The 143749-nt window shown below is 43.0% G+C and overlaps 1 protein-coding gene across 4 annotated transcripts; it reads right to left on the reverse strand.

The window, feature by feature from the left end:
- Nucleotides 1-2937: 2937 nt before the first annotated feature.
- Nucleotides 2938-76853, reverse strand: LOC121860057. Of its 4 annotated transcripts, XM_042357071.1 has the most exons (18): nt 76729-76853; nt 47673-52519; nt 17239-17370; nt 14846-14976; nt 14377-14532; nt 13910-14046; nt 13495-13782; nt 12822-13006; nt 12046-12144; nt 11402-11557; nt 11114-11233; nt 10655-10791; nt 10377-10517; nt 8143-8383; nt 7823-7934; nt 7473-7583; nt 4097-4121; nt 2938-3969 (listed from the first exon to the last, which is right to left on the reverse strand). In XM_042357071.1, the coding sequence occupies exons 2-18, from the start codon at nt 52092-52094 to the stop codon at nt 3900-3902; spliced, it is 6663 nt and encodes a 2220-aa protein (XP_042213005.1). In that variant the 5' UTR covers nt 52095-52519; nt 76729-76853; the 3' UTR covers nt 2938-3899. The 4 variants fall into 4 exon arrangements, with proteins under 4 accessions (XP_042213005.1, XP_042213006.1, XP_042213004.1 ...); XM_042357072.1 differs by lacking the exon at nt 4097-4121 and having other exon boundaries at nt 10655-10755; XM_042357070.1 differs by lacking the exon at nt 4097-4121.
- Nucleotides 76854-143749: the final 66896 nt, after the last annotated feature.

Genomic DNA, 143749 nt, shown 5'->3' on the forward strand with positions numbered 1-143749 from the left:
TTTTACGTAACTATACACGATGAAAGGAGTTATACAAATACTATGTTCTTGTTTAACCCTTTACTAATATTCGTCACTCCACGAGATATATCTCTCTACAGTAATATACCTCAGTACCCTCAGTAGGTCCCTACACAAAGGGATAAAAGATACAGCCGGGATATACCAGGTAACACTATATATATATATATATATATATATATATATATATATATATATTATATATATATATATAATTTATTTTTTTTATTTTTTTATTGGGCACCCCCCTACATCCTTGTGTAAGGTGAAGCGCAGAAGCGTTTACAGCGCCCAACAGGGAAGCATGCTAAGTTCATGCTTGCCTTATGTCTCATGAGTTAAGGGCGTAGAAGCCTGAAGAGTCAATGGTTTATGTTTAAGCAAATTATTGGAAGCTCCAACAACTTGTCCCTGAATACAAATTCGCAACTTTCGATTTATAGCAGGTACCTACTTTGCTGCTAGGTGAACAGAGACCAAGGGGGACTAGGAAGAGTGTCCAAACAACTTCCGCTGGCCTGGGAATCGAACCGGCGACGTCTTGTTTGCGAGGCAAGAGCGGTACCGCTCCGCCGGCGCCCCCCGTTAAGGGGTATAGGGAGGGTAAAGCAGTTTTAATGGGTATAGGAGGTACAGATGTGCCTATCAACTAACAAAGAGGTGTGTCAAGTGTATATATTAAATACACTCGACACAAAACACCGTCACAAATACGTATACTGTACTATATTCTTCAATCCAACATTTTATATTGTTGCACATCAAATCCTCACATAATGCTGGAGGAGGAGTAAGAGGGGGGAGGTTCGGGAACGGTTGGTGGAGGAGACGTGTAAGAGAAGTTAGGTATGGAACAGCAGGTCTTAGTGCATGAGGAACATTTGCTGCAGGAGGTAGTATTAGTGGAGGAGGAGGTGTTAGTAGAAGAGGTGGTGTTGGTGTTAAAGAGAGAGAGTTGTTAGTATAGGAGAAGGTGTTAGAAGAGGAGGGGGTGTTAGTATAGGAGGAGGTGTTAGTATAGGAGGAGGTGTAGTATAGGAGGGGGTGTAGTATAGTAGGAGGTATTAGTATAGTAAGAGGTATTAAGATAGTAGGAGGTATTAGTATAGGAGTTGGTGTTACTGGAGGAGGTGGAGGAGTGGCTATTCGGCTGTTTTGGGTGTCGTCTCGAAATAGAGTTACCGGATATAAATAATTCTAACGTTAGTTAAGAGGAACCGTATTAACTATACTGTAGTGTACGCTGTGTATCTAACATACGTACTCTACACTATCTTTCTATTTACTCTTCGCCACTGGTCAGCTCTAGCCAGATGGGTGGTTGGGTATTTGTTACACACTTGGCAAGTACGGATAGCCACTGAGCATGTACTGTACGACATCTACAATGTGCCTTGGTCGAGTCTGCTGGTCTTACGAGCTCGCCCTCGGTGCTATTACTACATTCTCTGGCAGGTTAATCACAGATCACAACTCGCTACAAACACGTTTACCCTGGAAATATCCAGTACTTTTGGCTTCTTTGAGTCATAAATTATAGTGGAGTGGCTATCACCTAGCTCCAGAAATGAATGCTTAACTATGAAATGTCCTTATTAACTGCTTATGAACTTCTATTAAATCATTCCTTGCCCATCTATAATTACAAACTAGGCAGTTGAAGCTGTTCTTACTTCAAATGGGCCTCCTGTACACATTACAAACCAACTGCCAGTCTTTAATATATATGTAACCAATGAAAATGACAGTACAGTGTAGTACTGTTTTATGAAGGACAGATCATCTACTATAGGTATGTGAATGATCTTCATATAAATATCACTATGATAATTTTTAAGATTTGACATACAGTATTATGCTGGTCAGACTTGACAGCCTGTCTATCTTACATTTTCAATCTATCTACCTATCCAATGTGTAAATGGGTAGCTTATAGCTAGTAGTGACTATGAAGGCAGTCACTCTGCATAACAAATAAAGCCTGCAAGACCAACCCAGTGGCATGCTTATAAGATATTAGTTATTCTTTGATTTGTTAATTTTTTCTTACGGGGAATAGCCCACCCGGGCACGGGTAGTTGACCCACAACGGGTCCTAGGGGGGCGAAAAAATAAGGGTTAAAAAGAAATTAAAACTTATTCTTTCTTGTTTACAGTAACATTAATCACAGGAGCCCACAATGTGTGCTTGGAGGCTACAAACACCAGCACTCAACACTTATTAGATTACAGATTTAAAGATTGTTCAGGACTGATTCTTGTGCTGGTGTTGGTGCTGCTGGTGATGTTGGTGCTGTGGTGATGATGATGATGCTGCTGCTGCTGCTGGTGGTGATGTTGGTGCTGCTGGTGATGTTGCTTTTGTTGCTGCTGGGGTTAAGGGTTGAGGATGGTGTGTAGAGGTGAAGTGTAGGTTCAGGATGGCAAGTGGAGTTATGGGTTGAGGTAGGGTGTGCATGTAGAGGGTGGGAGTGGCTGGCTGGCTGGGTGCAGAGGTGGAGTGGATGTTGAGGGTGGAGGTAGAGTTTGAGTGTGGGACATTTTGTATGCATAACACTTTGATGCTACATACTAACATTCTTAAAGATTTTCCCACATCATCATAATAATGTAAATAAGCCCCACGGGGCAGGGTTCCAAAGGTCGGTGCCGACCTATCCGTCGGCACTCGCCTCTCTCGCGCAGTGGCAGAGATTGCCACGGACTTTCGTCTCTTAGGCGCTCTGGACGCGGGCTCGCGGCTCTAAATCTGACCGTTGGGTGTGGTTTGGAGGTGGAAGCTGAGGGTAGGGTGTGGAAGTTGAGGGCGAGGTGTGCAAGTTGATGATGGAGTGTAGAGGTATGAACACGATAACTAATGTCACGTGCAATTGTCTTTACCTCGGTTCGCACGCGGAGGTCAATTAAACACGCGGGAACATCATAGCCGCTTTTATTTGTTAATTCTAAGCAATAGTCAAATATTAAGAATTGATTAAGGAGCAAACAACCTGACCATGATTTATCCACTTCAAAACTAAATTAAAAACTCAATTGATTGCAACATAAAGTAATGTAGCTAAGAAGTGTCTCAGCCACAAGTACAGAGAATAAGGCATCAATGTAATTAATAACAAGCATAACAACTGGAAAACAGGTTCATAAAATCTAGATCTATAGCATTCTGACTTTGATATATCTATGATATGTACACATATGGTCACTTGAGTCAGCATTCGAAGGCTGATTTAACATTGGTAGATTGTGACGGCCCTTCACTAAAAGAAGAAACTAAATGAAAACAAGTAATTGGCTTCATTGAATGACACTTTTAACTTTAATTGGGGTACTTATCACATTTAGGGTTTTTCATTTTGCACCATTGACACATGACTACAACGCTTATGCTCATTTTATATGCAAGCTGAAAAAGAAGTTTTATGATACATCATCTATACAAATTTGTCTAACCACACAACTTGAAACCGAATCCCGTTTTTGATTCGGACGTTCGCCGCTACGTTGACGCGGAGCGGTTCGTCGGCGGTCCCGAGATGTGACGTCCCGTTCGTTTCTCCTTACCCGAATAGTGCACGGTCGATTTGAGCGAGAGACGTGCTAATTTTTCTTTCTTCCAAAGGATGATGTACAGAATAATCTATCAGGAGCGTATAAAAACTGATATGGATGTAACGCAGGACGAAACATAAATTAGCACGTCCTCGCTTCCTAGAATTAACATTACATATATTAGAATTGCCAGAGTAAAAAAATTTCCCATTTTCGTCTTGGCCGTTTCTTCCCCCGCCTGCGGCCCACAGCTTCGGCCAAACGTCGGTAGTTACACAGCCTTGGACTCCCCGGTACGAGAAGCGTCGGAATCCTCGTCGTCCTCATCGCTAGGCGAGTCGCTCTCCCCCTCGTGGGTCATTGTGGCCACCAGAGTGCCAACTGCCTTCCCCAGGTCGCCTGTAACAATATTTTTGAAAATTAAATTACACCCAATATTGAGAGAAATGCATGCTAATCATTATGATCAAGTTATATACCCACTGTTAGTACACGTGCAACACACTCTTAGAACGAGAGAACTCACCATCCCGAGCCTCTACTGTATGGGGCTGCATGTTTAAAGAAAAAAATATATAGATTTAATTCTTAATTTTACTTTTCATTTTTTTTATCTGTCATTCATGAGGCTACACTTCTATAAATAACTTCAAAATCAATTTTACTGTCTTAAATCACAATTAACTTCATTTGTTTTTACAATGTAGTACTTTAAAGTTAATGTACTATCTTAATTTTTTTAGATTTAATGCTTGGCACTGAGAAAAAATTGCCTTTTCTGATATTCCTCTCAATATAAAAAAGACCTCTCCCCATCAACCGGACAACACGGTCTTTCTATTCCGTCGCTGTAAATGCCGGGGTAATCTTCCGGTTGGCTGGAATCTCCGGTCCGCAGAACTCTCCGATAGCTGGAATGAATGTTGAACCTTCCGGGATAACTCTCTCCGTTATGGGCGCGAAACCGGTTTCCGAGGTCGAAATCGCTCGCGTTTCTCGGAAAAATTCGGAGAAAATCTCTCCGTTCCCAGCGTGGAAGCAAATAATTTTCGGGGAGTTATCGGAGATTGTGCCGTGCTCCGACGCGTCCGCGCGTTCCTTGCGTCGAGGGTGTGTGGGTGGGCCGGTTGCTTGGGTAACGTAGGCCGTGGGCTCGCGCGCTTAGTTTGTGCTGCCGTTGTGCGAGGTCTTTCCCTCGTCGAGTTTGCGCAAATTGGCGTTGTGCAGTACTGTACATTACTGTACCGGGAAACACTCGGCCCAAAATACAGCGTTAAGACATAAAAAGTGATTACAGTTGTGTACATTTGCTAGAGTGGACAGTGTTGCTTACTGTAGGCTAGTGTATAGGTGTGTACATTCCATCCTGCTACAGTAGATGGTAGAGGACACAGGTAGGCCATCCTGTATCATCATATTACCATTTGGCCTGCCTGCATCGCAACCTCAAGACGGCAGCATCTGCTGGCGAGTACGGTACGGGGGGGTCCCCGGGTTACGAACGGGATCCGTTCCCGAGGACGTTCGCAAGTCGGGTACGCGTGCCGTGTGCGTACCGTACTTACAAAACAACGTTTAAAATCTCACTATATTATAGCCCAAGTCTTTATATACTGTACATCTAAAATCACTTAATTTTAGACAAAAGAAGAAATAGAATAACAAAATACGGTAAATGAAAGTAAAAATAAGTCGTCGAGTAAATGAAATACTGTAAATTTCAAGTATAACCCAGTTCCTATCGGCATTCGTTCGTAAGTCGGGGACTTTCCGTAGTAATGTACAGTACCGACATTATTTTGTTTATTTACATTATATTGTACGTATACAACAGTGTTTGTGTAAATAAATACAGTGACCCCTCGGTTAACGAACTCAATCCATTCCAGAAGGTCGTTCGTTAACCGAAACCATTGTTTCAATGGGTTTTTGGGTAATTGGTTCCAGCTCACCGAAAATTTCCTAAATTCAACAAAAATGGTAGAAAAGTTCACTTATTTTGAGGTGTGTATGTAGAAGGCTCCTGGATGATGATGATGATGGGAATTAGAATGGGGGTGGAGGAGAAGGAAGAAGAAAAGGCTTTGGGGTGGAAGAGAAGTCACCCCATGGCACCATTTCATCCATAAAATTTTAGTTCTCTTGGTGTATTTCAAGATTATTTTCTTTAAATTAACACTGCACTGCATTATATATTGTCAATATGCAAAATAAATTTCAAAATTACCAATAATTTGCTTGGAAACACAGAAAAAAAGCGTTTAGTTGAGAAGAGTCTCAAGCAAGATGTTACCTCCACTGAAAACAGAGAGAGACTAATGCCTGTCTGGTGTGTTAACAGGCTGGATGGCATGCCAGAAACTAGTTTCTTTACCTTCAATTATGTTCAATAATTGTTAAAATGACTAAAAAAGTTAATATTAAACTTTTAAAATTATTGAATAGTATAAACTTCTTGATATTTACTAAAATAGTAAGGAATTTAAGCCCTAGAACCGATTAATGTATTGGCGGACTGATACTAAAGCTGGTTGCCCGGTGAGTGCAAGCGAAAACATTTTGAGCTCGGTTCGTAAGAAATTCGTTAACCGAATTTTTGTTCGTTAACCGAATTGAAGATCCTTATGGAAGGCAGTTCGTTAACCGAAATTTCGTTAACCGAGGCGTTCGTTAAACGAGGGGTCACTGTACAGCTCTCTGTCCGTTCGAGATGTGTACTTTTTACTCTCGGAAAACTTTCCCCAGTACGGGGGTGCAAAATCCCACGGTCGGTCGTCGCTGCTCCCTTCGTGCCAAGCGCCCCCAAAATCTCTCCGTTTCGTGGCCCGTATCGCGGATTTTTTGTATATACGTGTACTGTATAGATTTTTTGAACAAAGTTATAGATAAAGTATTCAATAATATTTTAGTAAAAAAAATGCCTTTCTAACTGAATTAGAATGATTTTATAAACTCCAGTACGAACGTTTCTAATGTTTTTTCGAAAAAGCCTCGAGTCGGCGTAGTGTCGCGTTGAAATATTGTACACTTTTATGCTAGCCGTAAACATTTTCGCTCGTGACTGCAGCCTAAATGCGACGGGAGAGCGTGTCTCGGTACGAGACGTGTAGTTTAGAATCTCGCAAACCTTTCCCGGCGAGTGGATGAATTCCGCTGGACGAGAAATTCGATGCATCGATGCCCGGGAATCTGCCGTTTGGAAGAACGCGTCGCCGATTAAGTGTATTCCGTGCTTCGGGGACGTCGCCGTATTTGTTAATTTGGCGGTTACGTACGCATTATGGCTCTTCTGATAATGCCAAATACTAAAAATACAAAATAAAAATTATTTTTGGGACACCGAATTTAGTCTACTACTAAATCTTTATAATTTCATCCATATTTACTCTATTTTGTGAAAATGTCCAGAGATCACCTCATTCTCATTTATCTAGCACAAAATAAAATAAGGGTCCGTGCAATGATTTGTTACAATTAAATTTTTTGCATAACAAAACACTACAATTAATCATATCATCATGCATGTTATTGTCTACAAATTCTTAACATACATTTCATGCTCACTTGACAAGTGTTTATCAAGCACTCAATTTATGACAATACAGGTAATTAAATAATTTGTACTTACTAGATTCTTACAAACAAAAAAAAGCTACACCTACAACATTATATTTCAATGCATTTCAATCCAGGCAATGTCAGTGCATTAATAATACATGGTCAATTAATCAATCCCCCACTACTGTGCATCTTCACAATCTCCCTCGTCTTACCTGGGATTGTAAAGGGTTCGTAGTAGATAAAACACTTAAGCGTCGTACACTAATCAACAGAAAAACAACAAATTATTTGAAAGTTCATTCTCAGAGTCAATTCCGATCATGCAGTGGTGCCAATTGTACCTGCACGTGAGAAGAGGTTCCCCACATGGGCCACACTTCCCATAGGAGGTGGTGGCGGTCGCACATACTCGCTCATTTGCTCTAACCCATCGTAAGCACTGCTGGCACCCACTGTGCCAACGCATCAGATAAAGAAATTCCAACACCGGGTTAGTACGATGCACTGTCATATTTTTATAAGGATACATCACTATGTAGAGACAAAACAGACACCCTCCATACAATATTTACAAACACTTTTCTGATCCTTTGTACTGTATTTAAGAAAAATCAATTAACTCTACAGAAAAAAAAGAAACTCGGTTTCCCATAAATCTTATTTCCGACTAATAAATGTAAGCGATTCTTACCTTGGTTTGAGTGTCCGTTGACTTTAGCGGGAGAATCCATGGCCAACTGACTAGCGGTGACCGACTTGGTCTGCAGAGTCCCCGACTTGTTGGGTGAACTCATGCCACCGGGCTGAAAATATTGCATCTTTCAATTCTTTTATTTGTACTAAACAGTATATGTATTTCTTTATGCAAGAAAATTTTCCAAAACTTCAAGACCGGTTTACTATCCACACGGAGTAACCGACGACTCGACCGTCTTCAGCGGCCTGCGGTACGAGACGAGTCTCGGTTTTAAAAATTATTACGTCAAATGCGTTTTCGTGCATTAGTCTCACCTCTCCTAATAGTTGCCGCAGTCGATGGAGTTGAGCCTCGAGCTGCCTGTTGTGCTCTTCCAAGATGCCCATTCGAGCCTCGAGGCGTCCCTTGTGCTGACGGAGAAGCTTTGCCTCTGCCAGCATTTCTGCTTCCGAACGCTGCCCGCCTAGACCGTCGTCGGGAGGAGATCCCACTGGTTGCTGAGATTTGAGGCGATCGTATTCTGCCTGAAGCACGCTATTCTCTTCCTCGAGTGCCCTGTTTATAATGAAAGGGTTTAGAAAAATTGACACTGCATTAAACCATCACACCTTTTCTCCACCGATCCGACCCGATTATTCTACGTTCTCTCTTCAAACACTGTACTCTTTGGCATTAAATTGTGGCTGTATGAAATTATTATTATTTTACTCGCCTGTTCCTATGAAATAAAAATGTTACTTTGGAGGTAAAGTACATACTGTACTAATTCTCAAAATGAGGAATCTGTGTTTGTAAATCACATACGTCTTTATGGTTTGGTATTCCAAAAACTACAAAAATATATACAGTTTATTCCTCTGTTAACATACTGTAATATCTTGCAAATTATTGTGCCAAGAGAAATTGTGTAATGTAGTGTTAGTAATAAACCCATAGGAAAAGACGAAACAAATATTGTGCACCGAGTACAGTACGGCAATATACTGTACCTGAACTGTATGTACACGTGAAGGATGGGAATGTATTTGTAAAGTCAATCAGGGGTTAGTAGTGAGAATGATAAGTCTGTAATATTAAAAGAGTAATGTAAAAATGCCCACGGGGTGAATACTTTCCGTAATTATTTCCTGTAGACGGGCGGTCTTTGATTACCTCGGGGAATTACCACGTTCCCTTGCGAGCGGCTGTTCCCACCTAGTGGGTTGGCGTTAGGAAGGGCATCCGCCCCATAAAACTTTGCTTGAACGTGCCTGATGGCAGCCGGGTTACCAGAACTGTGACCGGTCTTTGCTGCATTTTCTGGGCTGGTGCCCTGGGTTTATTGTTCTGGTTTTACCCAACATCTGCCATCAGATAATCAATGCAAACCCACACATTAATGAAGAGGAGGATGATGATGCTTAAGGTAAATAATATAATTATTAATGTAATTAAGTCAAATCTCAACAATCCAAAATTGAAAGTCCATAATGCTCAAGAATTTGCCCGGTTTCAGATTTAAAGTGAGCACCAAGATTCAAGCATAAGTTTGCCAGTCTGTCCTCTGGTGGTGTTTATTTTTATATAAACTGTTTGGTACACATTTCATTCTTAAAAAAAAATGGTTGCATAGAGATTAACTGTGTATGTGAATGATGGCATTTTGGTGAAATGTGTGGCTCTCTGCTATTGATAATCTTTTGGCAGTCAGAATGCAAACAGGTGCCTTCTAAAACTGCTCTCATTCTTCACCAGTTCAATTTCATTTTCACCCCTAATATAATAGATTTCCTTTGATTTTTTCGTCACGGAAGCACTCGTCACTCAAAACTCACTTTGACTCAAGATTGTAAAGGGTGCAACTGGTAAATCATGAAAAAACAGCAAAGTATATAAAGTCAATGTGACATGCGTATGAGGTGGATGGGACAGAACCGAGTACTGCATTGTCACGTGGAATCTAGGACGCATTCATTTATCGATTGTGTTCAACTGGAAAACATTGTGTTTTGTGAGGAGTATTCCCCAATTGGCTTTGTGTAAATACGAAATTGTGTTGTGCAAATGTTATGTTAACAGAGGATACCTGTACAGAATATGGAAAGATAAAAATTATACGATATAATTGGATATTCTAAAGATGTTTATAACATGCCTACATAATTACATTAATTTGCTGAATATTTCTGTATATCCTGCTAATGGATGGAATGAAAGTACTGTATGCTAGTATGAAAGGACAAGTTTAAATTGATTTGTATCCCTTATAAGTCTTCCCTTGAGAAGATTCAATACTTTCTTAAGGTTTTAAATTGAGGCTGTGGCTAATAAGCCATTACCGGTTGAATGACCCGGTAGTCGACGCAGCCGAGACGGCTACGCGCGGGGCTATTCGGCCGTCCTGACTGCGTGCGCCGTTTTACCGGTCCGTTAAATTTAGTGACGACCAATTAAATTATCAAAGCAAAGTGCACTATACCTATACAGTATATACTAAAATTCAAATTTAATTATTGGTTCTTTTATTTTTGCACCATTACATTTAAAAAATACTAAACATATGACCAACCTGATCATTTGCTCCAATTCGTCCTTTTGTTCGGCATCGACTGCAGCCATTATTTGCAATGGGGATCGTGGCACTGGCAGTGGGGCATCAGAAGAGCTAAGTGACTGACAGTACTGTGCAATCAACCCATGCTCATCCTCACTATAAAAATAAGTGCAAGTTTTTCAGTTTGGCGGACAATTATTTCTCAACAATTTTGTATACAGTACAGTATTACTATTTCACTTAATACAGTAATATACATTTTTTCATAAGAACTTCAAACGCCAAGTCCACACCTGTCGGGTGTAGAATTGGAGTTTGTTCTCAGTTCGACCTCGGCCAGCCGAGAAGCGTACAGCTCTAAACGCGAGTGCATATCTTGACTGGTGACATTGTGCTGTGGGGATGGTGAAGGTGACTCTAAAGGATCACCCTACACAAATATAAAAGTATTAATTACAATAGTAATTATCTACCATGAATGACAATGATGAAACATTACAAGCTATTTAATGTACAAATATACTGTACATTACGAGCATCAATACAGTACAGTTATACCATCTTTCCAAAGTTGATTATGAATGTCATGCAACAAATTTAAAAATAATCTTTGCGATATTATAAGGTAATTAAATTATGTTCAACACTCCGGTAGTACTGTACTGTACTTACAATCAGAACTTGCAAAAATATAAAGGCTCATATCTATAAAATGAACACTGAAACAACACAATACAGTATAGTCTTCTTACCTCCAATACAGTCTGAACTGGTAGGTAGCCCTTCTTTGTATGCTTCTGAAGAGATCGTTTTGATTTGAATTTATTCTTGAGGGCCTTAGTAAAATCTTTTACATCTTCACCAGCAGTTGTCTGGAAATGATTAAAAGATAATTTGTTAAGTTATGTTTTAAACAGTGATATTGAAAGTCATTTGTAAACCAAATTCATCTTTTATACAAATATTTTTCCTTAGTAATTTTTATACCGGTATTTCACAAACAAATTACATTAGTTCGGTATGAAGAGTAGAATACTCACAGCTGTACAATACTCGTGCATGGGATGCGTAATTTTATGGCTTTTGCCACTTCGACCGTCAAAGAAGCACCGTTGGCACATGTCAAAACTCAGGCACTTGAGACAACGATATCTCAGGCCCACGATTGGGTAAGCTTTGCAGATGTTGCATTTCACCTGGAAAATAAACAGTCTACTGTACTATACAAATCATTTTTTAACTTTTAGAATTTCCTTTAAACCCCCTGATATTTCAACAATGTTGTAATAAAAAAATTACCCTGCAATTGTTTTTCATGTTTCTGCACCACTGCCATTGAAAATAAATGATATATTGGACTGAAAATGTAAATATCATAAACTACAAACTTTTAATCACCTTATTTCTATCAACATATACATTTCTTAAATATTTTCTATTTTCTGTTTTTCTTTCTCTCCCATAGTTGTCACCATAAAAGAATCTCAAGGCTATCCTACCACTATAAATTTCTTTTGTCCACCATTCCCTCTATAATATTGTTCCAAAATAAAGGCTGCCTTCTATAACCAGCACACCCACTCCACACCACCATATCTCCTTTGCATTAATAACTCATGACACTGGGGCTATGGCAAAAGGTGTTTTCCACTTTGTACAGGGAAACTTAAAATTACATTCATACCTGATGCTGAATGCTCTCTGAGGCAGCAACACGGTGTAGCACAGCCAGCCAAACAAGGGATTGAGGTTCTTGCTGTACCCATGTCAGGAAGTGCACAGCCTAAAAAAAATATATATTTTTTTAACATCTTATTCAAACACAATTAACGTTTTTCTCATTTAAAAAAGTTTCCGGTGCTATACAGTATACCGTACATCATTGGTAGACCTACTGTATGTATAATTTTGGTAGAAACAAGAAGGAAACTATTGGTAGATACAGTGCAGTACTTATGAAATGTAGTGAAACTGGAGTACTGTATATTAAAGATAAACTATACTGACAATAAAAAAGAACAAGTACTAAGACCAGCTACAGCTATGACATATAAATTAATTTTATAGGATAAGGAAAAATGATAATATGTACAGTACTTAATAATCCGTTTGGGTATGGTGTCACCTTGGAGGTGAATAAAATTGGCTGGCAGTAACTGAGCCAAATGAAATATTACATGTGGCATCCCAGTAGTGATGGGGTTAACTAACTGTATAATTAGAAGTGAAGGGATTATGACAAAGATATTAATAAGAAAACTTAAGTCTTGGAGGGCCAAAGAAAGGCAGAGACTGGGATAGAAGAAGAACATTTAAGGTTGGATCCCCTACGAAAAAGTAAACTAAAAAAAAATAAATACCGTAAATAAAAAATAAAGGGCATGGCACCCTGAAGGTTCAATTTTTAAAGTGTACAAATATTTCCAATCTCATGTATTACATCTTATTTACAAACTCTACCTCAATTGTTTCCCTGTCTTTGCCAGCCTTAGTAAAGCAGCTGCGCACAGATGGTTCAATGTTGGATCCGCCAAAGGCAGCCACCTCCCCCAGCTGCCGAGGAACTTGCACGCAGTCGTGCAGCAAGAGACCCAGCTTCCTCTGGTCCACGAGGCGGTTAGGATCCGCAATCAGACGGAACATATCTGGAAAGTGGTTTTAGATTTTACCCAACTTCTATTAATATACCTTTTTAATCCTTAAACTGCTATCCATCACAATAGACAATGCAGCTTCACTGTTAGCCACGTCAATAGAAGTTTCATATTTTTGTGCCACTATTTAAACTCTGGGTGATGAACAGCAATAATTAGTTGGGTAGCCCCGAGTGGGTACCTCCTTCCGTTCTCAATCGGTGCTAAATTTTACTCGTGGATATCGGAGAGTTCCGGTTAAGAGGGATTCCTGCTTCTGGACATATTACTACCGTAGTCACTTTTTACATACTATTTTAATTATATTCATTCATTACCGTCATTTCAACTTTTTTGCCATAAATAATATAAGAATTCTTTGCATCACACAAAAAAGAAATGTAGACTATAAAGAGGAAGACATAGAACAAGCATGATGACAATACTGTACCACTCTGACCCTAAGACAGCAGAGAGTTATTAATCTCGGATATACTTACATCTGTACTTTTCTTCCAGGTGTCCCCTGCAGAGACATACGAGTCCAATCTTGAAAGACAGGACTCTCATCTGCCCTGTTCTCTGGCTATCATAAACATTTAGGAGCCAATTAAGACACAGGTCCATTGCCAGTGTCGTGTTGACGTCGGGATGATCGGCTGATATGTTGGCATAGAGGGCAGACAGCACCACTACCATGTCGCCGACGTCGATCAATCTGTCATTCTGGCCTCGTAAGCCGTGTTCGTCAAATATATCTGTGGCCATCTGCATTTTGGCACGATCCACTGCAAATGTAAAGAATTTTATTAAAAAGACTTAAAATTTTCTTACTAAAAATTTCAATGCCGATTTTTCATAAACATGAACTACATTACTACAGTACTAGTACTACTATTTCTACAAATAACTTACATGCTAGTTTCTTCTGGAGCATCCGGAGTTTTGTGGCCGTACGATAAGCCGAGAACTTGATGTGGTTAAACTCTGTGAGAGAGTCTAGCAAGTCCATCATGACAGGATGGTCCCAGTGTGTACTCTCCTGGTCATGGCTGAAATATTTGTGAATAAAAGCTTATTACCAGTACTTTACAACATGTACAGTTCCAAAATTTTTTTAACGAACATTTCCTAAATTCATATCAGAACTATGTTTGTTATATCCTTCTTATAGTGTGTCTCCAAATGAAGATACTGTATTAAGAGATTAGACCATTTGTTAAGTAGATATAACAACAATTGCACAAATCTGCACTTAAAACCTTATTTTTCAAGAATTAAAAGACTCCTTATTAATTTTAAAAATCTTTTCAGTATTTTTTCTTCCTTGTACAAAATGGTTACTACAGTATACAGTATTGTACTCAAGTTCTTTCACCCACTTGATGTAATAAGGCACTTTGTTGCTGGTGGTGGCTCTCTCCCAGGGTGGTGAGACTGAGGATGCCAGCTGGGCCGGGGTGAGTGGTGTAACCTCCCTCGACCTGCCAGCCACTTTCCGCCACCTATCGTTTACTGCCGTCTCCAATGTCTTCCATCTACGATCACGAAAGGATTTATACATACTAAAGTAGAAGTTGTGGACTTATACTCTCTTAATCTTTAAATAATCTCTAAATTAAAAATATTCCATTTAAATTAAAATTTCAATACTCTATTAAACAGTAAAACAGGAAATTTCCTTTTTACAACCGAGTTTTTATTTTTTTAATTCATTATTACAGTACAATTTCTTTGCCCCCACTCATTAAAATTATTGCAACATTATAAAGTATATTGACTAATTATTTCTTATTTTACCAAAGTCAAGCCTTAGTACTGTAATTATTTACAAAGTAAAATTGTTCCTACCTGTTATTGAGGTCATGAAGCTTGGCAGAGTTTGCTGGAGTCAGAGGTACATTGTGAGCAGAGAAGCGGGCAGCTTGATCATTGACGTCATCAATACCCCTTTGCAACTCGGCTAATCCTTCACGGAATTTCTGAAAAGAATACTAATTGTTAGTCTCTACATGTCTGCTTATTAGTTACCGATTCATTCTTGTTTTAATCCATACGAGTAATTACGAAAAGGAAAACAATAAATAAAAAAATCCATCTTGCAAAACATGCCAAATGTGCAACACCAAAGGTCAAAAGTAAAGCCAGCAACAATTACAACCTGTACTCTGTGTCTTCATGATACAGGTACGGTACAGTGTAAGTATCTACATGTTAAATTTTAATCAAGAGAGATAAATAGTACCTAAGCATACAGAATGCTGTATCTAAGAAAAATATACCTGTTAATTCCTTACTGTGAATTGTTTAGAGCCAAAACAACTGATCCATTTTTTGATGGACTACTCTACTTGTACAGTTCCTCGTACGTATATGAATTACACATGGGGGTTTGCCATAACAATGAGACCTAACTCAAGAGCTAAGCTTTCATAATACACACTGGATTTAATAATAAAAAAACAAAAAACAAACAATATGTTGTCTGTGTGAAGGCCTGGCATCAAACAGATTGATATAGGATAGGTACTGTACATTATCTCCCCCTATGGCAGGGGCGGACCCAGGCATTGTTGTAAGGAAAAAGTAACTACTATTGACCACGAAATATCTCCTGATATCAAATGCACATGGCTTGAAAATGGCCTCAAAATGCCCTGATATTGGTAAAATAAAATAAAAAATTGGGGGGGGGTTCGGGACTTACAGCGCCCCTCCTCAAACCCCACAGCTGGGTGGGCTTGCTGTGCTCGCCATGTTCCCCCACCAACGAATTCTTAGACCCCTCTTCCCAGATTCCTGGATCCGCCCTTGTATGGTCTAGAACTCTTGATTATGGAGCCCGCAAGGGTTTATTAGAAAATTGTGAAGTATTTGGGATTCTTTAGGAGAGTGAAATTAATGAAAATATGTAACAACTTCAATTACTTGATACAACTTTATAGTTTGAGAAAGGGGGGGGGGGGCACTGCGCCGCGTTTGTCCCGAGTCTGTCGTGTACAGGACGTGTATTTATCACAGACTGGGCCCAGAGAGAGAGCCAGCCTTCTCAGTGGGGGGAAATACATACGTCCTGTCCAAGAGTAAATGGGAAAATTATGTAACTGGTAACAGTTAAACGTGTAAAACTGCAAATAACTGTGCAGTATATATGTGATTTTCTTTTTGTAATGTACTGTAGATCCTATGTTTTGGAGCCCTCGACTATATTTACAATGATAAATGTGGCCCAGAGCCTACAAAAGGCTAGGGACCACTGATCTAGATACTTCCGAGTCATTTGGATGCGATCGGTAAAACATTATTACCTGTAATACAATTAACAATTCAACCCCACTTAGATTTCTACTTGCTTGCAATAATGTAGGTCACTCATAATTACTTATCTGTAAAGGGACCTGGCTTTCCATCTGCGTCCCCAAGAGAGGTTAAATCCAAGTTGAAATTATGGAGGGGACCTTGGTGCTGAACTCCTAATTAGGGACAAGGTAGAACTTATTGTATAACCGAGAGCAAGGCTATAACTTGGTGATCTGTAACCTGTACTAGGTTTCAAAGCAACCACCGTTTCAGAAGTTTGAAGCTTTCTTTAACACTGGTTCACTAGGTGTAAACAGCACTTACACTATTAAATCAGACAGTAACTTGCCATAAGTGCATGCCAAGCCACCTGGCTTGGCATGCCTTCAGTGAGATAGCCAAAGAATTGATATTTTTCTCAGCTATAAAATGAGAGTTCAAACTTCAATCTAATATTTTAGCAAAAGGTAGCCGAATATCTCTGAACAACTTGATATATTGGTAAAGTTTATTTTCGCACAACGTGGGAATCTTAGTAATTTTCTCTGCAATCAACAATTTAGACAACTCTAAGACACTTCTTCAATAACGTTTCCCTCGCAAATTACCTAGACTAACCCCCCCCCCCCAGCATTTACAAGTCATTTGTGAGGAAAACGTCGTAAATGTAAAATGTCTAATTCTAAGATTCGCGTGTTGTCTTGATTTAAAATAAAGATATAATTGTAAACTTTCATTATACTGGCACAGTATAGTATTAGAAACACTGTAGTACTATGGAATTGAATATATGACAGACAGGCTGATGGAACCCAATTTTATATCCCCTAGGGCTTTGGGGAGTAGGGTATTAAAATAATTCTATAAATGTAATTAAGCACTAAACAAAATCATTTACATTCTTTCCTCCTCCGCATGAATTAACGACATTAAAAAGCACTAACCCTGACATTATGAGCATGTTGGTCTGCGAGGTTAGGATCATGGGGCACAGGTCCCCAGGACTCTGCAGTCTTCTCCGCATCCTCCAGGCGACCATTTACGTCTTCCACCGTCTTCTGCAGAACCCCGAGTTTCTGTAAATATAAAGAATATAATGTACATTACATTTCAATTTATACACTTATTCAAAATTAGTTTTGTTGTATTTTATCTACTTGGGTTTAAATCCATCGTAAACGTGCTGTTGGGGGTCCAGAAAAATAAAATAAATAAGGAAAATAAGTTTCAGGCAGACAAACCAACGATGTCAGCTACCTCGAGCTGACGGCCAACATCAACACCATTTATTTTCACAAGATATACAGTACTAGATTTTCCTCAAGTGCTGACCTGAAAGTCTACCATTTCATGGAATAAACTGTACGTACATGAAAAAAAAATACTGAACAAATGGGAATAGCCGAGTTCTATGTATGTCATATTTAAACTAAAAATTACTACGCATTAAACAGAAAACCTTGAAACCTGAGTTAAAACTGACATAATCGCACTCACGTGTGTTGCTTCCGTATACCTGTACTGTACAGTCACCTAAAAAAGTCCTGTCGCGAACTACGAACCCCGAGATTCAGACTCGTGAACCCGAAGCAGTAGACACTGACACATTATTCTGTCCATAAATGCTTAAGGGTTTCAAGAGTCTGAATCTCGGGGTTCATGGTTCGCGACAGGACTTTTTTGGGTGACTGTACAGGTACATATGTTCAAGGCGTACCAACACTACCTTTCATTTACACAGCTTATCAACATTCTATTATGCGATAAGCGGATGTCACTCCCAGAGTCAGAAACATGTGACGATCTGGATACCCAAATCCCGATGATTATTGTAGATAGTGTAGTTTAAAAGGTTAATTTAAACAATTTCCTTAGTGGTGCAAGTAGTGATTTTTTTAAAACAGACTAAACTTTAAACTTACTCGTCAAACCATGATATGCACAGCACCTTCTGCAGCAGCACAAGATCCTAGATTCTCCTATACCAGTTATGGCCTCGAAATAATACCTTAGGAACTATAATTTGTTAACTATTTTAACTCCGTGTAGGGACCTGGGCTAATCAATTATGCAATGCAAATATTGTATTGTAAAACCGAGCACTGATGTTAGTCTAAACTTTGTGTACTATACATACTTGACTATGTTTATTATCTTACACTTCATTATGAGAAACACGTTTTATAAAATCTAATTTTCTTGTTACAAACCCTGATACTTTACACCAGTGGGTTTGAACTTTGGTGACAATGAGAGATGTCAATTTCATTTAAATCTCTATGATAAAATATACGCATCGTCAAAAAATATAAAGGTATATATGACATCTACAGTTTTCTGAATACGCCCAATATACCTTTGGCTCCTGGAAATGTATCTCATTTTCCCCCGATGCTGCTGCTTCATGGAGGGTCCAGCACAGAACCTCTACTTTACACTAATGATTTATACTTCAGTTTGGTAGTTCGTCTCATTCGTTATTTTCAGCCATTCAACAATATTTAAATGGTGTTTGTATTGTCGTGGCAACTCTAAATATTTGTACTTCTGTCTTTTGATTTTCATAAGTTATGATACTAGGGCAACTTTTTGAGGTTTGATCATTATAAACCAACATTTCAAACAGTAAAATTAAAAAAAAAATCACTAACAGGTGTGCTGAAATGTATCATCTCCGATTATGTAACCAACAACTGAATATGCGCCTGTAGGGTTATATAAAGATTTTCCAGGATTAAACACATTTTCGAAATATCAACTTTAGTTCGAAGTAAATGAGATAAACCTAACATTACTGGTTTCTTAACTCAGTTATAAAACCTCTAAAGACATACCCCGGTAACTGATGGTGTTCTAATCCAGCAACCCAGAGGGGACAACATGGGTGATCACAGGGACCTCCTCTACATCCTGACGACCTTGAGGCAAGTCAGGCAACCTTACTTCCACGCCACCTGGCTCTCTTTCCTTCACACATGTGCCACCTAACCTACCTCACACACACAGGAAACAACCCAGCCTCTATAAACACATCCTATTCTAACACTCACGATGTCAACCAAATCCCGTACAGTATACTGAAAACCTAACAGTGTAAGAAATCCACTCAGCCAAGTCGACTCTGATTTACGGAGAGAAACAAAAGACCGTTTTCTCTTTATTTACAACACACCAATGTTACAATCACCCATTAAACAGAGAACAATGGGGAGGAGGGGAGGGGGTTCCAATATGGCAACTTATCTCTCGAATATCTGGAGTACGTCTAATGTTGTGGCGATACCCTTGTTGTTACTGTTTAAATGAACGAATAATAGCAACGACGAGACGTGTAAACAGCAGAAGCTTATGTGTAGTGTTAAATTATACCCAGTGATCGCGTGAGGATGATGGTGATCCGTGGACAAGGGTGTAGCACCTAGCGTGGGTGTATTAATTGTGACAAGTGTAGTGAGAGTGGGGAGCCTACGCCTGAGTGTGGGCGACATGTTGGCAGGCTGGGATGATTAAATGACCGGAACACCCCCCGCCCCCGCCCCCACACACACACGTAAACTCTTTGAATAAATTGAACCACTTGTCTTATTACTGCAAAAATAAGCTGTGAAGACGTCAGAAAATTCACACTACCACAAGAACCTATCCCAAATCGGTTGTTTTTGTTGATGCACCGCCTTCATTCAAGTTTTTAACAAACTAATACACAAATAAATGAAGTGACGATATTGGCTTTAGTAACGAGAAAAAATAAACAAGTTATAGATTAAAAGGAAACAATTCGGCCACTTATAGAAAAGGAGATAATTATAGCAATTTTAGAAGGTTAAATGAGGGACTGTAGTCGCCAACCCTCAGTCTTCACGATGGTACAGTACCTCGATTGACTGGCGATGGTGATGACTTGTGCTGCAGGTATATTACGCTTATTTGTTTTGGAATTAGGGGTCAAGATCGCCACAATTCGAGTAGCATTGGAGAGTCATATTGATAGTATTTTGTTATTGTTTTTTTGTCCCCACTACACAATCTGGGGCAGAGTGATTTTAACCAACCACTAGCCTTGCCATCTGTTTGTTGGTCCCATCTAGTTTTGTAAAAGGAGTTAACAAAGGTTATCCAAGGTTGAGGAATGAGATGTGATATATAAGAACAGTTAGCGAGGTAAGCCATGTTATATGCCGAAAAGCCTCCCTTATGTAATGTTAAATTGTCTTCCCTTCCTTTAACCACGTCTTTCTACTCCTTCGTCACTCTTACCACCTACCTACCTCCCTCCTTCCCTCTTCCCACTCCTCCATCACTTTTAAAATCCCCATCCCTCTTACCACCTCCCTCCGTCTTCACCAGGTCGTGTGTAAAAAGGTCAAGGCTTAGAGCAGGAGAGTGCCATCCTAGACCCGAGTCACAAACCTGCCGCCCACACGCCGCCTCCTGTTAAGGTGTAGCCATGGAACCCCGCCAGTTGCCTAGAGCAGCCACCACGAGGATGCTGCCCCGATATGCCCAAGATGAGATCACCCTCAAGTTAATCTTCCTATACCAAACTACTAGAGGGTTCAAGTAGTCCTAAATAATGTAACGAGGAACTGCTATGTTAAGGGTTATGAAGAGAAACATTTACAAGATGTGTTAGGAGGGTAGCATCGGCCCTTGTGTCCACCAGTGGAAAACAAACAATCCTCACATGTTTCCTCCCTGATACTGCTGCTGCTGCTGCTTCAACTCTTAACCCTAACACAATCTAAATCAAGAGACACTACCATAACCTTGTAAACGCCTCTTTATTTAAGACACATTATAAATCCAAGGTCAGTAATGTCAGGATATGCCCTTGATACAAAGCCCATTACTGGAGAACCAAACTGTACGACCTGTATTTACATATTTTGACATACTAAAGAACCTATATTCATGCATAAAATTTTGTATATTATCTTAAATCCCGCTAGAACAAAGACTCCAGCTTGATAACTTGAGAGGAGCAAATGGTGGGCGGTAATGAAGACGACCTTGCGAGGCTACCCCGGTACACCTGGTCAGCGAGGCCATACGGGTGGTTGACAGCGTTGCGTACTGGTGATGTAACTTTACTTGAAACTGTAAATTAGCCTGACTTACCAATATTAGTATATCCAAAATAAGAGAAAAACACAATATAATCAGCATGACAAAATATACTTAGCGATTAATTACGGCTAAATGGTTAATACAAGAAGCTGTAGTATAGATATCAAACCGCAATAAATCTTCATAATAAAAAACTTGAGTAGCATTTTGTTTATCTGGGGGGGGTCTTTAAATAAGGTCTTCTTGCGTGTGGTCACTGCATTGCTGGGTGTGGTGGTCTGCTTAGGAAATGTACTAGTGTGTGTGTGTGGGGCTCAGGCGTGGGGTGAGAGGACTGCATGCACGTGGGTGGGCGTATGTGTGTGTGTGCGTGCAAGGGGCGGCGACAGACTGCATGAGGCAAGCACCCACTCAGGCAGTGGTGGGCGTGGGTGGTTTAAATAAGAAGATCAAAACCACCATACCAACGTCACTACTTTGCTTCTTTCTACCATTCCTCTAGAGTTTCGTTATCAACCATCGTCAAACAGACTTTAAATAAGAAACAAAATGAATATCGACAATAAAGACAAATCCTAACCAGTAAGCTTATCAACATCATCGTTCCTTTAGGGTTTGCTGTGAATTTCGTAACATCTGTTCATGCAATCAGCAACTCTCATAAGGCTGCAATTCCCACAATAGAAAAATTCACTTTTCCTTTTGTTTCACACAAGCCATGAAAAATGCACTTGTAATCTAATAACACTGGAGAAAAAAAAATTGCCGAGTGTATGACCACATCTTAGTACAGCCCCAAGTTGTCTCAGATTGTTGTAATACCTGGAATGTGATACAATATACGATATAAACTGAGGTATCCCAACGTAGTATACGATATGATGAGAAGAAATCTGTCGACAACCACACCAGCGTGTTAGTAAACAACTGAAATACCTACCCATCAATAATATCGCCTACCTTCTTATTTCCTATGAGAGAACAATGGTATAATTTATGACAACAATAATCGAGCAGTTGAAACATTTTCGTCATCAGCTGAAGGCAATGTACATGAAAGCAACACCGACACTAACCCCAAAATTGTCTGTATCAACTCTATCTTGATTCAGGCCGCTACAAACATGGCTGCCTCCTTCCCTTCCCTCATCACCACCAGCTCACCAAGTTTAGGTTAAGTGGAGGGGAGAAAAAAGTGGCTTTCGAGGATGTGCGATAATAAAACCTACTGATAAGTGTTTTTGTTGTTGTGTGGAGGAGGGGAATGAATGGAACAAATGAGAGGAAGAATAAATGTTAAGATGAGGGAAGGGGGTAAGAGAGAAGAGGAGGAATATACAGTATGTAAGCAAGTTCGAGTAGCAAGTCTCAAATGACGAAGTGATATAGGGGAGGGGAAGGGAAGGCAAGGAAAGGGAGGGTAGGGGAAGGGAAGGGAGGGTAGGGGAGGGGAGGGAAGGGAGGGAGGGGAGGGGGAGGACAGGCTACGGTAGGGCAGGGCAGGTGGTGGGTGAGATTAATAAGTCTGGGGCAAAAATAACTGACGAAAAACAGTAAGAGAGAAGGAGAATTAAGCATGGGTAAGAAGAGCAGGTGTCAGGCAGGACCAGCAGGTGAGGATGTAATATAGATAAGGATATAAGCAGAGGAGGAGGAGGGCAAGTACGTGTCCAGCAGGTGAGGAGGAAGAAGAAGAGCACGTGAGGGAGGAGGAGGAGGAGGGCACGTACGTGTCCAGCAGGTGAGGAGGAAGAAGAAGAGCACGGAGGGAGTCCAGCAGGTAAGGAGGAAGAGCACACGTACGTGTCCAGCAGGTGCACAGGATGATGGCAAGTACGTGTCAGCAGGTAAGGAGGAAGAAGAAGAGCACGTGAGGGAGGAGGAGGCAAGTACGTGTCCAGCAGGTAAGGAGGAAGAAGAAGAGCACGTGAGGGAGGAGGAGGAGGAGGAGGGCAAGTACGTGTCCAGCAGGTAAGGAGGAAGAAGAGGAGCACGTGAGGGAGGAGGAGGGCAGTGTCCAGCAGGTGAGGAAGAAGAAGAGCACGTGAGGGAGGAGGAGGAAGGCAAGTACGTGTCCAGCAGGTAAGGAGGAAGAAGAAGAGCACGTGAGGGAGGAGGAGGAGGAGGAGGGCAAGTACGTGTCCAGCAGGTAAGGAGGAAGAAGAGGAGCACGTGAGGGAGGAGGAGGAGGGCAAGAACAGCAGGTGTGTCTTAGAAGCAGATGTTGGACGCACACAATATAGGTGAGGAGGGGAGGGGACCCGTCAGCTGCCTCACGCCACAAAACTCTATTTACGGCACACACACGCCTCTGACCGACCTCCCCCCTCCCTCCCTCCCTCCTTCCTTCACCCAACACCACACCTGGTTCCTTCCTCCTTCACCCATCTCCTCTCCCCATTCGTTACTATCTGAAGACGGTAAGATTTCTTTTATAAGGGTACAATTCTACATATCTCAATAGGATGTTTACCGCACCTCAGAAGTTCTTTGTATAATACTCTTACCGTATTATGATGAAAACAAATAGATTCTAGGGTTTGTATGATCATTAAGAGATAAAGTTTTTAAAGCATGTTTACTCTATATGCTATGACTGCCATTACTTTGACTCTGTTCATGGTTTACACGGGTCTATATCACCTATTACTGCAAGTTGGTCAGGTGTGGTGAAAACCCTGAATTATTATCCAAACGAATCCTGCAGATACGATATCGATGTCAAGAGCACCCTCAGTAGAATTCATTATACACTTTCAGTACGAGAACAAGGTATCATACTTTTGGATCAAGTTACAGAAAGTCAAGCTATCGTAGGTGTTCAATTTTCATCCTCAGGTAACCGTGTTGTTGTCATCAAGGCCTTAATGTTGTCGTACTTATGTGGTGGCATTAACAGATTCGTCATGTAAACACTACAAAAGATACTGCAACACCTCCATTTGTGCAATAAAGCGACGTCATCACAACAAGAGTAATTGGGGATTTCTTTATTAAGGTTGTGCCGTGAGCAGACAACCCATAAATGCAACCGATATTTAGTGAATGAATAAAGTACAGATAATGACAGCATCGAGACAATGGGCAATTACCTCGCTACTGAAGGTGCACGGCAGGTGTGTTGAACGTACGTAAACAACCGCAGGTGTTACAAAACTCCTCACCACAGCTGTGAGATAAGGCAGGTGTGGGACAGGTGTGGGACGATAGGTGTGAGACGGCAGGTGTGGGATGGCAGGTGTGAGGCATGATTTAATACCCCCCCAAAAAAAATCCTCCCGTGTGATTGCAGGCTGCATCAAACAAAGTAAACAGTCGAGTTTATTTACTTGGCATTAACAACCGCGAGTAAGTAGACCGCGAGTAAGTAGACCAGTCACTCACAGCCCCAAAGCAGTCGAGATAATTATCAGGTGGTGTAGTTTCAATCAAGCCATTATCCCATGAGAACAAAAGACCACTATCAACCACACCACCACCTCACCCATTCAAGTAAACATTATCAACTACAGAAACACCAACCAAACTCCCCCCCCCTCCCCTCATACCACCACCTGCAAGTGCTTCGGGGTGACTTCTAAGACCCTTTCAGCTTCACTTATCCCGGCAACGGTGCATGAAGCAGAGAGAGAGAGAGAGAGATTTCACACGCCACTAACATAATTTACCCAGAAGTGGATGATGTAGGCAGTGAGTCACTAGTGTTCCGTGTTAATGTCAAGGCGAGTTACCACCAACGCCACTCACTGGTCATGAATGGGGCTCTGGGACACCATCTCTCTCTCTCCACCTCCCTTATTTATTTTTTTTTTACATGTAGAATTTATCAAACTTAAGGTGTGGTACTGGAGGAGGAAGAGGAGAGGAGCAAGGAAAAGTAGAAATACAGGTTAACAAATGACATAAAGAGGAGGGTAGGTCTGTGGTGAAAGGGAGGACTGTAAGGTATATGGAGGAGGAAAGTGAGAGAATGGTGTAGGTGGGTCTGTGGAGTGAGGACCTAACATGATAAAGAGGGTGCTGTGTGGAGATAACCTAGATTGAAGGAGGGAAGGAAGGAAGTTGGGAAGGAAAGGGGGGAGGAGTCAGCAGCGATAGAGGGGGGACTCAGGTAAGGAGGCATCGCGGTGGTCGGGCTGACGCGAACAAACGAGTCAAGAGAGGTATTGAGATGACGTGATAGAGAGGAACTGGAACTGAAGATGTGGGCTGAATGGGTTATGAGACCACGAGAACACACACGAGAACACGACTTCGTTATCAGAGGCGATGAGCTGAGGGAGGAATGTAAAGAAGAAAATATGAGGATGATGAATAGGTGAAGAAGAGAGTGTAAACGTTGATAAATAAGGGCCCATAAGACGAGGCGTGGAATGTGAAACAGGTGATGCGAATCGTAAGGAAGGGGGATGTAAGGTAGGTGTGGAATGAGGTAAAGCACAGAGGTAGAAACAAGGTAGAGAGTAAATGAGGGAGGAATTTAAGGTGCGATCAATGAGGTAAAAAAAAACCCAAAGGGATGAGACCAAAAAAAATAATAATTGTTAAGTTATGCAAGGCACGTGGTGTGACCTAGCAACATAAACACACTGACCAGTAGTGGTTCATATCCTCCTCCACCCCCCCCCCCGGGCTAGTGCTAATGACTGTACCCTCTGTTAGCTCGTCTTCTACACTCTCATTAAAAAATAAATACTTAAACAGACAAGCCCTTCAAACACTGCCTTATAAGACGACCTTCTTAGGCAATAGCTTATAAATTCTATCACTAACCGTAGACTCGCTAACATAACGCGGAATGTTTGCATCATCAACATAAGCAATGGTTCAAAAATACAAATAAACACAACCCTTTTATGTAATAACCTAAGTGATGTGTTCCAGCAACTCAATTCATTAGATGTTTTAATATTTATATAAAAATAGTATTAAAGAACTTGTGATGATTGTAAAGTTTGTCAATAGGTATTCAACAGTTTATAATATCAATAAACATATATTTTACCTATAATGTAATTTTATAAAGGATTCAATACCTGTTAATTAAGGGAGTATAATTGTTGCTATATTTTTCTCAACACAAATACCTGACCACAATAACGGATGGAAGTCTGGGAGTAAACAAAAACCCACGCACTAACGCACCACCCACGCACTTAACGCACCACCCACGCACTACTCTTCCTTTACCACACCGTCTGTCTTATCTCTTCAAACCTGCCCACTCAAGTGAATTCTCTCTCTCATCTTGCTACCCATAACCTCCATCCCAGCAGGGTTAAGAGTCACCTCCCTAAATCCTCACGATCTTATTTCGACAGACACTACCTCATAGCCCCACCCACCCTCACTCACTCGGCCGATCTCGTGAAGTGTCGGAGGGAGTTGTTTTGCCACGCTACCTGATGAGTTTATCCTAACGGGGAGTCAAAGGGCGTTCCTCCTCGGCACCCTTCGGCAGATTAAGGGTCATGTGGGGAGCCGCTAGCATTTACCTTTCATGCCCTACGAAGTCGTGCAAGGTAGGGTCACGGAACTCACGTATCTCATGCCATCGGGATGTGACCCACCTGGTAGGAAGTTTGCGGTATTGTGAGTAGAATGTGATTGGGGGAAGATAGAGCGGGCAGTGGAGACGTGTATGGTGGAGGGAAGGATAGAAAGGACCAATGAGAGTTTAGCTGATATCATTTACTCCAATCCAACCGTATGGGACTTGTCTATAATAACAACCCAAGTTAATATTAGCCTATAACGTAGCGATAATGTAACAAAACGAGAACATGAACAAAAATATGAAGTAATTCCAAAAATTCTCAAGTGTTTTTGTTTAAGGGAAAACTAAAATAGTTTATAGAATACCTAATGCCAAACTGTATAAAGTAACGAACCTCCAGTAACTTACAGGATATTTTCTGAAATTGATATGTATTACACAAACTGGTATTATTAAAACTTACATAAAAATAATAACTCAAAACATAAGCTGCAGAATAATAAAATAAATCTCAACATAAATATGAAGCCAAACTAGTGAATATGTCATCTATACATTATAATAAACCTATATAGGCATAATCATATACGGCGTAAAAACAAACTACTCACAATTTACACCTGAAAACGAGGCTCCACACACACACACACACACACACACACAGGGTCATTACGAGAAAAATGGGGAAGAGGTTAAAATACAATTAGCCATATATGCATTACTAGAACAATGTTTACAATACTGTACAGTTAATAATAATACACTTACTGGGTGCAATATAATAAAGTGCAGTGAACTTGTAATGATTCTCACAAGATAAACATATATTATTTTATTTTAAGTTTCTCCTTTTTAATGAGGGTTGACATTCATCTATGATCTTTCCCAATAAAATGTGACACTGCAGGATTGTGCTGTCACTGCGCGGGCATGACACGGGTGCAAGTGGCGACTGAGCATCGATAACACTGACTGACTGACATATCCGGGTACGTGGATGTCACATCTTTTTCCCCTGTGGATAATCAACTAATAGTCACTTACATATACGAGTGTTTATTTTGGCAGGACAGCTTCCAGTCTATATTAGTAAGGCCTGGTCTGACCACTCGCTGGACACAACATTTTCAACCATGTAATGATTGCATCTAATCTGACAAGCTAACAATGAAATACAGTGCAGTATCATGAAACTTTACATTATCATATCTATATTTACTGAATATTCTCATAAACTATTTTACACAACAGTATTACGGAGTTATTTATCCGGGTAGGTGATCACGTGTTGTCAACGTCACAGTGACAGCGGCGGGAGTGGCTTCAATAGCCTACTTGTTACCCAGCTTGGAATACTCACCTACAGCATCACACACCTTAGATAAATAAACTCGACCTCGGTGAGCGGCGTGTATCACCTACTTCGTAAACATGATGTCAGTATTTCTCTTAACATAACAAGCCGAGTCGGAAAACAAATAAACAGTTAAAATCTATTGGCTTTCTGAACATAAGACGGTTATTTTGACACAAAAGAGCTGACAATTGTGTAGTACTTTTACTGTTTCTTATTTGAATACATACATATAGTTTATTGACTCGTATATTGGAGAACTTATCACATATAAACACGGTTGAAGGATTATCCGTCATTCGGTTAAAGAAAGAGCTCCAAATGTCTTTAGGAACTGTTCATTCACACAAAAAAATTCAGTAGACCTTCACGATAATTACAAATTCTAAACCAGACCACTGTAGTTAATATTTGTACTCGAAGTGTATCACTGACAAATATTGAAGTGTTAGTTGGTCTGTTGACACAACTGATGCAATTTACCAAACAAAATACCAAACCGGTTCTAGCCCTGACACATTTTCCTTGAGAACTAATAACAACTAAAAATAAACATATCTTTGATTTCTATTTTGTTTTTCTACTGCGTCACGCATATCCGACTCTGTAAGTTTAAAATCCAGGGCAGCCTCGCCTAACGAGTAGAGCTGCTGGTGGAGAATGAGGGCACCTCCTTAACGCCAGATACTAAGTCCAGCCAGACAAGAAGGCAAACATTACCACCTGCTACTCCACTTACTATTTTGTTTTTCAGTCAAAATTCTTCACCTCTGATATTATTACTGAAACGGGCCTGAGTCACAATATCGTTTAACATATTAATGCACTTGAATGATAAATGTTTGGGTTATACAGAAATGTGATACTCTGTTTAATTACATTTTGTTTGTTTTTGCATCCCTCACACACACTAATAATAATAATAATAATAATAATAATAATAATAATAATAATAATAATAATAATAATAATAATAATAATAAAAGCTTCCTTCACGCAGTTACATCTTGATCACTTTAAGAAAAACACGCGCGTCATTCATTAAAATCAAGACCAAAAAACGCTACAATTACACTGCTTTCGAAAGAGTTAGTCTAAACACAGTTATCTCGAGTTTCCTTTCAGTCACAATAAAAACTTTATGATACAATTAACCGCGTTTACAGAGTATTAAAAGTGCTGACTGAGCCTTTTTTTGTAACGCTGCACTGCTATCTATTTTTATCCCAGGACACAGGTATAGTCTCTTAAGGAACCACAAAGATTTAAATTAATATTAAACCCTGCGCATCGTATCTAATATACTATAGGACTAGCCGTGTGTGTGTGTGTGTCTGTCTGTCTGTTTGTGTGTGTGTGTGTCTGTTCTGGGCAGCCGAAACGGCACAATCGTTTTTCATCAAACTTGGTGGAAAAATCGCAAAAAATTCGTAGAGTAGAACAAACCTGGTCCTATATCGATGGTTTCTTTAGGAAACCATTAATTAACCATTTTATGTACGCTGGAAAACGATGCAAGTCCACGGACTTGGAACACCCTCATTCGCTGTAAGCCCACGATTGCAGTTATCGTACGGCTCCCTCCTCCTCCCCCCCACTTTTTTTCTTAGCCTACTTTTTTTTTAATGTTGTTTGGATTAGTAATGGAAGGAAGACGAGTAAATAGAAGAATAAAGAAGGGGAAACAGAAAATAGTTAGATAGAACAGGTGGGGGGAGGAGCTGAGTTTCATCATGCGTCTGGATGCTCAGTTTCAACGTTACCAGACCATTTTCGGACCTTGCAGCTACAGTGTGTACAGTATACTTATTCCTGTGACAGTACAATACAGTACACAACGAACTATAAATACTTGTAAGAAAAAAACATAATTATATAGACATGTAAGACTCACAACTTGATAAGATATCCGTAAGACATTAGCTATTGGAAATGTAATTTAATGTTTTGTTATTAATCCAGTGTGAAATATATCGGTATTGGTGGTACAATCCTAATGGTCTCTAATCCTGTTGATTAGGTGAGGTTAATCTAGGTTTATTGAGATTAAAGATTAGGTGTGGGGTTTATTCTACCTGTGTTAGTCTCAGGTACGACCCTTATTGTAACAATCACGACCATGATTATAACAATCACGACCATGATTATAACAACCAGGACCATGATTATAACAACCAGGACCATGATTATAACAACCAGGACCATGATTATAACAACCACGACCATGATTATAACAACCACGACCATGATTATGACAACCACAACCATGATTATAACCACGACCATGATTATAATAACCACGACCATGATTATAACAACCACGACAATGATTATAACAACCATGACCATGATTATAACAACCACGACCATGATTATAACCACGACCATTATTATAACAACCACGATCATGATTATAACAAACACGACCATGATTATAACAACCACGACCATGATTATAACAACCACGACCATGATTATAACAACCACGACCATCTGGAAAACGATGTCGCTGTACGCTGTCAGCCGGACGGCGGTTGCTCGCTAGCCAAGCACGAGCGTTGGAACTTTCACGCCTCGGTAAATTGTACCACCGGACTCGCCACCGGGCACGAAGGGCCCACGATCACGTGTTTTAATCTATTCTACCTAAGTCACTTCCCATCACAATAAGCATGACTTCTGTTTTGATCAATTCATAAGCGAGTTCTGATACTCCACGTTCACCTAAAATGACGACAATATTATTTGATCGAATGTAATAATTTCATGCAGAGAAGATCAGAAACTTTCTTATAATTTTATTTATATATATTTTTTTAGGGGAGGGGAGAGTAAATTCGTGATAATTCTAAAGTACAAAAACAACCCCAAGCGGCAGACTCGTGAACTTACCACCACCACCACTGCGCCACCAACACCCGCATTAATAAACACCACACGACTCTCGCCCGCACATCACTTCCACATGCAACATTCTCTCGCGGCCCTCCACATTACCCTGGGTGCCAAGATGACTCTATAATGTACAGAATATAATGAGAGGCAAGGGTGCACGATGTGGCGCCTCCTTGCTGAATTATTCATTAGTTGCAGAGACCAAGAAACCGAGGGTAATAATGATTATGCAAGATACGAAGACGGGTGAGGTCCCTGACTTTACGCTTCCCAAATTATTTTCCCAAGGATGAAGAGGCATGGACATACTTACGACTATTGGGCTTCCTGTTATAAATAATACCAAACCTTACTCAACCGCAGTACAAGTTTACGCGGGCTAACAAGTTACAACCGATTCACTTTCGGTATTCTAGCTAAAATGTAAAGATTTTATTTTTTTGTTTTCGGACTTACTTTAGCTTGTACTGTAATACTAAAAAAAACAGACGCATAAAATAAACTATAATCTTACCTACCAAACTGTGGATCTATTTTCGGCTGTATTACTGTCAGGATAAATATATCTAAACAAACCAAAGGCAGAATTTTTATAATAATAAACCACTCATTGTTATTTAAGATCACGAGAAGTATCCAAATGTTCGTATATTTGCTTAAATAATGGAACAGTTATATTAATGAAGTGGTAACTCAATTACAACGAGGGCTGTCACAAGATTCTTGCATCAAATTTTCTTCGTTATTTATACAAATATAAGAACTTTTGGAAACTTCTCATGATCTTAAATAACAATGAATAGTTTATTATTATAAAAATTCGGCCTTTGGATTGTTTAATATTTATCCCGACAGTAATACAGCCGAAAATAGATCCACCAATCACCTTTACATACAGCCTTACTTTACCCAGGTACTGCCAGGTAAAATTGCCAGTAGGAGACCCAGGGTGCGGTCGCTGGATCTTTTGGTTGACTGTACCAGTTGTGTTTTATATTTACCCGCGTCACATGGGTATCCTAATATGACATTACAAAAAATTACAAAATAAATACTCTGCGTCGCTTCTTCTGGGCACTGTACTCAAAAGCATTATCTCCCCTCTAGAGTAAAGCTGCAGTGGCTAATTATATTTTAATGACATCTTGTTTTGGCTTTATATAAACTAAAACTTTTTACAACCCCAAATTAAGAGCTGTTTCATACACATAAAAATGCAGTCAAAAGTCTCCCCCCCCCCCTTTTCACATTCTCCTTACCCAACACAATTATTTTTTGTGCGTGTGGTAGTACATAGACGGAATAATTCAGGGAAAATTATATAAAATTAAAGTAATATATAAGGTAAAGACATGGCAGAGGACAAGGCACATGGCTGCCACTGTTTATGGTTCCCGGAGCCGCTGACACACAACTCAGCAGTATTGTAGAGCGGTCAACTTTTTTACAGAAGGCGTGGCTCTGGCAACACACGTCTGAATACCAGGAGCTTTATGCTCACCGCCGGCGGACCGACTTATGACACACTTCTTATGTATGTAAACATTCTACGGAGTATTCTACAAAACTGCTGAATATAATGAGGAGGGCAGACGGCGGGACGCCAAGATCTGTTATGACGTACAGTATGTGGCAAATTACCACAAGCAGGCTAGAAAAACGAATCATTCCTCGTCTTGAAAACAGACTACTTAAATCAAATAGAAAATTTTGTAACGACAATAAATTTATATTTTTTGGCTTTAAATGGAAAACTTACACTGATGTCTAGTTGTACATAAGATATCTTGCAGTATGGATGCTTTTATCATTGACAATACGAAATTAATTAAATTTATGGTTACGATTCGAGATCATTTCACAAAATTACTAAGATTTATATTAAAACGATAAATTCTAATACTGTACTTTATTTAGATACTAAGCTCAAGACACTGACCAATTGTTACAAACTGGTACAAAAAATTATTACGAGAATGTGTACAGTGTACACGGTACTCCATCTCCTCGACACTGGACAAACGCGCCAGCCAGTGTTCCCCGCTTCTAGTGTGTCCTCTTTTTTTCCGCACGTCATTACCCAGAGTGTGTGTGTGTGTGTGTGAGTATATTGCGACAAGTGCGGGTCGGCCCCAGCATCTGAGTCACAATGCAGAGATGATCCGCAGGCAAGCTTGGTGCATGACCTCAGCCCACATCTTATACTGCCCTGCATGTATGACACGCCATCTGTAATGTAATACCAACTGTTTTACCTCATAGGACTGGTTTATCCGAGGAGGGCATCGTCTTTTGGGATAATAAAATCGTCCTAGGTATGATTTCAAGTCTAGTTACTTGTTTAACTACACAAACCATTGCAAAATGAATATGTAGATAGATGCACTTTGGCACATTACGTAATAGTGCCTACACTATCACTACAGCGGCAATATAATCTGCATGATCACCGACTAAAAACAAGACTTACCAGGTATAAATTCAACATGAAGCAACAACTACCACCACCCACAGGTAACATTTGACAGTGACAACTCGTACAGTCGTCTGGCATAACCAGTAATATATTCGCGGCTGACCCACCACCACTACCGCCTCACTCTCCCTCCACCAAATTAGGGAGATCGGCTTCTGGCGTCTAACTTTTCGAGAAGTGAGAGTGAAAGGTACACAAGCTTGGAATACTTCTACCTGACCAGGCGGCTTCCTCTCCTCTATGATCCTCCTATCTCTAGTCTAGTGACACGTAAATTAACACTTCGTTGGGCATGACTACCCACCAAGGTTTAAGACAAGTGGGTAAAGGAGGAGCACCTGACGAAGACCTGCGTAAACGAGGCTTACACGAAAAAGTGAACCCAGGAGAATACCTAAACGACCATCTCGTCTGACTTTTGCAGTGTGTAGCCGGCGGTTCTGGCCGGTTATCAGTGCGTGAATGGTGCTCTCAGTATGTGGACGGTTTTATGTGGACAGTTCTGTGACTGTGAGGAATGTTCCAGAAGCTAAGTTTTTTCTTTCCTGGCAGCTAGGTGTGAAAAAATGTCAAAACAGTTGCCATTTTAGCTTTTTTTCGATTAATTCTAGCGAATTTGACCTGCAAGCTAGTGGGTAAAATGTCATCTAGAGACTAGTTGGTTTTAAACGGTTTTATAAGTTGCCTGGCGGTTATCTAATGCTTTGGCTTGAAAGTGAATCTTAAGTTAAGAAAACCTGCGGAAGTATTATATGACTATACAGTACAGTAATTACAGTATCAATGAGTTCTGTATTTGGTAGGTGTGTGTATATATATATATATATATATATATATATATATATATATATATATATATATATATATATATATATATATATATATATATATATATATATATATATATATATCCTGCCGCTGTCTACAGATGATATTTTTAATTTAATGTCAGTTTTACTAAAACATTATACTGATAGACAATCCAGGTTTTCCTTAACAAAAGTTCTGGCAACATGTTGCCATGCTGGCGGACTTTCTCAGGCCATGGGTAGACCAGGACCCATGTGGTTGGGTCCTGGGGTAGACCATGGTTTCATCGGTATGTGGACGGAACCTCAAAGCGTCTTACAGTAGAGAGGATGTCTTGGTGATGATAATGTGAACATGAGCAAGGAAATACTTTAAGGGAACTCGGGTGTCGGAGGAGATTTTCTTCTTAGCAAGAGAAAGAAGGAAGTAAATAAGAACTAAGTGTAAGATGGTGGCAGGGAGGATCCACAACACGTGGAGACGCTCAAGTCTACTCAAGGATTCCTCGTCACGCCGGGAATGTGAATTCAGACTATTTAAACTTCCGCTTCCTTAAACTAAGACTGTATCAAGTATTCCTGTTACGTGGTGATACAGGTTTAAACTGTGACGCTCCACCCTGGGAGTTGGGATGCGGGAGGGACTTGTAAGCTAGTTATTCAAAGATGTCGGCAGCTTCTGTCCAATGCTTGCTGGTACCTGTACAGTTACTGGTAACACGCACCTCACCCTAGCTAGCCAAGCCCTAAAGGTAAACAGAATCCACATTGCCTCACAGTGACGGCCCCGGTAACCACACACGGTAAAGCCAACAATAGTCTCCAAAGGTCACATCACCACACCACACCACACCACCAGAGAAAGAGAGATAAAAAATATATATCCCTGGCCAATCCTCGTCTGACTGTGAAGCGCAGCAAAACGTCCACCAATAACAGTCACCTTCCTCGACCCTCTCTGAGCCCCACCCTACCCAGTCGTCTCCATTAATTATCCCGGACTTGGCTTGTGTTGCACCCCTCCCCTCCAACCCTCCCCTATCCAACCACTAAATCCCATCTGTAAATAAGAAATTTTTCGACTTCATTTAAATAAATCTCCATTTCTTTCTCTTCCACTACTGCCTAAAAAAAAATGTTTCGTGCTCCAGATCTGTCTAGGCGTCACCGGTAGCGGCTAGTGTTTATGACGTGAGACGCTTTTTTAAATATCTTGTTTAAACTGACGGGGAGGAGATCTAGAGGCCTGGGGAACATTCGCGAAAAGGTCCTGTCTGGCGGCGGCGTTCACGGTGGTGATGGTGGTGGTCAAGATGTGGTTACGTTGGGGAGAGGGCAAGAGGAACGATGGAGGGGCAAAACAGGAGAATAATAAAAGGCGATTCAAAGAACAGGAAGGACATGTGTCAAAAGGTGGAAAGAGGGAAGGGAAGAAAGATGATATGGGTGAGGGAGGGGATAGGGACACTGAACTTTTTAAAAGGGAAGGCATGACGAACAGATGGAGAGGATAAGAGAGGGGAGGGAGGGAAAGGGAAGGAGGGAGAGGGGAGAAGGAGGTATGTGAAGGAGCAAGAAGAAGGAGAAGAAGAAGAAAACACTGATCCTTCTAGTAGTGGCAAGACGGCGGTGGCTCAGACCAAGTGTGTCAGGGACTCTTTAAGGATCAGGGCGTCAGTCTCTCAATGGCTCGGGGATGTTGCGAGAGCTTTGCGGACCCTGAATAGCAACAAGGGTGAGCGCCAGATGTGAAATCATACACACACACACCAAAAGAAAAAAAATATCAGAACGGACAGAGGGGTTAGGAAGAGGGCGGAGTCGTTTTCACCCTGTTGATGGGGACAATGGCGACCTTTTGAACACAACCCCAGTGCAGGATAGGGATAAAGGTTACTGTAGAAGGAGAAGAAGGAGGGGTGGTCCTCAAGCTGGTTGGTTGGTGTGGCAGGCAGGGGAACGTCCTGGTTAAGGTGATAAGAAGAAAAAAGATTGAGATGGGGGGGGGCTGGTGCAAGAAGCAGTGGGGACGTGTGGGGAATGTGGTAGTGGTGGTGAGGAGATGAGGAATGGGTGTGGAAGTTGTGAGGAAGGAGAGAGAGAGAGAGACGAAACCTTCAGAATAAATGTACGTATGGGTGGAGAACAGAAGACACACAAAAAGAGAGAAGAAAAGAGGAAGAGAAGAGGAAGATAAGAAGAGAGAGTCCAAGTGGCCGGGTGTGGTCCAGAGATGACCCCTCCCTCCACCTCCTCCCTCCCAGTACCCAGTTGGTGTCATATAAGGGAAAACACACACACACACTGCCTCACTACACACACCTGTCTATCTCTAACTCTCCTACCATGTTGTATTATGTCTTTACCTGTCTTATGACTCACTGCATTTTTAGTCTCTATCCTTCACACCTGTCTAAACTAAATATCTCCTCCTAGCTCTTCCGTCTCTATCTCTCAAATGTCTCTCTTTACTCTTCTCCTGTCCGTCTGTCTCTCTCCCACACCGTCTCATATCTGTCTCAACCTATATCCACCTCTCACTATGGAGATTCACCCCCCCCCCCAGTATCTGTTTCCAATTTTCGTAACTAATTGACATTTAATGCCACCTTCTTACACCTCCACCTCTTAACTATCACCATGCTACTTTATCACCCATCACTATGACGCCAGCACCCATCACTATGACGCCAGCACCCATCACTATCACGCCAGCACCCATCACTATCACGTCAACATCCATCACTATCTCGCCAGCAGCACCCATCACTATCACGCCAGTACCCATCACTATCTCGACACCAGCACCCAACACTATCTCGCCTGCACCCATCACTATCATGCCAACACCCATCGCTATCATGCCAACACCCATCGCCAGCCATCACCATCAATGTCGCATGAATCTTGACCCTTAACTATGCAAATCGTATCATGTCACATCCATCACACCTTGAATGCCTCTTCAACAACCTCGCCTACGTGTCACCTCTCCTCCCACGATCTGAAGGAGGGCGAGGGCGAGGGGGGGTACACACGCTATCTACAGCCTGAAGGAGGGAGAGGGGGGTACACACGACTATCTACAGCCTATGTATCATCCCCTACAGCCTGAAGGGAGGGTGGGGGTACACACAGTATCTACAGTTTATGTATCACCCCACAGCCTGAGGAGAGAGGGTGGGGAGGGGCACACGACTTTCTACAGTTTATGTATCACCCCCACAGCCTGAAAGGAAGGAGGGGGGGTAGGGGAGGGTACTTCCGTTGTTTTTGGACACCAGTTCCTCAACCTCTGCAATGCGACTAGGTTTTATTGCCTTCTACTTTTAAGGTTATGGGGGGAAGGGAATGGGAAAGATGAGAGGGGTGAGAGGGAGGGTACAGTAGCTCGCGAAATATGACAGGAGAAAAAGATAATGGGAAAGAACGAGATGAGGGATGGAAAGGGGAGGAGGAAGATAACATATAGGAGTGAAGAGGCAAGTGATGGAAGGGAAAAGAGAAAGGGAGTAGGTGTAGAGGTACGAGAGGAGACCCAACCCCCACTCAGGGATGGATGTTAGAGTAATAGCATCGAGTATGTGGCTTCGAGTAGAGGACAGGTTAAAAGAGAGAGAGAGAGAGAGAGAGAGAGAGAGAGAGAGAGAGAGAGAGAGTATCATGTCACCACTCACTCCCTCCTGACACACGCCCACACGTAGACCAACCCATCCGACAGCTATACCTACACATCTTCCCGTTCAACCTTTCCTCCCGACATATCTTCCCCATAAAGCCGTGAGATAGAAGACCATTACTCCCTGTAACAACACAAAGAGCTTCCCTTACCCCCTGTGGAACGAGAATCAGGCAACGTAATAAATAAGGAAAAATCTCACAAGACCACATCACCTAACTCGTCCTTAAGAAAATTACTAATCACATATTGGAGGGAATACTTCTTGTTAGTCGTTAATTCTCTAAGAACAAGATACACTAGAGATGTAGCTATGGCGGACATCTTGACGCAACAGCTGACATCATCACAATATTTTCTCAAAGTCATTGTACGATTTATCTCACGGGACAAACACTCACCACCACCACCACATTCAACAAACTATACGTCATCGTGGAATACTTCCCACCACAGCATCTTTCCATACCTTATGACACAACATGACACCATATGGCATTTTACGACACCACATAACACCTTACGACACCCCCATGACAGCTTGTGACACTACATGCCATTTTACGACACCACATGGCACCATATGACAGCTTAAGACACCAGGTGACAAACTTCCGTCGCAGCAATCAAGAAGTTCATTCACTCCAGCTTTCATGACTTCACAAATTCACTGTCCTCAGGCGGCCCAGACAACACCTTAAAGCGTCTGACGTAAACACAATAGACAACATAAAACCCCAAAAGAAACGTACCTTTAAAGGCCTTTCAACGTACACAAAGTACATGGTCCGTGGTACATTTATTTACACAAAAATCCTACCGGTGTTTAGTTTACATAATCCCGTCGTTTAGACTTCTAAATCTTTTTTCAATACAACGTAAAATTTTCTTGACGTAAGCACCTGACGCGGCACCACCACCACCACGCCAAGGACGGCAGGGAGTAAAAAAAAAATACAGTTTCTTAGAAGTTGTGCCAAGTGGAACAGCTGACGGCACCTTCTCCTCCTCCACCAGGCGGGCCCATCACAGGTAGCTACCTCCGGATTCTCAGATATTCGTGGATTGAATTTTTCTCATAACTGGTGATGTGAGAATGTATCTAAGCGGGATTATTAAAATTACAGTAAAAGGTAATCTACATAACACAGACTCTCTACCGTAACTAATTGCGGTCTTCCATTCCCTGTCAGGAGGAGACAATTAACGATTGAGTCTGATAACATGGGAGCGGCTTTATAAAGGTTTGTAAGACTCCACCTAAGTGTTTGACTTGAGCTAAGACTGCACCAGTGTTTGACTTGGGCTACAGAACAAAAACTTAGTCCGTCCAAAAATAGCAAATTAAACAAACTTTAGGTTAACTAGATACGTTCACTCAGCACCAATTGGTAAAAAAGAAAAGATAGGATATTTGCTAAAACGTTTCTCTACCGAATCTTCTTGTCCTAACAGCTGCTACGTAATGTTATCTAGTTAAGAGTCTCAGTATAATTTCAAAGATAATTTCAAATGTCTGTTTTTGTACTTTATCTTAAGCCGAAAAGATAAGTGCATTCTTACATCTTCAGAAACGAGAAACATTCATCGTAGGAATCTTTGTTGATCCGACCTCTGGGCCCTGACAGGTACCCCCACCAGGGTGTTACCAACATAAACACCGACACACAGATTAAGACACGCACATAGTAACAAGGCGAGGGGAGGAACCTTGTGCCATATTGACGACGAGGCCAGAGGAAAAAAAAATCACAAGAATTTGCATATAAACCCTTTTATTACACCCAAGATCACCGACAACATTAAAATATGAATAAGAAAACTTGCGTAGGTGGAGACTTTGCTCGATACACAACACCCGGGGTATAAATGTTACAATGGCCCAGCAAGAGGATGCGGCCAGGATGACGGGGGTACGCCCAGCACCTCAAAGGGGGAGAAAACATCACACGATTTTTCTTTTCTTGCTGAGGGAGGAGATAAACGTTCCTGAGGGGGAAGTAAACAACATTGGAGCCTTGAAGAATAGGTAAATATTAGGTTTCTTAAGGGAAGATCAGCAATATTATTAATGAAGGTATTGTATTATGTAAGCTCAGGATTTATCAACGTTAACATCATTTCTGAATATGTGTAAACAATAGTATAACTTAAGGAAGAGATCCGTAAATAAGTAATCAAGATTTCTCTACAAGGTAAACAATATGACTAACAGTGTCCACGGCAGGATTTATGATGTAAACAACAGGACTCCTGGAAAGCCATAACTCTGAGGATATGACACCCGATATCCTTTAGAAGTTTAGGATGAAGACAACACAACACAATACAACCTTCACTGTGAGGAGAGAACACGAGAGAGGAGACAGGCGGCAGTAAGGCCGAGGGAGTGCATTAGACAGGCCGATACGCTGAGGACCTCACATCGCCTTAGTTACGAGGGGACCTCCCGGTGCACCAGACCTGCTCCCGGGGGCCTCTGTCTACCGGAGTCTTTGGTCGTGTCGTTGCTCTTACAATCTACGACCCACTTATCCTATCCCTGGCCAGGCTACCAATGTAGTATCTCAACTGCCTGAGACTATTCTTTCTTATATATGTATTAGTTTGTTATTTTTACTGGTGGTGGGGCGAGCTGGTGGGAGGGAGGGAGGGTGGGGCGAGCTGGTGGGAGGGTGGGGCGAGCTGGTGGTGGGAGGGAGGGAGGGTGGGGCGAGCTGGTGGGAGGGAGGGTGGGTCGAGCTGGTGGGAGGGAAGGTGGGTCGAGGGGGGTTTACAAGACCTAATACAGTAGTCTGTGTCTGTCTTATACTTGTCGTGGAAATTCACAAACAGTTTCGTCAAAATTTAAGTTTTTAAGCAGCTTTGTCTTTTGGATCTTAATGATCAATCTTGACAGAATATGACAGTGGGTCCCACAGGAATGACTACCCCGCCAGAGACAGTTTAGATACACTAGTCTGTATTGAAACGGTTTATAACACGTTGTGCTGGAGAAAAGGACAATAAATGGATTCGAAACCAAAGAGGGAAATTGTGATCCGACTCCTATTGATTTGGGAGGTTCGAACCGACATACCGAGGCCACTGACAACTCTCATCTCGTCAACATTTCACAGACGGTCTGACAACTGCTAATAATTTGCTTTACGAGGGGAGAGGACCTCAACGGGGGAAGAGGGAGAGAGAGGAGGAAAGAAGTGGGAGGGGGAGGAGAGGGAATCAATGACAACAACACCCAAGATAACATGAGGTGAAGGGTGAGGTCATCTACCACAAAGTTCATGAGTTAAGGACGGCTGGGGTGAGAGGGAAGTACATAAGCATGACCTAGGCTATCCTGTTGGGGGAAGGGGAAGGGAGGGGAGGAGGGGGAAGGGAGGGGAGGAGGGGGAAGTCGTAGTACTGATCACGGATATCAAGGGAGAAAAAGTTGGAGGCCGGGACTACTTAAGAGCTCAGAACATGATTGCAGGAACTAGGATGAGATTAGCGTTTGGAGGTGATGATGAAACGGATTTTTAAAAACCCTAAGTGCATGATGGAAAGGAACAGGAGGAGGAGAAAAAAGAAGGAGGTAGAGAATTCCAATAAATGGGACAGAAGTTGAAATTGTTACCAAGTTGAAATTGGTAGCCTATAAAATCCTGAAAGTGATGGGAAGGATTTGAGGATGGCCCAGTTTTCCCCTCCAAAATAGAGACTATTAGGGACTAGACTAGAGGATGAGAGTTACAGTCAGAGAGATTACGATGACGAGGATTAGGAAAGGGTGGAATTAGAAAGATGGGAGAGAAAGTGAGAAGAGAGGAGGATGTGTAAAGAAAGGAGGATGAAAGTGAAGAAAATAAGATGAGAAAAGCACATAAATGGAGAGACAGAAAGACGTGACAATATGAAGAGAGGGGAAAACGTAGAGAAGGAAAATAGATCAGAATAAATGGGAGTGAGAGAAAAGATTAGATAAATGGTGATAAGAAAACAAGAAGTGAGGAAAGATAGAAGAATAAGGAGGAAAAGGGGAAAACAAAGATGAAAAAAGAAAGACAAAATCCCCGTGAACAATGCATCCGAGACAGACATACAAACAGACCGAACAGGCTAGACCCGTTGGGGTTTAAAGCAGCCTGACCCATAAGCATTAACTATCCACACAGATCATTCGCACCAAATAGCGTAAAAAAAATCCACTGAAAAGTCTCTGATTACCGATACTGACAGAAAGACACACCGATCGCTATACCCTCCTCCTCTTTTCGCACCAGGGAATAAAAAAGGGAGAGGAAACATAATAAAAGTTGATGAGAGAGAGAGAGAGAGAGAGAGAGATAAACCTTAGGTACACAGCTATATTAAATATCTACCCCTCCCCCCCCATCTCTCACCCTAGTAACTCTCTCTCCCTCCCTCTTACCTACCATGTGTGGCGGGGGCAGGTTGGGTCACGGCCCCCTGATGTTGCCTCCTCTTCCACCTGTTCCACCTCTACTTGCTCCTCTACCTGCTCTACCCCCTCCTCTACCTGCTCCACCCCTCCTCTACCTGCTCCACCTCCTCTACCTGCTCCACCTCTCCTCTACCTGCTCCACCCTCTCCTCCACCTGCTCCACCCTCTCCTCTACCCACTCTACCTGCTCACCCTCTCCTCTACCTGCTCCACCCCCTTCACCTGCTCTTCCACCACCTCTTCTTCCTCAACCTCCCCACCTCCTCTTCAACCACGACTACCTTCACTACCTCTGGTATCTAAATTTAACGCCGCTTTGAGCCACAGGGCCTCCTCTTCTATGTCCAGGTTCTATTAAGGCGTCACAGTCCCTCCCTCCCCACACACACACACACTCAAGAGTTTCGTCAGGGCTGCAAGATGGCTGAAAACTCTTACACATTTGGAAAGGAATTCTCGAGATTTTCATACTCGAATATTTTTTTTATGCAAATACGATACATCATGATGATTTGTGTGTTATGTTGAAAGCGTTTTGATTGTTTACAAACACACACACACACACACACACACACACACACACACACACACACACACACACACGACTATCAATAGGGGATTTCTCTACCCAAGACGTGTACACGGAACCCACAATCAAAAAATCTCATTTAGTTGTCGTGTCGTAACCTCACACGACATGGGTCTGTCTGTGTGTGTGTGGTAACTTTACACTACAGAGGAAGACAATTTTATCCCAAGCTTACACTACACAGAGGAACTTGTTGTGAGGTAAGTTCACACCAGACCAGAGGTTTTGGAAATACGACTTAGCTTAACCATGACATCACAAACTTGGCCTCACCACCCACCTACCACCACACTACACCACACCACACCACCACCCTCCAATAACCTGTTTTACACAACACCTACACCAGGCTCTTGTTACCTATCCACCTCTGTACTTCAGCGTTACGTCACACAACAAACGAACTATCCGAATTTTTGCCGCTACTTCACGCTCCCACACGAGACAAAATTATAGACTTGGAGAAATAAAGTATAGAGTGAAAATTTACCTCTTTACTCTTCCTTATCACACTATTCGACTAAGCGACCTAACAAGACATATGGATGAATGATAGACTAAGCGATCTGCGTTGAGGTGTTGTTGATACAAACTCCCAATTTTATCACAGTGGTATTTGGGTAAGTAAAAGGATGTGGTATTATTTACACACACTTAGACAGAGACACACACAGGGACAAACAAGTGTAACACGTAGGCACACACACACACACACACACACACACACACACACACACACACACACACACACACACACACACACACACACACACACACACACACACACACACACACACTCCTGAAGATTTTATCACCCGATCTGAGTCATCTCCTGAATAGAGGGAGGTTGTCATGAATGGGTGCTTGGGTGTGCGTGTGGGCGTGTAATGAGAGTAAGTGGAGGTATGTGGGTGTGGCGGCGAGAAATATGTGGGTATATACTAGAGTGAGTGAGTGCGTGAGTGAGTGAGTATGTGAGTGCGTGAGTGAGTGAGTATGTGAGTGCGTGAGTGAGTGTAATAATGTTAGAATTCTGAGAAAATGCAATGAATGTGTATGTGGGCGTGGCAAGTGAGACCACCTCCCTCGCCACCTTCCCTCCCTCACGCCCACACACCTCCCTCCCTCACGCCCACACACAGTTAAACTCTCTTGCCTGTTTACACACTTAATCTCCAGGTCTGATTTGTGGAGACCTCCCTGCTGTCTGTCCCCAATACATACCAGAAATTGTCAAGTTTCTCCAGTAAAAAATAAAATCTCGAGGTTTTTTAAGAATTATTGGTTTTTCCTTCTATTTATGTTTTCAAGTAAATATGTAATAGTTGATGAAGTAAGTAACATTAAATTGTATACATGAACAGATAAACACAACACAAGGGGGCCTTTATATGACTACTCAAGTAAGCGTTGGGAGTGACGGCAAATAGTTTTGAATTTTTTTTTTTAATTCCAGATAAACATCATTGTTGGCTGTTGCCGAGGGTCAGGGAGGACTTACGTCACCCTTAAATCTAAGTTCATGACTTAATTGTCGACCCCACAAAGTTCACCGACCCATAATGGCTACAGGGACTAAACTGTTGGTAATGATGGCGGGTAAATCCTCCCATCGTGCAGCAGCTTAAAGCAAGAGGCTGAAGTGAAACTGAACAATCCTAACACAAAATTATAATCACCGAACTCAGTCAGAAATCATGTTGGGATTCTCCTACAAAACAATTCTGATTCCGATACATTGTAATTTGTTCGAGTTACTGTGTTTACAAACTTTCAGGTAGTTGGTCACACACACACACTGGCAGAACAAGCACCATTCCCATCCCCCTTGTGAACGGCGAGACAAAAGCCTGTTATATTATCATTATTTCTACCATTCCTTATAAAATCCTGTAATTAAGTTCATGATCATTACCTGAACTGTGATGAAATAACGCAATATGAAGTAGTCTCTTTCCACTGTCAGCACCTTGTTACATTTACTTTCAAACAATGGTGGGTGTGGGAGTGGGGGTGTGTGTGTGTGGGTGTGTGTGTGTGTGTGGGTGTGTGTGTGTGTGTCTGTGTGTGTGTGTCTGTCCGCCAATTCAACCTCACAATATCTGCTGGTTAAGTCGGTCAAATTGTAAATAAACTTGAGTGTATGTAATGTTTGTACCCTAGACCGGGTTTTCTATTTGTTATGAGGTCAATTGGTGATAGGTCAAGGTCACTGTTGGTAAGAGACATCCCCCAGGCCGCCGTAACACCACTGGCGGACGCACGATAGTCTATTCAGCCCTGCCTACGTCACGAGAGGGGGCAGGGGTCGGCTTCCTAACAAAAGCATACTATGTTTTTCTACTACACTAATGATGAAATATTCTTACTAATAATCCATAACTCCAGTACAAGGGCTCGCTACAAGACGTGGACCAGGAGCAAGATTCTCAAAGAGTCTTACGTTATTTTTTCCTCTAGAATGGAACAAGAATGAACACGACCTTACTAAAGACGCGTTGTCAAACCTCCAATAAAAAAAATAATTATCGTATAAACCATTAAAGAGTATTTGGAGATCTGAAGGACACTTGATTAAGACAAACATTTACTCAAAATTCTTTACATTGTCTCTTAAACAGTTCCTTAGTGCTATTTAAACCACTTTATGGATGATTAAGTATGCAAGAATGTGGTATGTAAATAAGTTAAACACAGTTACAAGTTTACTACACTCTTGGGCTGTTTACCGGCTTGAGGTGTGTTGTTCCCTCTCTTCTTGTTGCTCCCTCTTGCTGGTACAATGGCAGGCACTCCATGGACAAGCTCATCCATCACTATTTTGGTTAGGTTAGTTTTTTTTATTTTCCAGTTGGTGAAAAAATACAACGTTTGGTGATTTTCATGGACGCTCATCTTTCCGACTGCTGATGGTAATATCTGGTATCTATTTTAACTTGGGTTAGTTGGGGGTGAGAGGAAGGAGGGGGGAAGTTGAGGGTGAGAGGAAGGAGGGGGGAGGGGGGGAAGTGGGGTGGGTGGGTGGGATTCGAGTTATTCTGACAATCTATTGAATCTGATTATCGAGGAGCGGCAGCGTTCACTATAGCTATTGACTGACTAACCCCACAAGATGTTTCATACTCCCAAGGTGTGAGTGTTCTGATTTACCCCCATCGTTACTGACCCATATTATTATACATACCTCAAAACACAAGATACTCAACTGCTCTGTGCACACAATAGACGTGTGGTTCTCTAAAGTTTTGAGGACGAATTAAATTTTAGAAGTTTGGAGAGACAAATGTTTTAAAACTTCTTACGTTCACATAAACCATGTCCGTGTGTGAGGGTGCGAAGAACGTGTGCCTGGAGTGACTGATAAATGAACGAGAGAGAGAGAGAGAGAGAGATGCGCTAGGGTGTAAAACTGTTTTTTTAAAGGTGAGTTTATTTGCGTTTGTGTGCCTATATGCGGGTGTCTGTCGGAGTGCACACCTGTAATTGTCACACACCCACCACCACCCATACGCACACAGTTCAGAGGTTCTCTATACCGCCCCTCCCTCACTCCACCTTCCTGACGAGGCGCCATCATGGTGCCTCATCATGGAGTCGCTAGCTCCTCCCCCCCTCCCATCCTCCTACCTTCCCCTTCCCTCCTCTCCTACCACCACCATTCTCCTCCTCCCTCCTCCCTCCCATCTGCTCTCTCCGCCGCTCTCCTTCCTCTTCCTCTCTCTAACCTCCCCCTCCTTCCTCATCCACTCTCCTTCCTCTTCCTCTCTTTCACATCCTTCCTGCTCCTTCCCTTCCACACTTCCTTCCCCTTTCTCCATAACCTTTGCCCCTCTCCCTTTCATACCTGACCCCCCTTTCTCTTTACATGTCTTCCTTCCTTCCTTCTCTCTGCCAGCCATCCTCTTCCTCAATCTTTGTTCCTCTCTCCTGCAACACCATTATCTCGCCCACATCCTGTCTCAACCTTTCCCTTTTATCATCTCCTATCTTCCCTTCCCCTCTTCACCAAATTGCCCCCCCCTCTCCTACACTCTTACCTCCAGCACCCCCCACCCCCCTTCCTTCTCCTCCACTCAGAATCTTCCATGGACTTTATGAACCCAACCTGATGCTTAAACAATCAATAGTATTCTCAACAGCAATGACTTAATAACACATACATTAACATGACAAATTGAATTAAAATCAACAATAATTACTTACCGTATCAGAGGGTCGAGTAATGTATTTATCAAATTATAGAACAAATTTTATAAACTTTTACTGTTAAATTCAGTGACAATTTTTGATACTATTTTGTAGGTAATGTTCGGTGCTATAAAGTGGCTGGCCTTTACATGGAAGGGTTGTGTTGAGTCGCTGTTTAAAGGTTTCAGGGTTGTGTTGGCCCAGGACACTCACCCACCACCTGCTGGAGGAGTGAGATCACCTCAACAGGACCATACAGCCTTCACACTGGTCATTGTCGAGATAAAAAAACGACTAGACCTATACATTGTATACATGGGAAACTAAATATACATTTAATAGGGAGTTATAATAATTAAGAGAGTGTGTGTACTAACCCAGGTGAGCCAGTAGGGGTCGACAGGTGATCCGGGCAGCAGGTGGTAGCCCTTCTCGGCCACCTCCCGGTACACACTCTCGTGCCTCGTGATGGTCACATGCCGCCTCCCGCCTGTCCATCGCCCGCCGCCCTCGTCATCGCTGATTGAGAAGTTACGGGTGACCAGTGCCCCCGCCCGGCTATTGATGCGGGGAGACGCCGGGGGAGCTCCCTCGCTGGTCCCAGGGGAAGGCGTGGTCCGTCCTGCGGGTCCTGGGCTGCCAGGACACAGGAGGGCCGACCCAGCCGTCGGGAAACCATACGGAGGGTTGGGGTTGCTGGGGCTGCGGGGGGCCACGGTGCGTGGCGCCACAGGCAGACCAGAGACATGCAGTGCTCGAGGTGTCCCCGGTGACCGCTGCTGCTGCTGCTGCAGACTCTGCACACCCATGGCTGGACGGGGGCTGTTGGGGGAGGCAGGGGGCAGCGCACCACCCCCTCCCGGTGGGCTGGGGGTTAGAGGAGGCCGCATGCGAGGAGCGCGAGGTGGACGAGGTGGCAGACGAGGGAGGGACCCATGTGAGCCAGACTCATCTTCAGAGGTGGAGATCTGTCTCAGAGTCATCATACTACCTAGTGCTTGTCTCACTGTCAGTTCACTCGCTAAGGACCGGGAATTCGCTCCAGGTAGAGAGTTAGACTTTTCTTTATGCCTATGTCTCTCTTTAACCGTTGGTAAAGACGAGGAGCTTTTTTCACTACGGACACTGCGGAGGGTAGAGTCTCTGGACACTGTCATGTCACGACACAGACCATACCGCCAGCTACTAGAAATGTCACAATTGCTTCCGTCGTTGGAACGTTCCTCCTCGGACTCCGGAAGCTCGTCACTCGTAATACTGGACTCTCGAATAGCTACAAGTCCCTGACGCGTGAGTCGACGACGCTGTATGGCGGCCTGCAGGGCCAGAGACCTCTGGCGGGGTACTCGTACAGCCTCCTTCTCGTGCGACCGTCGCACACTGAGCGACTTGAGAATCCCGTTTGTTATGACGCCCGGATGTTTACAGACAGGACTAAGACTCTGATTGTGCTTACAGAAGTAACACGTGTCCTCCCCTTCATCCTCGGCGTCATCCCCACTGCAGTAATCACACTCCTCGCCGCAGTCATCCGTCTGGCAATAGTCGTCGTCATAGTCGTTGTCATCCGACGTGGTGACAGCATCAAACTCATCAGTACGACATCCTTCCCCAGCATCTGTCCTGAAACCCTCGTCCTCCAGCTCATAATCACTCGTGTCCTGCCCACTGCCGCAGCTGTGCCGGTCCTTCTCGGTGTGCTTCTTTGCCTCCCACTTACCCAAGATCACTGGAGGCCTCTTGGATGGTCGGGTGTGATCCTCTACATCACTAGTGTGGCAGTGACCGCAATCACACGAGCCCCCGTTCATGCCGCAGTTATCGTAGAAGCTACTCCTGCGTTCATCGTCTGAAGCCGTGCTCGTGCCAGTGCTCCGGACACTCACCTGCAACCTGTCCACCCCTGGTTGTCCCTCCGAGTCCGAGAGGTGAGCCTCCACTTCTTGGTCCCGGTACTGCAGTCTCGGGTTGGGTGGTTTGCTCGCCACCCGAACCGGAACCGAGTCTTCTTGAGGCATCGGTGCAGGGAGGGCGTTCAGAGCTCGCGCTATGTCCTTACACGCTTCACGTAACCTATTTTTCTGTTCTATATCATATTCGTTGTCACTATCAACATTGTTCCCACGCTCAAAGTTCAGATAGTCCAAACACGAACCCTCACTACAGCAAGAGTCACTTTCAAAAACATTATCATTGTCACTAGCACCACCACCACCACCACCTACCGCATTCTTCGTCTCACTCACTCCACTATCACAATCAGGTAAGTTGGTTGCCGGCGTCACTCCTCCATTTACTTGAGAGTTGCTTGAGGATGAGGTAGCTCTTGGTCCTGTTCTTTGGTTGTCTACAGCGACTCCACCACCAAGAGAGTTTGGTGTAAAGTTTATTAAGTGTTTGGCATTCTGCCCCGCCCTGGTCACTGCGGGTCCTGACACAATGACGCTTTCATTAACATGCACACTTTCATCTGGACATTTTTCCACTCGACTATTGTATCTGGTTGGCCCGCCAGCAACGTCAGCTAGGGAGGGTGGCTCTCCGGATAATGGGATTACGAGGTAACTGCCACACCCATTGCTGTTGGATGTGTCAGATTGCTGTCCCTGTGTGTCTCCCTCCGTGCCCTTAGACTGCTGGTCGTCGCCTGGGCTTCCCTCGAGTGACTGCGGAGGGTGGTGACACAACTGGTCCTCCGTTCCGCAATGAGCGTTGGCGGCGAGGCGCTGCACGTGTGGATTTCCATGTTGCCTGGGCGGTTGCGCGGGTGGCGGCGGCGTCGAGTGAAGCAAGTGCGTCTCACAGTCACTCCCCGCCTGCCACTCCGCCTCGTCCCCTCCTTCGTGCTGCAAGTTGTTGTTTATGGAAGAACACACTTGGATATCAGGAGGTCGTAATCTATGTAAGCGTTTATGTTTCCTGGACTGATGCATCAACAGATTAACTAAATTTACAGATTGACCTTTCAAGCAAGTGGTCTGTAGATTAGGGTCCTCTTCAGTGTGTGGAGTGGAGAAGTGTTGAGAAGAGGGTGTGGGTGGGGAACATGGTGGAGTGGGTGGCAGCTGGGGCACAGGAGGTGGGGTGGTGTGGAGGGGGTTCACAGAGCTGGAGTTAACCGTGTCACCACTACCTTCCAGTGAGCCCCCGGCTGTAATATCACACCCGAGCCTCATGTTCCCACTCCCAGGGGCCATCGACACACCGGGGGAAACTTTAACGTCTTGTGTGGCGATCTGAATACTCCCTGGGGTGTCTGGTTCCACGGATCTTGTTTTGGAATTGTCTGTCGTCAACATTAGATGTGATTCGACACTCACCTTCCCCGCTGGTCCCACGTTCGCGATGGGAACGTCGTCCAGGGGGGTGTTCCCATGGTGTTCTTTTTCCAGACTAGATGTTCCAGGACGGTGGTGTGAGAGGTGTACCGTCACGGCCGACACAGCAGGAGCAGTAGCACTAGCTGGCTCAACCCCGGCACCTGCCTCCACCACCTCCGCCCTCTTGTTCACGGCTTCCTGCTGTAAATCACCCACATTAGCGCCGTCGCTCTCACAGCCCGGGATCTTTATTGCCTCAACGAGTCCCTCAACTCCCTCCTCACTTTTGCTTCTTCTCTCGAGGACTGAGTCTTCCTCCTCCCCTTGGAACTGACTATCAACGTGATGAGGCAAAACCACAAAGTCAGGAGGATCACAGCCATCATCATCATCTGCAGACAGCGAAGAAAGAAAATTCTGCCGAAGAATGTTAATTTTCTGCTTAGCTGCGTAAATATCAATTTCTTTGTCATTTCTCATTAACTCTTCGTTTTCTCGTAAATTACACTTCACCATTCCTTCGGATTTACTTTCACTTTGTATAGATTTATCATCACTCGTGTCAATTCCTATGATTAAGGTGTTTTTCGCGTTATGTTTGTCACTATGACCTTCACCGGTATTACCTGTGCTACTTTCCCTTTCTCGTGTGCCACAAGAGTTATGTTCGCCACCTAAATTATTACCTGCGTCGCCATTAACTTCAGAAGCTCGCACATCATCATTAACCCCTCCGTCATTACCACTACGGGGGGCCCTCAAAACACCACCACAACCTCCATTCACATCTCCATTTTCACTCCACTTTTCCCTGGTTGGGGGATGGGTTGTGTCTAATGTTTCAGAGACGTCAAGACTCGTCGAACTGTTGGTGGTGGTGTTGGTGCTGCACGCCGCTGCCTGCACCAGTGGGCTGTTTGTTTGGTCTGTGTGAGGAATGCATTCACTTGGCACGTGAGGCTCGCGACACTGATTGTTTATTTGCGATGCTTGAAGAACCTCCGGGGCCGTGATGGTGGCGGGGCCCTCCAGTTCTCTCTCACAAGCGTCAACACAGTTCGGAATCGAGTCTACGCTGATTCGACACTCGTGCGTCACTCCCTCACACTGAGTTCCTGTTTCACCATTGATACCGTCCGCCCGATCCAGTATAACCTGGTCCTTATCACATTCGCTACTTCCGTTCTGGTCTGGCTCTGTTCCACCCAGACCACCCTGGTATTGCATATTTGGTTTATGTAAACTCACTGTGTGGACACGTGCGGGCGCGGTGGGCGTGGGTGTATCCTTTCCTTCCACGCCCTGACACGGCACGATATCAGGCAGGGACAGCCGCTTGAGCTGAGTGGCAAGGTAGCCTTCACTCAGGTGACGCCCCTCCTCCTTGGTTTCGTCGGGGGAGCTCGCCAGGCACCCGCTGTCGGCGTCATCACTGGTGGAGGAGAGTGCGTCCTCACCTCGCGGCACAATGAGGGTCATGGTGGTGGAGGTGGGCGGGTGTTGGGGTCACGTGACGGTGGGCGTGGATGAGGGCGCCGCCTGCCACACACATGTCACCTCACACACGTGCTCCAGTTTATCTACTACTGCACCCACACTGGGGGCGCGCCGCTGCATGCTGACCTCTGCCACCACCTGGACGACTGGCAGTGTTGTCAGTGGGTGGCCAGGGGGTGTCAAAACTAGGGCCAGAACACGTTGTGGCCGCTACACCACCGAGCCATCACCTCAAGGCCGCCACTAACACCCAACAAGGTACAGTACATCAAATGTTCAGTCACTCGTAGCCTAATATTTTGAAAGTACAAATCACAAGAATTATCCAGATCTACACATCTTACGCCGCCCAACAGTCCTTGGGTCGCTCTCAACTGGTTTCTGCTAACAAATTGATCAACGTGACCCTGAAAAGTACACTCGATTATTTACCGCGGTAATGCCAGGTGCTGGATAACATGTTACACCCAACACGACACACTGTACCGGTACTGGGGACTCCTCGAGTGTTCCTACGCGTCTGTCTAGACCTTCGGAGCACACTATAAAGGCATTCGCTTAAGAGTCAGTCTCAAGAGTTTATTCCGATTTTCTAAAACATGAAAGGGAAATCCAGTAAATATACGAGAAAGCAACTGGGAATGAATATGTTCCCGGCAGAGAGGAGAGGAGTAGGGGGAAGACGTGTGGTGGTGGTGCCCCCGTGGCGTTGGCTGGTGGCCAGGGGGCGGCGCCAACACCCCCCCTTCCCCCACCTCTAGCCCCTATATCACTACCACCTTATCCTCCTCCCTTCCCTTACACTACCAAACCTCCCTCCCATAACCCAAGCCTCCTAAACCGCCCGGGATCAGGAACTACTTAACCGCATCACAACACTTGTATGTAAGGAAGTACAGAGATTACTGTACAGCATCTGTCCCTCCTTCATAATTTAAATACATCACAATATATCTCTATACTTTGGGAAACTACCATTTTTTTGCAGTTTCATTTTCTAATTGGTTTCATTTTTTTAATTATAAAAAACCCCACTTCAGTCACCATAACTGACTGACTGATCTGTACACAATACACGTGGCGTCATAAGTTTAAGTCCCGTTTCACCGTATTCAATAAAGATGATTTTTTTATTTAATATAACATAAGTATACATAAATAAAATACACCCATACAACTGTAACTATACTAAATTATTATAACAAATATACTCCAATAATCTTTACAAAAATACTCTGGTGGACATTACACATCTGCTCCCTGAACCAAGGACAGGCGGTAGCAACAATCCCTTCCTTGGTTCCTGGAGATATGACATAAGGGCCTCTAGACTAAGACACTCGAACAGTAAGTGTTTAATAGTTAAGGGACCAGGCAGGCAGTCACCGCATATTGGTTGGGAGCATCAGGTAGTTAGGTGTCAGATTAAAGTGGCCAATGGTCAGGTGTTAGATTAAAGTGGCCAATGGTTATGTGTCAGATTAAAGTGGCCAAAGGTCTTGTGTCGGATTAAAGTGGCCAATGTGAAAGCCAAGCTAGGACTCCCCCCTCCCCCCGCCACCTTTGACAGCTATACATTACACCGTGACCAAACAACCTCATGACAAGACCAATACACGTTCCTAAGCTTCGAATTACACCACCATGTAGTCTACTCAGTGACGTCTTTACAACCACTACTATGCTTCCCATTATTATTATTATTATTATTATTATTTCTGTTATTATTAATGGTTGTAAGAGTGGCGCAACCTCTTAAAGGAATATAGCTTTATGTCGACCTTACTGGGTTCGAGTTACAGCTTAAACCGTCGTCCTCAGAAGCTTAAACTGCAGCTTATAAGAGTTAACAATTCCCAACATTACTTACAATATTGTCAACCGCAAGACACAGACCCTCTCGGCCAAACGCATTCAACCACCGCCCAGAGACGTCCAGACTACAACATAATCTATCCCGTTTCAGAACACACTTATGTCTCGGGCAACTTGGAAAACATTTATGGTAAGAGCGAAGCAAATGCTGATGGAAATAATTTTTTAAACACATGTGCTGTAATATTTTGAACGGTGATCTGACAATCGTTTTCATCCTTAATTCTGACATAGATAGGCTACCCCAGTACCTGTACCTAAATAGTACGTGATAATTTTCTTGCTGCTTCCATTGTACGCTATCTTAATCGTCTCCCACCACCATTACCACAGTCGTAAAAGATAAACACGAATTCTTTTACTTCACAATCAACCTTCAGCACCACCAACACCTAGCCTAGTGGCAGGTGCTAGAGGCAAGCGATCAACACCACCACCACCGTCAGGGTGTGGCAAGACCTCCCCACGACGCCTCCCGCAGCGGTAATGGTCGCACGTCATCACACTCCCGCCAGCCTCCAAGGTCACCCACCACACTCAACCTTCATTTGCATGCTGTGAGGAACCCCGTGTCCATGGCAGGTTTATTTCCCGCACTGAGGTCACACTGAAGACTCTCAGCTTTCTACAGATTTGTCAGTTTTACCGTTGTGGTTTTTGTTTGTTAGGATTCAGCACCTTCATAAGACACACTCTCTCTCCCACTCCCCCACTCGTCTCCCCTTTGTTACCGCCTGGGTTTACCCTCGATTATGTATGCAGCGTCACCCCCCACGTGATAAAAATAAGTTCATAATAATAAATATTTCCGAGGACAAACAAACCAATGTTCCCAGATGTCAGGAGAAGAAGTAAAAGTCCAAGTGGAGACATTAATGTTTTCAACGGGATTAACATACGAGACGGCGTTGGACATTCCCTTGGCGTTGATATTAAAGCAAACCTTTCTTACCAGGGGTCTAAATTACGTCTGCGTCTCAAGTTATTTTAACATAGGTTTAGTCTGAGATCACATTTTAACTCAGGTGATTTGGTGACGCGAGAGTTGCTGGTTATTTCAACATGTGTTTAATATGAGAGCCAAGTTTGGTTGGGATGTGATTTTACCTCATTTACACCGTCATCTTAACCCAATACAAGGCGGCTATGCTCACAACCACAAATTAAAAGTTACCGATGTTGAAGAAAAGTGAATAAAGGAGATAACGATGAAACAACGACTGGACAAGGACATCTGGGAGCCAAAAACCTACAGAGGTCAAAGGCCCCGCCACAGTAATTGCCACGGGATTATAACGAGGCATAGCTACTAGTATGAACTAACCTAACCTAAGCACACCCTATAATCTATACAAACTAACAAAAACAATACTTAAAAAAACGACGTAAACCCATATACAATATACACAAACAAACAAACAAACATTTTCAAGAACAAAATCAAATTCAAGTTCTAATTAAACATCACGAAAACAAAAACACCATAAAAATATCTCTCTATACAGTATACATAAAACCCAAGACGTAACTGAAAATCTACATCACAAGAACAAGTCAAACCACAACATGAACAAGACCCTGAGGCTAGTGTTAGCACCTTGTCTACTCCGCCTACAATTGACAAGTCACCTACGTATAGGGACAAGGTAACAAAATGTGTCTGTCTGTCTTAACCTTACCCACCAATGTGCACCAACCAAAGTGGCTACCGGTAATGGTTAGCGAAATGCATAGTGGGTGGGTGTGTGTGTGTGTGTGGCAACTAATTAATTTTATTTATTCTAATTAAAACAACGTATAATATATTCTGCATTAGCACACACCCACTTCGTTGAGTTTGTACTACACGTCGTCCACATCTATGTCTTCATATTATCATCTATTAATCTTTCCCAACAATCTCTCGGGGTCACAGACGATGGTGTGTGTGTGTGTGCCTCCTGCTCTTGCTAAAGCTATAACGTGTTCTACCAAGGAAGGTCCCAGTTCTTCCTCGTGTCACTCTCACTCAGGTCCTTACGTAACTCCCAAAGTTTATCTCCAACTACGGTTTACTCTTGTTTATTGCTCGAAGTCTCCTACGTTGAGCTTGTTTATATCCCGAGTGAGAGAGAGAGAGAGATAAATGTGTGTGTGCGCGCGCATGCATGTCTGAGCGTGTGCGTGCTTGTGGACAAGGATATCTGCACCCTCCCCCCCCCACCCTTCCTCCTGCATGAGTAGCAGCAGTGGTCAAGCGTAAACAAGGCGGATCCTCTCTCTCTCTCTCTCTCTCTCTCACCAATAACACTACACTGTACACTGGGTGGAGTGAGTGGGGACACGCCTGTTTATCGTTACGCACTCCTTAACCTATAAGAGCATTTGACGGTTTTAAGAGATAGTGTGCTGGACTAAGTTTCAATTAAAATACTCAAATATCTAGTAATAATACGACGACAATATAGAAATTTTATATTAACCATAATAAAAAACTTTCCGAAATATATTGACAGTACATACAGTACTTTTTTTTATACACGAATATAGTCCAAAATATCCCAATAACTATAGTAGCCTACCAAGACCCCGCAATGGCTACATCAAAAAGACTAATATTAACAAAACCTCGTACTGCACTAACACCCAAGTGCTACCTTAACTTAACACTTAATAGAGCTATAACCTAGTGGAGAAGCAAACATCCTATGAATACCCTAACCTTGTATGGCATCAAATATTACCACTCTTTTCAACGCCATATTAACACGTGGCTTTTGTACAATCATTACTCGGCATTCCTTACACCCTACGGCTAGGTACAGAAGAGTTATCCAAATATCGTGGATTCTAAAGGAAGGAAGGAAGGTCAAACTGCCACGGTCTACCGCAAACAGATGACAAGCTGTTTCACCAATGGCACACACACAAAGTCTAGTCATCCTCTAAATGTTGATTTTGTAAAGGATAAATTCTAATTATAGGTCAATCTTGGAGGAACCACAAAAATGCATGTTTATTCTCCTGATATTAACTTTCCAGATTATTTTTAAATTCAATGACAAACCTGGTCGGCAACATCACTTAAAAGACCAGGTCACTTATATTCCCGACGAAAGTATCAAAATAACCACCACACATACGAGCCTAGTGACACCTGCATAACCTTGCATTAACATTTACGATACTGTTAGCACACACAACCACTTTATGACGTCGGGGGGAAAAAGCTGAATGAGCAACGGTGTGTCCGGGGTCGAGTAGAGCTAAACCACTCCTGGCAGTGATGAGGTAAGTGTGGGAAGCATGTAAAGTATACACCACAAATAAAACTGACATCAAAGTTATAAACAATGGAAAGGTCCCTCTGGTAGCGGAGGTATGAATCATCTCTATGTCCACTGTCATATGATAAAAGACGAAAACTACGAATATTCTAGTGTTTGATTATAAGGACAAACGTTGACTATTTGATCCTCGTGTTAAACGTTATTGTGGGGAGAAAAACAATACGTTGCCAAGGAGACGAAACAAACATGGATATTAAAGCAGACAAGCGCAGGACGGCCAAGCTTTAAACATTAATATTATTGCCATATATGTACAATAACTAAGCACTATAACTGAAAAGAAAAAAATGTTTCATAAATGCTGAACAAAAATCCTTATATCGACCATAAGTGTTACCCGGCAGTCGAGAAACAGTACCCCCAGGCTACAGTTACCATGGTGTTGCTATCAGACAAGAGAACATGACCTCATACACCCACAACAAATGCTACTGTAGGCGGTGTCCTTGTTTACTCTCTTTATCTACCAGGTTTCATGGCATTTTTCCTTCGTCTGTGTGTCTGTTTCTTTGCCTATCTCTCCTATCTCTCTAAGCCTATTCAATTACAACGTCTACAAAAGGTGGTCAGGCAGAAAGACGAGATACGTAACCAATTAAGAGACAGGTAGAGAGGTTACGTCCCCAGACAGTGAGGTGGGGGGGGGAAGGGTAAGAGGCCTGGTGGAAGTTATCATTAGTATGCTCTTCAAGTCGTCAAGTCCTATGTTATTTCACCTTGAAGAATACAACCTCGCTATCACCATCACCTCAACACAAGGGGACGGTGCAGACAACAGCTGATAACGCATAAGCTATAAAAATGGCAACTCCATTCTCTTCTCCTTGACTTAAACAAATAAACAACATTCCCCAGGGATAAATAACTATTTCCTCTCACTTTTCGTCATTTTCATTCCCCTCAAAAAACGTGGAATATGACTTATTTATCTTAGAGAATAACGCCCTCATGGTCTACACGTTCTCTTCGCAAATCACATCTTTTAGCTCTCTTATTTTGTCATTGTCCACTAGAGTCGTGAGAAGAAAACACAGCACCGTCACCAGCCACACGACGACCCTCTCTTACTAGCCGCCATTACCACCACGCCAGGAACCACTTTCACTCGGCCAACTAACAACTCACATTACTATTTTTCTGTGAGTTCTGTGAGGCCACCATGTTTGTGACGCGGAAACCAGATCCTCCCTAAGATATAAGTGTTCCTTTTCCAACGCGTCAATTCACTTCTGTCAAGTTAAATAGTAAGAAAAAGCACTTGAAAATAACAGCTGTCACATCCACTTTAATCAATCTCCTAAGTGGTGTACTGAAGGGTCCTTATGGATAATGTTCCTACCAGACTGAATAGGCCTAAGTGAGGTGTTTTATGCCAGTAGAAATTCGCTACGTCAGAGAATGATAAAAAAAGGGATTTGAAGAGGACTCCTGGTTTAAGTAATTACCACCAGGTATCTTTGACCAACATACCTGTACAATAATTTATTTTCATGGTTTATGGTAGATTACTTCAGTCGAAACGGCATTAATAACTGGGGTTTTCGATACTCTGAAACGTAAGGGTAGGCCCAAGTATTGTTTCAGCTACCTCTTTCGCAAAGCTTAACACTTTCGCCCGATATTATTCAGACAATGAAGTAAGACTCACCAAAACACTGAACACGTAGGTACATATGTTTCTTGCTACATGTATGCAGCACCATCCTCCTCCTCCTCCGACCTGGTGGAGTTAATCACATGACCACACCGTATATGCTGAACCAAGGCTGTGTCTGGTATACAACTATGAGCAATAAAAGCAGCACCATGGCATGACAGCTGTGTTATTCTGGTAAATAGAACGCAGTAAGTTTATTAATACGCAAATCATCTCTATAAACACATGGGGAAATATTTTAATACTTGTACATATGATATGCACAAATGTCACGACGTAATTCCGGTAGCCAAGGTAAGGCGAAGTCAAGTGTCCCGCTGCCCTCTCAGCTGACACTCTTCGCCCCTCATCAAGGACAACAATCATCAGTACACAGTGACCAATAGAAAAACAATCAGGATGGAAATGTTAGTTAGGTGATGACGTAGAATAATTTTGAATATGATAAACTTTCAACTAAACTACAGTTCAGTGGTGATCCTATTATACTTAACTACAAGCTTTATTAATACTTGTTTTTTTGTCCACACAGGTTGTAATAAAGTGAGAGTTCGTGACTAACAAATTGCCAGAGGAGGGAGAGACTGGCAGCAGTATAATATCGTATCAAATGGAAGACTCACCCTTGACCTTTCCCTTTTATATAATACCCTAGGCATCTCAAGTCCTCCGAATGACAACCATCAGACCCTTACAGCGCTAGTGTCAGTTAAAGCTTTGGCAGAACGTCACCTGATTGGCTACACGGCCCCCACAGTCTGCAGGATGGTCCAAAAGAGACTATCTCACCATCGCCGGCCATTGGAGATCGGAAGGTTAAGAGCCAACAAATCCTAGTGCAGTCTGCGGGACCATTCTGGCTTCCGATATCCCTCAGGTCTGATTGACTCGATAACAGTGTTCCTCTTCCTTTAAACCGACCCACTCTAACGTGATCTAAGTATATGTCACTACTATATCAAACAGGTAAATAGAAAAATCTCAAAAGTAACGTCACTTTGTATGCTGATGGCTAATTCAGGGAACACGAACAGCGACAACAACAGACGATGATAAGGACACGGGAAAAGAAACACTTGATGTCTTTATGGGTAAAAGACTTGAGGAAGATGGCAGGTTAGAGGGCATATATGTGGTCTGGGGTGGGTGATGAGGTGCTGGTGAGTAGAAGGCAAGTGTGTGGGGTGGGATGGTGAAATGCAGCACTGAGTAAAGGGGGAGGGAGGGGGTAAAAGAGAGGTCGTGGTGGGCTGAGGTGTTAGGGGGGAAGATAAAACAGGATATAATTAACTATTGTTCAGTTGCCGTAATTCCGACCTCCATTTTTTTTTTACTATACCTGATATTACTTAAATAGGCCATTGTTACCGACTTACATTACTGCCCCATTTTCCAACTCTAAAAACATTTAAAGACATACAGAAATATCCTAAGCTGCCCCACATGTATTTCGTATCAATTAAGATAAACTTGCTAGGGTGATGGTATGGATATGAAGTTCAGTGGAAGAGCTAATGTAGAACGAAGGGATTTGGCGCTGGGTGTAAGAAATAAATTTATGTTGATTGTGAAATGCGTAAGGTAGGTCATGAAGAAGAGGGAGTGGAGGGGATGGTATGTAAGGTGTCAAGACAGGGTGGTGGGGGGGTTATGGCAGGATACAGGGAGGAAGGTTGGGGGAAAGGGTGTTATGGTTTGAGGGTAGAATGTTAAAAGGGGTTAAAAACACCACACCACCACTTGCCCGACCTGTTTTATACAACCCGTGTTTACATCCGGCTGAGGGGTCGTTACAAACCTAATCTTCTCGCCCTATCAGCAACGTTTATCTATGACGTTGTTGGCGGGCCGATTCACATTACGTCATCCAGAGAAATAAACTAATAGTATAACCATTCATTTATTTACAATGTTAAAAAATTAATATATACATTCTTTATACATGTATTAAGTAACCACAAAAAATGAATAATTACTCAACTGGGTATACGTATTCAATATAGAGGAGGAAGTATGCGTGTGTGCACCGTGTGACCAACCAACTTAACACGGGGAAGAATTTATATATATATCTCTTTGACGCGAGACCCATCAGGAAGTCCACTCGCCCCACCAGCTTGGGTTTTACGGGGGGGGTACCAGCCGTTCCTGCCTCTCCCCAGACACGGAGTCGCCTGACCTCAGATATGAAATTCTTGCCTCCTCATATTTCACTCTCGCCAGACAACCGACTTGGAACTTTTTAATTTACAAACTCACCCTAGAGTTTATATCAAGGGACCCAAAATACACTTTTCTTTGGGGGAAGATTAATGTAACGCTTCTGCTGCTGTTTTAATTTCCCAATAAAGCTACGTCGCCGTAAATAAAAAGCGATTCAGTTTACGAGAATATCGCGTTATGAGGTTCAAGATCAAGGGACCCTAGGAGGTTCATGGGGCTGGAAATCTGAGTACTTGGACGGTGTGGCGCGGTCAATCTGAGTGATGGGTGGTGAGGTAAATCCCACGAGTTGGAGGTATGGAGGGGTAAATCTGAAATACTGGACGGTACGAAACGATAAAACTCGAGTAGTAGAGGACATTGAAGCAAGGAGGCCGAGTGTTAAGGCTGCATGGAGTTGTATCAGGAGAAAAATATATTCACGTATACCGGAAGTATAAGGTTGGTGGGTACACAGTCACTTGGCATAGTATTTACCTAATGTCAATACCATTAATCACTAGCGAGTTATTGTGAAGGTGTGTCACCCCTTCACCTATGGTTTATTAAACAAGAAAAAATAATTCGGTATAGACGAAGTAATGACACAACTTGGTACTTGCACATCAATCAACCACATATGGTACAATTTTCACAATAAGCTTCGTGAAATTCCATTGAAAATTTGTAGGACGAACTAATCTCACAAACTTATATCAAAGAGAGACAACTTGTTTGGGCACGAACACACATTGCAGTAAAAAATTATTATTGTACTAGTTTACAAAAACTTAACATTATCATATCTAATTAAAAATGGTCACGGATGACCCTGTAACCACACTTCATATATTCAGGCCATGACCCTCCTCCCCCACAACCCCTTCCCATGTTTACCCAACCTGGCGCTGCCCGCTGGTAATAACAGTTATGGTACACCTCGTGACAAGTCCTCCTCCTGCCCCCTCATTACAGCTGTCAGGCCAGCCAGGCGCGGAGTTGTCATAACAACGGGTTGACGCTTTCTTCGTCACACTCCACCTCCATGTTTGGCTGTCCGATTTGATGTGGTTGTTCTCTGTAAGGGGAAAGGCAACCCCCCCCCCTCCCCCCTTGCGCTTAAAATGTTATTCAGCGAAGTCTTTACAGACCCGAACACTAAATTAGGATAAATTTCGTCGTTTTGACATTAGTTATTATTTTTAAGAACACACTAACGCCCCAAAACAGTTAAAATAAAGAAACTTTATGAAATAAACCAGAAACTAACACAAAGTCAACCACGTCCCCACAACACTGTCACCGCCAGAGGTTAATGCGCCACACAAGACACGAAGGTCTCACTAATTCTCAATACGTGACAAATTACCAGCAATTCTGAGGCTGCGAGTCTTGGGGGTGACCACACGACCTCACGGCTCACACGTAACCTACCATGAGGCGTGAGGTGAAGGTACCAGCAAGAGGAGGCAGTGTGTGGTAGTGGTGGGGGGGGGGGAGCGCTGTGGGCACCTTTGTGTATATTCTAATATTAATGCTCATTACTAATACTATCCATTTATAATCATTACTACTATTGTTATTATCACCAAAATAACATAATTTCAGCCAACCAGTATTATCGAATTATCAATATTTTTTTTATCATTATCATTATATCAATCCAGTTAATTTGAACCTCTGAAGAGCTCCACTCAATGAAACGGATATGAAAGTTTCCTTATCTAGACCAAACAGCAATGCCACCACCACCTCTTGCACCACACAAACACCCACCCTGGGGAAGTACTCGAAGACCCCCTGGCAGGAGCCACTTGACGCACTAACAACACCCACCACCTCCTCGTACTTGAGGTGTTAAAATTTTGCCCACAGCGACTCGACAAAGACGTTTCTTGTTAAGGGAAGCTTATAATCACAGCTAAAAGTTAATTTCACCTTCAGCTGTGTGAGTCACCTCTATGAATAACCCGTCTGACTCACTGGCATTACTTTTCTGGGGGGGGGACTAGTCTACGTCGAAGGATCCCATGGCTACTTCCTACCCCTTCTTAGTGGCTTCAGTCAGCGCTACTGTATCCTTATCTATCCTGACTGATAAGACTCACTGGATGTTTCTTTGTCCCGCATGTACTAACACAGCATACGAGGCATTATTGGTCATGCATACTAATTAAAAGTCCGGAGACAGGTACAGAGATTTCAAGATAACAGCGCAGTCCATAAAAACTCAACCCGACCATACCTGACCACATCACCCTGTCATCCTGCAGGTACACACACACACACACACACACACACACACACACACACACACACACATTAATTCCACTCACATCGAAGCTGCACCCACTGACGTTATTTCATGCTGTCTGGTGTTGCTACCTAAAGCGTGATCTGTGTAGAAAACAGCGGTGAAGGATTGTTGTGTTTGGTGGGTAATTGCGCGAGTGCTTGTGAGCGTGAGTAGGTGGTTGGATTAGTGTGTGTGTGTGTGTGTGTGAAGTAATGTGATTGAGGAAGCTCCCACAGAAGAATGACAAGTGAGTGAGTGAGGTGTGTGTGTGTGTGTGTACATAACCCCCCCCCCCAAGTATACCCCAAGAGATCGAGTTCCAATGAACCATTTCCTGGGGAGTGGCATCACAGGTGTCAGGTGCCACTTGATTGGCATCCAGCCCCGCCTCAGGTGCCAAGTGGGTCCATTAACTGACCCCATTAACTATAGGAAATACTGACAGCTTCATTTCACTTCCCTATTTTTGTTACCACTTAAGTGAATCTCTCAGTAACTGTTGTTTTTTTTTACCAATTACCACAATTATCATGTTGAGGCTAAGTGTACGAGGCGCTGAGAGTCACTTGTCCCTGTACTAATGCACCATGACAGGAGTGGCGACAGTGAGCAAGACTTTATAACCTTTAAACGTCAGTCCGTTGGTTCGATCTCCCCGCGTGGTATTACATTAATCGTTTTTTCTATATTTATTCACTTGTAATTAACCCCTTGAATAAATGAAGGAAGGAAGGACGTATGAAAGGAAGGAAGGAAGGAAACCCCCCCCTTCTCTCTCATGATTGCATCACCAGGTGTGTTCCCCTCCTTACACCTGTTCAAGACAAATTACCACCTCGTCACCCACCCTACTGGTCTGGGCGGTCCCGGTTCAGCATTATCTTACCCCCAATTACCGATAATTATCACGCCACAGTCATTAAGGATCGCGATACAATGTCTGGGATTTATGGCGAACAGAGGGACGGGATGATAACTTGGATTAATCCCCCAAGTAGATACATGATTCTCAAAGGCGATTTCTATGTTAATCTCCGTGGGGATTTTTATCTTAATTGTGAATAATCAAACACATCTGCTTTGGTGATTAGGCAGTTAAGTCCTAATATCATCCAATCACCAGGTCTAATCATCCAACCTTAGCCTCAATAGGTCCCAATCCTAATAGTTAAGTTAGGTTAAGAGCTTAGTAGGATTGGAAGCCATTTAAGCTCCACCCTTTAATCACCGTCATCTGGCCATAAGCTTTCTATCACAGCTTGAGTGAGCCAGTTTGACGCTCTGTCGCTTCCCCATTGAGTACGATGACTGAGCTGCTGGTATAGTGTGTTATTTTACTGGAGGGTTTAAATCGTCGTACTCAGGGGGTTAAATCGTCGTACTCAGGGGTTTAAATCGTCGTACTTAGGGGTTTAAATCGTCGTAATCAATGGTTTAAATCATCGTACTCAAGGGGTAAGGAAAAAAAAACCCACCACCTACTGTATAACCTTTTATGGGAAGCATCCGGATCTTGTGCTTAACCTAACCTAACCCAATCCAACCCAACCTGGCTTTACATACGATCCATATCTAGTGTTTCCTAATTTACCTTTCACATCAAACTAGTTCATGAGTTCTCCGACATCATGACTGAGAGAGTAAGTTATGTTTTTGTTTCTCGTCTTCCGGTCTGCTCATTAAGCAACCCACGCGGCATCTGTTAAGTCGGCTTCATTTCTGACCTCAATACACCCACGTATACCCTCCCTCCCTCCCCCTTCCTTCCTTCCTTCTTTCCCTCCCTCACCCTCTAGCTATACCCTCCCTCCATCACACTCCATCTACATCCACCTCTCACTTAACCACCACCACTATTCGAACACATCCATCATCCGTCATCTCACGTCTATTCCACTCCCTCCTACGCCATCCATGAGACTCGTACGCTACTGCCACAACACCCACGCCCTTACCAACTCATCTAAAGCTTACTCGAGCTTATTACAGATCACCGTACACTGCCTTATATACCTTCCCAAGCTACCTATACACACCCCATCCACACTTTTACCTACACCCCATCCACACTTTTACCTACACCCCATCCACACTCTTACCTACACCCCATCCACACTCCTACTCACACTCTCTTCACTTCTTCTACACCCTTGCATGCGTCTTACACACCCCCATCCACACCGATCCTACATCACCGACATCCCTCCTCCCACAACCCACAAAAACACCATCCCCCACACCTTACCTAACCTGCAGTGGATGATTTGCTACCCAAGTTCATCATCCCCTCAAAGATGTGCTAATGAAAGAACATGTTTTAAATCACACGGAAGCACAATTCATTATATATCAAGGTAGTTTATAATTATCTCAGAGGTCGGGTTATGTGTACGTGGCGGTGGGCTGACATGTATACTGAAAAACTCCCCAAGATAATAGCGACAAGGATCTAAGAGCTGAGTGTCTCGAGACCTATCAAAGCATAGTAGAATCTCGGTGTAATTTCGACATCATCTTTGCCTTATACAGCGTCTAGGTTAATACAAATTCTCAAATATTCCTAAGACAAATTTCTCTTCCCAGCTGTGGATGATTAAGTAAATGTGTCTCAAGTTACTGGTTGGATTCCATTGCTATTTTGACTTTAAGTTCGCCAATCATCGAATCGTAGTTTAAGTGGATGATTCTGATGGGTTCTTACGTTACGGATTATGGGGGAAAGTTTAACGTAAGATCCTGTGAGAATTTGAGACCCTCGCAAGATTGTGGTCAGCGGGAGTAATTAGCAACAGCATGTGAGTGATGGCTTATGTGGTAATGCTAGGTGGCAAGTGGTGGGGGTAGTGGTGGTAGTGGTGGTGGTGGTGGTGGGGGTGGTAGGGTAGTAGGATAGTGGTTGATGGTGATAGCAGCAAATGTGGGTTGTGGTAGGAGAAATAGTTGTAGACCAGCAAATATGGATGGTAATAATAGTATAGATAGTGGTTGATGGTGATAGACTGATAGCAGTATATGGTGGTAATGATGATAGACTGATAGCAGTATATGGTGAAGGTAGCTAATGTAGGAGGAGGAAGAACTCGAGTAGCTGGTGGTGATAATTGTAGTAGAATTCAGGGGTGTTAGTGGTGAGATATGTTGGGAGTGGTGGTGGTGGTGTAAGTGGGGTGGGTGGTTGGTTAATGGTGGGGTTGTTAGGGTGGGTGGGACAGTCGACAATTGGATGGGTGGGCGGGTGGTGTTCGTTACTGGGTGGAGGGATAAGTGAGGGTTAGAATAGATAAATGGATAGATGATCATATGGACAGCTTCGTGGTCACACCCTACACCCAAGGGCCATGTCACACCCTACACCCAAGGGCCATGTCACACCCTACACCCAAAGATCAGGTCACACCCTATATCCTAGGACCCTGTCACACCCTACACCCTAGAACCCTGAGACATCATACACCCTTCCAACATCAAACTCAAAACTTAATAACATCGCCATCTAATATTCTTCCCTATTCAAAATGTCACCTAAAACCAGTTCTTACAAGTAACTAAAATTATCGATAACTATTCATTCACTAAATAAACCTTTTACCTCACACACCCATATATGTAAAAAGCGTAAAATATTCTTTAATACATATAATGTCTTTCTCGTTAAGATAACAACTGAGTGAACAAATGGATACAACGAACATTTCAGATAACACATCGACGGGTACATATTAGTTACGCTATATCTAAACTCACTAAATGTTTTAAGAGACTGTATTGTGGCGGGTCTCAAGAGGGCAAAGTCATTATATATTACAAGTGCAAATGAGGAAGGTACAGGATAAAGGCAAGAGATGATCGAGAAAGAAAGCCAACAACAAGCTCCCCGCCGCCACATCACTAGGGAAGGCCTCCTACCACCAGGGTGACGGGGACAAGCTATGTATTACCTCACAAACAACTGAGAGTCACAGCAACGGAGTCCTCTTTATCTCGTAAAAAAAACGCCAGGGGATTAATTTGTCGTTAGCTAAGCTTACCGAAACGACCGTCCCACGACAAGCTCGTTAATCCTTCTACTCCCGGGATTCTCTCCTAGAGGCCACCACGACTTTACGACTACACAAACGACTAGCTACCACCTGGCAATATTTCATACAAATTGCTGCACTTCGCCGCCTCCTCCATTATGCATCCAATTACAGTTCCTTCGACTTACCCGCCGTTTCATCAGACTTCCTCCCCACTTCGTCCTAATTTTTGCTGTTATTAGCCACCATGCATCCTCCAAGACGTTTGGCACTGGTAAAAACATTAATTCCATATTTAACGAGAATGAAGCAAGAACGACGACCCTCCCCCCACAAAAAATAATAAATAAATAAATAAAATATGAGAATAAACCAAGTGTGAGTTAGTGTGTGTACTTGACCGCAATGACTACGACAATTTACAAAGCAAGGCTCGAGGAACCAACCACTTTTAACAACTATGCTTTTAAAGATAATTTCTCTCTCTCTTTTTGTCACAAGTTTTCTTTGCTCAAGCGTGAAACCCTTAAGTCCACAAATGGTCTCAAGTCTCTTTATAGGCGACGCTTGACTTTCATTTTTGTTTTTGCTACAAGACTCCCCCCCTCCCTCCCTCTCATCACCGTCATTAGGTTCGTTCTCACTAAAATTTATCTGGTCTTTATATTATGGTGGATTTGACTATCGTACACAGTAGATCCTTGACTATCGCACACAGTAGCTCCTTGACTACCATACACAGTAGCTCCTTGACTACCACACACAGTAGCTCCTTGACTACCATACACAGTAGCTCCTTGACTACCACACACAGTAGCTCCTAGACTACCATACACAGTAGCCTCTTAACTATCGTACACAGTAGCCCCTTGACTACCACACACAGTAGCCCCTAGACTATCGTACACAGTAGCTACTTGACTACCATAAGTGGCGCCTTTAACACAACTGTTCTAAATAGCTACCATAAACAAACAATTTAAATGAGGTCTTTTTCCTGCCCCAGTTCTAAGCTAATGAGTCACCTCCCCCCACCGACTACCCTCCCTCACACCCAACTTCCTTTAACCTCTAACCTCCAACTTCCCCTTCCTTCCTTCCCTCCCTCCTATCCTCTTGTCCTCCATCTATTCTTTCCATCCCTAAACATCACAAATCCTCCCCCCTCTCTCTCTCTCCAACACATCCCCACTCCAATCCTCCCTCTAACACATCCCCACTCCAACTATGACTCCCGACAGACTCCCTCCAACCGTGACCTCCAAACACACTGTCATCATCCTTCCCGCGTCACAAGTTCCTTCTCCCTGTTCTAAATCTTCCTTTGTGTTATGTTCTCCTCTTCTCTTTTGTTTTCCCTAATTCCTCACCCATCGTTGCGCGCTTCTCTTTCCCACTAACTAATCTATATGAAAATTCCTCCTCTTCGCTTATCTTCTTCCATTAGTGCCCTCCTTCCTTTCTTTACATTCCCCCTTATTCTACTCATCCCTACCCCCTCTCTCTCGCACATTTTTCAACACTCACTTCCTTTCTCCCTTACATCATTCATCACCTCTCTCTCTCTCTCATACCACACCCAGTAACAAGACCATCACACCTCCTCCCTTATCATTCCTAGTAGCATAAAGAACACGAGTCTCCTTACACCCCTGAGTCTCTGATCTGCTGGTCTCTGCACCCATAAATGACAACCACATATCTCATTTGGGTTTTTGGTAGTGTTTAGAGTTGGTGTAGAGAGGCGTTTTTGTTTCCTTGTTCGTGACTTTTGCTATCTCTATTAGGCAACTCCCTCCCCATTCCCTCTCCTTCTCCCATCCCCTCCCCTACCCTTCCCCACACACACACACCTGGTTTATACAGTCACTTAAGTCACTCTTTTCCCCACCTTCACCATGACGGCCCAGCTATAGCTAACACACTCTTAACATCTAATTGATACACTTGAAGTAATTTTAGTGACTATTGATTACTAACCATCTACTAACCAAAGCCTGAAAACAAGTCATTTTTTCTTGGTATCCAGTTTTAGATTAAAATTCTTAAAAAAAAATAGCATCACGAGTAACCTTTTCTTTCCCTTTTATTCCTTCATTTTTTTCCCACACTTTTTTCCTTCCTCTTCCTCCTTAATTCCTATCTCCTGGTACTTTAATCTGTTTTAGGTGACCTTTCTGGTGTCTCAAGTTGCCACCATACCAGACCAGACATTACCTACCACGCCTCAGGAGCCAAACCTCAGAGGGAGCAGGAGAAGTTCTACCCCTATGTAGGTCAAAGTCAGACGTATCGATCACCCTCTTCAACACAAAGACTTCTTATATAACCATCACGGATCAAGAGGATTAGACACGACCCGGATTTTAAAAGGTTCTTGGTATCTTTAAGACCTCCAACCCACACAAGGGAGAATAAGTTGCGGTTTAATTTCGACGTAATATTGGTCGCCCTAAATGCCATAGCTGATGTGAGTTCGCAACACCAGAGATTAAAGAAAGGAAAATTGCGTAAAAACCTCTGAAAAAATCATCCCCTGGTGTGTGTGTGTGTGTGTGTGTGTGTGTGTGTGTGTGTGTGTGTGTGTGACGTTCGTTTTGCATTATATATTTCACAGGTTCTTCTATCACAAAACCTTTTGCCTCACAAAAAGGTAACTATAGCTGGAAAACTCTCCCCTATAATTACAAGTGACGTGAGAATACTTGAGTAATAACTAGCCAATTCAACTTCTACTAATGACTCAATTAACTAGTTCCCGATTAGCAGTGGCTGTTAATTACCCGCGGATACAGTAACTATGAGAATTAGGATACACGACTTCTGGCCTTAGGAGCAGTGGTGGAGGAGGGTGCTGTCTTGAGGCTCGAGTTATTGTTATTAAATTGTTGTTGCGCGGCAGCGAGTAGGGTGGTAGGAGCAGTGGAGGAGAGGGGTGAAGTGGTGGTGGTGGGAGGGAAGGGGGTGAAGTGGTGGTGGTGGGAGGGAAGGGGGTGAAGTGGTGGTAGTGGGGGAAAGGGGTGAAGTGGTGGGGAGGGAGGCAGTGGTAGGGAGGGAAGGTGAAGTGGTGGTAGGGGGGAACGGCGAGTGGTGGTGGGAGGGAAGGGGGTGAAGTGGTGGTGGTGGGAGGGAAGGGGGTGAAGTGGTGGTGGGAGGGAAGGGGGTGAAGTGGTGGTAGTGGGGGTTGCAGTGGTGGTAGTGGAGGTTGAAGTGTTGGTAGTAAGTGGGGGTGAAGTGGTGGTAGTGGGTGAGGTATTAGTAATAGTAATAATAGTAAGTGACAGCACATCATCACTATATTTAAAACGTAATGGTGTCAGCAGTGGCATTGGAGGTGAGAACAATGTCAGTACTGATGATTATAATAAATAGCTGCAGTAAACATAACGCTGTGAAAGTAATGGCGATGATAATTGTGGTTGTAGGTAATTGTGGTGTTGGTAAATGGTGTTAGTTGTAGGTATTAAAGATGCTGGTGGTGATACACGATGATAATAATACCAGTAAGTAGTGGTGATGGTAGTGGTATTAAACTGAGGAAGCGATTGGTGGTTAGGATGAGTTATAACGCTAGTGGATAGATGGTGGTGATAGTGGATGGCTGGATGGTGGTGATAGTGGTGGTAATGATGTTAATTGATGGTAGTGGTGTTAATGGCTGCTGCTGGTGTAATGAGAGCGCAACAATGGAGACAAGGGACATCAATAATGGTGCCAGTAGTGGGGGGTGGGGGGTTAATGGTGGATGAGTGAGAGTCGGTAGATGAAGGCCAACAGGATATGGCCTAATGGTAGTGTTTTGTGGGGGGGTTTGAGGTATAGTGGTAGCAAGTGGTGGTGGTGGGTGTGAAGGGAGTTAGTTGGTTTGGTTGTGAATGGTGGTGGATGTGGGGGATTGTGGTTATGAATGTGGGCTGATTGTGGTTGTGGGAAGTACTGGTGATGACTGTGGAGGTTAGTGGGGAAGACGGGTAGCAGTATAATAGTTAAGTGTTGGTAATAGCAGTGAGTACAGTGGTGGTGGTAGTGGTTGGTGTGACGACAACAGTAAGTGGTTGGGTTATCTTGGCTGAGGATGGTCGCCACTACCTTAGGCCTACCGTATTCATTTAGCCGACATAAAAAAAATAAAGTAGTAAAATATCAAGTACACACATGATTTATCTAAGATTTTTTTTGTTACGTATACAATACAGTTAAGCCTAATGACTGACTACTTTCCTAATCATTAAAGTCAAAGTATTAAATATCAGAATAAATGACGCTTCGATACCTAAAAAAAATAATACTCCTAATTGAAAACAAAGTCGAGGAAACACTAAAGGCCTCGGCTAACCCGACCAACCAGCATGAAAGGTAAACTTAAGTGGTTCTGTGTGTTAGGGTGAAAAGGACTGACGTACAGGTGGACTCAACGAGGTGAAATCATCATCAAACATCTACTGTACATCACTCCTCCATAAACACAGTCTATACCAAATGACGTGAAAATCCGTCGAAAACTGATGGTAAACTTATGAATACAGACACACACAGACACCGATCGCTATACCCCCTCCTCCCCCTTACCAAGGCCAGAGGGATTAAAAGAAATGTAAAAAAAAAATCCACAAAAAATACGCCCCAACAGTTACCTGGAGAGGCTCACAAAGACGAATTAATCAAGCAGGTTGGTGGGCAGTGACGGTGGGCAGTGACATGACTACTTGACATGCCCTGTAGGGTGGTCTGACTCACCCACCACCTCCCCTGTCAATCACGGGGGGCCATATAACTGCCCCACCCCGCCCCAGCCATCACTCACACGCCTACACTGCTACACTGACCACCTCGTAAATATTGGCCTATCTCTCTCTCCTCTCCCTGGATGTCCTATCTTTCCCATGGTGTCTCCTCATAACTCTCTTTTCTCCTACCTACCTTACTAATACTCCCACACTCTCCTCTCCCCGCCCCACTATCTCCCCCCATCCTCTTTGCCCTTCGACCTGCCTCCTTATCTTCCCTCCCCTTACACTTCCCTCATAACCAGGGTCCTGAGTGTGCGTACCTGCGTGCACGAGTTTGAGCACACATGTCTAAGCCTATATTCGAGTAAAGGTTGGTGTGTGCGCGAGTTGTTTGTGTGCGCTCGCGTCTATAAGAACGCTTGTGAGTGGACGCGTAGTGTGTACACAGCATATCTCCCCAGTAAAGGTGTGTACATATCATGCTCACCATGACACGCCACACCGCTCAACCTTTTACCCATTTTTCTTCAGATGTTTTTCGTAAACAGAAGGATCACGTCTAATGCATAATGCATCCCTCCCCGGGGGTCCTTATTTGAATTTCAGAAGATGTAAATGACAATAAAATAGCCGACGTCCCCACACCACTAGAAGACCCGACAGACAAACACCTGAAGATATAAACCTCCTCCCCTGATGACTTTATAATTCAAGTAAGTATGTCAGCTGTCATGTTTAAGAAGCTTAAAACTAATGTTAAACGCCAAAGACGTCTTAAGGAGTTTTGAAAATACTACATCAACAATGAAGTCTTTGTCAAGAACAAAAAAAAAAATTAAATCAAGTTGTAAATTCATAGGCACATACAAATTAGCATAACATCAAACAAGTCTACCTACTGTGCAAAGTAACGTTACATTCCAAATATACTGTAAACCGCATTAGATAAAGGAGTCACCGAATCACAACGAACAAAAAGGTGAACATCTGTAATGCCAACGACGGTGTCCGGGGTACAAACAAGTCTCTGCACTTTGAGGTGGCGAGCTTAACACTGGTCTTTGAAAGGCTAAATGTGAACACCGGTCATGTTAGGCAGCAACTTCGTTCGTGCAGACAAACCCTAATGACAAACGTTAAAAACAGAGTAGGTAGAGCGCGCATGAATTTCCAAGAGCATTCATGTGTAAAAAACTGAAAACATCTTAGCTATACATAATAACAGAATCTACGCTTAATTAAAAGAAATTGAAAGTACAAAATAAAACGGCAATATGATCGTTCCAAATCCCTCTATACCCATTTCCTGCAACTAAGCTATCTCGTCCCGCAGCAGACAACCTCCTGACCTCCTTAACCTCTTAACCCCCAGCACGGGAGGCGTAATGACCATCTCCCCAAGGATGTGTAACCTCCAGTGGTCTCGAGACAAACCGCCCATCACCCGGCGCCCCTAGGCAGACCCATTATCCATTGTAGCTCAAAATTATCTTAATGTGAGTGACTCGCCTTAAATGATTCTCTCTGCTATGGTAAGCCTGTTAACTCCCCGCCTCACTCACTCACTCACACAACCACGCTAAGTTATCCCAATATGAATGGCTCTAATGCTTCACCTGGCAACAAAATAATGACGCATGATATCATTCAACTATACGAGTTAAGTTTGTATGTTCCCTTCACATTCAATTTATTCTAATTTCATTTAAATAACTCACTATAACGAAGTATCTGTGTAGTCCAAATTAACACCATCTAAATTAATTATACGTGTACAAATCATTATGTTCTAATAAAATAATAAACGTCTTTTCAAAATCACTAAAATTTATAATCTTGATTTATGTCCTGTGTAAAGACTTCAGTATCACACATTGCATTTCCTAACAAGCTGGACCAGTTGAAGAAAACGACCTGTAAAATTAATCTTCACTTCTCAGCCTTTCCTTTAAACAAACCTTCACTTTCAAAATCAACAAAAGTCAAACTTCAGGTAATGTTCTAAGTAAGCCATCATCAATACACCTGCCTTTAATTAGTATATTTTTTATCACGGGAAGACTACTAATTAGGTAACGTTCTGGACGAGTCTTCATAGTCCACGGTGCTTTTATTTTTCAACGACAAACTGTTTTCATAACAAAGAGCAATTTTCTTTTGATACAACAACAAACTCTGAAACGCCATGCTCTACAAACATCTTTTAGCAATAAACCAAAAATTAATTTAGTCGAGATCAAAGACCCAGTGCAACGACGATTACATTTCTCTGTTTATTCTGCAAATATATTAACCCACGGTCTATTTCGTTAAGATATCTCTTCATTGTCTGAATTTAAATAATAATTAATTTTTGATCTGCAAATCCATTCAGCGACTAATTGACTATCTCAGTTTTAGCTGACTGTGTACACTGAGAAAGCAAACTGTTTATACTGCAAGATAAACTTTATGTACACTGCTTTTCTTCTTCGTCCTTCTTCCCAATTTCCCAGAGAGAGAGAGAGAGAGAGAGAGAGAGAGAGAGTGGGAGGGGGGGGGGATAATGTGTGCATGCGTGTGTTGAGGTAGTGCTCCTATGACCCCTTCTAACAATGCCTCTGTTGTTAATAAAGTGGGTAGAGAGGTAGTAACTTACGGTACAAACAAGATGTTAACAGTATGTCCCTTGTTGCACCTGCACTGCTATTAATAACTAGTCCTCTAATTTTGAGATGTGGATGGTTGACAACGAGACTAACTATTCATATATTTTACGAGGAAAAAAAACTACATACGCATCCACAACAGTGAGTAATTTCTTTTAATATTCACACATTTAATAATTTACCACTCTCCCACTCCATAAAACGCAATGAGACAATACACAATAAAAATATATACATTCATCTCCTTCACAAAGAGGTACAGACACCTAACACGAACTGATCAAATATCGTTCACTCAATATTCACACCAACAACGATATGACAAGTCAATATTCATACAGACACAAGAACATAATCACTCCCACCACCAAAGACGCCACGAGAATATAAATACAGAATTATGATCTTACTAGGATATCCATAAAGGACAAAGGGCAAAGTCATTCAATTTTCTTATCAACTACAAACCATGTATACACTATGTCTCCCGTAGAGCTCTGATAACATACTGGCAACGAATACAACACTCAAATTATCCTGTAAAGCTCTAGTCCGCATCTTAGCTTCACCCCACGCATCAAAGTAACTAAGCTACCCGCTGCGTCAAGTCTTCATTCTCCCAACAAAAACGTAACGACGAGGTTCTAAAACGTTACCGAGATGTTCCTTTTAAGGGTAAAATTTATATACTACTGTAGGAACGACGCACTAAAAGTAACTACGCAATCAACAGTGTTTTAAGTCCCGTCTTGAAACCAGCACGTAGCAACTAGAATCCAAAACTGACGCAGGACCTCCCCTTGAAGGTCAACCTTGAGACGTGCTGGGGTCTCCAACACTTGACCTAGCCACCACAGAAGCCGCAGCCACACTACTCTGCTTGTATTACGCCCCCTCCCCAGATCCTAATTACATTACGGATCATAATACAACCTGACATTAATGGTTGACAATTCATTCCGTGTTGCATTAAAACCAGATAAAATAACATACCAAGGATACCACATGGTGTTATTTGAGGTTATTTGGCATTTAAAGTTACTGAGGTTATGATTTATTCCTTCCTGTTCTTATGTTTGATGGGACTTGATGCTGCACTGATCACTTAGGCGATTTCCCAAGCACTTATATTCCCCCAAACTTATGGTACTGTATTAATTACCAAAAACTTATCATAGTTACGAGAATACTATTACCGTGAGTCCAAACTAGCCATCGATAGTTTACCAATACCGTGTAAACCACATGTACAGTCAGTCATTGGTCTCGCTGCCTGTGTTGCTTAACAATATATCAACATCTGCATCACTGGTTTGACATCTACGTTACACAAACATGTTGGTCAGACACGAAAATAACAAGCGATGGTAACTGTCTAGGCTACCTGTGCTACATTACCAAGCACACGGCTATTCATTTAAAAATCTAAAATGAATAAAAAAATCCATCTAACCTCACATAACTAACACTAATGATATTAACATAACACGTACACAGGCATATTATGATAAAAATCTACTAATAAAAATAATATATTACATGACACCGGGAAACACGATAAAAAATGAGATATTGATCATTAAAATGGCAAATAAATAAAATGGTATGGAAAATTATCATCAGAATGTATGTTCAATTTGCTTTAAATAGTCTAAAAATAACATATGATTTACCCATTCCACATTTCATTCCCCGAAAACCACATCCACGGATTTATTTTCAAGTCGAAGAAAATATCAGATTTCCCTTTCATGTCACGTATTAAATTTCACTTTATAAGGCGCACTGTTTTTTGTTTTTGTTTTTTTCCAATATCACCATCATAAACCACGTCACTATAAGAACCGTAAAACGTCATACGTGATAAAGTTCCCGAGTGAAGTAGATCCAGGCGAGCGAGTCAGAGGACGGGATCGGTGCTACACCCTCCCAACACGGCGTCTACCACAACACTGAGGTTTGAGCCCTCCCTGACCGAGTGGCCGCCTGGCTGAGTGGCAGGGGTAGGATCAGCGGATGGTTGGAGGTTGCCGCTGTCGTCATGGGAGGGAGCATGTTTCCCCCCTACCCTTAATCACTATCACATCATCACCTCAACTTTACACCTTAATCTTTTATCGAAAAACTTATCTGAATTATCATTACTCCGATGTGGCACCAGGAAGGGGAGTTTGAGTAATTACGTTTATTTCTGCCATTTAACCTAATCTCTCAAATCAATGAGTAGTTTTTTTTTAACAATAGCAATATTATATGTAATGTATTACTTAACGTCTTTCTGTATTGTTCAACACAGCTTATCATATTAATCCTCGCCTGGCAGCAGTGTCTTGAGGGCAGGGTGTTGGACAAGCTTGACCGCACTTCATCTAAACCCACAAGGAGGCCGTGCCCGGGGATAATTACCCTTCAATTACTTATTATCAATACTGCTTTTACTTTGTAGGTTAACGACTTGGATATTACTCCTGCAGGCATTAACCACACCGGGCGGCCTTGATCAACGTCTGCTTTAACACGGCCAGGATACAACTGTATTTATCCACTGGTATTTACGTTACCTGTGTGCCATTTATCTACCGAGAATAATAATCATACGTTATTTATTGTAATGTTTATAATCGACAATGCATTATATTAATATCTAATGCGGCTCGGAGGAAGAAAAATAAAGTTACACCACCCGAAGCAGCAAATACGATCGCCACAATAAATACGATCAGATAAATACCAACAATAACTCAGCTAGATTGATGATGTGGTCGGCGTCACAGTACCGAGTACACCACCAGACCATCCAAGTACCAGCTCTCTGATTAAGTCATCCGGGGGGAGTTAATGCTGTCGAGAATGCAGATAATACCGTGTTTTAGTGCATTAAAAGGCGGCAATTCCTCCCTCTGATGCTACCGGATGGCTGCCAAAAACCCCCCATAAAGATGCAGGATAGTTTATGGCGCATATCTGGCCCGTGTGTAGACTGTACCAGAAATAAAGTGGAATAAATTGTCAGTTTCTGCATGGTGGAGATTCACGGGCAGACTGAGTGAATGTAAAATGAGGACAGGGAACGGAACATGGTAATCAAAATACATCAGTTACACCAGAATGACCTCAGCTGCCTTTGCTAACTAGACTAAAAAAACAAAGATATTTATTTAGTAAGTTGTGCATGTCGATTGTTCAAACAGAAGACATCGAACTCTAAATGAAATAGAATCTGTAAAAGACAAATGACTGACATGTTTATCTTATCGAGCAATTGGAAGTTAATTCACCTACAGTACAGTGGTGAGCCTCGTTCACTGGAGGAAAAACTAAAGTCATTGGTTGTTTACAAATGGAAGCCAGAGAGGATGGTCGAACAAGGTTAAACTTTAAAGTGTTGTTGCTCTGAGCACACCAACACGGAACTGAGTATTATTAATGTTATTTAGCTATTATAAGGCTTCTATTGTTCTCACATACGCTTCCTAAAAACGTAATGATGTCCTCTTATACGACTAACTTTTCATGCGTGGTGTCATCATTCCGGTATACATAACTGGAAAAAAATATAACGTCATAAAAATAACGTATTAATTTATATAAGAACAATATAACGTGACTATGAACATGAAAAACACCAGGAACATTATCAAGTAACAAAGGTATCATCTGTGAAGCCCTACAAATCATCCGCCATTACACCGAGTCCATTTTATGTCCGTAAACAAAGAAGCTGTATGGCTGACAATGCACTCGATCGCGTTAACTTCTCAAGTGTAAAGTTAGGTACCAGTTCCCAGTAACCCTAAAGACAGAAGAGCATTGTATCCACTCAACTATCCACATATCCACATCCCATCATAAGAAAGATCGTCCACTAGAAGCAGACAAATCCACCACTGCACCACATCAAAGTCCAGTCAGCTATAACTCTGGACACTAAAACCAGAAAATACTGATTATCGAACCCACGTGAGACTCTGTTATGATCTATCCACACGCCATGTGTTTACATCTCCCGGACGGACAGACAGACAGACGGGACACAAAATAAGAGATTAAGGACACACACACGGACACACACACACACACACACACACACGGACACACACACACACACACACACACACACACACACACACACACACACACACACACACACACACACACACACACACACACACACACACACACAGACAAAAAAAAAATACTACATGTCTCAATCCCTTCCACAGGAGACGGTAAAAAATATACAAATTCTAGGTAGTAAATCATAAAACAATTTGCGATGAATATTTTATAGATGACAAGAATAAGGGATCAAATAGCCAAACGATTCTGGATTAAAAAACATATATATATTTTTTTTTTCCTATTTGAGACGATATAGAGTCGGCGGAGGTGGAGTCAGAAGAGAGAAGATGAATGAGGGTGTAGGAGAGAGAAGAGGAGGATGGAAGAGAGTAAAACGGCGAAGAGAAAGGAACAAGGAAAGGGGAATGAATAGATGGGAGAGGGGTAAAGAGGGATGAGAGGGTGATAAAGAGGAAAAGAGGGGGGTAAAGAGAGAAATGGGAATAGAGAGGGAGAAGGGAGTGGGAGACAGACAGAGGAGAGGAATGGGAAAAGGGAGGAAAGAGAGGGGAAAAAAGGAAGAAGGAACATGAAACAGGAGGGGATAGACAGGAAGAGGAGGGTAAATGAGAGGATAAAACGAGGAGAGAGAGAGAGAGAGAGGCGGTGGCTGGTTGAGGGCGGCGCCGGAGTGGGTGTTGGCTACATTAGATGAACCAGCCTAGCACTTCCTCACCCCCCCCACCTGCTGTGAGCCACACTGTGTTGTTCTTCCTCCTTGTTTTCCTGCCTCTTGTTCTTGTTCATCCGCCTTGTTCGCCTGCCTCTTGGCCTTGTTCATCCGCCTTGTTCTCCTGCTTCTTGGTCTTGTTCATCCGCCTTGTTCTCCTGCCTCTTGTTTTTGTTCTTCTTCTTTGTTGTTCTACCTCTTGTTCTTGTTCTGATCCACACTTTTTTGTTCTTCCTCCTTGTTCTCCTGCCTCTTGTTCTTCCTTTGTTATCCTACCACTTGTTCTTCTGATCCACTTTGTTGTTCTTCCTCCTTGTTCTTGTTAATAACCCTTGTTTATGTGTATTTATATATATAACTAAAGCCTACGATTTTGTTTTAAGAATTTAACCTCAAGTTAATGCCAGCAGTATGAATAATTCGTATAATGGATGAGAATTATACCTTAATTATACCTTACAATCATACTGTGCTAGCCTGAATCATACTTCAATCATACTGTAGTTCACTTGAGGTTTATAATCATACTCCAATCATACTGTAGGTCATTAAGCTTCATTCATATTTCAATTATACTGTAGTTTTCTGAGCTTGAATCATACTCAGTTTTAATCAATCATACTTCAACCATACTAGAACTGAATCTCCGTTTTTATTTAATTACTACACCGAGCTTAAATTATACCTCATAATCATACTGGAATTAAGGTTTGTGCTTCGTATACATTAGCGGAATTAATTACATTTAAATCATACTTAATTACCATAATGTAATTTAATATCATGCTGCGTCTAATTAACAGATCTGTCTCGTATAATAAATAAAATTAACTCAAGGCCGACAACTATCATTCCTACAGGCTGTTTGAATCATCCTTAATAACCATCCGTAAGATCATACACTATTATGAACGAGAATAATGAATTTCAATCAATAACATTATTCTTCGATATCAATCTTGAATCATACCTCAATCATACTGAAATTTAATTGTCCTTAAATTAAACTTGAATCATACTTCATTATCATACTGCAAATTCTCCCAGCTTACAATACCTCCATCATACTGCAAATTCTCCCAAGCTTAAGACACACTCCCCTCATACTGCAAATCCTCCCAGCTTACAATACCTCCATCATACTGCAAATTCTCCCAAGCTTAAGACACACTCCCCTCATACTGCAAATCCTCCCAGCTTACAATACCTCCATCATACTGCAAATCCCCCCCCCAGCTTAAAACACACTTCCATCATACTACATATCCTCCCAGCTTAAAACACGCTCATATACTGTAACTCAACCAAGAACATTCGTATAGCGACTAACTAACGTGGACAGAATGTAAATAAACGCCGTACCACCAATCTCTTGTTTGTGTGTTATAACTACTTTACATCAGCACTAATTAAGGGTAATCCTTTCCTTAGCCGACGCCTCTGGAACCAAAACCCTTCATAAACAAACACACAGACACACACACACACACACACGCTGTCTGTCTGTCTGTCTGTGTGTGTTTTTTTTCCCGTCCGTCTCTCTCTCAATCACTACCTCTATCATTTTGTCTGTCTGTTTCTGTCTGTCTGTCTGTCTCTTCTTCAATTTACCCATTTTTTCCTCTCTATACCCCATCTCTGTCTTCCTGTCTGTATGTGTCTATCTGTGTTTGTATGTCTGCCTATGTCGGTCTGTGTGTGGGTCTGTGTGTCGGTCTGTGTGTCGGTCTGTGTGTGGGTCTCTCTCAAACATAATCAGCCAACAGCCGCCTGAACAACAGTATTTTTATGACATAGCACATAAACTAAAAAGCAATTAAGTCCGTGTTACTTTAATGAGCTCCTCGGGGTCACACTAACAAGATATGAGGAGGAGGAGGAGGAGGAGGAGGCAGAAACGACAGAGGTGTATATATGGCAGACTAAAGGCTCCCTGTACCATAAAAAAATATATTTCCAAAGTCACCTTAAAAATAAATTCAAAAACAGAAACTACTTCAACACAATTGCTATGGAACTATCATTATATATTTTAACCCTTCGTAAATAACAAGATAAAATACTTTCTCATTCAGTAATCAATAAAATAAATAATGCTTTTTAACATCTAACTACTGTGCTATGGCTATCTCAATCAAACCCACTATACACAACTACTATGGAACTATCATCAAATATACTTATTCTTACTGTGTTAAAAGATCTTATTTGTATACACTAATTCAAACAATAATTAATACAAATACCAGATTGTTTTCACAGTAGTATAAGTAATTTGGAAGTCTCATTAACACCTTGGCTCCCGTCTCCACTAAGTTAGTATAACTTATAGCAGACACTCATCCAAACATATTTTTTTTTTTTTTTTACCGTGGCCAAGTGTAAGGGAACTCATTAAGGGAACTCATTAAACACACCTTCTCTATTCTCGTCTATATTAACCTAACTTAACTTTAATATAACCTTTAATTACGTAATCGTATATAGCTTATACTGAGGTAATACGGTACATCCTAATATAGCTTCTCCACTCTCGTCTACCATAATGTAATCGTAACTAATGCTAGATGAACGTATCTAGTTAAGAGAGAGAGATAGTGTGTGTGTGTGTATGTTATTGTTAAGCTATCATTAAGCATTTATTTTGTGTTTAACTTATGTCAATTAGGTTCGTTCATACATATTCAGCTCCGAGGAAATTTTATCGCACGAACTTTTGAGAATCTGTCCCCGAGATGACTGTCGGAGAATCTGACCTGTGAACTGTATCTACTGCGCCTATGTCCGTACTACAGATTAGGTAAATTTAAGTAAGATTTTAAAGTAATTCTCTCGTTGCCAATCTTAACCCGTTCTCACAAGCTGTACGACAGATTGGGGAGACCTCACACATACTTCGGCGCTCCCACCTTGTGCATCCCCCAGTCGAAGTTGATCAATACTGGCGGGCGTATGACGTGTCTCTTATATCCCCCTTTAGTCACCCCACCCCCCTTCCCCCTTAAAATCTCTCCGGGAAGGGGAAGGCAATAACCCATCTGTCACGTCTAAAGAGAAGATGCTGTACTTGGAGGGGGAGTGTATAGTCTGGGATGAACCAACAGGCACCAAATAGCCTGAGCTCCATTATATACACACAAATAATGGTGATAATAAGCTAATCTCACACAGATAACAATCTTTAAGAGTTACGAAAGGTCATTAATTAAGCATGATTGCGGAAGACTATAATCCAAGACGTTCATTATAACCGAATTGATAAAGAGGACGATAAAAAAAAAATAATAAATATATCACGAAAGAAAAAAAAAGATGATGTTACACGCTCACTATAATGAAGAAGAAGATACTGTACCCTGCTGTAACCCAACACTCGCTGGAATGAAGTTATAAAGTGATAAACTACAGCTAAGAAAATTAATGTACAAGCACGCACAAGATTATTTACACCCAATTTTCTACGAAGACATTGCAAAAGTCCTTCTCTCTCCTCTCTCACACTCTCTGTTTGTCTTTCTGTGTCTGTTTGTCTCCTCTTATTAAAGCATTTCATTTACTCCTTCAAATATTTAACATCCTCGTCACTCCACCACACCAGCTGCCCCACAATATTTCCTTTACGTTAAAAACATTATCCCTAACATTTACCACAACTCAAATATACTACAGATTAACATTTTTAACCTTAACCCAGTTTTATTTTATAACATTTACCAAAACTAAAAAAAAAATCGTACAGAAAAGTAATGCGCTTTTACGATTAATATTTCAGATACGGTGGATGATCGCGTTGGCCTTATAAGCGTGGAACAAGAAGCAGGGTTTAGTACAGTGGCTGGTTTGACTTCGATACTGAGTCCTAATTCCCTGACACACACAACACCTGCCCTTTTACGGTGGCGTTACTGAGCCTCACTGATGAAGCTGAATTAATACTGCTTTGTTGATCATAATCTGGCCTATAACCCGCTGGCCAGATCATAATTCGATATAGGGTATTTTGATTCGATATACGTGTATTTTGATTCGATGTACGGGCATTTTGATTCGATATACGGGTATTTTGATTCAATTTTATCAACATTAAATATTAAAAAGTGAACAGACTAAAATATTTTCTGTTAATGCATAAAAAAAAATATCAAATTAATATTCACGAAAAGAATAAATTTTCAACATTATGCAAGACTCGATTTTTATACTTTTAATGATTTCTTCTAGTTTTTCATTATTATTTATTCTTCATGTGGGTTTTTTCTGTGTGTGTGTGTGTGTGTGTGTGTCAAAAGGTACAGTTGTCGTCATAATTACCTGGGCACTTAACAACACCTGTGATCAACTCGAGGGTGTTGTAGGTAAGAAAGTCCTAGCAAGCCTCACATCTATTTACTCAGGTTTATCGTTGTGTGATAAATGTGTGTGTTTTTTTTCCCTGTTGCTAATCTGGTTAATCTGACATAATTCATTAACTAAAGCATCGTTCATCAGCTATAAACCAACCACATTTATCACCCACGAATACGTTACCACATACTACCACATGTTGAGGGAATTTTGACCACAACTGCACATACTGTTAGTTACAAGTCTGATTTATTCTCACTTACTGTATATACAATATTATTTATTATGAATTAAATTACACGAATGCACTAATATAATCTATAAATCTTGGTAAAAAAAACAACAATTATGAATAAAATGAATAAAATTATCCAAATGATCTTAAAAATTAGATTATCTTAAAGCTACAGTAATAAAAGTGATCAAGAAGGACCATTAAGCAAACGCCGGATGTTTGGGAATGGACCAATCAGAGAAGGGTATAGATGAGTGACGTCACCGAGGGCAGCACCTGAGTAAGCGAGGAAATCACATACAGTGTTGATGTGGAAAACAGTGTGGCTAACTCTGACGCGGAAGTGTGGCGCCGGGGAGGGAGGGAGGGAAAGTGGGAAGAGGAGTGCGTGAGAGAGAAGAAGAAGGTGGGGGAGTCAAGACAGAAGGGAGGGAGAGTGATAACAAGGAGCTAGTAGGGAGGGAGAGAGAAGGGGGAGAAAGGTGGAGGTCGAGGTGGAGAAAGTGAAATTAAGGGAGGAATGAGGAGAGGAGGTGGAGGCAGGGTGGAAAGGGTGGAGGCCAGGGTTGAAGGAGGAGGTGGAGACCAGGGTTGAAGGGAGGTGGAGGCCAGGGTGGAAGGAGGTGGAGCCAGGTTGAAGGGAGGTGGAGGCCAGGGTTGAAAGGAGGTGGAGGTCGGGAAGTAGGTGGAGGCCAGGGTGAACTCGAGAGGCAGAGGATGAGTGGTGACGTGTGTCAGTGTACAGGCAATGACTCACTACTTGATACCCTGTACCACCCGCACCACCACAACACCACCATCACTACTAACCATGCCCTCACCACAACTACCACCATCACTACTAGCCATACCCTCCCACCACAACTACCACCATCACACTACTAACCATACCCTCCCACCACAACTACCATCACTACTAGCCATACCCTCCACCACAACTACCACCATCACTACTAGCCATGCCCTCCCACCACAACAACCATCACTACTAGCCAGCCTCCACCACAACTACCACCATCACTACTAGCCATGCCTCCACCACAACTACCACCATCACTACTAGCCATGCCCTCCACCACCACCACTACAACCACCACAACTACCACCATCACTACTAGCCATGCCCTCCACCACAACTACCACCATCACTACTTGCCATGTCCACCACCACCACTACCTACAACACTCCCCCTACCGACCACCACCACCAATTCTAAGCATCACACTCCCTCCTAACCTCTACCACCCCCCACCCCCCCTAACCACCACCATCACCAGTCACACACACTCCAGCACCGTCATTAAGGAATTGCGTGATAAACTAGATCCCTAAATAACCCGTAGCGGTAGTGATTGTTAAACCTTATAAGGGAAGTTCATTAAGTAACTCGCGCAATCACCTCTTTGTAAATCACTTACGATCTCTTAACCTCCCGACGCTTGTAGAATACGGGAGTCTGATGATGAGAAATGTATACCTTATCTCTCTCAGGTCGTGTGTCTCAGCTGAAGCAACACCGTGTATATTTTTTTTTCCTCGGTGATATTTCGTTAGTTTTAGTTCAAGTCAAATTCCCGTCATTGTTGATCTGTGTGATGGAGATTTTTCGTGCGCGAGGGATATGTTTAGAGGTGTGGTTTACAGTATACAGTGGCAGTGATGAGACGCCTGTTACCATGTATCAAGTCTGGCATTTCGAGGCCCGTTAACAAGCATAAAGACTTTGACATTTCGAGGCCCGTTAACAAGCATAATGACTGTGTTATGACGCGAGGGCTGTTAAAGAGCACGATGACAGTGTTCTAATGCCGAGCACAGCGTCAGTGCCATGTTACGAGGCTCGTTAACAGGCATGACGACACTATCATGACGCCATGTCCGCCGAAAATAACATTTACAGAAACAGGATACCACAATATATAACAGGATACGACACAGGATGGACTCAGTATATGGTCTTACATCCTGATATGATTGAGTTCTTGCTGTGTATCACGGTGAGTCATTTCATGTTTATCTTCACATATTAAAAAAAATCAGTCAGTATCAACACAGGAAACTCAAGAAGCTAATTAATTATCTAATACGCGTATGAAGACGTTGACTCACATGACTGAGGCGTCCCTATCATCCTGTAGGGCATGAGGGACTCGAGTCTTCACGTTTCTTGAGTGTGAGGGACAGTCATCTACCACCTGAAGAAGTTATCGTATGTGCCTTGTGTCTCCTAAGACTATCATGAAGCAGACTGACGCCATTATGATACGAAAATGAGAATGTTTAATGGATTACAGGTATATTTCTGTCCTAAGTCACCTTGTCGAAGTTCCTGTAACTGTATTTTGTATCTAAAACTCTAATGACGTCTCAGGTCTAGAATTACAGGAGGTGACCTAAAGTACTGTACCCGGGGACTGAAGGTTCCTGTAGCCAGATGCTGTCGAGGAGTCTAAATACTAGGGGTGACATGGGTGACCTTAATGTTCCCTTATGACGGAGTGGATGACGACAGAGGAACCTGAAGAAGTTGACCTTTTTGGCCTTTGAGAATAGCAAAGAGGGGGGAGGAGGGGGTGAGGGGGAGGAGGAGATTGTACAGGGGAGGGGAAGGAGATGATGGGAGGAGGAGTAGACGGCGGCATGGGAGAGGGAAAGGAAGGAAAAGAGGAGGAGACGGAGGAGGTGGTAAGAAAGAGGAAGAGGAGGAGGAGGGCGGAGGAGACAAATATCCATTGGTGACCTTAAACTACCGTGCCTCAAGGTCTGCCTCAGATTGAAAGGCCCCCTTAGTTTCCCATGAGAGGAAGGCCCCAGGGATCTCCGGTCAGTGGAGGGCCCTGGCAGGATGTTATCAGGACGGCAGGGAGTTGTAAGTGGCGCTTACTGTCGATCCTGAATGTTGATGAGTGTGAGGTGGCGGGTGAAGCTCTGTATCTCATGAACCACCGCCACTGCCGCCTCCATCACTATCGCCACCATCTTCCTCCATCACCACCACCATCCTCCTCCATCACTACCATCATTCTCCATCATCACCATCTTCCATCACCACCATCATTCTCCATCACCATCACCACCATTCTCTACCACCACCACCACCACTACCTCCACCACCATTCATGAAACTCTACCCCGCCTCCATTCACAGTAGCTCCACCACCATCACCATCACCACCACAACCTCAATGATAGCTCCAACAACACACCTCAGCCTCCACCACAACACCCCTACAACCTCACACTCGCTATACCTACCATAACAAACAACCCGACCTGGTATAACAACAACTCACAACCACCAGTTTTCCTCCCGTGTTGCGCCAGATGTCACACAACTGATCTGTATAACCTATTCCCCGGAGAGAAGTTTCTACCTACAGCATCTGACCTTTCTCACTTCATAACCCTCTGTTTCCTTTCTCACTTCATAACCCTTTGCTTTCTGATACGTTTCTTTCCGCAGACAGAGCACAGACAACAGCAGAACTTTCGTCGAGGTCTGCTTTATATTATGAAGAAAATGAAATCTACAGAACAAACATCACGATTAAAGATCCTAAATAACTTACAAAAATCCCAGATAAAAAAAAAATACACAAACATATTAAACCTATTTTTTTGTCTTTTTCATTACAACATTCTTAGAGACATGTCAGTGACGGATTCCATTATCGCCGAGAATTTTTTTATTAGTGGAACCTTTTATTAAATTTTTCCTTAAAATACCCGAAAGGAAAATTCCTTTCACGTGGTAGTTTTGTCAACTCTCCAGATGCTATACTTCAATACGTATTATTTATTCTCAGGTACAGACTCACATTATAAGACTGTAAGAGTGTAAGGACTCAGGTGTTCGTGGTGCCATTCTCGGTATACCTGCAATGACACCTCGACTACCTATTGCTACCGGGCCATAGAAAGCCTCTTCCTCGGTAGCAATATAAAGAATGTTTGACTGATGAATGCGAGTTATGTACTGGATGTGAGGTAAGTGATTGAATATTATTGTTGTAATGAATGTTGAAGCAAGGAGGGCTGTCGTTGTCATCGTCAGTAGCAATTAGGAGGACGAAGGAGGACTTTTTCAACATCACCGTCAGGAGAATCTAGTAGAGGGGAGGTAGCGAAGGAGGGACGTAGGAAAGGTGGGAAGGGGGGTAGGTAGGAAAGGAGGGAGGGGGGGAAGGTTGTCGTCATCAGTCAGCTAAGTGTTTAACTGGCTGTCATTGCCACCTGGGGTTCAGTTCACAGTCGAGGTCATCACCGTCAGGAACAGGGTGTGGGAGTGACAGAGGACTGGCGGGCGGCAGGTCGGGCCAGTGACCGCTGGACGGGGTGGCGCCCTGCGTGAGGAGACTGTTGGCTGACGATGAGCAGCGTGCGTCTGCTATCAATGGCTCGGGGGAGGTGAGGGAGAGGGAGGAAGAGGTGAAGGAAAGGAGGAAGGCGAGGAGGAAAAGGTGAACAGGGAGGAAGAGGTAAAAGGGGAGGAAGAGGTAAAGGGGGAGGAATGGGTTAGGAGGGGAGGAAGTGGCGAAGAAAGTTAGGAAGAGAGGAGAAGCGATGAGAGGGAAGCTTAAAGAAGAAGCAAGGGAAAGGAGAAAACAGAGGGTGCAGGGGGAGGGGATAGGAGGATTGGGGAGGGAACAGAGGGAAGGATAAGAAGGCTGCATGGTGATGGGAGAGAAGTAGGGAGGAGGGTGCATGAGAGGGGGAGTGGAAGGCTGTTGAGATGGAAGGTGCAGGAGGAGGGGGAGAGTGGGGGCTGGGGGTTGCACGGTGAGGGAAGGGTACATGGGGAGGAGAAGGGTGAGGGGTGGAGGCCTGGAGGGTGCAGAGTGAGTGGGAGAGTGAGAGGGAGGGTTGCAGCAGGGTGAGGGGTGAAGGAGGGGGGGAGGGGTAGAGAGGGAAGGAGGCACCAAGCAACAACAGGGACTGGCACTCAAACCTCCACCAGTTCAACAATTCCTTTATATTTAAGCTATTTTAGTGCCACAAGATGCCACAGTTTTCCCTTTGATATTTTGGCTCTGAGCAACACCCAGTAGACCTCACACCCACCCGGGATGCTCTGCTCTCATCTCTCTTCATTTAATACAAAATTAATACAATAATACACAATCATTTATTACCTGTAGAGTCATACTAGTATTATAAGTTATACCATACTTGTAAAGCGTTTGATTGAAAGACGAACACGCGAGAAATTCCCGAACTTCAAAACCCAGAAATTAAAGTCGTTTTAGGGATTTATATAGTCGATTTTTTTTTTCATTTATCCACACCCTGTATCCCGCACCATTTATCCACACCCTGTATCCCGTACCATTTATCCACACCCTGTATCCCGTACCATTTACCCACACCATGTATCCCGCACCATTTACCCACACCCTGTATCTCGCACCATTAGTGGAGCTGAAAGCGGGCACGTGTAACCACTGTGGTGAAGGGCACTCGCTCACCACGGAAGCTGTGTGTGTGTGTGTGTGTGTGTGTGTGTGTGTGTGCGTGTGTGTGTGTGTGTGTGTTTATTGTGTAACCTACCACCACCACTACCATTACCAACCACTACCACTCGGCCACCTGCACTCTGTCAACATCATGTCAAGCCCTTTACCCACCTTAATATATTATAAGACTTAAGTGCCAGGTTCATATATCCACTAAACTATAAAGCTTATGACTTTACTCTCCACTAATAAAATAAATAATGCTCCAGGTTATATAACACAAATCCCAAATAAAAATTATCATTGGCATTCTATCATTTTTTTAGGTGACAAAAAACTTTATTTTTCCTTTTCTGGTTTTTATTGCCTTTGAATACCACATGCCAAAAATTATATTCATTACTCCCTCTTCCCTCCTCCCCCACAAGCTAACCCCCCTCCTCCCACAAGCTAACACCCTCCTTCCCCACAAGCTAACACCCTCCTTCCCCACAAGCTAACACCCCCCCTCCTCCCCACAAGCTAACACCCCCCTCCCCTAGGATACCACTCACCCCCCCCCAGGTTAACACTCGGTACCTGAGGGAGATGGTAATGAGGGAGTGGTATCACCTACATGCTCCAAAGAATCACATATATGGTACTCGAACCAGTGACATAGTATAAAATAAACATTACTGGTATCAACGATGGACAGATACCACAAAATACTACCACCGCTTGGAACATCCTTAATACCATTCAACGTGTACACTAACCCGTCTTTTAAGTATCAACGAGACTAGATACCAAGAAGCTTATGTGGTGGTCAATCCAATTTCGGAAGATACCACAAAGACCCTTACCATCTGTGAAATACTAAATACCACCATTCACTACGATAACCACAACCTCCTTATACCCAATAGGATCATTTACCACTCACATCGATAGCCACAACCACATAACGAATCGTCACCACCACTGCACCACTACCACGTCTGTCTATCACCCTAACGCCACTAGTCTACAATCCAGAACCTATGGTGTCTTAACCTATGGTGAGACTATTGTGTTTTATTCACATATTTCACACACACACACTTTCCTCCTGCACCTGTACACTAATTGGCTACATCTCTCTTGACAAAAATAATTACGATTTGGAATGGTTTTATGTTAATTTAAACAAGCATCGACTCCACATTATATCAATTCACACACACACACACACACACACACACACAGACACACACACACAGACACACACATACATCTAAGGAGACGAGAGCTGACGAAAACAAACACCATCTTGCGGCCGGCAGCCCTGTTCTTATCGCGCTATCAGACCTTAAGGGGTGACGCTGCCAAGTACATCTGCATACATTAATGGTGACCACAGTACAAAAACAAAATGTAAACACTGGTCCATTGTTTTATAAGAATAAATGTTGTGACGTATTGTAGATTAAGTGATGTATGCCATTAACCCTTTGAGGACGATGGTTTAATGTTCTGAGGACGATGGTTTAATGTTCTGCAGTTTGAGAATTTAAACCGTCGGGATTTTTATATATATTTTTTTAGTTTGTCTTATGCAAAAATAAACGTAGATGCAAAAAATAAACAATAATAATCTTTAATTAATATATATATATATATATATATATATATATATATATATATATATATATATATATATATATATATATATATATATATATATATATATATATATATATATATATATATCAAATTATACCAACGATGAAATATACTACTAATAATAAGAAAAATAAATAAATAAAACTACATTAAAAATAAGTAACAAAATAATAAATATTAAGAACAAATAAAATCGTATATAATAAAGGAAGAAAAACTCTTGCCTCATATCACGGGGACACAGGTTCGATTCCCACAAGAGGTAGATACACACCTGTACACTCCTAAACCCATATAAACCTCCATCAAAATCTATACCACAATATCCAAGTATAAATTATACATATATACATGAATTCAAATCCCAGGCTTAAAATTAATAAGCAGTGACAAAGTCTTTATTAAGGACTTTGCGACGTAGAGTTACTGGTATACAATGGAACACTGTCACGGCACACAAGGGTAACAATGCCAAGATGAATGACCACTGTGTTTGGTTATGGTACCTTGGATAATGCTTCTGTCCAATCAGCGCCACATGTTACAGGGTCAAGGAAAAGTTGACCCCTGTAAGGACGGGTCATAGGTTCATAAGTACATTGGGTTCATGGCGACGATAGAGTCATGATCATACTGGGTTCACTACTACACAGGAAGGAGGGGGCAAGGGGGAGTAGGGGGAAAGGGGGTTGATGGGAAAGGGGATTGAGGGGGAAGGGAGGAAGGGGTGATCGAGGGGTTAAGAACTGTCACCCGGATTCCTAAGTGATTAGTATGCTAATGTTTTTCCCTTAACTGGTGGTGATAGGAAGATGTATCTGACTGTGGTGATGGAAGAATGCTGTTAACTGTTAATGGGAGAATGTATTTAACACACACACACACACACACACACACACACACACACACACACACACACACACACACACACACACACACACACACACACACACACACACACACACACACACACACACACACACACACGAAGGAGGCCACAGAACTTCCCCATCAAAGATTGTAATTTGTGTACATCAGATAGCCCAAAAAAAAATACATTACAATAAATCAGAAGAGATTCCCCTCCCTTCTCACGTCCTCCCTGCAGGCGCTGACGGAGGGAGGGAGGGAGGGCTGGGAGGGTGTGGCAGGATGCTGGTGGGGGGAGAGGATGAAGGGAAATGGGGGAAAGTAGGAGAGAAGGAGGAGGTTGGGAGATAAGTCAGAAGAGGGAAAGGGGGTGTGTAAAGGAGGGAGAAGGAAGGAAGGCAGTGACTTCACAAGAGGGGGGTCCAATATAGAGGGCACTGTGTACACGCTACGTCTGTACACTCCCCTTTGGTGTACATGCTCTGACTCTTTGGTGTACACTCCCCCGGTGTACACGCTCCTTGTACACTCCCTCTGGTGTACACGCTACTTGTACACTTCCTTCTGGTCTACACGCTATGCCTCTGTGGTGTACACGCTACCTATACACTCCTTCCCCTGGTGTACACGGCAGGGCAAAATCCCCAGGTCTTCATTACGCTACACGATCACGTATTACCTGTGTGGGTAGGGAGGTGGGTAGGGGGTGGGTAGGGGGTGGGCAGGGGGGTGGGTAGGGAGGTGGGTAGGGAGGTGGTAGGGAGGTGGGTAGGGGTGGGTAGGGGTGGGTAGGAGGTGGGTAGGGAGGTGGGTGAGTGGGTAGGGGGTGGGTAGGGGGTGGGCAGGGGTTTGGGTAACAGGAGGAAGGTAGCGGGATAGAGGTGCGGCAGGGGGGAGGGGGGGGGTGTAATCTGCCATCGCGTAATCACTACACCAAGAAATTGATAATCGCTCCGTCTCAATTATTAACCCGATAATAGAGGAGGGATTTTCTTTGCTTCACTGGAGATATTAAGCAGTAGAAACGATAATACCAGTGTGGACTCTTATCACCCCACACATACATACATACATACATACATGGGTTAATACATACATACACTATTCATCACATCAACAAAAGGTACACTGCCCTCTGGTTTAAGTCTTTGTAATACCACTCGTAACTACACAATCCAAGTCGTTATCATAACAACCATTGCCGTGAACACAGTGTATAGGGTTCGAGGAATAAATATATGCTAATTATCTCAGGTACAGTATATCATTCACCTGTGTGGCATCATCAGTTCCAGGTAATATATTGTTACCAGATTTTTGTTTAATGTGTTATATACTGTTTATATCCAAGGGTTAAAAAGAACATGCTATTCATTCTAGGGTGAAGGAAGTATACATAACTCAGTACCTGGTTGGCGTGCCAGTAACCTCTCTGACAGCTGGTAGTTCTCTCCATCCCACAACAAAGCAACTCTGACTTTAATACACAGTGAGTCATAACTTGTTAGCGGCCATGAGTGTAAGTGATGAAATGTTGGAGTGCTTACCCCCCTCCCTCCCTCCCTCCCTCCCTCCCTCCTCCTCCTAGTCCTCTCCATCTCTCCCTCCCTCTTTACACCTTTCGTCATTCATCCATTTCTTTCTTTCTTTCACCCTCTTCCCACTTCTCCATCCTTGTCTCTTTCCAACCTTTCTTGTCTTTCCCACTCTAATTTATAGGTACCTCTTCCCCCCCCTCCACCCTTACCCACAAGTACCACCCCTTCCCCCTACCTATTTTCCCTATACCCCACCTCCTTCCCTAATGCGCCTCCAACCCCAGCTTACCTCCAATCTACCAGTTCAAAATCCCCACACCTCTCTCTCCCTCCTCACTCCCTCCGACAAGAACTTGCTTTTACCCCCCCTCCTCCCTCTCCTCCCCTTGGCTCAGCTCTACGGATGCTGGCAGGTTCCATTCACAAGTTGTACTGCTTGTGTTACTTTCTCCCGACCTCTGCCGCACACGTTCCGCCATTCACACACTGCAGGTCACTCTCTCTCTCTCTCTCTCCCTCCCTCTTCCCCTTCCACAGCCTACCACAGTACACCTCCATTCACTTACCTCATGATTCATCCATCCTAGCCTCCCCTACCCTATCCTCCACCCATCTTAGTCTCCTCTACCTCATCCTCCATCCATCCTTACCTTCCCTACGTCACCCTCCATCCATCCTTACCTCTCCATCCTCTTGTGTCTGGTTGACATTCGCAATATATAATGGGGACAAAGGCGACTCGATGGAGCATAATGGAAGCCCATGAATGAGGGAACCCGAAGGTGGTCGTCTGGAGCATTGAGGGGGAGGGGGAGGAAAGGGAAAGGGGAGGTACACACAACTTGACATTTTCATTACCACCACACACCACCACCCCATCACCACTACCCCACACACCACTACCCCATCACCACTACCCCATCACCACTACCCCATCACCACTACACACCATCACCCTACAACCGTACCAAAACTACCATAACCACCACCACCAGCAGCAGATGGTTAGGTACTGTCATAAAGCCAATGTTTACAAAGGTTCACTCTGCCTTGCCGTAGTGTCTCCCACCCGCCCCTTGTTGTATGGCAGGACCCAGGAGGCGTGAATTCCCGTACATTTACAGCAGGTCCGACAATACCCGCACCTGCCCTATTTATGACCGAGCTTAACCAGATGTGTAGAGAGATATGGGAATCGTCTCTTAGGTAATACTGGGATTTAGTAAGAACATTTCCAGAGTAACATTAACTTAAAACTAAATCTTGATGAATTGAGAAAATAAATAATGAAATAACTTGTATAATGAAATGGGTTAATTGATTTATACTATAATGAATTAATTTTGGAGTTTTAATTTAGATGAAAAAAATGAATGTAAAGTTGAGGAAATAATTAAGAATACTGGATATAAAATCAAAATAGGCGAGAAGTGAATAATAACAATGACAATAAATATAGCGAGAACTAGAAATAAGATAAATAACGAAGATTATAAAAAAGAAAAACAATAATAACTCTTTAATATAACAAAAACAATAGACCATCAGTGAAAAACATAAAATTAATAATAATACTTTTTTTTCAATGGTTCGTCTAATTCACTGAGGTAGTGTTGTCCCCCCTCCCACAACCCCCCTCCCTCCACCCCCTCCTTATATGTTAGAAAGAGTCCCTCCCACCCCTTAGGATATCTACCGGTGTTTTAGGGTGTTCTCTCTCTCTCTCTCTTTCTCTCTCTCTCCGTATTCCCTTACATCTCTATCCCTCTCTGTTTTCCGTCCCCTCCTTACCCATTCCATCCTCCGTACCTATCCATCCACACTCCTTCCATCTTCCTCCTTTACCTATCCTTCTCATCTTCCGTCTCTGTCAACCTATCCTACCACTTCCATTCTCCACACTTTTCCATCCCTGTACTCTATTCCACCCACTTCTATCCTTTACAATCTACTATCCCTTTCTATCCTTACCCCCTCCATTCCATCCGCCCCTTTCTATCCTTACCCCCGCATTCCATCCACCCGTTCCGTCCCTACCCACCCAAACTCCCATATCCCTATTCAATCATTCCATTCTTTCCAACCCGTTTCCCCTCAGTCCTTCCCCTCACCCCGGCCCTCAACTATCAATTATCTCCCCCACGCACTCTACAATGTAAACAACACACTCTTGGCCTCGTTCATAAGTGTGTTTTCTTGGTTCTCCTTCCCTGAGTGTTTCGAATAACACTTATGGACAAAAAAACTCACTGGATAATACTAACCTAATCTAAATGTAACCTAAAGTAAATATAATCTAACTTAATACTTACCAAAAACTATCTTAACCTAAAACTAACCTGACCAAACAAAAAACTAACCTAACCAAAAATAACCTCACCTAAAACTAATCTACCGCTACCAAAAAACTAGCTTAACCTAACCTACTCTAAAACTAACCTAATCCAACCTAACCTAACCTAACCTAAAACTAACGTAACACCAATCAGCTGACCTTCCACACACACACACACACACAGGAGTCGAATGGGCTTTACCGAGGTCCTATGGTCAATCCAGTAAATCCCACTAATTACAGGTAGAGTGGACACCAGGTAGATGTAGATCAGAGTAGAAGGGCAAAACAAGGTAGATGGGATTCTGGGTAGATGTAGATCACAGTAGATAGGTAGATAATGATAGATGGGGTTGGGTAAGAGGCCTAGAATGGAAGAGACCCGAGTGGGGAGGGTAGATGATAATTCGAGTAGATGATGATTCGAGTAGATGATGATTCGAGTAGATGATGATTCAAGTAGATGATGATTCGAGTAGATGATGACTCGAGTAGATGATGATTCGAGTAGATGATGATTCGAGTAGATGATGATTCGAGTAGATGATGACTCGAGTAGATAAAAACCCAAGTAGATAAAAACCCAAGTTAGATAAAAACCCAAGTAGATAAAAACCCAAGTAGATAAAAACCCAAGTAGATGAAAACCCAAGTAGATAAAAAACCCAAGTTAGATAAAAACCCAAGTAGATAAAAACCCAAGTAGATAAAAACCCAAGTTAGATAAAAACCCAAGTAGATAAAAACCCAAGTAGATAAAAAACCCAAGTTAGATAAAAACCCAAGTTAGATAAAAACCCAAGTTAGATAAAAACCCAAGTTAGATAAAAACCCAAGTTAGATAAAAACCCAAGTAGATGAAACACGAAGCTACATAATACCCGAGTAGAGAAAGTACCCGGGTTAAAACATGAGGGTCGGGTACGATGAACCCAAATGAACTACCAAACAGGAACGGAATACACTGAGACATGTACTTAACTGTCTCCTTTTACGGCCTTTGTGTGCCCTAGTCAGCCCCAACCAACCTTTATTACCGGTTAGAACTGGGGGAAGTTAACCCGGTACAGGAACTGGGAGAAATTAACCAGGTATAGGAAATGGGAGAATTTAACCCGGTAGAGGAACTGGGGGAAGTTAACCCGGTGCAGGAAATGGAGGAAGTTAACCCGGTACAGGAAGGAGTTAACCCGGTGGGAAGAATTTAACCCGGTACAGGATTTGGAAGAATTTAACCCGGTACAGGAACTGGGAGAATTTAACCCGGTATAGGAAATGGGAGAATTTAACCCAGTACAGGAACTGGGAGAAGCTAACCCGGTACAGGAACTGGGAGAATTTAACCCGGTACAGGAACTGGGAAAACCTTAACCCGGTACAGGAACTGGGAGAAGTTAACCCGGTACAGGATTTGGGAGAATTTAACCAGGTACAGGAACTGGGAGAATTTAACCCGGTACAGGAACTGGGAAAAACTTAACCCGGTACAGGAACTGGGAAAACCTTAACCCGGTACAGGAACTGGTTGATCCGTCCGGGAGAGGCTAGACACAGTGATGGGCCCATTAAACCACTGAGGTGGAGGCTACTATTTAAATTAGGGTAAAACCTGGTTAAGACGAATTCGGTTAAAACTACCTATAGAACGAAGCCGGATAAAACCTTCTATATAGTGAACCCAGTTAAAACCGTGTACAGTGAAGTTAATTAAAACCGTATAAAATGGACCCAGTTAAAACCGTGTATAGTGAACTCAGTTAAAACCATGTACAGTGAACCCAATTAAAACCGTGAATAGTAAACCCAGTTAAAACTGTTTACAGTGAACTCAAGTCAAAATATGGTACAACGAATCCGGTTTAAGCCACACAGATCGAAACTAGATAAAACCAGGTAAAACAAACCCGATTAATAGCAAGCATAACGAACCCAATTAAAACCCAAACATAAAAAAACGAACCCACAATAAAAAAAAAACACTAACAAACGTACCCGGATAGAAGCAGGACCGGGTAGAAGCAAATCCGAATAGAGGGTGATTTCGGGGTGTGGGTCGGGTAGGCGGGTAGTTCGTTATCCGCTAATTACTGGGTGGAGTACAGACCGCGGAGAGCCTAGGGTGGGTCCTCTAGCCAGTGACATAAGGTAGTAAGTGGTGCAGGAGCTAGAGTGGTGCAGTAGCTAGAGTGGGGCAGTAGTTAGAGTGGTGCAGTAGTTAGAGTAATTACGAACCCAAGCACTTCAAGACCATACACAAGAAAGGGGAATGACTTAGCTATGCAGAGAGTACAGACCCCGAGTGTGTGTTTTGGGATCAGTACTAGAATTGAGTACAAGTATTAGAGTTTGGTCTGAGCTGAGAAATTGGAGAACATATTTAAGTATGAACTGGGATTATTCACAGTAGATTTTGGTCTCAGCTCACAGCATAAAGCATGAAATATGATCATTAACAGAAGATAGGTCTCAGCTCACAACACACTCCATTATGAACAGGGATCAAGTACACTGTTTATACTTAATACGATATTATGACGTCTTGTATTACATTTACCATACGATAATAACTGTTTGCGTACGATACCAAGTGTTTACAATAACAATTTTTCCAGATAATAATATTCTGTACGACAATAAATCAATGTACGACAACTATATTTATTGTACGATATTTTTTTCTCGATTTATTTTACTCGCGTATTAACTCCGGGTCTTGGAAAATAATCCGAATCTATAACGTTAAATTCCAGTCCCTGTATATTTCCAGGTTGGTAATATGGCGGCAACAATACAACGATAATAAAACCGAAATAAATTACGATAAATACATATACAGTCTGTACTTACGATCCATCTCAGGTAACTTCTTGCCCCAGCAACTCAATTCTCTTACCTGTGGAGAAAAGAAAAAGAAAATTAGAGAAACTGAAGATATAGTTTACAAAAATAAAATATAATAGAATAAATCTAAAGAAATGGCATAATTCTGAAAAAAAAAAAATAAAATATCATGTTTTGGGAATTAAAATAAACACTGAAGAAATTTATATTGAAACATTAATAAGAAATATATCTGAAAAGGTGTCATGAAATACCGAATGTGAATTGAAATGTTATAGGATTTCTCATGGTGAGGTGAGGTGGAGGAGGCGATGTTACGGGTTACGTTAACAACACACATTGACTATTTATTTTTTTTCCTAGACTGACAAATGCCTATATTTTTTTACCTAGACTAAGAGAAATGTGTATAATTTTACCACCACCAGTACCACAACCACAACCACAACCACCACAACCACCACCAGGCCGCCGAATAATAGCTCAAAGGCTCCAGCATGGTTTACACACACTCGGAGTCGTATTACCGTAAATGGCGACTCTTTTAAACACCACTCCCCATTACACCACCACCACCACCTTGTATGGAGGAAGAGTTAAACCACAAACGGGAGAGGGTTTCCATAATAAAGGAAGCCTAACATAAACCGTATAAAGGGTGAAAGGATTATACACTAAGGTACGGTTATAGAGACGGAATTATACATAGATACTTTTGACCCTATTTGACCTTCCTCCTTTCTCTTATGTAAGTATTGGTGTATGTTAAGTGTACATAAGTATTTCATCATATATTTAAAAGTAAATGATCTTTTCTCTCTTCACACACACACACACACACACACACACACACACACACACACACACACACTTATCCCACTTACGGTAGTCATCACCCTTTTAAGGAAGTCATTATACTTTAGTCATTATTCCTTAAAAAGTCATTATAATTAAGAGTCATCACACTTATGGGGTTTAAAGAAGCAGTATTCCCTTCCCTTCTCCCTCACACCTCCCTTCACACCTGCCTTCTCTCTCACCCTCACACCTCCCTTCACACCTGCCTTCTCTCTCACCCTCACACCTCCCTTCACACCCCCCTTCTCTCTCACCCTCACACCTCCCTTCGCTCTCACCCTCACACCTCCCTTCTCTCGCCCTCATAGACCCAGGGAGATGAGGTGTCACCATTTCCCCTCTCGACCATTTACCCTGTGACACCTCCCTTGGTCACGCTGTGGGGCCACTGGTGGTCACACTTACTGCCTGCAGGGTACTAACGGACCGTGGGAAGTGTCAACTGGTGTGGGAAGTGTTTAGCAAGAAAAATGCGACGGGGTGGGAAAGTGACCACTGACTTGACGGTTTATAACACAACAGACAGTGAGGATGGGAGGCAATATAAGACAGTGACAGGACGGGCAGTAAAATGGAGGAAAGTGACACCTTGGACAGTTATTCGACGAGCAGAACGACCAAAAATACGACCACCCCGGGAATAAACAAATGACGATAACATCTGGGTAACACTTGGTAATGTTGTCGTGTTGACGTGAAGGAAAACTGGATGGATGGATGAGTGGATGGATGGATGAATGGATGGATGAGTGGATGGATAAATGGTTGAATGAATGGATGGATGGATGGATGGATGGATAAATGGTTGAATGAATGAAGATCTCATTTAGACGTACGAGCCTGCGAGATCTTGGGAACTGATCTACAAATTTAATCTCCTTAAATAAATACTATTGGTAAGAGATACCTTGCTACCGAGTACTGTAGCTGTTGAGGAGGAAAGTAACTCATTGCTGTATTTATGTATTCCTGATAAGTCTGATAAGGGATGTTTTTAATACACCGTTTAACTTATCTCCGTATGTGTATGTCTGAACTTATCTCTATGTATATCAAGTCAGTTTTGTATGTATTTTGTGTAGATAATTTCAAGCAAGATAATAACTACCCTATACATGTCGTAGTTACATGTATGTTGTAGTTATGTCGCTACAAGGGAAATATATTTGAACCTTTAATTCATACCAAACCAGAACTTGTATTAACCTTTGTGAAAAAAAAATCGTAATCTAAATAAACACGGTCCAAACTGACCCTCTGGGGGGGGGTTAAGAGGTAGGGCGGGGGGAGGTAAGGGAGAGGGAGGTTAGGAGGGGGAGAGAATCGAACCCCTGGCCATAAAACCTTTGGGTTACTCTCCCTGGTGTCGCCTTACAGTCAACCGTCTGTCACATTTCACTGCCACCACCCAGCTTCTGTTACCACGCCGCTAACAGGTCACTTGTGGCTTTCTCTATATCCACTTTACCGTTCACAACACCTTGGGGGGGGGGAGGTCAAACCAACACTATTTTTGTACACTGGTATTAAAAAAAAAAGACATGATTTTATTTTTACGAATTATTTATCTAGTTTTATCTATCAAATTATAACATTAAGTGATATAGTGGACAATATTCTAGTCTTTATATATATGTTATGTGGGACTTGTAAATTATTCATAAGATCACGATATAAACAAACAAGTCCCAAGAGGCCTTAAAACTCTATCTGGGATAACAAGTGTTGACGCATATCATCCAAGGAACAATTTGAGGAGAGTTCCATCCAAGGTGAAGCAATAGTTGAATATATAACACTCCAAGGACGGCTCACCATTGCGACAGTTCAAGTAGATTAAAACTAAAAATATATTTCTATTGTTGTTGAGAGAATAATATTGAACCCTAGATAAGAAAGAACAGATTAGTAGAGAGAGATGCATGTAGTTAGTGATCTTGACCTTTGACCTCTAAGCAACAATGACAGGTAAAGTAAAAAAATATATCTCTTGGTAGATCAGTCAGTCAGGTAAGGTATTCATAGAGATGTTACACACATCTAAATAAAACAAACTAACATACTTGTATAATGTCAAGCAGGATCATTGTATCTCTCTTCACTATTGTGTTTGGACATGCATAAATATATACATGAATACATACATTATGCATATATGAATACAGACGACACTTACTATCCAATTCATATGATTTAGTTGACGTGTGCGATACTTTCATCGTTAGAATAACAACAACAGCTGCAACATAACAACAACAAAGTAACACAACGCTGCAACACACATACAATACACAACTCACACAACACCCTTAAAGAACACAACACTACACAACACCAAGCCAGCATAACACAACACACCACACAAGGCTACACAACACACAAGGCTACACAACACACAAGGCTACACAACACACAAGGCTACACAACACACAAGGCTATATACTCAGGCGTGTGGACACAATCACCAGCAGGCGAGCGAGCTACGAGACAAAGGCCAACACACTAGCCCCCCTCCCTCCCTCCCTCCTCGACCAGCCAGCCAGTGTTGTGATGCAAATGCCCGCAGCAGCAGATGAAACACGTGGGCCAGACCAGCACGTGGGCCAGACCAGCACGTGGGCCAGACCAGCACGTGGGCCAGACCAGCACGTGGGCAGTAATACAAGCAGAGCCCTCCCTTCCTGCCTGTCTGTGTGTGTGTGTCTGTCTTCCTTCCTGCAGTCTGTATGTCTTCTCTGTCTGTCTCCCTTCCTGCCTGCCACCCTGTTTCTCTCTCTCTCTCTCTCTCTCTCTCTCTCTCTCTCTCTCTCTCTCTCTTATTTTACTTACCCACCCTCCTCTCTTGACAGCATACAACAGGCGCTGACAACACACCACTATCATCGGTTGTCAGAGAAGGAGTACAGATCAACACCTACCTGACGAAGGGCTACCAGTGCAATGTCTGGGTGTGGTCTTAATTAACTCTGGACCCGAGGCGATATACGATAAACCAAGTGAGGTGTACAGTTGCAGACAAAAATTCCTAGACAACTGTGAGTGAGCGAGTGAGTGTGAGTGTGTGTGTGTGTGTGTGTGTGTGTGTGTGTGTGTGTGTGTGTGTGTGTGTGTGTGTGTGTGTGTGTGTGTGTGTGTGTAAGGGGGAACTTGGATTTTAACATATATTTACATACTTATCTTTGTATTACTTATAATTACTTTACCTACTACAATTACTTAACATATTATTTATACAACAGCATCATTAATTTTCTACATCTGTTTTTCATTTAGTAAATTTATGATCAGTAGTCTTTAATAACTACAAATTATATAAAATAAACTTTAATAACCAGAACATTATCTACTATTTATTACCCTATGTATAATAATTCATATGTAACTACCTGGTATATCATTAGTATTTAATTGACAACTTAATTATGCAATTTTTGTTTTATAACTTATTAATACTCATGAGATAAATACTTATTTGATTTTTAGTAATTCATTTTAAATCTCTCTCATTAACTCTATATAATTACAGTTTGATTAATTACCATTTAATAATCTTATGTATCTTGTTCGTCATTTTTTATTTATAATTAATCTATTAAATTCCCAACCAATTATCATTAGTCTTATTGTATTTTATTTATCAATTAATGTCGTATATTTTCCTTTGATAATTGTATTGGTGATTTTTCTTGTCATTTTTTTCTCATGGTTTAATTGGAGGCTTCATAAAGGATTCATAAAGGCTTCATAAAGGCTTCATAAAGGCTTCATAAAGGCTTCATAAAGGCTTCATAAAGACACACTATAGGTTTCGGCAACACCTGGACTGGGGCTGTATGGTGCTTCACTGTAGGAGTCACGTTACCCTCTCCCCTCACTCACTCACGCACGCAAACACACACACACACACACACACACACACACACACCTAGGAGGGAGGGACACATACTGGGCTATAACTCCTTGCCAATTAAGGAAAGACGAACACAGGTTATCTCACCTGTCTAAGATCTACCTGTGATGTACCTAGACGCACCGAGTTGGCCTCACACCCAGAGAGAGAGAGAGAGAGAGAGAGAGAGAGAGAGAGAGAGAGAGAGAGAGAGAGAGAGAGAGAGAGAGAGAGAGAGAGAGAGAGAGAGAGAGAGAGAGAGAGAGAGAGAGAGAGAGAGAGAGAGATAGATAGATAGATAGATAGATAGATAGATAGATAGATAGATAGATAGATAGATAGATAGATAGCGTTATTTCAGTATCCTACTTTCTGTTAGATGTGGAAAATAAAAGTGATAAGAGATATGTATGTTAATGTGGTCATGAGGTCCGAAGTGAGTGAGTGAGTGAGTGAGTGAGTGAGTGAGTGAGAATGATTTACTAAACAAATAATGGCGCAGTAACTAATTAATATCACTGGTATAAAAAATATCTGAAGAGAAAAAAACAAACCCTAATTAAAAAAAAAATAAATAAATAAAAATCCATCATTTCTTGTCCCCAAAAAGTAAACAAATAAATCATAATAAAATCACAAAAATAAAATCCGTAAAAAAATAAATACAAAGAATAAATAAATAAAAAAAAATCTACTAACCTTCACTAAAAACTAACAGCGGTAAATTACTAAATAAAAAACCCCCAGTCAATTCACATTAAGAATCCTTGATATACTTCCCAGACACGAGGTAAAATATATTCAGAGCTATAGGGATTAATATATCAGGCCTTTGAGTATACGGGAGAGTATAATGGAGCCACAAAGTACTGATATACTTAAGAGGTTATACAACGCCGACATATTCACTTGACAGATACTGATATACTCAACTAATTCACACCAACATACTCAACATATAATAAACTCAGACATAATACAACACGATAAAGAGGGTTTAGTGTAACGAGGTCATTAGAGACGTGACACAAACTCTAACATACTCACCCGCCTAAGATCTTCGCCTTAACAAGCGCATATCTCAAGAGTAGATATATCGCATATAACCTTCACCGCTGTTCCATGTATAACGCATATAACCAGCAGGAGGTTGGGTTAACATTTATATTTTGAGGTGAGGTTAGGTTTGTTAAGTCGATAATTCGCATACCCATGTTTAGAATTCATACACTCATGTCTATAATTCGTACACACATGTCTATAATACGCACACTCATGTCTATACGCACACTCATGTCTATAATATGCACACTCACGTCTGTAACTCACAAATTATCTAATTATTGTTTCATTATTTCACTTCATTAATAGTAATTAGGTTTATCAACACATTAATATTACCTAACCTAATCCACACACACACACACACACACACACACACACACACACACACACACACACACACACACACACACACACACACACACACACACACACACACACACACACACACACACACACACACACACACACACACACACACACACACACACACACACACACCGAGTGGAAGGGAAAAAAAGTTAGCCCACACCTAATATTTGACAGACTAATTAGCATATGAAAGCTAGCCGCCGGAGTAAGAGGGTGTGTGAATGTGACCACCATACTCCCAGATTAAACACACACGAGGCTCAAACGAATCGTACGGTAATTAATTTTCACCTTAGTGGACAGGTACGAACGCATTTACGCATTTATCTGCTCCACTTCAATTTCTCAAAAAAGCCTCTTACGGTCATTAATTTTCACCAAAGATGGAGTCGTGGGAATATGCATCTAAATGGCTCACTTAATAGCCTTCAAAGGGAAGATATAGTGATCAAAATGGAAGTTAATTTACCCTAAGACTCTACCCTAACTGGATAGACCTGTCGTATCTGCAGTTAAGAGAGGATGGATGATTTAACGTAAGAACCTCTGTGAATCAGGGCACCCGAGTAGCAACACAGCCCACGCTATACACTCCACACCTCATCTCTTGATTGGTTGAGCTTGACATATGACTGCGTTAACTCAGACGCTCAAGGACCTGTATTCTAAAACAGACGTTACTTTTATAGGTGTTAAACCCTCACAAGTAATACCTGGGTTCACAACACTGACACTATCTCACTCACCACTCTTTATTTCTTCAAGGATATTTTAAATGCTAATTGAAGTTGGGTATTTGAAATTTAATTGTAGTTTGTTAATTCATCTCGAAAGCAACTAAGAATTTACTACTCGGGGTTCAACGCAGACAATAAGGAAAGTAATCCCTTAATGCAGTTACTCTATATATCATTACATAATTAACACCTTCAAGCTAAATGTGTTAAAAAAATATTAATAAAAAACTAAGAGATATAAATATATAAACATTGTCTTCTTTCTCCTCTTTACACCCCCCCCCCCTCGCTCTATCTCTTAAGAAAAAATTAACTCAGAGTAAATCATCAAGGCACCAGAAGTCAGACGCCTTCACCCACAGGAGGACTGACGGAGGTGTTCCCAAGGGCGAGAAGCCGAAGCTGTTTACCATTTACAATTTTAAATCCTCATTCTTAAAACTTCGTAAGTGATTTTTTTTACTCCTCGTAACTAAAAACGGAAGAAGATTATGTGAATGTATAATCGCAGTAAAATTTCAATACCATAAAGATTATACCTGTTGATCTTGTCTCCCTATATAACTCGTACTAAGTGTTATAATTAAGGTAGAGTCTCAGTTTAGTTTGGATGCCATTTTAGATATTTTTTTGTGCCTTGGGTTTAAATACATTAGTTTAGATGCGTTCTTTTATCACCAATAGAATAAAAAATTAACATATGAACCTTTAAGACTCTTGATCCGCTCTAAGGCCTTTGTATCTTAGCATAAAAACCTAATTAGATTCCTCCATACATTACGGGTTTAATGATCATATTCAGTGTAAAAACTTTTGAGAATCTTCCGAGTGGGCAGGCGGGCAGGCAGGCGGCTAGGGCATCACAAACATGGTATAATACCCATAATACCCGGGCATCAGAGGGCGTCACCCAGAGAACTACATCGCCCTCCCATCTCCCAACGGACTGACGCACGCCGCCATGGCACTATCCTACTACCCAACCAGCCAGCCAGCCACCACCCCCGCCTAGCTTACCTCTTTACCCGCTCACACTACCTCCTCCTCTAGCGATTCCAATCCCAACAAAAATAATCAACACCAAAAACACACTACCCGATCCTATACGAAAATAAACTTGAAATGAATAAACTGAATACATTACCTACGATTAGATAAATGACAAAAAAATCAATAAAATCAATGCTATGAGAGATTCTTGTATTTTTGGTGAGGAATGTGACGTGTCGAGGCTCCACCTAAACAGACTATATGGCCTTCTAACTACGACACCATCTCACCCCACGCCCTAAATTTCCTGGAATATTTCTTTTGTGGTTTTTAATCTCCCACCGAGTTGTTGGTTGTAATAAAATAATAATTGAGGGAGAAGCAAGTAGAGAGAGAGAGAGAGAGAGAGAGAGAGAGAGAGAGAGAGAGAGAGAGAGAGAGAGAGGAAAACAGTCGTATGCATGAATGTTGTAAAAAGGATAAAGAATGAAGTTAAGAAGGAGAAGAGCTTAAGTAGGAGTGATGAAAGTAGGAGGAAGCGAGAAGCGTGAAGGATAAGTGTTGTAGACAAGAGGAAAAAGTGTAATAAATAGTAAGTAGGAGGAATGTGGTGAATATGAGATGTACAGTATAATAAGCAAGAGGAGGAGGAGGAGGAATAGGAGGAGTCTTCCCCGCTACCCGTCTGCCCTGTTGCCACTGGCGACGTGTGTTGTTCCTGGCAACTTTTAAATAAGAAGGTCTGTCATGATACTGCCACCGACAACACCCAACATGAACACGTGTGTATCCGACCACCACCTGATTTCACACACACACACACACACACACACACACACACACACACACACACACACACACACACACACACACACACACACACACACACACACACACACACACACACACACACACACACACACACACCATATCACAAACCCACGTGTATATCAGATAGCCACTGATTCCATACATACATACATACATACATACATTCCACCAAACTAAAATAAGTACTTTAAAATATAAATAAACCCCAATTTACATACGGATGAAATAAACTAAGCAGAGGTCACGACCCCATAATGACGTCGGCTGCAAAGGTCATGACCCCATATGACCTCGACTGCATACATCTGACTCCTACGCGACATTCATGACTAAATAAGATTAGAATAAATAACGATAATTAAATACAAAATAATTAAAATCCCACAAAGATAAATAAACCGGTTAGTTATATCAAACAAACTTTTCTCTGTTATAAAAACTTTTCACCGGCAGAAAAAAAAATACTTTGGAAGGATAAACAAAGAGTTAACAAAAGCGGCGGATAATAGACTTAGATAAAACTTAAAATATACAATGAAGATAAAAAAAAATTGCCTTAATGATGCTTGCCAGCGTGGGTGAGGGAGGGAGGATGGAAAGGAGAGGAGGAAGAGAGAGAAGAAGAGAGGAAAGGTGGAGAAGAGGACACAGAGAAGGGAAATAGGAAAGAGAAGAACAGAGGATGGAAATTAGTTCGAGTAGAAGAGAAGAATGGAGGTAAGGAAGGAGGGAAAGAAGAAGAAAGGATAATGTAAAAATGGAAGAGAGAGAGAGAGAGAGGGGGGGGGCGTGTGTGTGTGTGTGTGTGTGTGTGTGTGTGTGTGTGTGTGTATGTGTGTGTGTGTGTGTGTGTGTTTTGCATTATCGTCCCTCACACACAACAGAGGGACGCAGGAGGACAACAATACTAGGCGATGGAGGGGGAACTACTGCATTCAGGAAACGCAGTGGTGAGTGTCGCAGTGCCCCGCTGATCAACAACACCGCGTGGGGCAGGGAAGGGAGGGGACAGTAAGTGGGGCAGGAAAGTGGCGGGATAAGTGGGGTAAGAGAGGGGAAGATAAGTGGGGATGAGGAGGGAAGGATAAATGAGGTAGGGAGAGCAGGAAAGGATAAATGGGGGAAGGAAAAGAAAGAGGGATTAGGTTGGGCTTTGTATATAGAAGCGATGGTAAGAGGAAAGGGGGTGAGGCAGGGAGAAGTAAATAGATTGGGGGAAAGGACGTAAAAAGAGGCGAGAAGAGGGAAAGAACAAGAGGAAAAGGTATTGTGTGTGTGTGTGTGTGTGTGTCATATTATCAAGGTTGAAGGGCTGTGTTGGTTAGAGAAGTACAGAGGGGTGGGGGTGGGGGGAGGGGATGCTCACAAGCGACCCTTACTTGGTAGGGAAGAGGTGTTTAGGGAGGACAAAAGGTAAATATTATGGTGGGAGGGAGAGTGAAGGGGAAGGGGAGGGTGGGAGGGGAATGGGAGGGAAGGAGAGGGAGGGTAAGAAGGGTTATTTGGAGGGAGAAGAGAATAGGAGGGGAGAAGCTGAAATGGAGAAAGGATATGGAAAGGAACAATGGAATACTGTATGAGAGAGAGAGAGAGAGAGAGAGAGACGTAAACCCTAGGTACTGGTACTTCAGTGCCACACTTAGCTCACTACTACATCACACACAGACAGACAGACAGACAGACACATCCACAGCCTGACGTCGTTATAGTGGTCCCTGGCGCCAGTACCACCATAATGTTCCTTTTTGGGGCTGCTATTAAGAGACCCGCCTGGACCACTAACACCATAATTTCACAGTTAAAACTCCCCGTAATCCCTCACCTCTACATCTCGCTCCACAGGGAAAGAGGCTTACCACTGACGGTACCATCTATGACCCACACAAAGATGTTTGATACCTGGATTTCTGAGGCTGGTGATCTATTGTCCCTCACCATTAGATCCCCAGATTTCAACAGGTGACTCCAGAAACTCGTGGGTGGGTAAATCTGAAATCTGATCTACCAAGCATAGGAGTACGGTTAAACACGTAGAAACCCAATAGAAATCGGCTTTATTTCCTGGGTCAGTTGAATTGAATTGAATTGAATTGAATTATATTTCTATGACCTTTGACTCCTGGAAAAAAAATGTGTCGCAATAATCTGGTAGGTGACAATACAGCTTAATTTATAGTGAAGGTTCAATGTGACAACGAAACAGTTAAAAGTCATTTCCGGGTCATTAGTGTCATGCAGGGATCAAAGGGAACCCTAATTTAGTTTCCAGGTCATAATTACCTTGACCTTTGACCTTCATGACCATTATGGTGAAAATTCAATGGATAGACCAAATTATCACAAGGACATTAATATGCCATGACACACACACACACACACACACACACACACACACACACACACACACACACACACACCTAACCCACATATCACAAGCAGCAGGGAAGGTCGTCTCTCTATAGGGAGCGTCCAGTATATCTTTATGTTTCCCGGTGTAAAGACAGTCAGACAGGCAGCTAACAGACAGAAGGAACGATAAGCAGACAGGCAGAAAGACAGTTAACAAATAGAATGACAGACAGACATATATACATGCATTCACCCATCTAAAGCAGAAGCGTAAGCAGACGAGCCAGCTGGCGTGTAAGCAGAGAGGGACAAGCCAAGCTGACAGGCGTGCAGACAGCAGACACAAGCCTCGGCCACCACCTACCTCACCCATCTCTGCTCCATCCCTCCCTCTCTCTCCCTCCCACCCTCTCTCCCTCCCCTTTTCCCCAGTTCCCCCCACCCTCTTCTCCCTTCACCCTCTCCCCTTAGCTATTCCCACTCCAATCCCCATTCTCCTACCTCATCACCCCCTCTCCCTCTTCTCTCACCCCCTCTCCCTCCCTCTCTCCCTCTTCTCTCCCTCCCTCGTCTTCCTCACCACCGGCCGTATAAGGTCATCTGGCCTTGTACGGAAACCTAGATTAATCGCTCGTCACTCTTCCCAACGCCTCTCTCTGTTAATCCAACCGAGCCTGTCTAAATCCCAGTGTGTGTGTGTGTCATGTCTTAATTCCTGGGTGCATTAACCCCATTATGTCATGTCTTGAATCTCAGTGCGTTATGGCTTAATCCCCATGTCTATTTGTGAATCCCAGTACTGTATGTGTGTAATATTATAATCCTAGGGTGGATTAATCCCATTATGTGTCATGTTTTAAATCCCTAGTGTCTAGCCATTAATCCATCAATCCCTCTACCTGTGTCACCTGTAATCCCTCATTACCGAATACTTCACATCTTAATCCTAATGCGCTTTCTGGATATAATTCCCTTCAGTTACCAGTAATACCCACTTGTAAATCTCCAATTCCAATAATCCCAGAGAGAGAGAGAGAGAGAGAGAGAGAGGGGGGGAGGAGGAAGGTAGGTAGGTGTAAGGGGGGGGGGCCTTTTAACTACCCAATTTGACTCTATAAAATGACACAAAATACCTCCCTTCAGAGACAAAGAACAACACAACCCTCCTAACTACGCAGCTAACTAACTAACTACGCCTTCGTTATCATGGATCAAGGCCACTTAACTAGATCACCTTTCAAGACAAATCAACCATAAGAGTCACCAATTTGCACCATAAACTACCATTAACTTCAGCATCTACACAAGTTCAGTAATTTGTTTACTTGAAGATGTCTCCTGTTCTCACCCTATTAGACGTGGTATTCGCCTTGGGTCCTAATAATATTCATTTCTTTTTTCACTGTTACCTTCTGCTTTCCTCAGAGCCACACCTTGGAGAGCTATCATCACCTTTACCTACCAAGCTCATGATAATCTACACCCGTAACTAATATAGCCACATCCCTAAGTAATATAGCCACACCTCTAACCACCATAGCCATACCCTTAACCAACATATATCCACACTCGTAACTAACATATTCACACCTCTAACCAACATATATCCACAACCTCAACTAACATATATCCACACCTCTAACCAACATATATCCACACCTCTAACCAACATATATCCACACCTCTAACCAACATATATCCACGCCTCTAACCAACATATATCCACACCTCTAACCAACATATATCCACACCTCTAACCAACATATATCCACACCTCTAACCAACATATATCCACACCTCTAACCAACATATATCCACACCTCTAACCAACATATATCCACACCCTCAACCAACCAAAACATTAGGGATAAAGAGCACCACTAGGGTTGACCACCGTGGATTAATGGAGCCGCCTGGTCTAGCAATTATTGAGAGCCGTATAGGGGACGCGGGACGAATCCTCTGTTCATCGGGAGGTGCATCGCCCTTAGCCCTAGCCCCGTTGATCCTGGCCCTGATAGCGTCACGGCCCCACAGGTCTAAATTGCCCCCACCCTAGCCTACAAACATCCCCGCCCCGCCCCGCCCCGCCCATACGATGGCAATTTGATAAACATGTACTAACTCACTAAATTCTCAGCCACACCTATACATTGAGTACCTCACGTCACACACGCTATAGTCTGACCTGATTTTCCATTACGTCCGCTGTGATGCTGTGTCGTAACCCCGCAGCAGCAGTCAGAAAGGTGAATTTTATCGTAGACTAATCTTTTGAGAATCAGGACGTCGAGACACTTATACCGGGTGTTGTGTCGTAGCCTCACATCATGTCGGGTTGTAGCTCTTGCAAACACGTCATGGCAAGTGAATATGGTAGAAAAATACCCACTCGTCCGTAAGTTACATTTGGGTATAACATCCAACGATCCAACACGCCACAGTAGTAGTCAAGGAGGGACTTATACCCAGAGACGATTGATGGAGGTAGATGGAGGAGACAGCGGGTAATAAATGATGCATGGACAAATGCCCAATAAGGGGTCTGGGGGAGTAAGGGGGTTGGGAAGAGGGGTGTGGGGGGACAGGAGTCGGGAAGAGGGGTGGGGGGAAGAGGGCGGGGGATTGATGGGGTCGTGAAGAGGGATGGGGAAATTGAGGAGAACTGAGAAAGGAAATCCGATATTTAATTATAAAGCAGGAATGACTATGGTTCGACACAGACAGACAGACATGCAGACAGACAGACACAGACAGACACATGCAAAATATTTACAAACGAGGCAACAACACGATGTAACTTTTTATATAATCTATCTAACCAATGACAGGTAAAATCTCTATAACTTAATTAATTCAAATCTCAATTAACATAACACTTGGTTTACCTTAACCTAACCTAAACTATTAAAATAAATGACCCTAAATTACACATAAATTCTCTGAAGTTTATGTAATGAAACTACCTGAGTGTTTATGTATCCTGTATGTCTAATGTATCCTATGTATCATGTGTATCCTATGTAACCTGTGTTCTATGTAACCTGTATCCTGTGTACCATAACAGATCACATCCTGGGTGTAGTCGTCAAGCTGTAACACTCTTTAACACATACCAGGTCAGTGTCAGCTACACCCCATAATATATGCTGCTATGTCCTTGACTGAGTGAAACTTGTATTGAAATATCTGTAATGGTTGTTGAGGGAGAGGGGGGGGGGGTAAATGGTGGTGATTGAGAGGTAATGATGGGGGGGATGATGATGATGATGATGATGATGATGATGATGATGATGATGGCGGTAATTATGGTAGAGTTGGAGGGGAGGGGTGATTGTTGTACAGTACTGGTGACGTGATGGTGGTAGAGGTGGTTGTGGTAGTGAGGAATGACAGTACATCTCCCCCCTGACCCTCCCTCCTTCCCTCCCTACACACAGCATCCTACCAGCCACAGCATCCATTTATCTCCGAGCAATAACCTTCAAGGATCAGATAGATTTTTAGATTGCCCAGGAGGGGGCTAGTTTATTGAGCACCCCCTTACATCAGAGTAATATACAGGAGGGGGGTCGACCATAGGCTGCCGAGTATTAATCTATTCACCTCATAAGCTATCTTGTTTATTATTGCCGGTAGATAAGGGGCTGCCCTATGAGAGCTTAGGGGCTATGGGTCAGTCCTATGTCAAGCTGTGGTGTTATGGGTGAGTTCTATGTCAAGTTTGGGGTTATGGGTCAGTTCTATGTCAAGCTTAGGGGCTATGGGTCAGTCCTATGTCAAGCTGTGGTGTTATGGGTGAGTTCTATGTCAAGTTTGGGGTTATGGGTCAGTCCTATGTCATGCTTGAGGGGGATGGATCAGTTCTATGTCAAGCTTGGGGCTATGGGTCAGTCCTATGTCAAGCTTGGGTGGCTGTGGGTTGAGTCCTATGAAAGTCCAGCCCTATAACCCCTTTAGCTGCCATAAGTAAGCTATATTAAGCACCCATAACTCAGTCCCATTGTAGCTCACAAGGCCAACCCCTTAATACACCCCCCATCACCAACCCCCCCCTTCTACCTCACCAACACCTTTCTCCTCCAGTCGACCACCAGCAGTTGTTACACCCTGTCGGTAAATATGGGTCACAATCCCGTCATCAGATTCTCAAAAGCTCCATACATTATTTTTTTTTCTCTCGTAACTGGGGATAATAATAAACAGTTATGATAAAGTAGAGGGACAGCTTTAACACCATTTTAACCTCGTAACTTTATGGGGGGAGAGGGAGGGGGGAAGGAGGGGGAGGTAGGGGGGGGAGTTAAGTTAAGTTTTCATGTTTTTCCTCTAAAGTGAAATTTAATCCGAGTGTTAAGTAGGAGTGTCTCGAGTTAAGGGAATTTTCTTACCTACGGGAATTAAGTAGTTATTTAATATCCAGTTAAGGGGAAAATATGAATGCAAGAGAGATTTAAATGCAAGAGGTTATAGGGGAAAGTTTTACACAAGTTCAAATGACAAAGTTTACACATGTCTAAGAGTTCACACACATCTCTATAAGGCAGCGTTCACACACATCTCTATAAGGCAGCGTTCACACACATCTCTATAGGGCAGCGTTCACACACATCTCTATAAGGCAGCGTTCACACACATCTCTATAAGGCAGCGTTCACACACATCTCTATAAGGCAGCGTTCACACACATCTCTATAGGGCAGCGTTCACACACATCTCTAGCTAAGGGAGGGACATATTTTAGGGAGCCTTTAAGAGTGTGGTTGTGCGTGATAAAAACCTGCCTTATCACTCAATACCAACTAGTAGTGGCTATCAGCACCCAGCTCTTCCCCAGGACCCGCCCTGCTCAACGGTAGGACCCCGAGTCTTTTATCATGCAAATGTTGGAGCAATCGATCACATTAGAGCGGTAGTTGTAGAGCCATGGGTTACTGCCCTAAGCCTTGTATCATTCAGATCATCCGAGGTGAGGAGGAAGACCCCCGTCATCCACTTCATCACCCAACCAAAGGGGCAGTATGAAAACGGGTAAGGTAAGGCCTCACACACCGCCCTCTTGAGAGTAATGTTGTACCTGTGTAGGGAAGGGATCAATGACCTCACCAAATTATCTTTTATACGATTATCAAAAATACTTGTTACTATTACGTTATTATACGATTTTTGGCTGTCATAAATAGTTATTTTTATGATTTTATTATAATTTTATGTAGTTTGTCGGGTGGAAGGGATTGTATTCAGAAAAGTCATATTATTATTATTACTATTATTATTATTATTATTATTATTATTATTATTATTATTATTATTACCACCATCGTCATTATGATCACTTTGTACCCATGAACACGAGGACAAGACCAAAATAGATGCTCATTACACAACACACGTCCATCACAAGCGTCCGTCAATTGGCCAATATAAAGTTCTTATAATATCCAAGCAGGATAGGACTCGGAGCAACGGATTCAAGTTGGATAAGTTTAGGTTTAGGAGAGAGATAGGAAGGAACTGGTTCACAAATAGGGTGGTGGACGAGTGGAACAAGCTTAGCAACTTTGTAGTAAGTGCGGGAACTCTGGAAAGTTTCAAAAGGAGGCTGGATAAGATTCATGGATGATAGAGAGTGGTAGTAACTCTGGACAGGAGCTGCCATGCACAGCCCAACCGGCCTATTGCAGACTCCTTATTTTCTTATGTTCTTCTTATGGTGTGTTTGGGTCACACACACACACACACACACACACAAAGACGCAATCAAGCAGCCAGACGACCAGAGAGATACACAGACAGGCAGACAGACAGACAGGCAGGCAGACAGACAGACAGACAGGCAGACAGACAGGCGGGGATACATCCTATGGGTCACCTTCTTTTTTACTGGGACAGGAACACACGAAATCAGGGGGCAGTCCCAGGGGACGTGATTGAAGTATCCCTGAACCCACCCTTCCCTCCCTGAGTATGGCCCGGACCCGGAATTAGGCTCGGGCTTTGATTAAATTAAAACTGAAGTGAGACCTAAAAGTACAGCCCTAACTCCGGTACAGCCCCAGGTAAGGTACGGCATCTAATTTGACTACAATTCTACGACAGCATCAAAACAAGGTAAATCCGTAAGGGACGTCCCTGACTGAGATACGGCCCTAAGTAGGGTACGTCCTCAGCAAGAATGCAGCCCTAAAATAAGGTTCAGGGTTTAAATATATGAAAGTAATTAAGAGTGTTACCCTAATTAAGGTATGGGCCAAAGAATGCAGCCCTAAAATAAGGTTCAGGGTTTAAATATATGAAAGTAATTAAGAGTGTTACCCTAATTAAGGTATGGGCCAAAGTTCCCCTGACTAGGTAGGTTACACAGAGCCGGCGGTGGGTTGGGGGGGTTGACAAGAGCAGCAGCCATTACGAGGACCCAGTGGGAGAAAGGGGGGGAGGAGGTAGGTAGGTAGGGGAGGAGGGAGGGAGGGAGGGAGGGAGGGGGAGGGGAGGAGGGTGCTCTGTGTGACGGCTTCGGCAGGCTTAAGTTACCTCGACACCTATCAGGTTACAGGCCCTTATACTGCTGCCCTAATACTACTAATACTACTACAAATACCACTCAATACGACTACTACTACTACTATAAATACCAATATTACGATTACTACTTACTACGACTTTTACTGCTCTCTGCTACTACCAATTTCAACTTAGGTGAAAGAAAAGATATGAGAGAGAGAGAGAGAGAGAGAGAGAGAGAGAGAGAGAGAGAGAGAGAGCAACAGGTTTTCTATTTTCTCTCAGTGAGTGAAGGTAAAAAGAGACGTGGGGGGAGAAAGACGTACAAGAATAAAAATTAAAACAAAAGTAAAGAAATAAAAAGGACCTCAATCCCCTATCCTATTTACAGCACCTCTAGCCTTCAAGCTTTAAGGATCTGATGAATAGGAATACGAATAGGATGGATAAACAAGAAGGAAAAAATGAATAATACAAAGGGAGAGAGAGGAGGGGAGAGGGGAAAGGAGGGAGGGTGGGGAAGGAGGGAGTGGTGTGTATGTGTGTGTGTGTGTGTGTGTGTGTGTATGTGTATGTGTATGTGTGTGTGTGTGTGGAGAGAGAGAGAGAGAGAGAGAGAGAGAGATACAAGACACCCTTTAACTATATACATTTTCTTTAACATCAGATAAAGGACAAAATTACTGCCTTAACACTTCTCTATAAATCCGGACCCTGACTTGTATTATACCACACACGTAGAGTCCTCACGACTCCTGTCAGCTGATGATAGTCCAGTGAGTTATAACCGTGATGTGGGTCAAGGGATATGCCAGTGTCAAGGGATGCGTCAGTGTCAAGGGATGCGTCAGTGTCAAGGGATGCGTCAGTGTCAAGGGATGCGTCAGTGTCAAGGGATGCGTCAGTGCTTCAAGGATGCGTCAGTAAGCCAAGGGATGCGTCAGTGTCAAGGGATGCGTCAGTGTCAAGGGATGCGTCAGTGTCAAGGGATGCGTCAGTGTCAAGGGATGCGTCAGTGTCAAGGGATATGCCAGTGTCAAGAGATATGCCAGTGCCAAGGGATATGCCAGTGTCAAGGATGCGTCAGTGTCAAGGGATATACCAGTGCCAAGGATATGCCAGTGTCAAGGATATGCCAGTGTCAAGGGATATGCCAGTGTCAAGGGATGCGCTTCGCTGCAAGGATATGCCAGTGTCAAGGGATATGCCAGTGTCAAGGGATATGCCAGTGTCAAGGGATGCGTCAGTGTCAAGGGATATGCCAGTGCCAAGGGATATGCCAGTGTCAAGGGATGCGTCAGTGTCAAGGGATATACCAGTGCCAAGGGATATGCTAGTGTCAAGGGATGCGTCAGTGTCAAGGGATGCGTCATCAGTGTCAAGGGATATACCAGTGCCAAGGGATGCGGCAGTGTCAAGGGATGCGTCAGTGGCAGGAACCATGTCAACAGCAGGAGGGAGGAAGGGAACACCCAGGGCCTCCTGTGACAGGCTGCGGCAGGTGTCCCGGCAGAACCAGGACTTGGGTACACACGACGCCAGGGGCCACCGGTACTAGACGCCCTGGATAGAGGACGAGGGGGATAGAAGGCTGTGTTTTGGGCTAGGATGAAACGAGGGTAGGAAGGAGTGTTAAGTAAGAGCGAAGATGGATGAGGCTAGGTGGGATAAGTTAGGATTGTGTATGAGGGAGGAACGGTGTAGAGGGGATAGCTGGATGAAGGGATAGATGGATGGATAGAGGGATATAGAGCACACATCAAGGCGGAGCTAGAGGATAGGTTGGGGGTGTAGAACTGGATAGGTAAGAACTGAACAAGCAGAGTCGGGGCGGGGCAGGATGGGGTACACAACAAGGCACCCTGGACGCACACAGCTGTCACACGCCCCTCTCATTTTCAAAACATTCTCACAAAGAGTACTAAAACCTCCTGCAGGGGTATGGTGTTGAGGCTCCTCTTACTTAAGTACTGCTGACTGACGTAGGCGGTGAAGGGAGGGGGGCTGAGGGAGGGGAAGAGGAAGGGTGAAGAAGAAGGGGGGAAGGGTTGGGGGAGAGGAGGGAGAGTATAGGACAACTATAGCGTAAACCTTAACTAAATTATTTATTTACACATACAGTAATTCATATATTTCCTATTGTATTTAAAATTATCAACGCTATTTTATATATCTATCAGCGTAACATTCACCATTCTTTCTATCTACACAAAGTTATTCATATTTTACTGTTTATTATCATCTATTTTCTATATACCTCCACTTATTTCCATTCGTATATATCAACATAAAATCTGCAAGACACATACATAAAGTGAAGTAAATTTTATCACTTTAATGGCCCTCTTTTTAGTGTCGCTTCGCCTGTCCATTTTCCTTGATTAAAAAGGTAAAAGATAATCAGTAACTTTCATACACCATTAAGTTACTATGAAGCGCCATTAAGTTACCAAGACACGTCACTCAGACACCACCACCATCTCAATTTACTTAGCGAGTCACTGCGCCTTTAAGTAAGTATCAAGACACTCTAAGAATCCACTAAGACTACCCAGGAAGCCACTATGCCTACCCAAGAGGCCATTAAGACTACCCAGGAAGCCACTAAGCCACTATGCCTAACCCAGGAAGCCACTACATACAAAGGCGTTACCCTCCTACAACATAACACGCACTTATCGCCTCTCAACCATGAAAAGAAAACGAAGGAAATAAATTCATAATCTTGTGTAGATGCCTCTGAGAAAAAAAAAACACACACACACACACACACACACACACACACACACACACACACACACACACACACACACACACACACACACACACACACACACACACACACACACACACACACACACACACACACACACACACACACACACACACACACCTCTCCCATTCCCCTGTACATATATAAACCTATAAATCATCACACTCACCCATAACACACATACTCACAGCCCCCACCATACAAACAAACAAACACATACACATACACTCTCCTTCCTTCCCTCCCGACGAAGCAAGGGACAACGTCAATAGCCCTCCGCCCTCCCTCCCTCCCTTCCTTCTCCCTGTCTGGGATTGAAAGGCACACAGGGTAATCGCCTTTCATGGGGCGCTGGAGCTACAGGCATGAAGGACTTGTGTAAGGATCTCATGGGGACGATGGCCCACGGGCAAAGGACTCCATGGACGGTCGAGGGGATTTTGATAATGCACTCCCAGCCTATACGACAAACTCGATCCTACCAAAGGATTCTACGGTCGAAAGACTTCTCAAAAGATAGTACTGACGAAGAACTTTCTGAAGGATATTGCTAACGGGACTTCTCGAAGGATATTACAAAATGAACTTTCCGAATAAGAACTCCTCAAAGGATAGTATAGGCTGTATAGAGGTCAATAATTCCGCTGTTAACACTCCGGTCGTTACGTGATATAAACCTAAGCGTTCATGTTACTCCTGCCACGTTGGACTGAGTAGCTTAAGTAAGATGACCGATGGAGAGAATGGACGGATCACTTTCTCAAGGTTACCACAAACCAAGAACTTTTTTTTAAGTTAAGTGAAGATATCAATATTGTTGCTATTGTTCATTTTTGTATTCTTATGACTAAATAAACTGTTTCAATAGCAATCAATACCAAAGGATGTTATGAAGGGGAGGGAGGAGTAGGGAAGGAGGAGGAATATGAAGGACTCCCTCTCCTTCATGACCTCTTCTAAGTTCCTAGTTCGTGAGGTAAGAGGAAGAGACGGGGGGTAGTAAAGGCAGAAAGGAATATAGGGCTGGAGGATGATGGGGAAGGAGGGGAAGGAGAAGAGTAGGGTAGCGAATAGGGAAGGAGAGAGGTAGAGCAGGAGGAAGGGTAAGGATGGGGTAGTAGGAGGAGGGGGAAGAAGGGTACGTAGGAGGGGAGACACGGGGGGTGGGGGGGACATAATAACTACTCTGACCCTCACAGATGACAGGGAGGTGCCGCTGAATGCCATAAATGAGAGGGTCAATTAATCTCTGAGTTATGACCTACATTATGAGACATGTTGCCACCGTGGGCTCTGAAGGGTTCCGAGTTGTGTCACTTAGCACTGTGGTCCTGTGTCCTAACTCACTGAATCAATGATGATGTTTTTACCGAGTGAGGGATTTCTTCTTCTTCTTCTTTACGGGCATAGACAGAGAGCACGTGTTGATAGAACTTGTACACACACACACACACACACACACACACACACACACACACACACACACACGATACTTGTTTTAGGTGTCCGGTTTAAGTCGATGACGTAACCTAAACCTCGAGATGTATATACTGGTTGATGAAGAAACAATAGCTGAGGCCAGGTGGGCGTAGGTCTCAAGGCGTGGGAATGTGGGCGTTGGGGGGTGCAGAGGTGAGGCAGAGGGCGTGGTGCTAATAGTGGAAGGAGGTGAGGTGAGTGTTAGTTGTGGGTGTGGGCGTGTGGTTGGTGTGAGTATGGGCTGTGTACACTAGTCATGGGGCGTGTATGCTAGTCATGGGTCGTCTATACTAGTCATGGGTGTGGAGACTAGTCATGGGGCGTGTCTACTCGTCATGGGGCGTGTATACTAGTCATGGGGCGTGTATACAAGTCATGGGCGTGTATACTCGTACATGTCATGGGTCGTCTATACTTATCATGGGCGTGTATACTAGTCATGGGCGTGTACCTGTACATTAGTTGTGGGCGTGTATATTAGTCGTGGGCGTGTATATTAGTCATGGGCGTGTACATCTAGTCGTGGGCGTGTATATTAATCGCGGGCGTGTAGGCGTGGCGTTACTTCCTAGTGTGGTCAGTGGGTGTAGCAGGAGGGACGGGCGTTGTCTGGTCATCGAGTACAGTACACTCCCACCACAAGAGGTGCCGCCTCCTCCCTCCCTCCCTTAAAAGGCCGACGTCATAATCACGTGCCTTTGAGAGAGCCTCCACCTCCTCCCTTACCTCCTTCTCTTCCTCCCTCACCACCTCCACCCTTACCTCCTTCTCTTCCTCCCTCACCACCTCCACCCTTATCTCCTTCTCTTCCTCCCTCACCACCTCCACTTCCTTCTCTTCCTCCCTTACACTGATTTACTTAACTACCCAGTAAGATTAATCTCTTTATTTCTACAAGTTACTATTCATATTCAGCCATAAATTATAGCCCCCCCCCTCCACAACCCCTGGACCAAAAAGAATTGTTCACTAAATATCAAAAGAATTATACATTACCCTAAAGGAACATCTATGATTTATTTCAATTCAAAAAGATAAATAAACAAACAATAAATAGCTCTTCATCGCCATGCAAAAGGAAAAAATCGACAAATGGCAGTAAATCAGTCAAGGGCAAATGCAACAAAAAGAAACAACACTGCAACGAGGAACAATCAGGTGGTGCATTATGGTGAGGCGGAGACGCAGCTCAAGAGACAATATTTCAAGGTGGTGGTGTGGCTCGGCCCTGCAGAGTTAAGAGGACAACTGACTATCTACGTATGCGATCTCTTGCTAAATTCTCACATGATGACGAAGCAGTATCCCCCCAACTCAAAAGCACAACCTCTATGAACGATACCTACGATACACTCATAAAACCCACGATATACTCATAAGACACACGATATACTCATAAGACCCCACGATACACTTACAAGACCCACGATACACTTACAAGATCTACGATACACTCACAAGACCCCGCGATACACTTACAAGACCCCACGACACACTCACAAAACCCACGACACACTCACAAGACCTACACCTTCGAGGCTTGTGTTGTGAGGTTATGACAAGACACTGAGGCGACACGATACTGAAACCACCAACGTATTCCCAGTCTTGTGTTATGAGCTTACGACACGACACAACCTAACACGACCTATACCAACCTGAGATACTGTGTTGTGGGTTTACCTCAAAGCAACGAGATATTTTGGCTATAGAAGGAAGGAAGGAAGGAAGGAAGGAAGTGAAAAGCAAAGGAAGAAGGAAGGAAGGAAACACACACACACACACACACACACACACACACACACACACACACACACACACACACACACACACACACACACACACACACACACACACACACACACACACACACACACACACACACACACACACACACACACACACACACACACAGGGAAGAGGGGAGGGTTAGTGGATGCAGGTCAAGAGGGAATGGATTAAGGTGACTGGATTAAGGGGTTAGCACAGGATAATGAAACAATAGATAGGAGAGGATGATAAAGGAGATAATATACCCAGGTGTATAAGGGACCGTAACTCGGGTAAAAAATGTACGCCCAGGTAATGATTATATACGCCGTGAGTACCTCTCTCTCTCCAGTCTATAATGACCTTCAGATGCGTAAAACGAATTAAGAAACGAAGAAAAAAAAAACGAAATGGGAAAAAAAAACGAAATTATAATGAAGGAAACGCAATAAGGAACAAAAACAAAACAGGAAAAAAACACAAGGGAAAAAATTAAGGATATATTTTTTCCCCCACAAGATGAACAAGTCACGTTCTCCCATGACAAAGCGCTATCGACCCCTCACAGACCATACCTGGGCATACCTGGGCACGCCGCTATAATACCCTCCATCCCTCCCCAATACTTATCAATTACACCCAATTATGGCTCTATTATTACGTAGTTACATTAAAGGATATAAATATAATAAGACTTTAAAACGAGTATAATCATCCACTTGGCAGACCAATAATATGTCCTATTTTTAATGGTGTATCAGTATATCTTTATTAGTATGTAAGTGGTTGATGGTACGTGGTTGATGATGGTACGTGGTGGATGATGGTACCTGGTGGATGATGGTACGTGGTGGATGATGGTACGTGGTGGATGATGGTACGTGGTTGATGATGGTACGTGGTTGATGATGGTACGCGGTGGATGATGGTACGTGGTGGATGATGGCACGTGGTTGATGATGGTACGTGGTTGGTAATCGTGGTTGAAGGGCATCATACCCACATTTATACCCTCGAGGAGTATTGGGTTGGTTGGGTTGAGTGGGGTTGGGTTGAGTTGAGTTGGGTTGGGTTGGGTTGGGTTGAGTGGGGTTGGGTTGAGTGGGGTTGGGTTGAGTGGGGTTGGGTTTGATTGCTGGATTAGGTTATGTTGGGTTGGGTATCATGCGAGAACGTTGGGTTAGGTTAGGTTTAGTTGGGTTGGGTTAGGTTAGGTTTAGTTGGGTTGGGTTAGGTTAGGTTTAGTTGGGTTGGGTTGGGTTAGGTTTAGTTGGGTTGGGTTAGGTTAGGTTTAGTTGGGTTGGGTTAGATATAACAAACAAACACAAAAGAATCCAATATAAAGACATTATCTCTCTCCTCGTAACTCACACTTCCCCCTCCTCCTCCTCCTCCTCCCCACCACGAGCCTTTAACCCTTCTCAATTGTCATGTTACACGATATATTCTCTCAGCTGACACACACACACAAGACGGGTTACACAGCACACAGATACACATACAGACAAAGACCCACACAGAGACACATAAGCGATACTGGATATAAATCACCCGTGTATACATCATGTGTTTTGTGGTGGTGGTGGTGGTGTCAGTCTATGAGGTATGTGAGTGTGGTAATGTGGGAGGCAAGTGACGGGAGGTGTGGGGAGGGGGTGGTGATAGTCCCAGGATGGTGTGGTGTGCTGGCTGTATCCATCATCCAACACAGTCTACCTCATCCTCCACGGGCTACCTCACCCTCCACGGACTACCTCACCTTGCTACGAGTATATAGTATCATCCCTAACTCTCCTGTCATGCCATCACTACACAACACACCCCGCCTCACTGTAGCACTGTGTTTATACAGCATCACGCCACAATAAATTCCTGCAAATTCAACAGAAAATTATGACAATATTCAGTCACAAAACTAATCATAACGATATTAACGTTGTTCATTAACGGCAAACGATCAAGACCGTCTACAAGAGCGCTACGTAACCAACACCGTCAGGAGAACAGTGGTGACCCTGAAGGTGAGTTGTGTCGGTGGGGCGTCGTGTGTAGTGAGGAGCCCCCCCTGTGTGAACATGTTGGGGGACGAGAGATTATTCTTCTCTCTGTCAATCAGGAGAAACTTCCATACAGCTGACTAACGCAGCTAAAAGAACAACAACACACCAACAACCCTCGTGAGCAGCAGTAGTGGTGGCGGCAGCGGTGGCCCCACAACAGCTGGTATTGAAGGCCGGTCATACCACAATCTTTTCTTACCACCGAGAAAAACCAGGATCGTAACACCGGTCTTTCTCACTATACCACCTCGGAGGTCGTGGAGGAGAAGGGGGGTGGGGAGGGGGTTGGGAGAGGGAGAGGTGTAGGGGAGAGGAAGAGGGTGGGGTTAAGAGGGAGGGTGGAAAAGAAGTAGGGGATATTTTGTGGATGGAGGAAGCAGTCACCCTCTCAGCACTTCCAATATCCCACTCCATTACCTGAGTGGTGTCGTGTCACTTTACACCACCACACTGTTTCCCTCATCTTGGGCTTGTGGTCTGTCCTCTCCACACAACACTCATCAGGCACCGCTACAACCATCCCCCATCATCACCCAGGATGTCGAAGCCACCCCCCAGTAAATGCCCGTCACCTGTTAATTAAGAATACAAATGCCCCTCGCCCCCATGCCCTCCACCTTCCCAAAATTGATAAACAAAAGGTATGGGCATGTCTACCTAACTTAACCTAACCTAACTACTAAGTAAAAATCGATATGCAACAGACTGACTACATATCCTTCGGTGCATCAGGTGGACATTGCACTTGACCGCCTTACTTCCCCCAACTGTAAAGTCAGGTACTCGTTCATAAGCAACTCTATAAACGTCGCTTATTTTTTACACAATAGCCACAGTTATTCCCCCTTGCCCTTAGTACCTTTAATCCTCCCTCCCTCACCCCTTTTCCCTAAATACCCACCTCCCTCCTATACCCTCACTCACTAAACACATTAGACCCTTTCTCTCACTCCCCTACCCTTAACCAAACTACTAAAATACCAACCCCTTTCCCTTTATCCCCCTTTAACCCTTTACCCTTCACCACAACTCAAGAAGCACTGATGCTACCTCCTCCTACCCCTGGCCTATCCTTTCACATGTCCCTAACCAGACAACCAAACCAATTACCTCCCATTCTGACCAGTCACCATTAGTCAACACAGAAACCTTATGAGAGCGACACACACACACTCACAAGCTACCCCCTCCACACACTACCCCCACACACACCTTCCCCTCCTCCACACACTACCCCACACGTCTTAAGCGAGATCTGTGACCATTACTCATAAGCTCCTCCGGCTTGGCTACCCTTTCATACAGTGGCTAATAAAGACCCCAGGTGACGCACACCTTCACCAGAGACCCACCGAGCACGTCACCCTACAGGAGGCCCTCACTGATCACCCTACACGAAACCCTCACTGCTAACCCTCCAGGAGGCCCTCACTGCTCACCCTACAGGAGGCCCTCACTGCTCACCCTACAGGAAGCCCTCACTGATCATCCTACAGGAGGCCCTCACTGCTCACCCTACAGGAAACCCTCACTGGTCACTACCTAAAATTGCTCTTGTAACATTAAGGAACTTTTATAGATACATTGAATGACAGATACACAAACAAACGGAAAGACGAACAGACAGACAGATAGAAATCAATATATCCTCTACTCCAGCATATACAGAGAGGGTCATAACAAAGAAAATCATCCTCTAATTCGTCTCCTTAGAGCTACGGCCCCTGACACCCGCAAGACTCCTCATAAATAACTCGACGTTCTCATAATCCGGATTACCCGCGTCTCGCTACAAAAACGCTCCCCCTGATTAAGCAATTTGCATATCTGGCTCGCCTGATTGGTTTATGATATCTGGCCGTTCATGGCAGGCTCTAAGGAGGGCTTGGTTGATGGGAGAGGAGATGGGGAACAGGAGGAGAGGAGGTTGTGAGTAGGGAAGGAAGGGGAAGTAAGTGGAGGGGAAATATGATAGGGGTTTGATATGAGGAGGGGGAAGGGGGAAGAGGGAAAGAGGGAGGTGAATACAGAGAAGAGAGGGACGGGAAGGGATGGGTAAAGGGAGGTAAGAGGGAAGGGTAGAGGTAGTTAAGAGGGTAGGTAAGGAGAGGGAGGTAATAGAGGGAGGGAAGGAATAGAGGGGGGGGGGACTTGTCTACACCTAGTTCGGGGTAAACAGGACTTTATTACAGGTGATAAATGGATTTAAGCCAAGTTGTGAAGCGACTTAGTGGCGTCTCAAGTGATCGGCTTAGTGGGCTTCAGTGGTTAATGGCTCTTCTTGTGGTGTTTCAGTGGTTAATGGCTCTTCTTGTGGTGTTTCAGTGGTTAATGGCTCTTCTTGTGGTGTTTCAGTGGTTAATGGCTCTTCTTGTGGCGTTTCAGTGGTTAATGGCTCTTCTTGTGGTGTTTCAGTGGTTAATGGCACTTCTTGTGGTGTTTCAGTGGTTTATGGTTATTGTGATGTTTCAGTGGCTAATGGCTTTTTAATGGTTCAGTGGTTAATGACGTTTTCAGTCCAGGTTTCCCCAATGGTTAATGACCTATTGAAATGAGGTTTTTAGCGATTTTAATGGTTAATGGCGTTTTCAGGGTAGTAGCATGGTGGTTAGAGATATTTTTAGGGTATGGTGATATTCAATCATAGGTTATGGTGGTATGGTGTTCATGTATGGTGAACTTAAACCAGTGATCTTCATGAGCGAGAGAGAGAGAGAGAGAGAGAGAGAGATTAATGACTTTAAAGGGGGCTATAGGGCGTGGTGGTGGGCGTGGCGATGAGGTTTGATGACGAAGGGAGTTTAGGCCCGGGTGATGTGGGGTAAGGAAATGGCGAGGTCCTTCCTGTAGTAGGCGTGGCGGTGATGGCACAAAGGATCTGACGTGGCGTGATATAGAAGTGGGCGTGGTGGATATATTGGGCGTGGTGTGGCCTGATGAAGCGTGCGCGGGGTGTGGGTGGACGATGAAGTATGCGCAAGAGGGCGTGTGCTGGAGGCGTGGTAGGTTTAGTAAGGGACATAGGAGAGGCGTGCGTGGGCGTGCTGGTAAATGGGCGGTATCAGTGAAAGTTTTTTTTTAAGAAACGGGGTGAGGCAGCCCCACCTCTCCTACAAGGGCTGATAAGACCAACGGCGCCAGGCGTGAGGGGGAGGGGGAGGGGGGAGGGAGGAGGTGAAAGAACACACACACACACACACACACACACACACACACACACACACGCGCGCGCACTGAGAGGATTCCCTAAGTAGATAGGTTTGGTAGAACAGTAATGAATGGATTTGAGACTTGAGTTGCCTACATATAGCAAACATTACTCACTGTCAAGTCGATTGACGAGTGTTCATCTGTCTGCTCTCTCTCTCTGTCACTCTCTCTCTCTCTATCTCACTCCTCCCTCTCTTTCTCTCACTTGGTCCTTCTCTTATTCCTCCCCTCCCCTTCTCCCCCTTCCCTACCGTTCTCTGCCCTACTCACGTTATCTCCCTTCCCCTCTTCTCCCCTCTCCCCTCAGATGGGTGTCACGGTCCAACAGACAGACAACCCCGTTAAGTCAACCTCTCTGCCTAGCCTTAAAAAGAACTGAAGTCTCTGAATATAACGTCGAAAACACATACGTGGCTTATGTCCAATGACACACGAGTAGAACCACAGACAAGTGAACCACGTAGAACCATGGGTGAGGGGAGGTGAGGGAAGTGTAAGTGGACGGTAGATAAGACGGGAAGGACAGGTAATGACCACTTAAGAGGGTAAGGGAGAGGTGGCGGAGGTGATGCTGGGAGAGGGGAGGAGGAGGATTGAGGAAGAGGAGGAGTCAGTCTTCACTCTCACTTCTCCCATTCTCTCTCTCTCTCTCTCTCTCTCTCTCTCTCTCTCTCTCTCTCTCTCTCTCTCCTCCCAAATCCTAAAGCATCCTCTAAACACACATCTTCTTTCACTAATCCACCTACGAAAAAAAAATTACCATAAATTCCCCAAACGTATTTTTTCATAGCCAATTAATAATAAAAAAGGTGAAATTAACGATCGACAGGTAAGGAACAGCTGTAAACTTTTCACCTACAACGCGGCGCAATTCTGGTCACACCAAGACTAATCCTTCGGTCTTGTGGAGGATTACGTGGGGGATTACGTGGGGATTACATTGCCGTGGCTATTCTTTGTCTGGACAACTAAACGCCACAGGAGAAGATAGTGCTAAGATTTGTTTATTATAAGATCCGAATTCAACATAGATTTACATAGGACGATCGACCATACTGTAGTAATATATCATTCTTAATATACCTCATTATAAAAGCCTCGAATTAAGCTGTTTACATATCTAAATCTCCAAGATTAAATTAATTTGTCGTTCATGCTTTCATTAATCCCTGATAATCGTCTGCAGGGATTATATCATTACTCCTAATCTCCATTCAGGGATTAGTGATATTTATAATTCATACTCTCGAGAAAAAATCGTAAGTTAAATCCTCCTCTTAACTACAGGTGTGTGTGAATGTATATATACCTGACACTGAGATGGTATTCAAAGCAACACCGAGATAGTACACTGAGGCTATACCGTAAATAACTGAATATTCTTCTCAACAGATACAAGGGTGGGAGGGGTGAGGGGGTGGGGTGGTGGGGGGACGGGTGGGGGACGGGTGAGGGGGAGGGGGTGGGGAGAATGAGGGGAGGGACCCAGGTGGGGGAGGGAGGGAGGGGTGAGGGAGGAGGGTGAGAAGAGAGGGAGGTGGGGGATGAAGGAGGGGAGGTGAGGGGAGGGATGATTGGGGAAGGGGTTCCAATTACAACAACTCAAGTCAATAATTACAACAAGTTAAGAATAACAAAATTACAACACAACAATAACAACAACTAAACAATGAAAACACAACAATAACAACAAATACTTAACAAACACTTATAAGAGCCCTCACATATGTCTTAATTACAACTGCAGTGACACAACAGGTGGGCATATAACCAAGACTAATGACCCGTGCAATTGAACACCTCACCATCAAGCTGTTTTTTTTCCTATATAACAGTTCCAAACACCAAACACCCTATTGAGATTTTTTTTGTATTATCCTCAGTAAACAGACTTGGCACTTGACACTTGGCACTTGACACTTGGCACTTGTCTAGTCTTTCTAAAATTACCCCCAGTATGATTGCAAAACTCGAAACAGCTGCAACAAATACCACACATGCCTAAAAAAAAATAAAACAATTCAATAACTAAACCACAGGAGTACAGGCAATTGCAATGACTCCAACAGGTAAAACATTAGACCTAAATACTTAAAAAAACAAACATATTAACTAATTAACCAACAGGTGTAACAGATGACACAGATGTAACTTACCACCATCCCACACCTGCACGAGTACCCAGCACACACCTGAAGATTCCAACGTAACATTACCTGAGGGAGAGATAAGAAAAAAACAATATTAATGTCATGTTTGGTGACGTCTGGGTGATGTTAAGTGATGGTGGATAATTAAAGCTAGTTGAGAGAGAGAGAGAGAGAGAGAGAGAGAGAGAGAGAGAGAGAGAGAGAGAGAGAGAGAGAGAGAGAGAGAGAGTCTACTAAGATGTTAACCACCATAACCTCGTCTTTACCTGCTTGCCACTTCACCTTGCCACCCCACTTCACTTCACCACCCCACTTCACCTAAAAAACTCATCCTCCTTCCATTAGCACCACTTACTCCCCCCTTTTTCACCCATTACCATCAACAGTTAAGCTTCCCAACTAATGGAGGAATTTTTTTTTTCTTAATGTTTCCTGATATTAACCTTTTTCGCACCTTAATTGCTCTTTCCTCTTCTCTAAACTACAGCGGTTAATGCACGGGGTAATTATTTTTTTTTATATAACGTTATAGGGAGGGAATATATTATAAGCCTTATTTAGTTGGTTCTTACTATTTATATATGTCATACAGGGAAATGGATGAGCGTGTTTTTAATAGAACCTTAGGAACCTAACCTAACCCAACCTTAACCCACAACAAGCTGTCCAACGAGATATTTATAATAAGATCGAACACTATGTAACGTAGTCTATATGATGTATACACCGCCCGCCACCAGGTCTCTAGTTCAGGTTCCATCCAGTAGGCGGCGGACAGCTGGAAAATATAACATCGCTTCCCAGTCAGAGAGAGAGAGAGACATTTCAGTCCTTATCTCTGGAAACCTGAATCAGAGTGTTGAGAGTAGTGTCAGGGTGGGGTGGGGTGGGGTGGGGTAACGTGATAACCGGAGGCTGAGACGTTGTGACATGACCTGCGGCTTCTCGTTGATGCTGTCTTCCGGTGGTGTGGAGGGAGGGAGGGAGGGAGGGAGGGAGGGCAACAGTGAAGAAGGGTAAGAGAGTGTAAGAAGGAGGGAAGGATAGGAGAGGTTGGGTGGAAGAGAGTATGTGCAAAGTAGAGGTGTGGAGAGGTAAGGTGGAGGTAAAGACCCCAGGGAGGTTAAGTGGAGGTGGGGAGAGGTCCCAAGGGAGATCTGGAGCTAATGAGGATGAATCTTGATACCTTGATTGACGAGAGAAGGAAGGAAGTGAGGGTTAGGGGAGGCGGTGATGGAGGGAGATGGAAGAGCGGGTGAAGGTGGTGATGGTGGCGGTGATGGGGAAGGGATGATGGGGATGGGACGGAGGAGAAGAGGTGGTGGTGAAGGAGTGGAGGAAGATGGTAGACTTGAAGAAATAATGAATGAAGAAGTAAGAAAAGAATAAATATGAAAAGACTGAATATAAAAGGATGAATGAGAGAGGAGGGAAATAGAAAGAATAACCAGAGAAAAATGAGAGAAGGATGAAAGATGGAACCGAGGATGAATGAAGGGTCCCCTCACCGCCCCAGGTATCGCCCCTCCCTCCGTCGGGCCTAATTGGAATATGTCGGTGACGTTCCCTCCTCGTCACCTTGAGTTACACTGACCTACCCAATCCACCACCACGTCCAAATATACTCAAAACTGATTTACAATTCTATCATTTAAGGACATTATTTATATGTAAGAGATGATGTTCTGTGATAACGTATAGAAAATGGACGAAATTAATTTGTATTTTGAGTAATCATTCATAATCTTTCATAATTTTCTCCACATTCAATCTATAAATTTCATTCATCACCAAGTTATCGTAATACACTTTAAACTAACAACCTGTGATAAAGACGACTCAGGTACACATCAGAAAGGGTGACATCGTACACCCGGCAGCCAGTCAAGTGGTACGTCACTGGTGCCAGGAGCCGCCGGGTAAACTATCGTACGCCAACAAAAATGCGGAAAAACAAATAGAGAACTCGAAAGATATATTTTTTTTTCATTAAGGACCACGCAGTTAAACACAGCTTCTAGTGACAGGTGTTGCTGATGTGGAAAATAAGAAACATAGAAACACAAATTAAGTTAAAAATATGTTATTCTTGTCGACGTAAGCATGAGACAGGTATAAATGCCACTAAAATGAACACTGTTGCTTGTGTTGATGTGAGAGCAATATCGACCTACAACTGATAAAAATAATATTGCTCCATTTAGTAACGTCAAAAACACATTGATATATGAACTGAATCTACCCATTGTTGTCATTAACGTACGACAGGTGAGAAATACTCATAGTAATCACCTGGGATAAAATGAAGGTTAAGAATTAGGTGAGTAATAACATCGAAGCACAAAACACGACACAAGGCCCCCCCCAGGCGAGTGTGAGACGGCGGGGCATGGAGCCAGACATACCGCCAGGAGCTAGGCTTAACCCTGCCATCACAACAAACCACCTCCCTCATGGCTTCTACTTTCTCACCTCTCCAACAGGAAACACCTCTCTCCAAAAGGAACACCTCCCTCCACCAGGAACACCTCCCTCCACCAGGAACACCTCCCTCCACCAGGAACACCTCCCTCCACCAGGAACACCTCCCTCATGCCCTCTACTTCTTCACCTCTCCAAAAGGAACACCTCCCTCCACCAGGAACACCTCCCTCCACCAGGAACACCTCCCTCATGCCCCTAGCCACAGCTTCACCACCAGGAACACCTCCCGGTAAATCTATAGAGTACACGGCTTATCCTTACAAGTACAGTACTCGTGCAGATACCACAATAGAAATGTAAATACAAGTGCAGGTACCGATACAGAATAAACTACAAGTTAATGGAGACACACACACAAGTACAGTACTCGTGCAGATACAAGTAAATGTAAATACAAGTGCAGGTACCGATACAAGAATAAACTTAAGTACCAGGACAGCTTACAAGTACCAGGACCACGGACAGGTACAGCACTTATCACAGACCCAAACAGTACAATTTCTGAATTTAGGTCAATGTTTGGTGATTCGACTGTAGGGTTTAGTTCAATAGTTGATTTGTTTCACTGTTTTTGTTTTTGTTTTTATTTGTTTTAGGCGTTTAGGTTTATTCGTACAGTATTTTATTTATTTTACCGTCTTTGTTCATATTTTTTTCTTTGTTTTAAATATTTTAGTAGGCGTATTAAGACGTAACGCAGACATACTTATTTAATACACACTAGCACACTAAAACCCTCACTAGTACGAGACATTAATATGCTTCAGTAAGTCATCAACATACATTAAGACAGGGTCAGTTACACACCCTCCCTAACGAGACACTCTGAGTTATTGACCAAACTCTCATACCAGATCCACCAGAGTCCACCTTCAAAAATTATAGTGAGTTGTATGTGGGTGTTTTTGTCGACGTAGATACAGACAATAATTAGACAATAATATACTTAAAAATGACTAGAAAAGACTATTACTGTTACTACTACTACTACTACTACTACTAATAATAATAATAATAATAATAATAATAAAAACAATAATAATAATAAAATAACAACAATAATAATATCAAGAACAACAACAACAATAAATATAACACTAATAATGATAACACTAATAATAATAATAATAATAATAATAATAATAATAATAATAATAAAAGTAACTGATTATACCAATTATTTTTTTTTACTAAACACAATTACCTTCATATATACAAAAGGTACAGTAACTAACTAATCACTAACTCCAGATAGGAAAATAGGTAATAGTCTTCTAAACTCTGATGAGAGGCAGGGTAGTATAAAGTGTTTAATTTTTAATGTTTGTTTTAGGTTTTTTAATTGTTTAATGTTTATATTTGCCATTGTTTTGTTTTAGTCTTCCTCAGTCATTGGGGTAAGGGGAAGGGGCAGGAGTAGGGAAGAAGGGCAGGGGTAAGGGGAATCAGGGCAGGGGTGAGGGAATGCAGGGCAGGGGTGAGGGAATCAGGGCAGGGGTGAGGGAAGCAGGGCAGGGGGTTAGGGAAACAGGGCAGGGGGGGGGGGCAAAAGGTCCAGGTGAGAGTACTACCTTGTGTTTAAGTCAGTAGGAGGTGAGGGAAGAAGCCACAGGGTGTATAAGTACCAGGTGGGGGGAGTACCCAGTACCTATTAGCTCCCCCGGGGTGGGTGTGTGTGTTGGGGGGATGGGGGGCTGACAGGTGACATGGGGTCTTGCCACTCCCTCCTGATGGATACCTGTTGAGGAGAGGGTCGAGGCTGACACACCAGGACAGACGAGAGAAAGTCCAGAGGTGAAGCTCATTAAAATATAGGTGAAGCTCATTAAAATATATCCAGGTGAACGGCAGGGAGAGTTTGGATCACCTGAAGAATCTCCACCCTAGTTTATTTCACCTAAAGATTAATCACCCTAACGGTAACCTAACCTAACCCAGTTTACTTCACCTAAAGATTAACCTAACCTAACCTAATCTAACCACATGACGTCAATAGGTCACAGAGACTTAACGACCCATCAGAGGTATCGTGAGGAAAACAGAACACTGAAGACTAAAGCCTTTGTTATTAAAGCAGACAACGAGGTAGGCGTTACACTCTGTTACCTTAGAACTTTATTAACTTCAAAACTAGACAACCATTCTACAATTGGATCGACTCGGGGCGCCTCACTCAGATGGCGGTCAATTTACTGAAACCGGCGACAGTTGGGTGAGGAACCGAGTCATGTATCCACTCGGTCACCGCGTCTCTTACTGCACAAAGAAGACAGTTTCATCCACCATCGGTTACACAAGGGACCGACAATTTATCAAGCAACGATTAAGTGACAGAAGGACCATTGGAGGTGTGTGGGGGGGGGGTGTGATACTGTGTAGGTGGTGTGACAGTCATATAGGTCTGCATATTAATCTTCTTATGTATGTTGGATGTTTCATGGGGTCAGGATGTTGAGGAGGGGGGGACACGGATCAGGATGCTGACTTTTATTCCCGGCATCACATCTCACCCCCACCCCCCTCCCACACACACCCTCCCCCTACACACACCTCCTCCCCCCTACACACACCCCCTACAACTTCAAGGTAAAACAAAACCCCTCACATTACCTTTCCTTCTCACCTCAACTTGGCTTTGGCGTCAGATCAAAGGTATACAGAGATAGACCAGGTGTAAGTTATTCAAGGTGTGTTCCAGTCTTGTAAATCCTAATGTGGTGGAAACGCTTTGATATTTTTCGGCTTGTGGTTCTACACGTTTACATATCTTACGACTTTCATCTGAGGTCTTGTAAATGAATTCTACCTGAAATGCTGTGGTGAAAAGTGAGACTGTTTTATCAAATGCTGTTCTTGTTTATCTTAGGAATTTGTATTAGAGAGATAAGTGGAAATATATTTAAAGTTGGGTTTAAGATATATTTTAATATAGTAGACAAGTAATTGATATTGTTTTGTTGGGATATATTCTCTTTTAGTGTATTACTTCCCCGAGAAATATATCTTGGTAAGTGTAATATCTTAAATTTCAAATAAATTCTAGTGTTGAGTAAGAAATTCCATGAGTCAAAATAAATCCTTTTGTCGAGTAACGAAATCCTTTAGTCAGAATAAATCTTTTAGTCGTGTACTGCCCCGGGAGATGCACCCTGGTATGGCGTCCTTGTAAACATAATCTTTTACTTGACATAAATCTTTTGGTCGAGTAACGGAATCTTCGCTTGGAAAAAAAAATAATAAGGAAGTTATTTGTACTGAAAATATATAATTGTATTAAGTAAATCTTATAAAAGAAACCAATTATTTTGTTTAGAAACCTTTTAACTGAAATAATCCTTTAACGCGAAACCCTGAAATAATCCTTTAACGAAACCAATCAAATATAATAAATCTTTTGTTAACCAACGAAATTATGTTACTAAAGACAAATGGTTTTACTGATAAACGACGTACATTAATTATATCTTAACATCGAAAACTTCCAACCACAATAAAACGTTTCGTCCAAATATATCTTTAAATTAATATATATCTGTTTGTTGAAATAAATCATTTCTGTCGAGTACTTACCGTGAGATATAGCCAGGTGGAGCGTCCTTATGACCATGTAAATTATAGGGTAATGTTACCAGGCCCAACATATCTCCGAGACGGGGACAGAAAACCCTAGTAATGTGTCACAGAGACCAAGGTGGAGGCGGTAAATTGTTCCTCATAGTGGTGTGGGTTTACGACACAACACAACACAAGATCGCCATTACCATGACACTAATGTTAGTATCGTAAAAGATCGCCAGGGAAGACGAGAGGGCGAGTAGAGGTCCGTCCGCTCGTACCGTTAAAACAAAATGTAATCGACAAACACACGAGGCGAGAGAACGTTCGTCTGGTGTAGTTTCCAAGTAGGTAACAAACGCCTGGCGCTGATGGGTGCTCGTGCTGACGTTAGGTTAATGGTATGGGTCGTAATACAAGAACTCACTCTGAACGAAATATTTTAACCTGGAGTGACCTACTTTGATGTATGGGGGGGGGGAGGTAAGGAAAAGAGATGGAAAGAGAGGAGGAGGAGGAGGAAGGATGGAAAATGGAAGCAGGGAGGTGTAAAAGGGGAAGAAGAAGGCAGGGGTGAATAGATGGATGGATAGATGGATAGGATAGATTGATAGATAAATGAATAATGACCTCACTTCACACAAACAAGCCTGACAAGACAATAATATTAATAAGATAAATAAACTCCTCAGTACTAACATATAATAAAATACACCGTATAACAACCAAACATTATATACTAACAAATTCTAAACACCTGGAACTAATTAAGAACGAATCACCTGAGATAAAAAATACTTCTTGTGGATTCATATAAAAAAAATGTGTAAATGAAAACATAAACGCCTGAATACTCGCAAGGTAAAAACTCTTCTCTGAGGACTTTATGTTTACAATTCATCTGTGTAAATCTTGGTGGCTGAGCTTACTGAGGGGTAAAATATTGTGTATAAATAAGAGCTAACGCCACTACAGTCGATGAACCAAACACGCTGTAATATATAAAAAAAATCCTAACCTAACCAAACCTAAGATGGTTCTGTAGTCTTGCTGTAGTGTGGGTGTTGTAGGTATAATTACGTGTGGTAGGATGGTGGTGTAGGTATTGTGGTGTGAGGCTGCAGAGGTGTCAGAGGGGAGGGGAGGTGCCAGGGGGAGGGGAGGGGAGGTGCCAGGGGAGGGAAGAGAGGTGTCAGGGGGAGGGTAGAGAGGTGTCAGGGGGGGAGGGGAGCAAGTATGAGGTTACTCTGTGGTCCGAGTTGTCACACGCGCGACCAGCTGACGCCCACCACCACTACCACCAACACCACTACTACAACCACCACCACTACCATTACTACAACAACCACCACTACCACCAACACCACTACTACAACCACTACCACTACCATTACTACAACAACCACCACTACCACACCCACTACTACTACAACCACCACCACCACAACATGATGCTTTATGCTCTAACTTCGAAAATACAAGTTAATTGTAGTTAAAATACCGTAGGTGATTTACATGTTATATTGCTGACAGATTATATATGAAATAATAATAATAATAATAATAATAATAATAATAATAATAATAATAATAATAAACTTGTACGTACTGAACCGGATAGCATTAAACAGCGTGTAAGAGAGGGGGGTGGAGGTAGTGGGAGTGGGGTGTGTGGGGGTGTAGGAAGAGTGGGGGTGTGGGAGGGGGATGGGGGGGTGGAGGGGGATTGTGGCGGCCCCGACAAACCAACTAACGCAGGAAAAATATATCGGTTGGGTGGAGAATTTTCTGGGAATTGGTTGGGCATTTTCTCGTAGGAGCTTCGTGGTGGACCTGGGGAGATATATATATATATATATATATATATATATATATATATATATATATATATATATATATATATATATATATATATATATATATATATATATATATATATATATATATATTTGTGTCTGCTGGGGTGTACCGAGTGAAGCCTTGTTAGACATACTGAAGCCTTGATGATGAAGCCTCGAAGAACCATTAAATTAGTAAGTAACTTCCTTACTCTTCCATTCTCCCCCTCTCCTCTTCTACCTTTTCCTCCTCCCCTTTCATCTTTCCCCCTCCTCCCTTTTCCCCCTCCTCCCTTTCCCCTCTTCTTCTTCCCTACTCCTTCCTCTCTTCTACCCTTCATCCCCCCCCTAGTCACCCCTAAACGGGAAATGTTTGTGGTGAGGTTTTTGTTTGGGTGAGCGCTGGCGTCAACACGTGCCGCGTACCTACGACTAACCACGGCCTGAGGTTCTGGCCGGACGTGTCTCCAGAATGATGTGTTGAGTTGACGCCGCCTCCTGTGAGCTGCTCGCTCCTTCCTTCCTTCCTTCCTCTCATCATTCCTTTCCTTCCTCCCTCCCATCTTCCTTTTCTTCCTTCCTCCCTTCTTCCTTCTCTTCCTCTCCCAATTCTTCTCCTTCCTTTTCTTCATCTTCTTTCTCCACCTCTTTCTTCCCCTTCCACTTCTTTTATTTTCCATCTCCTCCTCTTCTTATTATTCCCCCTCTTTTCCCCTTTCCTCTTATTCTTCCCTCTCTTCCTCCACTACGCCCACCTCCTTCGCCCCCAAGTCAAAATTCCCAACAGGGAGAGTGAGAATGCAGTAAATTGAAACACACAAGATACCTGCCTGCAAAATGGCTCCCAAATTGCACCTAGACTCTGACCTAACTAGTTTAGCTTTCTATCATCCAAACTTAAGGAGTAAAAAAAATTACATTGAAGTTATCTCGTGAGAGTGTTACCTGGTTACTTGTTATACTTACCTGGTGAAGCCTCCCAGGTACATTTTGGTGCGTGTCAATTTTTTATACAAACACCTGGTGAAGCCTTTTACCTGTTTTATGGCTATCAGGTACATTATGATCCAGGTAAATATGTAAACACCAGGTGAAGGCTTTTTACAAATACCTGGTGAGGTCTTGTACAAATACCTGGTGGAGTCTTGTATCTGTTTCATGGCTACAAGGTACATTTTGATCCAGGTCACTATACAAACACCTAGCGAAGCCTTGTACCTCCCCCGTGGCTCCCAGGTAATAAACACGTCGCCTTGTATTTTGATTGTGTCGAGGAAGATGAAGGAGTGTTTGTAAATGACCTGAGTGTCACGGTGAATGATTTAGGGAGTCGCTTTTTTTTTCGGCCGTGTCCTTCTCCTCTCCCCTAGCCCTTACCCCTCTATCCCCCTTCTTATCCTCCCCCCTAGCCGTTATCCCCTTTCATCTCCTTTCTCCCTTGCTCCCTACACCTTCCCCCTCTATCCCCTCGTGTAGGAGTGTTGGCGGTAGTGTAGAAGCATTGGTGAGAGTGTAGGAGCGTTGGTGAAGGCGTAGCTGTTGGTGCTAGTGTAGGAACGTTGATGAGGGTGTAGGAACGTTGATGAGGGTGTAGGAACGTTGATGAGAGGGTAGACTGTTGGTGTTGATGTATATGAATCATTAATATGTAATCTAATGAACCTCACTAATAACAAAGCACCAAAGAAAATACAAAACGCGTGGTGGCAGTTGTCGACACACACTATACTCGGTAATTCACAAGACCAGAGCCAAAGGAATATACAGTATTTTGTTTTCCGCTTTTATTACCGTAATTTCTCAAACTGCGAGGAGGTAGATGACAACCCATGACCATCTACCTGGCCCATGGGTAGATAGATAAGAGCCCATGACCCTCTACTGGCCCATGGGGAGGTAGATAAGAGCCCATGACCCTCTACCTGGCCCATAGATATATATAGATGACTTCCTGTGGTGTTGTGGGATAAAGTTTATTGTGGTCTCAGTTACAGTGTTGCCTACCTGTCGCTGTTCACCTGTCTATGTGGCACAGTCAGGCTTGAGGGTCATTTGTATAGTGTCTAAAATAAATGTCACGTATTCTTGTGTCCAGCAAAATTAGAATTGTAAAAGTCGATTATTGAATTAAGTTACAATAAATAAATGAATAAAAGTAAAAAATGAATTAAAATATATTTCTTCAGTGAATAAAATGAAAAAGAATGAATATAAATTTGTTAAAGAGATAAAAAATCGTTTGTAAGTTATAAAAATTGAAGGTATTACATTTTCATTGGTGATATTTTAGCGGTGAAAAAATCACCATTTTTATCCGTACATCAGGAGAGTCGTCTCTCTAGCCCCTAACGTGCCGGAACCTCATAACACTGTCGAGGTCTTGAAAATATGTCTGATGGCTGAATGATATTTTGGGGGCTGAGGAGGGCGGGGATGGGGAGGGTGAGGATGGAGGGGCAGGGATGGAGAGGGCGAGGCTAAGGAGGATGGGGCTGAGGAGGACGGAGCAACATCGCCTGCAGGAGGAGGAGGGGAAGAGATGAGACACCCAACACTGATAAACTTTAAGCCCCACCCCAAGCCTCAGTAACAAGTAATCAGAAACAAGTTTTATAAATATTTGTGTAGTTTACAAATTACAGGAAGAATATAACTTAAGAAAACTTGGTCTTTTTGAAGGTCCCGTCGCCATTGTTTTTGTGGGTGTTAAGAGGCGAGGATAAAAAGTTATTGGCGTGGTTTCTTACCTAGCTACACCCCTTCCCCCTTCTTTATGGCGCCCTCACACAAGCTATAAAATCGGCGACGTATTTATGTGTTTATTTTGACCCGTTAATTACTAGTTGGGGGAAGACTATAGCGTCAACACAGGGTCTTGGGGTCACTTATAATGTGAATAAACTGACGTGTTTGGTGTAAGTAAGGGAGAGGTGGTGGTGGTGTCTGTAGCTGTGAGTTAGTAATTAAAACTGCATTGGAGTGAGCTGCCAACTCCCGCCGGTGTCATACCCTTTTTAGGAGTACCTGGTAACTTAGTGCTCTTAACATATTGTGCCCACACCACCAGGAGTATAGGAACCACTCTCATCTACACCCTTCAGTACGATGACATTGTACTCTAAAGTGTTGTTATCATCATACTTAAAAGGTTATACTAATAATGAGGAAATGACATCATGAAAGAAGAAAAGGCGCAACATGACGAGCAACATGACGTCATAGCGCCAACATAAACATAGTAATACTGCCTTGGAGACAGAAGCCACCACCATTTCCGGCACCGCCCCGAGGGACTACAGAAGGTGGTGTGTGTGTGTTTGTTGAGGCGTCCATAAGTCTCTCCTCGGTGTTGTCATAATGTAATGTAAATATTAGCGAGGTCTCCAGTCCATTTTCTCCCGTGGGTGTGGGATAGGACATGCTCTATACTACAGCCAAACGATACTGTAATATTTTTTTTTGTATTCTACGACGCTGGAATAACACAAATGTATTTTATTTATACTAATATGAGAGTGTATTGTATGTTACTACGTTACTGTTACATACGAAGGTGTTATAACTTCTGTATTTAGTTAATTACGCGATTGTTATTTTACTTATTTGTCACATTGTGTAATATAAACAATCTAGCTCATGTCACATCGAGGTAACATTCTTTCACGTAGCTCCTTGTGTATGTAACTCTGGACACACACACACACACACACACACACACACACACACACACAGAACGTTCCAAGGATGTCTGGCTCTAGCTAAATACCTGGCCGCATCCTTTGAAAAAAATGTACTTAATTATCTTCTACGTGACGCTCTCCTCACCTGTTCCTGGTCTTGGGGCGTCTGTCCACTACACTGTTACCTGGTGTGTTATTGTCTGGTTTTACTTGGGTTTTTAAGGTATTTTGAAGGTTTTTATCTGGGTTTGTGATTATATAATTATTTTAGGACTTTTGTGTTTTTCTTGGATTTTGGAGTTTATTTAAAAAAATTTTGGGGAAGAGACGGATATATATTGTAGGTTTTTTTTTATACCGGTATGGTTTTTATTATCTGGTTTTGAGTAGGTTTTTCTTGAACGATTTTTGTATATATGGAAAATGTCGTGGTCCGGAAGTTACCTGTTTCTTACGTTTACACCTGTTCTTGTGTTCAGGTGATTAAGTTACGTTTACAGAAAGACAGGTAAGTTATCGTAATTAGTCGTGTGTGTGTGTGTGTGTGTGTGTGTGTGTGTGTGTGTGTGTGTGTGTGCGTGTGTGTGTGTGTGTGTGTGTGTGTGTGTGTGTGTGTGTGTGTGTGTGTGTGTGTGTGTGTCGGAGGAATGTTTGGGTGAGTGTGAGATGCTTGACATGTTTCCTGGTGAAGGAAGGAGCCCGTCTGTTTCCTAGTGTGGAGAAGGCCGCTGTTTTCTCCATTCACACATTTACTTATTTCACTTCTCCTTCTTTCTCATTTCTCCTTCCCTCTTCCTCCTCCTCCTTCCTCCCTCTTCTCCCTCTCCTCCTCTTCCCTACCCTCTCTTCCTCCTCCTTCCTACCCCTCTTCCTACTCCTCGTGCCAGACGTTCCTACCTCCAGCTGAGTTTTCTTTAGAACGTCAAGAAATATTTTGTTGTGGTTTAGAGCTACACTGAGCGTCTCGTAATTTACTCAAGAATATTTGCTGCCTCATTGTCCCTTATTTATCTGCTATATACCACTTCCTCATAGCTCATACCTGCTATCTCTCGTAGCCTACTAAGATAGCCCGGCCTCGTGGCTATAGTCTGTTCCTCGGCTATGTTAACTTCTCCTTAGGCTAATCGTTATGTCTCTTAACTGATATTACGACACGGAATAAAAACAAAATGGAGTCAGAAGTAAACAATGACTCGTAACTAGTAACTTGGTCTTATTCCTACACAGTGTAATAATTTTTATGAATTCAAGTGTCATGATTTTTTTTTTTTTAGTTTTGAGTCCAAGACAAACAGGTAAGCAAGCAGCAGGAGAGAAGGAAGAGATGCAAGCAAGCCTAGAGGAGGCAGGAAGGGGCAACAGGCAAGCAAAAGGCAGACAGAGTAGAAGAGAGAGAGACAAGCAGAGAGAGACAAAAGAAGACAAGCAGAGAAGAGAGAAGCAGGAGGGAGGCAGCTGGGGTGGAGGAGCTGTACACACCCAGAGGCAGGTTAGCTCCTGTTATTACGTCAAGGAGGTGTTGGGGTACGGCAGTGGTCTTTATACCTGACCTGTGGCCCCCTGGTGGTGTCCTCATGACACCACCCAGAGTCTGAGGTGTGGAGGCAGTGCTGAGGTGCTGTGAGGAGGGAGGACTAGGTTTGGAGGAGACTAGGTGGGAAGTGGAGGAAGACTAAAATGAGGAGAAGGAGGAGGAAGTGTAGAGGGACTAGGAGAAGGTGGAAAGAGGAGGAGAAATAAGAGTAGTCTCCAGGCCGGGCTACTTCAAAAGACTACAGGACAAACACTAGGGAAAAATACGTTTATCATCACCAGTTAAGGGGCAGAAGAAGAAGAAGAAGAAGAAGAAGAAGAAGAAGAAAGAAGAAGAAAGGAGGAGGAGAAGAGGAGGAGGAGGAGGAGGAGGAAGAAGAAGAAGAAGGAAGGAGGAGAAGGAAAGGGCAGCAGAAAGCCGCTAGTGATGATGACAAGATGCGACCTGTGACCATAAAGTAGGAGGCCATAAAAATAGGATGTGGTGTGGAAGTCAGGGAGAGAGGTAGAGTGAGGAGAGAGGAGGGAGGTAGGAGGAGTGGTAAGGGTGAGGAAGGGAGTTAAGGTAAGGAGGTGTAGGAGAGGTAGGTGGGATAAAATTAGTGAGTATGGATGAGGAAGAAACGAAGGAGAGAGAGAGAGAGAGAGAGAAACCATGGCCCAGGGGACATTTGAGCCGTATCACGCTGGACAAGAAATGATGA

Source organism: Homarus americanus, unplaced genomic scaffold (assembly GCF_018991925.1).
Source record: "Homarus americanus isolate GMGI-L3 unplaced genomic scaffold, GMGI_Hamer_2.0 scaffold41643, whole genome shotgun sequence".
Taxonomy (NCBI): domain Eukaryota; kingdom Metazoa; phylum Arthropoda; class Malacostraca; order Decapoda; family Nephropidae; genus Homarus; species Homarus americanus.

Coding starts and splice junctions, on each gene's coding strand:
- LOC121860057 (XM_042357070.1), bottom strand. CDS start 52,094: ATGACCCTCATTGTGCCGCGAGGTGAGGACGCACTCTCCTCCACCAGT. Junction 14,977..17,238: donor AACATGCTCATAATGTCAGG/GTTAGTGCTTTT, acceptor TATTCTTTTCAG/AAATTCCGTGAAGGATTAGC. Junction 14,047..14,376: donor AAAGTGCCTTATTACATCAA/GTGGGTGAAAGA, acceptor CAAATATTTCAG/CCATGACCAGGAGAGTACAC.